General features: G+C 42.9%; 1 protein-coding gene across 9 annotated transcripts; it reads left to right on the top strand.

Moving 5' to 3' along the window:
- The first annotated feature begins 33,512 nt into the window (after nucleotides 1-33,512).
- On the top strand, nucleotides 33,513-143,963 carry LOC115192769 (receptor-type tyrosine-protein phosphatase eta). Of its 9 annotated transcripts, XM_029751601.1 has the most exons (45): nucleotides 33,513-34,014; nucleotides 83,253-83,268; nucleotides 83,482-83,661; nucleotides 83,933-84,193; nucleotides 88,025-88,285; nucleotides 91,408-91,668; nucleotides 91,898-92,158; nucleotides 95,027-95,287; nucleotides 95,515-95,775; nucleotides 98,644-98,904; nucleotides 99,132-99,392; nucleotides 102,261-102,521; nucleotides 102,749-103,009; nucleotides 105,878-106,138; nucleotides 106,366-106,626; nucleotides 109,493-109,753; nucleotides 109,982-110,242; nucleotides 113,114-113,374; nucleotides 113,603-113,863; nucleotides 119,018-119,278; nucleotides 125,299-125,553; nucleotides 125,732-125,992; nucleotides 126,185-126,469; nucleotides 126,645-126,908; nucleotides 127,113-127,370; nucleotides 128,510-128,767; nucleotides 129,055-129,309; nucleotides 129,514-129,777; nucleotides 129,927-130,196; nucleotides 130,339-130,593; nucleotides 130,825-131,097; nucleotides 133,318-133,581; nucleotides 135,636-135,772; nucleotides 135,886-136,039; nucleotides 136,454-136,541; nucleotides 136,628-136,672; nucleotides 136,829-136,837; nucleotides 136,954-137,041; nucleotides 137,189-137,279; nucleotides 138,383-138,456; nucleotides 138,760-138,894; nucleotides 142,414-142,530; nucleotides 142,775-142,935; nucleotides 143,053-143,188; nucleotides 143,373-143,963. In XM_029751601.1, exons 1-45 carry the CDS (start codon nucleotides 33,949-33,951, stop codon nucleotides 143,529-143,531), a joined length of 9,255 nt encoding a protein of 3,084 aa, XP_029607461.1. In that variant the 5' UTR covers nucleotides 33,513-33,948; the 3' UTR covers nucleotides 143,532-143,963. The 9 variants fall into 9 exon arrangements, with proteins under 9 accessions (XP_029607461.1, XP_029607464.1, XP_029607468.1 ...); XM_029751604.1 differs by lacking the exon at nucleotides 91,898-92,158; XM_029751608.1 differs by lacking the exon at nucleotides 95,515-95,775.
- Nucleotides 143,964-144,179: the final 216 nt, after the last annotated feature.

Genomic DNA, 144,179 nt, shown 5'->3' with positions numbered 1-144,179 from the left:
GTGATATATGGTGACATTAAAAGTGTATTGAAAGTTCACCGTGGTTTGAGTGCTCCTTTTAAAGTGTGTAGAGGTATTAGGCAGGGATGTTCTTTGTCGGGAATGTTATATGCCATTGCTATAGAGCCACTACTAAATAGCATAAGAAGTCGCATTGAAGGGGTGTACCTTTCAAGGGATATTCCTCCTATTCGTCTCTCAGCCTATGCTGATGATGTAGTTGTTTTAGTGAAAAATCAAGCGGAGGTGGATAGTTTGAGTCTAATGGTTGATCGTTTTAGGGGAATATCCTCTGCAAAGGTAAATTGGGAAAAGAGTTGTGCTTTACAGATTGGAGAATGGGCTGGAGGGATCATGGCTTTGCCAGGGGGGCTGGAATGGTGTAAGGGAGGTTTTAAGTATCTTGGAGTGTACCTAGGAGATGAGGGGACTATGGAAAAAAATTGGATTGGGGTGGTTGAAATGGTGGAAGGGAGGATAAGGAGATGGCGTTGGTTGCTATCTCGTATGTCATATAGAGGGTGCACTATTATAGTTAACAATGTGATTGCCTCTGCACTGTGGCATCGGTTGTCAGTATTAGAACCACCATCTGGCCTTCTGGCTAAGATACAGGCAATAATTGTGGATTTCTTTTGGGATAAATATCACTGGGTTCCACAAAGTGTTTTGTATTTGTCAAAAGAGGAGGGGGGACAAGGTCTTGTACATCTTGCTAGTAGGGCTGCTGCTTTCCGGTTGCAGTTTATTCAAAGGTTGCTTTATGGACCGGAAAATGTGCTTTGGAGAGGGGTGGCAGGTCTTGTATTACAGCAGGTTGGAGGATTATGTTTAAAGAAGGCTTTATTTTTGGTTGATAGTAGCCAGATTTCCAGGGAGGGAATACCTCCGTTTTACAGAGGCCTTCTTAGGGTGTGGAGCATAATGAAGGTGTCCAGACGAACTTCAGCGGAGTCAGTGCATTGGCTGTTGGAGGAACCTCTGGTATATGGGGCAAGACTGGATTGCACAACTGCAGATGTTCCACATTTTTCCAAGATTCTGGTGAAGGGCAAAATCATCACCTTAAAACAGTTAATGGCTGTGGCTGGGCCCGCCTTAATGGATGGTAGACGGGTGGCTGAACATTTGGGGGTGAGGTCGGAAAGGATTGTAGGACAAATGCTGGGAAGCTGCAGGAAGGCTCTGTCAGCAGAAGAGTGGGGTATGCTTCATAGCCACAAGAAGGTACAAGATGAAGACGTCTCATTTCCAAGACTAGGGATTACACCAAATATCCCAGAGTCAGAAAAAAAGGCGATATTACTGGATTTGAGAGGGTTGGAAGAGGTGGGTTTGGATGAGGTGAATGGGAAAGAATTATATAGGGGGTGTGTCAAGGTGTTGAATAAAGATAAATTGAAAAATAGAAAAGACACTCCATGGAGGGTAAAATTGGGCATTGATGACAAGGTAAAGCCAGCATGGAGAGCACTGTACAAGCCACTGTTACAAAAGGGTACTGGTGATATGCAATGGAGGGTTTTGCATGGCATCATTGCAGTTAATGCTTTTGTATCTGTTATTAACTCAGATGTTGGAGATGGATGTCCTTTTTGTAATATAAGAGAAACCATTTTTCACTGTTTTGTGGAGTGTGAGAGGATTAAACCTCTCTTGGAAATGCTGGAGTCTTTGTTTAAAGCTGTAGGGGAGATTTTCAATAACACTGTTTTTATTTTGGGGTTTCAATATAGAAAGCAACAGAAAAGAAAATGTCAACTGTTAAATTTTATTTTGGGACAAGCTAAGATGTACATTTTTTTGAGTAGGAAACATAAGATAGAAACGGGATATGGGCAGGATGTAAAATGTGTTTTTAAAGGATTAGTGAAAATAAGAATAAAAGTGGATTTTGAGTTCTTCTCAGCTGTAAAAGATCTCCCATTGTTTGAGGAGAAGTGGGCATACGAAGGAGCGCTTTGTTTTGTAGAGGAGGGGAAATTATTTTTTGTTGATGAAATAAGCTGAATGTATATGTTCTTTAGTATTTTTTTATTTTATTTTATTTTTTACATTTTTTGTTATTTTAGTGTTTTGTATTTTTTTATTTTATTTTAAGAATTACATTTGGTGTTTCATTTCTGAAAAGGCAGTGTGTCATTATTGATGTTAATACTTGAGTATAAAATAAAGGTTTTATAAAAACTCAAAACTCTCTCTCTCTCTCTCTCTCTCTCTCTCTCTCTCTCCTGTCCTGCAATATGGTAGTTCCCTCTGGCAGATCTCTGAAATGAACAGTAGAAACACAATCAATAACCCATCAACACAAATCCACATGCCCCCCCCCCCTCTCTCTCTGTCTCTGTGTATGTCCCCCCTCGTATAAACACCAAAACAGCTTAATAAAAATACAGTACCACACATGCTCTCTCTCTCAGCAGGCTAATGCTGTCTTGTGACGCACACACATGCATTTTTCCCTAGAGGTCATTGGCAGGCAGGGTAGACACACTGCAGATCAATGACACTGTGTGAGGCCTGATACCAAACAGCCTTGAGTTGACAGGATCCCTGGTCACCATGTCCAATTCTTACATCACTATTGCCATGATAGAGATGTTATCATGTCCACTGCATTCCTTTCCAATCACAATTTCATTTTTATTTTACTTTTATTGAACCTTTGTATATCTAGGCAAGTCAGTTACGAAAAAAATCTTATTTACAATGACAGCCTACCCCGGCCAAACCAGGATGACAATGGGCCAATTGTGCACCCCCCTATGGGACTTCCAATCACTGCCAGATGTGAGACAGCCTGGAATTGAATCAGGGTCTGAAGTGACACCTCTAGCACTGAGATGCAGTGCCTTAGACCGCTGCGCCTCTCGGGAGCCCCCAAACATAGCTGGACATAGTTTAGAAATGACAAACCTAGAATAATCAACCAGTGCACTGATTTCCAACCTAATCTGAATTTTTGGGAGTACAGTGGGGGTTACATTAATGCAAACTCAAATGTGTGCAACAGTCTACTGTAATGTATGAAGATTCACCTGGTCTCCTAAACATAGGGGAGTGTTCCTCTGGTGGAAAAGTAGGACATCTAGTGGTGTATATCTGTCACTGCAGAACCATCATGGGGCTTACTGGAATACATCACACTTTCAGTATTGATAGGTTTTACATATCCAGCTGATTATGCAGACCTTATTGGATCAGTGTTTACATATTCATCAACATAGTTCTTATCCTTCAGTAAAAATGTACACTACCGTTCAAAAGTTTGGGGTCACTTAGAAATGTCCTTGTTTTTGAAAGAAAAGCAATTTTTTTGTCCATTAAAATAACATCAAATTGATCATAAATACAGTGTAGACATTGTTAATGTTGTAAATGACTATTGTAGCTGGAAACAGCTGCTTTTTTATGGAATATCTACATAGGTGTACAGAGGACCCACTCCTCTTTCTATTCTGTTTAGAGCCAGTTTGCGCTATTCTGTGAAGGGAGTAGTACACATCGTTGTTCCAGATCTTTTGTTTCTTGGCAATTTCTCGCATGGAATAGCCTTCATTTCTCAGAACAAGAATAGACTGCCGAGTTTCAGAAGAAAGATCTTTGTTTCTGGACATTTTGAGCCTGTAATCAAACCCACAAATTCTGATGCTTCAGACTCAACTAGTCTAATGGCCAGTTTTATTGCTTCTTTAATCAGAACAACATAGTTGCAAAAGGGTTTTCTAATGATCAAATAGCCTTTTAAAATGATAAACTTGGATTAGCTAACACAACGTACCATTGGAACACAGGAGTGATGGTGGCTGATAATCGGCCTCTGTACTCCTACGTAGATATTCCATAAAAAATCTGCCATTTCCAGCTACAATAGTCATTTACAACATTAACAATGTCTACACTGTATTTCTGATCAATTTTATGTTATTTTAATTGACCAAAAATGTGCTTTTAATTCAAAAACAAGGACATTTGTAAGTGACCCCAAACTTTTGAACCGTAGTCTACATGTAAGTAGGAACAAACAAATAACCTGAACAGTACATTGTGTCTTCCTGCAGGCCTATAGACAACCCTATAGTCTATTGCAGGAGTGGGCAATCATTTCGGCTTGAGGGCTACATCGGGCCACACAGATGTTTTTCAGAACCGCTTTGTTTGTCAAAAGCAATTTGCGGGCCAGAAAAAGTTATTTGAAAACTTACAGGTCCATTATAATTTCTACATTCTTTTTATTTAGACATTCAAGAGTCGCCTGGAGTGTTTTTTAACACCCAAAATAATCATGTTACTAAAACCTTCCCCGGGATAGGATTGAATGGGCTCGTGGGCTGGATCCGGCTCGTGGGCCTTATGTTGCCCACCCCTGGTCTATTGTTATCAGTATGTCAGAATTTACTTTGACCTCTATCAAGTGTAAATGTTATTGTCAGCAGCCTTCCTGTCTATCGGTGTCACATGGCTTATAGGGATGCTAATCTATCAACCAGTGGATTTGCATTTTGCTGAAGTAAAGCATTCATCTCGCTACAATAGAGATCATATCACTTCCTCATTGGACTATCAGCATGTTGTTTAGAACTACGTACCGCCACTATAGTTCACGACTAGAGTCTATCTGTGATACACCACAGTATGTGGATACCTGCTCGTCAAACATCTAATACCAAAATCATAGGCATTAATATGGAGTTGTCCCCCCTGTTGCGGGGACTTACTTCCATTCAGCCACAAGATCATTAGTGAGGTTGGGCACTGATGTTGGGCGATTAGACCTGGATTGCAGTCAACGTTCCAATTCATCCCAAAGGTGTTTGATGGGGTTGAGGTCAGGGCTCTGTGCAGGCCAGTCAAGTTCTTCCACATCTGCAGTGAAAGGTGGCATAACTAGAGCTGTGTTTGTCAGACCATAAAACATCCTGAAAATCAGTCTTCTCACATAAACGTCTGTAAGTGTGGCATTCGCTGTTTCTTGCATTTCTGCACAAGTGATAATACATCATTCACAAGTGATAGGCTAATATTGTCATCAATCTGACTATTCTCCATTTAATGTTTGTCTTTACATAGACTAAATAATGTATGTGTGAAATTAGTTTTGATTTAGAATGGACCATTATCATGGACCTGTCTTGGAATATGGGCATGGGGAAAAAAGAGGTGTCATCTATGGACTTAAATAGCAAGTGGAGGACACTTTTCCCGTGTTTCATTTTCATGCCAGCCAGGTAGGCTATACTCCTGTTGTAAAGATAAGCAATGTGCTTAATATTAGGAAAGTTGAGAAATAAATATAGTAGGCCTAGCCCTTAGAAAGCTGATGGGATCCTCCTCTTTTTAATAGAGGCCGTCAAAACTCAGTTTTCTCAAGCAATTGCATAGCATATAGAAATGTTGTGTAACATTGGATTTGACTGCGATCACGATTTGTGACCACCAATGTGGAAGTAATATGGTCACCGTAACAGCCCTACCCCCTCCCCCTCCCCCAAACGTCTTAGACTCCGGAGTGTGTGTGTGTGTGTGTTTATCTGTGTGTGTGTGCTTGTATTTATGTATCATTGCATGTGTGTGTGTGTATGTATCATTGTGTGCGTGCGTGTTTGTGTGTGTATCTTAGTGCATGACTGTGTGTGTGTTTACATATCTGTGTGTTTATATGACTCTCTCTCTCTCTCTGTTCCGAGAGGAATGGAGATCATTTCATTCCCTATTGGCCCACGCCCTCAACCTGGTGCTTCTTACACAGTGACGTCCCCACCCCCACCCTGGGGCATATTACACAGTGACGTCTGATAACCCCTCATTAAAATCATATTATCTGTAAAGAGATTACATGCCCTATATATTCAGATGGTCTAAACTAAACCAGGTGAACTCTAACATGGTTCTGGCAGTAAAGACGTAAACACACAGGTTATAATGGCAATTATGACCATTTGACAAATTGTTACCTTAGAACTATGAGGTCAAAAATGTGTTATTCACATAGAGTTCCTCTAGGTGGTCCTTTGCATGTGAGATATGTCCGATTATTATTAAAAAAGAAAGTAAATGTACGATGGAAAGAAAAATATTCATTGTTCAATCTGCACAATCACGTTTTAACTTGGTGCTACAAGGTTCATTCTTCAATCCAATCACACAATGCTGGGTTGTCAATAATAATGAACTGTATGTAAGGTGATATACTTACTGAGTCATGAAAGAGGAAGATATCACAAAACTGAGATCTGGGACATGATAAAATACTCATTATCTAAAAATTATAGATTTTGCAGATTGAACCTTATAGTCTCAAGTCCTTGATTATTCATATCATAGGTTCTGGTCCTCTTTTTAAATTATTTAGATTGTTTCCACCACTTTTTAAGAAGAATGGTCAGAATGTAAGCTCTTGTAAAAACACATAAATACAGGTGCTTTAGAGCATGTTTAAGGCCCTTAGGAGAGGCATTGCTGTTTTGTGTTATTCTATATCAATACTAAAACCTCCATGGAAGGGGTATTTCACAAAAATTACAAACTTACCACATTTTATTGATAATTAGCAAGTAGTTCACTGACTTTGGGTGTCAGAGACCAGAAAAAATATCAGTTTACTCATCCAGAGCTTTTTTTGCAATATTGCTAGTTCTGCACAGGATGTAGTATAGCTGTCATTTTAGGGAACTATCACTTTAACAAATGTGTGACGAACATTCATTCATATATTTGATGATGTGACTAGAACGAAGGAAGGGTATTCTCTTTATTTAATCATTAAATGTCTGTGCTTTTCTATTGAAATGTAAATCATTTTAACATTCTGTGGCAGATAGAACCTTATGGCTGAACCCAGATTGAGAGAAAGAGCGAAGGAGAGAGAGAGAGAGAGAGAGAGAGAGAGAGAGAGAGAGAGAGAGAGAGAGAGAGAGAGAGAGAGAGAGAGAGAGAGAGAGAGAGAGAGAGAGGGAGAAAGAGAGGGAGAGCACACAGTATTCTAATGGGGGTTGAAAGCGAAAATGACAATTTCATACAGAAGTAATTATAACTGCTTCCTCCAAATCTAAACAAGGGCTTAAGTGAAACTCTATCCCTTTAATGGATGGTTGGGACTGAGATTTCAAATGTAAACAGACATTTAAAAGGACTCACCCTTTAACTGAGGGTTTGGACAGCGAGTACAGTACAGCAGAGTCCAACAGAGGGACTCTGTAATCCTGACTAAAGAGGAGTGTACGAGGGGGGGGGGTTAGTATCAAGACGAGGGTTCACTGGAGGGTCACTAGCTGTTACAGCATGTACTGGTGGTCTGATTAAATATGGATAATTTCATTCAGTATGTACAGTAGGTTCTGATGGAGATGACTGTCTGTAAATACGGTATGGAAGTGTACTGTATGTATGAGCGTATGTGTTACAGTGTATCTCCTCGCAGTGTGGATCCAGTCCAACTGGGACTTGACCTTATAATTAAGGCACAACCAGAAAAACAATCCCCCTGTCCCCTGCCTCCCCCCTCCATCCTCCCTCCCTTGCCTAAAGAATGTCTGTCTACACACAGTAATGTAAGATTTCATCCCCCTCCAAAAGACAACAGCTATCTCTTTTCACATTGAAAATAAAAAGGAGGGAACAGAATAGAGGGCATGTATGAGTGAGGGGCTTCTCCTCTCCTCCTCTCCTCCTCTCCTCCCCTCCTCTCCTCTCCTCCCCTCCCCTCCTCCTCTCCTCCTCTCCTCCCCTCCTCTCCTCTCCTCCTCCCCTCCTCCTCCCCTCCTCTCCTCTCCTCTTCTCTCTTCTCCTCTCCTCTCCTCTCCTGCCCTCCCCTCCTCTCCTCCCCTCCTCCCCTCCTCTCCTCCACTCCTCCCCTCCCCTCCTCTCCTCCCCTTCTCTCATCTCCTCCTCTCCACTCCTCTCCTCTCCTCTCCTCCCCTGCCCTCTCCTCCCCTGCCCTCTCCTCTGCTCTCCTCTCCTCTCCTCTCCTCTCCTATCCTTTTTGCCAGATGTGGCAAACTCCTGGTTAATGTAAAAGTAGATCTGGAAACCCGGCTACCCTGAACTCTGCATTAGCGTAAACAACACTTTCTGCAGACAACACAGTGAGTGGCCCTGTCCATGATTTTCTGGGATGATCATTCTGTGGAGTTTCCGGGAGTAAGACATCATTAAAAGATTCCCTGTAAGAAGAACTCACAAGCACATTTCATATTCCAGGAAGTGAATAAGATACATTCCCAGTTAATGTCCCAAAGTGGCTTAATCTGGTATTTTCTTCATGGGGATCCTTAGGGAATACAGCGCATTCAGAAAGTATTCAGACCCCTTGATTTTTTTCCACATTTTGTTACGTTACAGCCTTAACCTAAAATTAATTGAATACATTTTTTCCCTCATCAATCTACACACAATACCCCATAGTGACAAAGTGAAAACAGGTTTTTAGAATTTTTTGCAAATGTATTACAAATAAAAAACAGAAATACCTTATTTACATAAATATTCAGACCCTATGCCATGAGACTCAAAATGTAGCTTAGGTGCATCCTGTTTCCATTGATCATCCTTGAGATGTTTCTACAACTTAATTGGTGTCCACCTGTGGTAAATTATACTGATTGGACATTTTTTGGAAAGGCACACACCTGTCTATATAAGGTTCCACAGTTGACAGTGCAGGATTGTGTCGAGGCACAGATCTGGGGAAGGGTACCACAAAATGTCTGCTGCATTGAAGGTCCCCAAGAACACAGTGGTCCCAAACAATACAATGGACTTTTCATAGAGCTGGCCGCCCAGCCAAACTGAGCAATCGGGGGAGAAGGGCCTTGGTCAGGAAGGTGACCAAGAACCCGATGGTCACTCTGACAGAGCTCCTGAGTTAATCTCTGGAGATGGGAGAACCTTCCAGAAGGACAACCATCTCTGCAGAACTCCACCAATCAGGCCTTTGTGGTAGAGTTGCCAGAAGGAAGCCACTCCTCAATAAAATGCACATGACAGCCGCTTGGAGTTTGCCAAAAGGCACCTAACGGACTCTCAGACACTGAGAAACAAGATTCTCTGGTCTGATGAAACCAATATCAAATTCTTTGGCCTGAATGCCAAGCATCACGTCTGGAGGAAACCTGGCACCATCCCTACGGTGAAGCATGGTGGTGGCAGCATCATGCTGTGGGGATGTTTTTCAGCGGCAGGGACTGGGAGACTAGTCAGGATCGAGGGAAAGATCAATGGAGCAAAGTACAGAGCGATCGTTGATGAAAACTTCAGGACTTTAGACTGGGGCAAAGGTTCACCTTCCAACAGGACAACGACCTTAAGCACACAGCCAAGGCAACGCAGGAGTGGCTTCGGGACAAGTATCTGAATATCCATGAGTGGCCCAGCCAGAGCTCATACTTGAACCTGATCGAACATCTCTGAAGAGACCTGTTAATAGCTGTGCAGCAACGCTCCTCATCCAACCTGACAGAGCTTGAGAGGATCTGCAGAGAAGAATGGGAGAAACTCCCCAAACTCCCCTCTGTGTGCCAAGCATGTAGCATCATACCCAAGAAGACTCTAGGCAGTAATCGCTGCCAAAGGTGCTTCAACAAAGTACTGAGTAAAGGGTCTAAATACTTATGTAAATTTGACATTTCAGTTGTTTCTATTTATAAATGTGCAAAAAAATGTAAAACCTGTTTTTGTTTTGTCATTTTACATTTACATTTACATTTAAGTCATTTAGCAGACGCTCTTATCCAGAGCGACTTACAAGTTGGTGCATTCACCTATAATATCCAGTAGAACAACCACTTTACAATAGTGCATCTAAATCTTTTAAAGGGGGGGGGGGTTAGAAGGATTACTTTATCCTATCCCAGGTATTCCTTAAAGAGGTGGGGTTTCAGGTGTCTCCGGAAGGTGGTGATTGACTCCGCTGTCCTGGCATCGTGAGGGAGCTTGTTCCACCATTGGGGTGCCAGAGCAGCGAACAGTTTTGACTGGGCTGAGCGGGAACTGTGCTACCTCAGAGGTAGGGAGGCGAGCAGGCCAGAGGTGGATGAACGCAGTGCCCTTGTTTGGGTGTAGGGCCTGATCAGAGCCTGAAGGTACGGAGGTGCCGTTCCCCTCACAGCTCCGTAGGCAAGCACCATGGTCTTGTAGCGGATGCGAGCTTCAACTGGAAGCCAGTGGAGAGAGCGGAGGAGCGGGGTGACGTGAGAGAACTTGGGAAGGTTGAACACCAGACGGGCTGCGGCGTTCTGGATGAGTTGTAGGGGTTTGATGGCACAGGCAGGGAGCCCAGCCAACAGCGAGTTGCAGTAATCCAGACGGGAGATGACAAGTGCCTGGATTAGGACCTGCGCCGCTTCCTGTGTGAGGCAGGGTCGTACTCTGCGAATGTTGTAGAGCATGAACCTACAGGATCGGGTCACCGCCTTGATGTTAGTGGAGAACGACAGGGTGTTGTCCAGGATCACGCCAAGGTTCTTAGCACTCTGGGAGGAGGACACAAGGGAGTTGTCAACCGTGATGGCGAGATCATGGAACGGGCAGTCCTTCCCCGGGAGGAAGAGCAGCTCCGTCTTGCCGAGGTTCAGCTTGAGGTGGTGATCCGTCATCCACACTGATATGTCTGCCAGACATGCAGAGATGCGATTCACCACCTGGTTGTCAGAAAGGGGAAAGGAGAAGATTAATTGTGTGTCGTCTGCATAGCAATGATAGGAGAGACCGTGTGAGGATATGACAGAGCCAAGTGACTTGGTGTATAGCGAGAATAGGAGAGGGCCTAGAACAGAGCCCTGGGGGACACCAGTGGTGAGAGCACGTGGTGCGGAGACAGATTCTCGCCACGCCACCTGGTAGGAGCGACCTGTCAGGTAGGACGCAATCCAAGCGTGGGCCGCGCCGGAGATGCCCAGCTCGGAGAGGCTGGAGAGGAGGATCTGATGGTTCACAGTATCAAAGGCAGCAGATAGGTCTAGAAGGATGAGAGCAGAGGAGAGAGAGTTAGCTTTAGCAGTGCGGAGAGCCTCCGTGACACAGAGAAGAGCAGTCTCAGTTGAATGCCCAGTCTTGAAACCTGACTGATTAGGATCAAGAAGGTCGTTCTGAGAGAGATAGCAGGAGAGCTGGCCAAGGACGGCACGTTCAAGAGTTTTGGAGAGAAAAGAAAGAAGGGATACTGGTCTGTAGTTGTTGACATCGGAGGGATCGAGTGTAGGTTTTTTCAGAAGGGGTGCAACTCTCGCTCTCTTGAAGACGGAAGGGACGTAGCCAGCGGTCAAGGATGAGTTGATGAGCGAGGTGAGGTAGGGGAGAAGGTCTCCGGAAATGGTCTGGAGAAGAGAGGAGGGGATAGGGTCAAGTGGGCAGGTTGTTGGGCGGCCAGCCGTCACAAGAAGCGAGATTTCATCTGGAGAGAGAGGGGAGAAAGAGGTCAAAGCACAGGGTAGGGCAGTGTGAGCAGGACCAGCGGTGTCGCTTGACTTAGCAAACGAGGATCGGATGTCGTCAACCTTCTTTTCAAAATGGTTGACGAAGTCATCCGCAGTGAGGGAGGAGGGGGGGGAGGGGGAGGAGGATTCAGGAGGGAGGAGAAGGTAGCAAAAAGCTTCCTAGGGTTAGAGGCAGATGCTTGGAATTTAGAGTGGTAGAAAGTGGCTTTAGCAGCAGAGACAGAAGAGGAAAATGTAGAGAGGAGGGAGTGAAAGGATGCCAGGTCCGCAGGGAGGCGAGTTTTCCTCCATTTCCGCTCGGCTGCCCGGAGCCCTGTTCTGTGAGCTCGCAGTGAGTCGTCGAGCCACGGAGCAGGAGGGGAGGACCGAGCCGGCCTGGAGGATAGGGGACAGAGAAAATCAAAGGATGCAGAGAGGGAGGAGAGGAGGGTTGAGGAGGCAGAATCAGGAGATTGGTTGGAGAAGGTTTGAGCAGAGGGAAGAGATGATAGGATGGAAGAGGAGAGAGTAGCGGGAGAGAGAGAGCGAAGGTTGGGACGGCGCAATACCATCCGAGTAGGGGCAGAGTGAGAAGTTTTTGATGAGAGCGAGAGGGAAAAGGATACAAGGTAGTGGTCGGAGACTTGGAGGGGAGTTGCAATGAGATTAGTGGAAGAACAGCATCTAGTAAAGATGAGGTCAAGCGTATTGCCTGCCTTGTGAGTAGGGGGGGAAGGTGAGAGGGTGAGGTCAAAAGAGGAGAGGAGTGGAAAGAAGGAGGCAGAGAGGAATGAGTCGAAGGTAGACGTGGGGAGGTTAAAGTCACCCAGAACTGTGAGAGGTGAGCCATCCTCAGGAAAGGAGCTTATCAAGGCGTCAAGCTCATTGATGAACTCTCCAAGGGAACCTGGAGGGCGATAAATGATGAGGATGTTAAGCTTGAAAGGGCTGGTAACTGTGACAGCATGGAATTCAAATGAGGAGATAGACAGATGTGTCAGGGGAGAAAGAGAGAATGTCCACTTGGGAGAGATGAGGATTCCATTGCCACCACCCCGCTGGCTCGATGCTCTAGGGGTATGCGAGAACACGTGGGCAGACGAGGAGAGAGCAGTAGGAGTAGCAGTGTTATCTGTGGTGATCCATGTTTCCGTCAGCGCCAGGAAGTCTAGGGACTGGAGGGTAGCATAGGCTGAGATGAACTCAGCCTTGTTGGCAGCAGACCGGCAGTTCCAGAGGCTGCCGGAGACCTGGAACTCCACGTGGGTCGTGCGCGCTGGGACCACCAGGTTAGAGTGGCAGCGGCCACGCGGTGTGGAGCGTTTGTATGGCCTGTGCAGAGGGGAGAGAACAGGGATAGACAGACACATAGTTGACAAGCTACAGAAGAGGCTACGCTAATGCAAAGGAGATTGGAATGACAAGTGGACTACACGTCTCGAATGTTCAGAAAGTTAAGCTTACGTTGCAAAAAATCTTATTGACTAAAATGACGAAAATGATACAGTACTGCTGGCTGGTGGAGTAGGCTAGCTAGCAGTGGCTGCGTTGTTGACTTTGTTTGAACGTGTAGCTGGCTAGGTGTAGCTGGCTAGGTGACCTCGATAGTTTCAGTACTACACCTTGTCATGATACAAAAGCAACTTTGTAGCTAGCTAACATAACACTAATCAAGACGTTCCTTTGTAATGTATTTAGTTTCTACAGTGTTACTCGTCGGTAATAGTTGGCTGGGTTTGGAAAAATGGCGTCGCGGGGGACGGCAATAGCTGGCTAGCTAACCTCGGTAATTACTAAACTACACAATTATCAAGCTATGACAAAGACAACTATGTAGCTAGCTAGCCAACACTGCACTAGTCAAATCGTTCCGTTGTAAAGTATTAGTATCTACCGCGCTGCTAGTCGGTAACCTTTGGCTAGCTGTTGGCTAGCTAGCTAGCAGTGGGTTAATGATGACTAGGTGTGTTGACTACGTCTGGCGTCGCGGCTGGCTAGTTACTAATAATTACTCTAAACTACACAATTATCTTAGATGCAAAGACAGCAAAGACAACTATGTAGCTGGCTCACTAACACTACACTAGTCAAGTCATTCCGTTGTAATGTAATAGATTCTACAGTGCTGCTAGTCGGTGGAAGTTGGCTGGTTGGCTAGCTAGCAGTGTTGACTAGCTAGCTAGCAGTGATGACTACGTTAGGAGGACGAAGATAGCTAACTTCGATAATTACTCTAAGCTACACGATTATCTTTGATACAAAGACGGCTATGTAGCTAGCTAAGAAAAAATTGCTCAGATCAAACAAATCAAACCGTTGTAATGTAGTGAAGTGTAATGTTACCTGTGGAGTGAAGCGTAGTGCGACTGCTCGCTCCAAACCGGAAATACGTGGGGTATTGTGTGTAGATGGGGTATTGTGTGTAGATTGATGGAAAAAAAAACATTGAATCAATTTAAGAATAAGGCTGTAACGTTGCAAAATGTGGAAAAAGTCAAGGGGTCTGAATACTTTCGGAATACACTGTATCTAACATGAAACACTGACACAAGCATCGTATACATTTGTTTTCATACGGAGACTGCCGTACAGTCACTAGACTATAGGACAGAGGAAAGGCCCATTTGGATCAGAGTGTTTAGAAAACATTTGTGAGGACAGTACCCCCCTCTAGGGGCGCCACCCGGCTTCCCACCTGGGCGAGCCTGACAGGCCAGCTGAGGCGTGGGAGCCCGATGAGCCAGCTGAGGTACAACGTGGGATGGGAGCCTGCCGAGCCATCTGAGGCATGGAAGCCTGACGAGCCAGCTGAGGCACCTCCGGTTCCTTCGGCAGCGGCACCCGATGTCACCAACAAAAGCCAAAAAACTCCCTGACGCTTCAAATTGATGTGTCAGCATTCTGTGAGGAGAGACGCTGGGAGATGAGAAGCAAGTACAGGGAGTGAACATTTAATGAATAACGGACATGAAACAAAACACGGAGAGCGTCTGGACAAGGGAAACATAACAACAATAATGCTGACACAGGGATGAAACTGAGGAACAGACAGATATAGGGGAGGCAATCAATAAGTGATGGAGTCCAGGTGAGTCCAATGAAGCGCTGATGCGCATAACGATGGTGACAGGTGTGCATAATGATGGGCCGCCTGGTGCCCTCAAGCTCCAGAAAGGGGGAGCACGAGCAGGCGTGACAACATCCTCATATAGCTATTTTACATTTATTTTAATAAAACTCCAGTGGAATCTTGGCGGGGAATAATGTTATAAATATCCTGTCTGCCCATCTGGTGTAAAGGTATGATACAGACAGGCTCAACCTCTCTGGTCTACATTGAGTGTCCAAAACATTAGGAACACCTTCCTAATATTGAGTTGCACCCCCTTTTGCCATCAGAACAGCCTCAATTCTTCAGGGCATGGACTCTACAAGGTGTCGAAAGAGTTCCACAGGGATGCTGGCCCATGTTGACTCCAATGCTTCCCACAGTTGGGTCAAGTAGGCCGGATGTCCTTTGGGTAGTGGACCATTCTTGATTCACACGGGAAACTGTTTGGTGTGAAAATCCCAGTAGCTTTGCAATACCATTCCCCTGTTCAAGGTTACTTAAATATTTTGTCTTGCACATTCACCCTCTGAATGTCACACATACACAATCCATGTCTAAATTGTCTGAAGGCTTAAAAATCCTTCTTTAACCTGTCTCCTCCCCTTCATCTACACTGATTGAAGTGGATTTAACAAGTGACATCAATAAGGGATCATAGCTTTCACCTGGATTCACCTGGTCAGTCTATGTCATGGAAAACATGCAACAACTCCCCCATAAGCAACATGCAACAGGCAGAAATGCTTATGGGGGAGGTGTTGCTGTATATATTCAGAGCCATATCCCTGTAATGCTTAGAGAAGAGCTTATGTCAAGTGTTATTGAAGTGTTGTGGTTGCAGGTTCACTTGACACATCTAAAGCCTTTTCTTTTGGGGTGTAGCTGTAGGCCACCAAGTGCTAGCAGTCAGGATCTAAATAATATGTGTCAAATGCTTGATAGTGTATGGGATGCGAACAGAGAGATCTACTTTCTTTGGGATCTGAATATTGACTGGTTTTCATCAAGCTGTCCGCTCAAGAGGAAGCTTCTTACTGTGACCAGTGCCTGTAATCTGGTTCAGGTTATTAATCAACCTACCAGGGTGTTTATAAACACTACAGGAACAACATCATCCACATGTATCGATCACATTTTTATTAATACTGTAGAACTTTGTTCAAAAGCTGTATCTGTACCCATTGGATGCAGTGATCACAATATAGTGGCTATATCCACGAAAGCCAAAGTTCCAACAACTGGGCCTAAAATAGTATATAAGAGATCATACAAAAGATTTAGCTGTGACTCTTATGTGGATGAAGTTAAAAATATTAGTTGGTCTGATGTGATAAATGAGGAGCATCCAGACGCTGCACTTGATGAATTTATGAAATTGCTTCTTCCAATTATTGATAAACATTAACCTGTTAAGAAACTGACTGTTAGAACTATTAAGGCTCCATGGATTGATGAGGAATTTAAAAACTGTCTGGTTGAAAGAGATGGGGCAAAAGGAGTGACTAATAAGTCTGGCTGTACATCTGACTGGCTTACTTACTGCAAAATGAGAAATTATGTAACTAAACTCAACAAAAAGAAGAAGAAACTTTATTATGAAGCCAAGATCGATGATATAAAGAGTGATGGGAAAAAAAACTTTGGAGTACTTTAAATGAAATTATAGGCAGAAAGACTAATTCAACTCCACCTTTCATCAAATCAGATGGCTTATTCATCACAAAACCTTTGATGTTGCCAATTATTTTAATGATTATTTCATTGGCAAAGTGGGCATGGGAAATGCCAACAACGAACAGTGAGCAATTGTATTCATGCATAAAAAAACTAATAATGAAAGAAAAGCAGTGCAATTTTGAATGTTGTAAAGTTAGTGTGGGAGAGGTGGATTTTTTTTCCGCTGCATTATTATGAGCCACTATACCAACCACGAGGCAAGTGCGAGAGGCACCCCCAAAAATATTTTTGGGGGGACACACGGGGAATTTGGCAGAGTCAGGGTGGAGACCTGAGCCAACTCCCCGTGCTTACCATGGGAAGCGAGTGAAGAAGCAAGCACCGTGTTATGCGGTTCACAGCACGGTGCGATCTGTGCCCGCGCCCCGCATTTACCGTGCTAGGTTGAGCATTCAGCCAGGAAGGGTGGTGCCAGCTCAGCACTCCTGGTCTCCAGTTCGCCTTCTCGGTCCAGGATATCCCGCGCCGGCGCTGCGCACTGTGTCGCCAGTGCGTATTCACAGACCAGTTCGTCCTGTGCCAGCTCCCTGCGTTTGCTGGGCGAAAGTAAGCATCCAGCCAGGACGGGTTGTGCCAGCTATACGCTCGAGACCTCCAGGGCACCTCCACGGCCCAGTATATCCTGTGCCTGCCCCACGTACCCGACCTCCAGTGAGTCTATCCAGCCTGGAACGTCCTGTGCCTGCTCCTCGCACTTGTCCTGAGGTGCGTGTCACCATTCTGGCGCCACCTGTGCCACTCCCATGCATCAGGCCTCCAGTGCGCCTGCCCAGTCCAGGGTGTCCTGTTCCTGCTCCCCGCACACGCCCTGAGGTGCGTGTTACTAGTCTGGTGTCACCTGTGCCAGCCCCACGCATCAGGCCTCCAGTGCGCATTCCCAGTCCAGAGCTTCCGGCGACAGTTCCCAGTCCTGAGCTTCTGGCGACAGTTCGCAGTCCAGAGCTTCCGGCAACAGTTCCCAGTCCAGAGCATCCGGCGACAGTTCCCAGTCCAGAGCTTCCGGCAACAGTTCCCAGTCCAGAGCTTCCGGTGACGGCCTACAGTCCGGAACCTCCTGAGACGGCCTGCAGTCCGGAACCTCCTGAGACGGCCTGCAGCCCGGAGTCTTCAGTGGCGGCCTGCAGCCCAGAACCTCCAGCGGCGGCCTGCAGCCCAGAACCTCCAGTGGCGGCCTGCAGCCCAGAACCTCCAGCGGCGGCCTGCAGCCCAGAACCTCCAGCGGCAGTCTGCAGTACAGAGCCTCCGGCGATGATCCACGGTCTGGTGGCACAGAAGCAGAGGGATCAGCGGGCGGAGCAGGGGTTACGCCCCGAACCAGAGCTGCCTCCTCTAACAGAGGATTTCGCTGGATGGTAAGGTTCTGGGTACTGCACCAGTGCCGCCGTTGACACTTGTTACCCTCCCTACCCTCTCTTTTGTTTTTTGTTTTTTAGTTGCATTCAGAGTCTGCACCTTTGGGGGGGTGCTGTCTCGTCCTGACCATGGTAAGCTGTTATTTTCTATGGTAGACTGGTCAGGGCGTGGCAGGGGGTGTTTTTCTATGTTTGTATTTCTATGTTCAGGTTCTAGTTTTCTATTTCTATGTTGGGTTTGTTTGGGATGATCTCCAATTAGAGGCAGCTGGTCCTCGTTGTGGCTCACCTCTCACAGTTCTGGGTGACTTTAACCTCCCCACGTCTACCTTCGACTCATTCCTCTCTGCCTCCTTCTTTCCACTCCTCTCCTCTTTTGACCTCACCCTCTCACCTTCCCCCCCTACTCACAAGGCAGGCAATATGCTTGACCTCATCTTTACTAGATGCTGTTCTTCCACTAATCTCATTGCAACTCCTCTCCAAGTCTCCGACCACTACCTTGTATCCTTTTCCCTCTCGCTCTCATCAAAAACTTCTCACTCTGCCCCTACTCGGATGGTATTGCGCCGTCCCAACCTTCGCTCTCTCTCTCCTGCTACTCTCTCCTCTTCCATCCTATCATCTCTTCCCTCTGCTCAAACCTTCTCCAACCTATCTCCTGATTTTGCCTCCTCAACCCTCCTCTCCTCCCTCTCTGCATCCTTTGATTTTCTCTGTCCCCTATCCTCCAGGCTGGCTCGGTCCTCCCCTCCTGCTCCGTGGCTCGACGACTCACTGCGAGCTCACAGAACAGGGCTCCGGGCAGCCGAGCGGAAATGGAGGAAAACTCGCCTCCCTGCGGACCTCGCATCCTTTCACTCCCTCCTCTCTACATTTTCCTCTTCTGTCTCTGCTGCTAAAGCCACTTTCTACCACTCTAAATTCCAAGCATCTGCCTCTAACCCTAGGAAGCTTTTTGCTACCTTCTCCTCCCTCCTGAATCCTCCTCCCCCTCCCCCCCCCCCCCCCCCCCTCCTCCCTCACTGCGGATGACTTCGTCAACCATTTTGAAAAGAAGGTTGACGACATCCGATCCTCGTTTGCTAAGTCAAGCGACACCGCTGGTCCTGCTCACACTGCCCTACCCTGTGCTTTGACCTCTTTCTCCCCTCTCTCTCCAGATGAAATCTCGCGTCTTGTGACGGCCGGCCGCCCAACAACCTGCCCACTTGACCCTATCCCCTCCTCTCTTCTCCAGACCATTTCCGGAGACCTTCTCCCCTACCTCACCTCGCTCATCAACTCATCCTTGACCGCTGGCTACGTCCCTTCCGTCTTCAAGAGAGCGAGAGTTGCACCCCTTCTGAAAAAACCTACACTCGATCCCTCCGATGTCAACAACTACAGACCAGTATCCCTTCTTTCTTTTCTCTCCAAAACTCTTGAACGTGCCGTCCTTGGCCAGCTCTCCTGCTATCTCTCTCAGAACGACCTTCTTGATCCTAATCAGTCAGGTTTCAAGACTGGGCATTCAACTGAGACTGCTCTTCTCTGTGTCACGGAGGCTCTCCGCACTGCTAAAGCTAACTCTCTCTCCTCTGCTCTCATCCTTCTAGACCTATCTGCTGCCTTTGATACTGTGAACCATCAGATCCTCCTCTCCACCCTCTCCGAGCTGGGCATCTCCGGCGCGGCCCACGCTTGGATTGCGTCCAACCTGACAGGTCGCTCCTACCAGGTGGCGTGGCGAGAATCTGTCTCCGCACCACGTGCTCTCACCACTGGTGTCCCCCAGGGCTCTGTTCTAGGCCCTCTCCTATTCTCGCTATACACCAAGTCACTTGGCTCTGTCATATCCTCACACGGTCTCTCCTATCATTGCTATGCAGACGACACACAATTAATCTTCTCCTTTCCCCCTTCTGACAACCAGGTGGCGAATCGCATCTCTGCATGTCTGGCAGACATATCAGTGTGGATGACGGATCACCACCTCAAGCTGAACCTCGGCAAGACGGAGCTGCTCTTCCTCCCGGGGAAGGACTGCCCGTTCCATGATCTCGCCATCACGGTTGACAACTCCCTTGTGTCCTCCTCCCAGAGTGCTAAGAACCTTGGCGTGATCCTGGACAACACCCTGTCGTTCTCCACTAACATCAAGGCGGTGACCCGATCCTGTAGGTTCATGCTCTACAACATTCGCAGAGTACGACCCTGCCTCACACAGGAAGCGGCGCAGGTCCTAATCCAGGCACTTGTCATCTCCCGTCTGGATTACTGCAACTCGCTGTTGGCTGGGCTCCCTGCCTGTGCCATCAAACCCCTACAACTCATCCAGAACGCCGCAGCTCGTCTGGTGTTCAACCTTCCCAAGTTCTCTCACGTCACCCCGCTCCTCCGCTCTCTCCACTGGCTTCCAGTTGAAGCTCGCATCCGCTACAAGACCATGGTGCTTGCCTACGGAGCTGTGAGGGGAACGGCACCTCCGTACCTTCAGGCTCTGATCAGGCCCTACACCCAAACAAGGGCACTGCGTTCATCCACCTCTGGCCTGCTCGCCTCCCTACCTCTGAGGAAGCACAGTTCCCGCTCAGCCCAGTCAAAACTGTTCGCCGCTCTGGCACCCCAATGGTGGAACAAGCTCCCTCACGATGCCAGGACAGCGGAGTCAATCACCACCTTCCGGAGACACCTGAAACCCCACCTCTTTAAGGAATACCTGGGATAGGATAAAGTAATCCTTCTAACCCCCCCCCCTTTAAAAGATTTAGATGCACTATTGTAAAGCGGTTGTTCTACTGGATATTATAGGTGAATGCACCAATTTGTAAGTCGCTCTGGATAAGAGCGTCTGCTAAATGACTTAAATGTAAATGTAATGATCAACACGCTGCACCTTGGTCTACTCCTTACGACGATCGTCACATTGATGGCCAAAAAGCTCAATTTATGTCTCATCTGACCAGAGTACCTTCTTCCATATGTTTGGGGAGTCTCCCACATAACTTTTGGTGAACTCCAAACGTGTTTGCTTATTTTTTTCTTGAAGTAATGTTTTTTTTTCTGGACACTCTTCTATAAAGCCAAGCTCTGTGGAGTGTACAGCTTAAAGTGGTCCTATGGACAGATACTCCAATCTCCGCTGTGGAGATTTGCAGCTTCTTCAGGTTTATCTTTGGTCTCTTTGTTGCCTCTCTGATTAATGCCCCCCTTGCCTGGTCAGTGAATTTTGGTGGGCAGCCCTCTCTTGGCAGGTTTGTTGTGGTGCCATATTCTTGCGTAGTGGTGTTGCAGACTCTGGGGCCTTTCAGAACAGGTGTGTGTATATATACTGAGATCATGTGACACATCATGTGACACTTAGACTGCACACAAGTGGACTTTATTTGACTAATTATGTGACTTCTGAAGGTAATTGGTTGCACCAGATCTTATTTAGGGCTTCATAGCAAAGGGGGTGAATACATATGGACGCACCACTTTTCCGTTTTTTTTGTTGTTATTTTTGTAACAAGTTATGTTTTTCATTTCACTTCACCAATTTGGACTATTTTGTGTATGTCCATTAGATGAAATCCAAATAAAAATAAATGTAAATTACAGGTTGTAATGCAACAAAATAGGAAAAACGCCAAAGGGGATGAATACTTTTGCAAGGCACTGTATCTATCTAATAGAACACAGAGGGTTTTCGAATGTCAAACATGCAATGTGTGGTGTACCCCAGGGCAGCTCTCTAGGCCCTCTGCTCTTCTATTTTTACCAATGACCTGCAACTGGCATTAAACAAAGCATGTGTGTCCATGTATGCTGATGATTCAACCATATATGCATCAGCAACCACAGCTAATGAAGCCACTGAAACCCTTAACAAAGAGTTGCAGTCTGTTTTGGAATGGGTGGCCAGTAATAAACTGGTCCTGAACATCTCTAAAACTAAGAGCATTGTATTTGGTACAACGAGCAGTATGGCTGGTGGCTTGTAATGCTGGAGGGTCATGTCAGGATGAGCCTGCAGGAAGGGTATCCCATGAGGGAGGAAAATGTCATGCATACTATGCATGCCGGTCTCTCTTGGCTAAGAGTTGATGAGAGACTGACTGCATCACTTCCTCTTTTTATAAGAAACATTAATTTGTTGAAAATCCCAGATTGTTCGCATAGTCAACTTACACACAGCTCTGACACACACACTTATCCCACCAGACATGCCACCAGGGGTCTTTTCCCAGTCCCCAAATCCAGAACAAAGTCAAGAAAGTGTGCAGTTTTGTATAGAGACCTTATTGCATGGAACTTCCTTCCATCTCATATTGCTCAAATAAACAGCAAATGTGGATTAAAAAAACAGATAAAGCAACACCTTGTGGCACAACGCCTCTCCCCTATTTGACCTAGATAGTTTGTGTGTATGCATTGATATGTAGGCTACGGTAGGCGTGCCTTTAAAAAATGTTTTATGTAAACTCAGCAAAAAAAGAAGCGTCCCTTTTTCAGGACACTGTCTTTCAAAGATAATTTGTAAAAATCCAAATAACTTCACAGATCTTCATTTTAAAGGGTTTAAGCACTGTTTGCCATGATTGTTCAATGAACCATAAACAATTAATGAACATGCACTTGTGGAACGGTCATTAAGACACGAACAGCTTAGGCAATTAAGGTCACAGTTATGAAAACTTAGGACACTAAAGAGACCTTTCTACTGACTCTGAAAATCACCAAAAGAAAGATGCCCAGGGTCCCTACTCATCTGCATGAACGTGCCTTAGGCATGCTGCAAGGAGGCATGAGGACTGCAGATGTGGCCAGGACAATAAATTGCAATGTCCGTACTGTGAGACGCCTAAGACAGCGCTACAGGGAGACAGGACGGACAGCTGATCATCCTCGCAGTGGCAGACCACGTGTAACAACACTTGCACAGGATCGGTACATCCGAACATCACACCTGCGGGACAGGTACAGAATGGCAACAACAACTGCCCGAGTTACACCAGGAACACACAATCCCTCCATCAGTGCTCAGACTGTTCGCAATAGGCTGAGAGAGGCTGGACTGAGGGCTTGTAGGCCTGTTGTAAGGCAGGTCCTCACCAGACATCACAGGCAACAACGTCACCTATGAGCACAAACCCACCGTCGCTGGACCAGACAGGACTCGCGGTTTTGTCTCACCAGGGGTGATGGTCGGATGACAGAAGACATTCTCCTCCCTCATGTGGTACCCATCCTGAAGGCTCATCCTGACATGACCCTCCAGCATGACAATGCCACCAGCCATACTGCTTGTTCTGTGTGTGATTGCCTGCAAGACAGGAATGTCAGTGTTCTGCCATGGCCAGCGAAGAGCCCGGATCTCAGTCCCATTGAGCACGTCTGGGACCTGTTGGATCGGAGGGTGAGTGCTAGGGCCATTCCCCCCAGAAATGTCCGGGGACTTGCAGGTGCCTTGGTGGAAGACTCGGGTAACATCTCACAGCAAGAACTGGCAAATCTGGTGCAGTCCATGAGGAGGAGATGCACTGCAGTACTTAATGCAGCTGGTGGCCACACCAGATACTGACTGTTACTTTTGATTTTGACCCCCCCTTTGTTCAGGGACACATCATTCCATTTCTGTTAGTCACATGTCTTTGGAACTTGTTCAGTTTATGTCTCAGTTGTTGAATCTTGTTATGTTCATACAAATATTTACACATGTTATGTTTGCTGAAAATAAGTTGACAGTGAGAGGACATTTCTTTTTTTCTGAGTTTAGTTCTGTCCTTGAGCTGCTCTTGTCTGTTGATGTTCTGTATTATTTCATTCTGTATTATATGTAATGTTTTGTGTGGACCCCTGCAAGAGTAGCTGCTGCTTTTGCAACAGCTAATGGGGATCCTAATAAAATACAAAAAAAATACCAAAAGCGGGTGTTTTGTAATGTACATTATATATAAACTTGGCAGGGAATAACATTATGAAAATCCTTTCTGCCCATCCGGTGTGATACAGACAGCCTCAACCTCTCTGGTGTGTATACATCAGTGGAGGCTGCTGAGGGGAGGATGGCTCATAATAATGGCTGGAATGTAGTATAATTGCTGGAATGGAGTGTAATGTCTGGAATGGAGTGTAATGGCTGGAATGGAGTGTCATTGCTGGAATGGAGTTAATGCAATGGTATCAAATACATGATGTGTTTGATGCCATTCCATTTACTCCATACCAGCCATTATTATGAGCTGTCCTCCCCTCAGCAGCCTCCACTGGTATACATGCTCCACCTCTTAATCTCCCTGTGTGAGACAGAATCAACCTCTCATAGGGGACCATCTTATATGGGTAATGAATGTTCGGAAGGGCAGCTGATTAGCAGACTCAGGTTTGTTAGCGCAGGAGCAAAATCTCACCTACCCAGCAGATTTACAGGAGGGTTGTCCACACCTGCACCGCAAAAGGCAGTACACTCTTTAGAGTTTTTAAATAGTCTAGAAATGCAGTAAATAAAAAAGTTTAAACTAATTTACTACATTTATACACAATATAAAATCTCTAAAATGCTATTTGGAGAACAGCAACAAGAAGCTAAATTGAATCCAGTCATTATCACTGCTGTAGTTTCATTCACCTCAAACACGTCATACAGCAATTAGGCTAGCTGCTACGCCCTAGCTCAGCACCGGCATTAGAAACTCTAGTGTAGTTTCATTCACCTCAAACACGTCATACAGCAATTAGGCTAGCTGCTACGCCCTAGCTCAGCACCGGCATTAGAAACTCTAGTGTAGTTTCATGTCAAGTCAAACAGCAGTTACCTAGCGTCCTAGACATCTACAGCCATCTTCAACCTCTGCACTGTTTTGAGGGAAAAGTCACGCTGTTCACCTGCCATTCTGAGGCATCCGCATGGTGCTAAAACATGCTCCCTACCCTACTACTGGTAAACACAGAGCTTGTCCGCCCGCTCTGAGAGGTCTGCATGATCCTAAAGCCAGCCTCTAATACTGCTAAACTGCATTTGCCTATGAATTGGAATTGAGTGATTTTAATAACATTTTTTTAATTGTTGGTGTTGAGCTAGTGACTGCCGTACTCTGCCATACCAATAACATCCCTGGTTGAGCCCTCATGATCTAAAAGAAGGAGATAGTTCAGTAGATAGTATATAGATAAATAAATAATAATAAATATGTATTATTTATTTAATAATGAATAGATAAGAGAAGTTAGTATAATATAACAGAATATAACTCTACTTGTCTTAGTCTAGATGATACTGTAAGTGTAGTCTTGACCCCTTCAAGACACCCTGGGACACGTGTAGTCCTGACCCCTTCAAGACACCCTGGGACACGTGTAGTCCTGACCCCTTCAAGACACCCTGGGACACGTGTAGTCCTGACCCCTTCAAGACACCCTGGGACACGTGTAGTCCTGACCCCTTCAAGACACCCTGGGACACGTGTAGTCCTGACCCCTTCAAGACACCCTGGGACACGTGTAGTCCTGACCCCTTCAAGACACCCTGGGACACGTGTAGTCCTGACCCCTTCAAGACATCCTGGGACACGTGTAGTCCTGACCCCTTCAAGACACCCTGGGACACGTGTAGTCCTGACCCCTTCAAGACACCCTGGGACACGTGTAGTCCTGACCCCTTCAAGACACCCTGGGACACGTGTAGTCCTGACCCCTTCAAGACACCCTGGGACACGTGTAGTCTTGACCTCTTCGAGACACTCCGGGACACGTGTAGTCCTGACCCCTTCGAGACACTCCGGGACACGTGTAGTCCTGACCCCTTCAAGACACCCCGGGACACATGTGGTCCTGACCCCTTCAAGACACTCCGGGACACGTGTAGTCCTGACCCCTTCAAGACACCCCGGGACACGTGTAGTCCTGACCCCTTCGAGACACTCCGGGACACGTGTAGTCCTGACCCCTTCAAGACACCCCGGGACACATGTGGTCCTGACCCCTTCAAGACACCCCGGGACACGTGTAGTCCTGACCCCTTCAAGATACCCTGGGACACGTGTAGTCCTGACCCCTTCAAGATACCCCGGGACACGTGTAGTCCTGACCCCTTCTAGACACCCTGGGACACATGTAGTCCTGACCCCTTCAAGACACCCCGGGACACGTGTATTCCTGACCTCTTCGAGACACCCCGGGACACGTGTAGTCCTGACCCCTTCAAGACACCCCGGGACACGTGTAGTCCTGACCCCTTCAAGACACCCCGGGACACGTGTAGTCCTGACCCCTTCAAGACACCCTGGGACACGTGTAGTCCTGACCTCTTCAAGACACCCCGGGACACGTGTAGTCCTGACCCCTTCAAGACACCCCGGGACACGTGTAGTCCTGACCCCTTCAAGACACCCTGGGACACGTGTAGTCCTGACCCCTTCAAGACACCCCGGGACACGTGTAGTCCTGACCCCTTCAAGACACCCCGGGACACGTGTAGTCCTGACCCCTTCAAGACACCCCGGGACACGTGTAGTCCTGACCCCTTCAAGACACCCCGGGACACGTGTAGTCCTGACCCCTTCAAGACACCCCGGGACACGTGTAGTCCTGACCCCTTCAAGACACCCTGGGACACGTGTAGTCCTGACCCCTTCAAGACACCCCGGGACACTGGTGGCCCTGACCCCTTCAAGACACCCCGGGACACTGGTGGCCCTGACCCCTTCAAGACACCCCGGGACACGTGTAGTCCTGACCCCTTCAAGACACCCTGGGACACGTGTAGTCCTGACCCCTTCAAGACACCCTGGGACACGTGTAGTCCTGACCCCTTCAAGACACCCCGGGACACGTGTAGTCCTGACCCCTTCAAGACACCCCGGGACACGTGTAGTCCTGACCCCTTCAAGACACCCCGGGACACGTGTAGTCCTGACCCCTTCAAGACACCCTGGGACACGTGTAGTCCTGACCCCTTCAAGACACCCCGGGACACGTGTAGTCCTGACCCCTTCAAGACACCCCGGGACACGTGTAGTCCTGACCCCTTCAAGACACCCTGGGACACGTGTAGTCCTGACCCCTTCAAGACACCCTGGGACACGTGTAGTCCTGACCCCTTCAAGACACCCTGGGACACGTGTCATCCTGACCCCTTCTAAATACCCCGGGACACGTGTAGTCCTGACCCCTTCAAGATACCCCGGGACACGTGTGGTCCTGACCCCTTCGAGACACCCCGGGACACATGTGGTCCTGACCCCTTCGAGACACCCCGGGACACATGTGGTCCTGACCCCTTCAAGACACCCCGGGACACGTGTGGCCCTGACCTCTTCGAGACACCCCGGGACACATGTGGTCCTGATCCCTTCGAGACACCCCGGGACACATGTGGCCCTGACCCCTTCAAGACACCCCGGGACACATGTGGTCCTGACCCCTTCAAGACACCCCGGAACACGTGTGGTCCTGATCCCTTCGAGACACCCCGGGACACATGTGGTCCTGATCCCTTCGAGACACCCCGGGACACATGTGGCCCTGACCTCTTTGAGACACCCCGGGACACTTGTGGTCCTGATCCCTTCAAGACACCCCGGGACACGTGTGCCAGCAGCCACTATATGTACCAAATTCCATTGTCTTCAGTATTTTCTCTGGAACCAGAGTGCTTTTGTTTCCTTTCCTCCTTTCTTCTTCTATGAAGGAGGTCGAACATTCGACAGGTTGGCCTCTCAGGGTGATGTTTAAACTTGACCAGAATCACACTCATTGGGATTGTGTTATTCTGTGAAGCTGTTTCAAACCAAAGCCAGTGTGAATGAAATATAATATTCATTATCACATAGGTAGGCTGCATACTACAATCAGTATTTAATTATGAAGAGAATCAGCAGCTTCCTGAACCAACAGAACTCTGTGCCTTTATTATGTGTGAGATAAAGAAGGCCATCTAGGCGTCGTCATGGAAGCACGCATGGAGGCATGCATTTACATTTTTTGTTACATTGAAGATTTGCTTTCATGGACATTTCTCATAGTGTGTTTTGCTTTTATCTTTGTGCCTCAGTGAACTCAATGCTTGGATGGGAAATACATGAGAGAGGTAGAGAGAGAGAGAGGTAGAGAGAGAGAGGTAGAGAGAGAGAGGTAGAGAGAGAGAGGTAGAGAGAGAAAGAGGTAGAGAGAGTGACGTAGAGTGAGAGAGAGGTAGAGAGAGAGAGAGAGAGAGAGAGAGAGAGAGAGATGAAAAAGAGGAAGTGTGTGGCTGCATCGCCTGCTCAAGGGTTTTGAGGCAGAGGGTTTTCTGTAGGTGTGAGTAGCTACTGAAACAAAGAAGTGAAAGTTGTCCTCATTAAGAGAAAATACTACTTTATTGTCTGCCAATGTAATATATTATACTTTTATAACTAGGATGTAGTATAGACTATTTGTAAATTCTACTCAAATCCTAGTCCTGGCCAGAATTATAGCAAGCAGTCTACATGGGCACACACTGGTTTCCATGTTGATTTACTGTATGTGACATGAGATGAACACTGGCACAAAATGGCTTCCTTGCTTAACCCAGGTGACTGCTACACTCGTGGTAAAAAAGGTGCTATGTAGAACCTAAAAGGGCTCTTCGCCTATCCCCATAAGAGAACCGTTTGAAGAACCCTTTTTGGTTCCTGGTGGATCCCTTTTTGGGTTCTCCTATGGAGAGAGCCGAAGAACCCTTTGGGAACCATTTTTTCAAAGAGTGATGATGGAGCATACAGTAACTTCCAATGTACAGAATGTAAAAATACAAGGCCTCATATGAGAATGGGCTCCTTGGGCCTAGGCAGAGTCATAGGCCAGTACATTGTTATTGTGTTTCTGCTTCCACCATGACAATCAGATACGAGTGATTCAACTGCACAGCCACAGACTGTCTGATCTGCAAGGAACCAGTCAACAGGCAGACAGGTGGAGATACTTCGCATCAGAACAATAGCATACAGTAACTCCTGTTTACACTAAGTCATTCTTCCCAGAATGCAGTCCTGTATTATGGGAATAGGTATGTGGATGCATCATTTGCATGGTAGATCAGCCCTGGCGCCTGTCATACAGAGGTAATAAGTGCAACTGATTTGCATTGTGGCCTGTTTAGACGGAAGGAAGAAACTCACACAACGGAGTTGGCTGCTATATTTAGCCCTTACCACTAACAGACACTCAGTCTTCACATGCACTGGATTGGAGGATATGGGCAGTCTAGCTTTCCGTTAAATGTTCATTTGGGTGAAGCATCATCTGGCTCACAGACACAGACAGACCAACACTGACAAAATAAGTGTACAAGTGCACCCACTGTCACAGTCAAACACACAGAAACACACACTCCCAGCTCCAAATTCCTCAGTGGGATGTGAAAGGCTATTACAGTAACTTAGTGACCTCACCACTGTGTCCTAAAACAGAGTGACCACTCTCCTGTGGTCAACTGGCCATGTGCTTATGATGGTGGACAGAATCCCGTACAGAGAAGAGCTATGGAGAGGCAAGGAAGTGTATTGCTTGGCCATAGCATTGACAATATTTCACTTTGGGAAGACCCTCAGTGAATTTCATAAAAATAAAAATTGTGAAACATAAAAAATAAAAAAATATTTTTTTTTAGATAAAACTATACTAAATATAATCACGTCACCAAATAATTGATTAAAACACACTGTTTTGCAATGAAGGTCTACAGTAGCCTCAACAGTATTCTGTAGGGTAGCACTGTCACGCCCTGACCATAAAGAGCCCTTGGTTCTCTATGGTGTAGTAGGTCAGGGCGTGACTAGGAGGTGATCTAGTATGTCTATTTCTATGTTGGGGCTAATATGGTTCCCAATTAGAGGCAGCTGTTTATCGTTGCCTCTGATTGGGGATCATATTTAGGTAGCCATTTCCCCACCTGTGTTTTGTGGGATATTGTTTGTGTTTAGTTGCCTGTGTGCATGTCATGACTTCACATTTCATTGTTTCTTTATTGTTTTGTTTGTTTCACGGAGATTAAAATTATGTGGAACTATACTCACGCTGCGCCTTGGTCCGCTCATTACGACGATCGTGACAAGCACCATGGTGTAGCTGGAGGACAGCTAGCTTTCGCCCTCCTCTGGGTACATTGACTTCAATACAAAACATAGGAGGCTCATGGTTCTCACCCCATTCCATAGACTTACACAGTAATTATGACAACTTCTGGAGGATGTTCTCCAACCTATCAGAGCTCCTGCAGCATGAACTGACATGTTGTCCACCCAATCAAAGGATCAGAGAATGAATTTAGTACTGAAAGCATAAGCTACAACTAGCCTGCACTGCAGTGCATAAAATGTGGTGAGTAGTTGACTCAAAGAGGGAAAGACAATAGTTTAACCATTTTAAACAAATTAATTCAGTCTAAAATTAAGAAGCAAGAGAGAGAGATTTCATCCTTTTTTCAATTTCAGTTTTACTTGCTTAGCTAGCAAATGTAGCTAGCTAGTTTAGCCTACTAAAACACCCTGCTCAAACAGAGGAATGCTATGTTAGCTAGCTGTCTATGACTATCCAACACAACACTGTAACTCTTCCAAGTCAAGGTAAGCTTTTGGTTTTACTAATTTATTGTCACCGGGGCCAGCTGGTGTAACTGCTTACTGACTATACACTGTAACATTACTACATGATTATAGCGGGTTTACTAACGCTTCAGTTATTTTAGCTATGTTGACTATGACATGACTTTAGCTAATATGGTGATAACGATGTAGGATGTGTGTAGCGGTTATGATATGGTTTGGCTTGGAAAGGTTTTTTTGCCTGGTCACATATAGCTGATGTGTTGTGCATTGAAGTCCACAAGCGAAGGGAAAAGATGAGAGGAGGAAAGCGCATAGATGCGAGAAGGAATACAACGTGGCTTCCTAGAAAGTAAACGTGTGATCAGAGGTGAATTCACTCCGCCAATCTTGTTGAAAAGCGTTTCTTAACGGAAGCAAACGATGCAAAAATATAAATATACCTGAATTTGTCCAATAGCAACTCTTGTTTGCAACTGTTGGACTGATGATTACACCCTTGATCAGCTAGATGCAGGCAAGAGTGTGCAAGGTGGTATTGAATGTGTCACTGTCTGTGTGTGCACCTATGTTTAAACTTTCATTCATAGGCTAGGTTGTAGCAACCTCATGAGGGGTATAGGAACAATATGTGTATCATGTAGTAGCCTAAACCTATCGCTGTTACTTTGAACTGGGTGAATGGAATATGAATGACTGTCATCCAATATGCTGTAATAGAAATAAGGACATGCTAATGAAAAAAAATTAAATCGTCCTCCCTCATCTTAAAAGGCACCGTCCGCCACTGCTCTCAACTGTAGTCCAGAAAACACAGCTATGTAGGCTTATTAGTCTGTTGACTTGGCTATCTGCACAACAGAAATAGAATGAATGTGTATGCTTAGCCCATAAATTCACAACTGTCAAGCAATAATTTGACTGTCTGAAGCAACGACTGTATGTATTAATGGCCCAGGCATCAATCACATGACACCATTCCTTCCTGTGTGAAGACTCAATAGAGCATTGAAGTCAAATGAAGTCGGTTAAGATGGCATTTCATGGAGACATAACATGTGCAGTTTGAGCTACTCCAGGAAGTGATGTTGCAGACTAGTTCAGTGCTGGCCCCTCTGAAGTTGTAACTCAAGTTGAAGACCGACCAGGATACTGCACATACTGTGTGCGATTTTAAAATAATCGGTTCAAGGACATGCATCTGGTGTATTAGAAGCAATTACTGGTATCATAATTGTCTTCTAAAACTGTCACGTCCTGACCAGTAAAAGGGGTTATTTGTCATTGTAGTTTGGTCAGGGCGTGGCAGGGGGTGTTTGTTTTGTGTGTTTTGGTGTTTTTGGTTTAGGTTCTATGTTTTCTATTTCTATTTTTAAATCTATTTTTCTATTTCTATGTTGGGTTTTTGGTAGGACCTCCAATTAGAGGCAGCTGGTTGTCATTGTCTCTAATTGGAGGCCATATTTAGTTGAGGTTTGTTTCACTTGTGTTTTGTGGGTGGTTATTTCCTGTAAAGTCTGTTATGGGACTGTTTCGTCGTTTGTTTCTTTTGTTTAAGTGTTATTTCTAATAAATTAAGAAGATGAGCACTTTACCCGCTGCGCCTTGGTCCAATCCTTACGACGCTTATGACAAAAACATTTTTATTTACACAAAGATTGACCATGAAGATTACAATTTTTCCATTTACTATAATGGGGAACCTGTTTTCTGCAAACAATGGGCCTGCAGTACGGCCTTGAACTTCAGTGGCTTCAATGACAAGGGGAAGTCATTCTCCCCTGGTGTGAAGAAAGGGAGGGAGGGAGGGAGCGAGCGAGCGAGAGGGAAACATGTGAAAAGAGAAAAAGAGCGACACAGAGAGAGACGCAAAGATTCAGAAAGAGAACGAGAGAGAGACAGAGAGAGAGAGAGAGCGAGACAGAGAAAGACGCAGAGAGAGACAGAGACAGAGGGCAGTACTGATCTGGGGGGAATGATGGAACTTACTCAGATGTCCTGGTGGACAGCGGTCACTGTGATGCATCCATCCATTCAGTCAGGAAGAAGATGAGCTCATCATGAGGAGATGAGGAGGCTTGGTCCTGCAAACAGACACACACAAATGCACTCACACACAAATTCCAAATAGCATGGCAAAATCAACTCAATGTCACTTCAAACTGAGTTTCTTTTAACCACGTTCAATCAAGCTGTTCTGAGAAGCAGATGTCTGTCTGTCAGAGGATGACCGGGACACAGAATGAGGGGAGACCAGTGACAGAGTTGGCAGTTCAGTTGTCAAACACAAGTGGTGCATAAAATAGTCCCTCAACATGTAATCATCAACGGAATTCAGATACATTAAGCAAGGGAGATTACTGAATACCTCCATGGACATAGATGAGGGTGTTAGGGATTTGTTGGTAGGGTGTCTAACGTAAGCATGACCGTTGTATGTTCTGGATAGGGTTTACACAATAGAAATCACATTGGTATTATTTATACTGAACAAAAATATGAATGCAACATGCAACAGTTTCAAAGATTTTACTAAATTACAGGTCATGTGAGGAGATCAGTCAATTGAAATAAATTCATCAGGCCATAATCTATGGATTTCACAAGACTGGGAATACATATATGCATCTGTTGGTCACAGATACCTTAAAAAAGATGGGACTCACAGTGGGCCTCAGGATCACGTCACAGTATTTTTGTGCATTCAAATTGCTATCAGCAAACTGCTCACCCACAGGACGCCATACACCTGGTCTAAGGTTGTGAGGCCGGTTGGATGTACTGCCAAATTCTCTAAAACGACGTTGGAGGTGGCTTATAGTAGAAAAATGAACATTCCGTTCTCTGGCAACAGCTCTGGTAGACATTCCTGCAGTCAGCATGCCAATTGCCCGCTCTCGCAAAACTTGGGACATCTGTGGCATAGTGTTGTGTGACAAAACTGTACATTTTAAAATATGGCCTTTTATTGTCCCCAGCACAAGGTGCACCTGTGTAATGATCATGCTGTTTAATCAGCTTCTTGACATTCCACACCTCTCAGGTGGGTGGAATATCTGGGCAAAGGAGAAATGCTCACTAACAGGGATGTAAACAAAATTGTGCACAACATTTTAGAGAAATAAGCTTTTTGTGCATATTGAAAATGTGTGGGATATTTTATTTCAGCTCATGAAACATTGAACCAACACTTTAAATATTGCGTTTCTATGTTTGTTCAGTGTATGTGGACATAGGACTTTTTATGTCCACTCAGATTGTTTTTTACAGAAGGTATTGATTTTTGTTTCGATAAACATTTGCCTTAGCTGTGCTTGGTATTGTTGCGTGACCCTATGGATGCATTCATTAACCCTCTCTCATGGAGTCATGGTAAGAATGTGGGATGGCTACATTTCTGAATGACAGACTCCCACCCCAAAGTCCTCGCAGAGGAAAAGGATGCGGTAACTTTAGCAACAGCATCGATGAAATGACGGCAGAGAACATTGACAGAGACCGAAAGAGAGGGAGGCGCGTAGCCAAGCTGACTGGAAGCTACAGGCATGCACAGAACTTTAACTTCTGAAAGTGTCGCCACTGGCTACCGCTCCACCCCGTTACTTGCGACACAGAAAAGTGACTTCTTCCTATACAACACTGCTCATTTGGCGATCGGAACTGTTAACAGGACCACACCAGCGACAAGGCTCAGCACATAGAATCAAAAGTAAAGGTGATTTTTTTTCAAGAAAAGGAAAGTTTAGAAAATGCAAGTGCGCAACGGCAAGAAACGCGTGTGAAGTTTTTCATAACTGTCCGGCATCATGAGCAGACTATCGTGCTTCGGTGTTCTTCTCAGGACGTCTATTGTCCTATATCTGTTTCTCAAAGTAAGTGATTGATTTATATTTGACCAAAGAACATCTTGAAAATGTGTGTTTAGGTCTTTCTAAAAGCCACAATACTGTGTCATATATGAAGATGCCGAACACTGCACCAGTCGCACCAGGTAGGCTAACTGTTATTTTGTCGGCTCTATGTTAGCAGGTGGATGCACAATTTCACGGACGTAGGCTATTTACTAGTCTGTATAGAAAGTATGTAGCCATGAATTTATAAACTAATTGAATAGTAATAATAATGGATTTATTTCCGATTTTCTGTCAAATCCATTGTTGGTCGTTCAATTGGAACGGTTGCATAATTAATTCAGTTTATGGCAGTGTTTCTATTGTGCGATGAATAAGGTCTTGTTAGTATTGGAGGCAATTCATGTCACTAAGTAGTTATTACACGGACCTTTAGTTTAAACAATATCAAGCTATTTATTGGTATGCAGTACCAGGATTTTCTGCATTTAGTTTTCTAATGTGACAGATTGTCATTGTTCATGTTTCTTTTTTTTTTCTTTTTTTTTTTTTACAAATGATTTCATACAGGAAATGCAAAAATGCCTACTCTGGTATTTGTTCTTGAGGCCTATTATTATTTGTTCTATTCTTAGGGTTCTCTTTAAGCTATTTGACAATATTTTCGGATTTCTCATGGAGTCACCACCTGTTGCCTAGGGTATTTTAATGGCCAACTCAGAATGGTATCTGACTAGATTGGTCCACGGCTCTCCAACTGGTCTTTATGGAGAGTGAGAGTGAGACTTGTATGTGAATATGTGTGAGTCCAACACTAAGGGTTCAGGAATGGAATGAGGACTGTGGATGTGTGTTAGTGAATGTGTTAGTGTTGTGTGTGTGTGTGTGTGTGTGTGTGTGTGTGTGTGTGTGTGTGTGTGTGTGTGTGTGTGTGTGTGTGTGTGTGTGTGTGTGTGTGTTAGTGTGTGTGTGTCAGTAGAGGCTCTTCAGAGGAGGAAGAGGAGGACCTTCCTACTCAGTGAATTTCTTTTAAAAAAAATGGTGAAACATTATTAAAGTGATCCTTTTTAGATAAAACTATACTAAATATATTCATGCCAACATATATATGATTAAAACACACTGTTTTGCAATGAAGGTCTACAGTAGCCTCAACAGTACCCTCTAGGGTAGTACCAATGTATAGCCGGAGGACTATTTTCCGTACTCCTCTGGGTACATTGACATCAATACAAAACCTAGGAGGCTCATGGTTCTCACTCCCTTCCCTAGATTTACACAGTAATTCTAACAACTTCCGGAGTCTGTCCTCCAACCTATCAGAGCGCTTGCAGTAGGCTTGGTATACTGGCAAATTTGGAAAAAGCCACAGGATGGTTTTTCAATACCGTCAATACTGCTGAAACTATTTATTTAACGTTTTGTTTTCTACATTTGAATATTTGTAGATACTTTTTAAGTAAATACCTGCAGTCAACTTGTGCAATACGTTAGGGGATAAAGAACATTGCATTCTTCATTTTGAGCTGTCACATTACCATATAGCCTATGGTAGTCCCCAGTCATGTGTCACGTGGTGTTTGTTCGCAAGCACACAACCATGAGAGACCAGAGCCTTGTGAGTCACTCACTGTCACGCGCGAGGTGATCTAAGTATAGTGTGGAATTCACAGCTAAATGTTTGCCAGCTAGGTATCGTATAACTATTACGTTAACTGTCTAAAATTTACTAAATGCCCTGCAGTTGTGCATTTGGTTTGCTAATTTAGTTGCTAGTTCGCTATCTAGCTAAGTGGTTAGTGACTTCCAAAATCAAGCATGAGCTTTGTAATAGCAGAGAATCCCCTCCTGGTTAAATTTCATTTTGTGCATGCAGCAAACTGTGAGTTGCATTTTTCAGTTACTTTTATACTTTTATAGTTTAGGTCAGAAACTGTACAAAATGTTTGCAATGTGCTCGTTAGCATTTAGTTAGCATTCTCTATGAGAATACCTTAATACTTGTTAGCATTTTGTTAGCATTCTGGTAAGTGATGTTTTTTGGGCTTTAAATAGTAGTACTTTTAAAATAAATACATGCAGTCAACTTGCACACTAGGTAATAGATAAAGCAGATCGTGTTCATCATTTCGCCCATTAGATAATTTTTCATTATGAAGCTTACCAGTACTAGTTTCCCAAAACAGCGGTTTGAGCACATGTGTTTGTTTACAAAGAAGCACAAAGAGCAAAATGGGAGCTTGGTGAGGTGAGTCATCTCTGCAGTGCAACTTAAGTAAGGTGATCAAGTTACACTTGTATTAAATTCACTAATGTTTCCCAGCTATATATCTTATAAGTTTTAAGTTAAATACTTAGATCATGTGACAGATCATGTGACACTTAGATTGCACACAGGTGGACTTTATTTAATTAATTATGTGACTTCTGAAGGTAATTGGTTGCACCAGATCTTATTTAGGGCTTCATAGCAAATGGGGTGAATACATATGCACGCACCCCTGACGTTTTACTTTTTTTTTATTGTTTGAAACAAGTTATTTTTTTCATTTCACTTCACTAATTTGGACTATTTTGTATAAATCCATTACATGAAATCCAAATAAAAATCTATTTATATTACAGATTGAAATGCAACAAAATAGAAAAAAGTAAGGGGGTTAATACTTTTACAAGGCACTGTATGGACATCTGGATACCACCCAACCCTATCTTGCAGTATGAACTAACATCTTGTCCAATCAAAGGATCAGAGAATGGATCTATTATGGAAAGAATAAGCTACAACTAGATAGCATTGTCGTTCATAAAGTGTGCTCAGTAGTTGACTCAAAGAGAGAGAAAGACAATAGTTGAACAGTTTTGAACAAATACATTTCTTCAAAAATTAAGGAGAAGCAGCAAAGAAAAGAGAGAGATAAAGAGAGCTATATTTCATTGCATATCATTTTCTTCTTAGTTTACCTTTCACTTACTTATTTAAGGCAGCTAATTTAGCCTATTAAGCAACCTGACTCAAACAGAGAGGAATGCATTTATGTTAGCTGGTTAAGGCACCCAACACTGCAACTCTTCCAAGTCAAGGTAAGCTTTCGGAAGTATTCATTTATTTCCACCGGGGCCCGCCGGTGTAACCGCTAAGCCTCCAATGAACCATCAAACAGGAAAAGCGTCAACACGGGACTAAGATCGAATCATACTACACTGGCTCTGACGCTCGTCGGATGTGGCAGGGCTTGCAAACCATTACAGACTACAAAGGGAAGCACAGGCAAGATCTGCCCAGTGACATGAGCCTACCGGATGAGCAAAATTACTTCTATGCTCGCTTTGAGGCAAATAACACTGAAACATGCATGAGAGCACCAGCTGTTCCGGAACACTGTGTGATCACGCTCTCCGCAGCCGATGTGAGTAAGACCTTTAAAACAGGTCAACATTCTCAAGGCCGCAGGGCCAGACGGATTACCAGGACGTGTACTGCGAGCATATACTGACCAAATGGCAAGTGTCTTCACTGACATTTTCAACCTCTCCCTGTCCAAGTCTGTAATACCAACATGTTTTAAGCAGACCACCATAGTGCTTGTGCCCAAGAACACTAAGGTAACCTGCCTAAATGACTACCGACCCGTAGCACTCACGTCTGTAGTCATGAAGTGCTTTGAAAGGCTGGTCATGGCTCACATCAACACCATCATCCCAGAAACCCTAGACCCACTGCAATTTGCATACCGCCCCAACAGATCCACAGATGATGCAGTCTCTACTGCACTCCACACTGCCCTTTCTCACCTGGAAAAAAGGAACACCTATATGAGAATGCTATTCATTGACTACAGCTCAGCGTTCGACACCATAGTGCCCTCAAAGCTCATCAATAAGCTAAGGACCCTGGGACTAAATACCTCCCTCTGCAACTGGATGCTGGACTTCCTGATGGGCCGCCCCCAGGTGGTGAGGGTAGGTAACAACACATCCGCCACGCTGATCCTCAACACAGGGGCCCCTCAGGGGTGCGTGCTCAGCCCCCTCATGTACTCCCTGTTCACTCATGACTGCACGGCCTGGCACGACTCCAACGCCATCATTTAATTTTCCGATGACACAGCAGTGGTAGGCCTGATCACAGACAACGACAAGACAGCCTATAGGGAGAAGGTCAGAGACCTGGCCGTGTGGTGCCAGAATAACAACCTCTCCCTCAACGTGATCAAGACAAAGGAGATGATTGTGGACTACAGGAAAAGGAGGACCGAGCACGCCCCCATTCTCATCAATGGGGCTGCAGTGGAGCAGGTTGAGAGCTTCAAGTTCCTTGGTGTCCACATTACCAACAAACTAACATGGGCCAAGCACACCAAGACAGTCGTGAAGAGGGCACGACAAAAATTATTCCCCCTCATGAGACTGAAAAAATTTGGCATGGGTCCTCAGATCCTCAAAAGGTTCTACAGCTGCACCATCCAGAGCATCCTGTCTGGTTGCATCACCCGTGTGGCTCAGTTGGTAGAGCATGGTGTTTGCAACGCCAGGGTTGTGGGTTTGATTCCCACGGGGGACCAGTGTGGGGAAAAAAAATGTATGAAATTAAATGTATGCATTCACTACTGTAAGTCGCTCTGGATAAGAGCGCCTGCTAAATGACTAAAATGTAAAAATGTAAAATGTACTGCCTAATATGGCAATTGCTCTGCCTCCGACCACAAGGCACTACAGAGGGTAGTGCGTATGGCCCAGTACATCACTGGGGCTAAGCTGCCTGTCATCCAGGACCTCTATACCAGGCTGTGTCAGAGTAAGGCCCTTTAAATTGTCAAAGACTTCAGCCACCCTAGTCATAGACTGTTATCTCTGCTACCGCATGGCAAGTGGTACTGGAGTCTAGGCCCAAGAAGCTTCTACCTGTTCTCCATCTAATCAGATGGCTACCCAGACTATTTGCATTGCCCCCCGTCTTTACATTGCTGCTACTCTCTGTTGTTATCATCTATGCATAGTCACTTCAATAACTCTATCTACATGTACATACTACCACAACTAACCGGTGCCCCCGCACATTGACTCTGTACCGGTACCCCCCTGTATATAGTCTCCACATTGACTCTGTACCGGTACCCCCCTGTATATAGTCTCCACATTGACTCTGTACCGGTACCCCCCTGTATATAGTCTCCACATTGACTCTGTACCGGTACCCCCCTGTATATAGTCTCCACATTGACTCTGTACCGGTACCCCCCTGTATATAGTCTTGCTATTGTTGTTTTACTGCTGCTCTTTAATTACTTGTTACTTTTATCTCTTATTCTTGTCCGTATTTTTTGAAACTGCGTTGTTGGTTGGGGGCTCGTCAGTAAGCATTTCACTGTAAGGTCTACACCTGTTGTATTCGACGCATGTGACTAATACAATTTGATTTGATTTAAACTGCTTGCACTGTACTGCGTGATTGTACACATGGATTGGATTGTGGGTTTACTAACCCGTTAGATCTAGTTTGTTTACTATAACATTAATATGGTGACAATGATGTAGGCTGTGTAGCGGTTAGCAGTTATGGTGTGGAGGTTTGGCTTAATTGTAGAGGTTTTTGCTTCTGGTCACAGACAGCTCCTGCGCTCCAGCTAACAGCTTGCCTATACAGTGCAGATAGGCTGTGCTGGTAGGCTAGTCTACATGATGAGATTATTATGGTTAAGAGCGAAAATATTTATTGGAAAGGAGCATCAAGCTCATCACCTTGCACATTCACCACCCAGTGAAGTTCATCATCATTGATTTAATCTGTAGTCTAATAAACTGCATGCTTTCCCAAGTCATAGTGGTAGGACCACACAACATATGATCACATGACTCCCAAGTTTACTTCAATATGATGGTTATTATATCAATATTTGCACATAAAGGTGTTTCCACCTCCATTTCACGCATCATTTATTTTACAGACACAAAAAGTCCCCACCATGTCGAGCAAACAAATGATCTGTCTACATTTATAAAATTGTAACAAAACTTCCAGTTTCCATCACAGCTGTTGTGATGTTTTTTTATACTGTATAACCTTACTCGCATAAAAGGTGTGGATGGAAATGTGGTTACTGTCTGTAACTTTGATTACTTTCATTTGTCTCTCAACCTGTACACCTTCGTTATAAAAGTATTTTTGTAGGCTAGGTTGTTTCAACTGTTGGACTGATGATTACACCTTAGATCAGCTAGATGCAGGCAAGAGTGTGCAAGGTGGTATTGAATGTGTCACTGTCTGTGTGTGCACCTACATTGTAAACTTTAATTCAGAGGCTAGGTTGTAGCAACCTCATGAGGGGTACAGGGCAAATTCGAGTATCATGTTGTAGCCTAAACCTATCATTGTTTTAGTGAGCTGGGTGAATGGAATACATTCAATGACAGTTATCCTATATGCTGTACTAGAAATAAGGCCATGCACATAAAATAAATGGTCCTCCCTAATCGTGAGTGGCACTGACTGCCACTGGTGTGTGTGTGTGTGTGTGTGTGTGTGTGTGTGTGTGTGTGTGTGTGTGTGTGTGTGTGTGTGTGTGTGTGTGTGTGTGTGTGTGTGTGTGTGTGTGTGTGTGTGTGTGTGTGTGTTTGACTGAGTCAGAGTGCTGTGCTGGTATCCCGACAAGTTCTCATTTATAATGTATAGACTACAGGAGTAACACTTCAGGTAGAGATGACAGAGAGTCATGGTTAACACTTTACATTGGCATATCATGTTAAACTATAGTACCTTTAGGATTCCATAAACTGCATTTATCGACTATCTTATTACGGGATAATTACATAGGTTTTTTTACTGGTAGCTACTGTGGTATAACACGGAACCCAAACCGGCTGCGCGCGTGCGCCATCGTGCGTTATCGTGCTTACATTTATTTTGTCCCCCCACACCAAACGCGATCATGACACGCAGGTTAAAATATCAAAACTAACTCTGAACCAATGACATTCATTTGGGGACAGGTTGAAAAGCATTAAACATATATGGCAGTTAGCTTGCACTTGCTTGCTAATTTGTCCTATTTAGCTAGCTTGCTGTTGCTAGCTAATTTGTCCAGGGATATAAACATTGAGTTGTTATTTTACCTGAAATGCACAAGGTCCTATACTCCAACAATTAATCCACACATAAAACAGTCAACCGAATCGTTTCTAGTCATCTCTCCTCCTTCCAGGCTTTTTCATCTTTGAATTTATATGGTGATTGGCATCTACACTTTCATAGTATTACCACGACAACCGGCAAAACAGTTCGTCTTTCAATCACCCACGTAGGTTTAACCAATGAGGAGATGGGAGAGGCAGGACTTGCAGCGTGATCTGTGTCAGAAATAGAAAGGAGTTCTATTTTAGCCCTTGGCATCGCAGACACTCGTTGGCGCGCGCGAGTAATGTGGGTGCAATAATTGAATACATTTATTTAGCGACGCTCGTGCACGCGACATGTCCGGTTTGGTCAGCATGTAAGACTGATATCGCAGTGATTTGATGTTATACCTTGTAAGTGATAGTGCGGTAGTTAGGACACAGCATTTGAAAAGCTACATATAAAAAGTTGCTTGGGTGACAAACTGTGGTTTGGTGTTTCCTCCCAGCCTAAAAGGTTAAAGGTGATGAGGAAGGGATGTGGTAAGGTGATGCCTTAATGATACCTTGCCAACTTCTGTGAAGAGTACACACAGTGGTCTGTAATGGGAACAGGCCATGGTACATTTGGGGCGGCAGTGGTTACAGCTTTGGTCTAGTAACTGAAAGGTTGCAAGTTCAAATCCCTGAGCTGACAAGGTACAAATCTGTCGTTCTGCCCCTGAACAGGCAGTTAACCCACTGTTCCTAGGTCATCATTGAAAATAAGAATTTGTTCTTAACTGACTTGGCTAGTTAAATAAATAAAATTGCAAAACAGACTTTTAACCCTGCTACTGTAACACAGGAAGAGGAGGGGAACTGCAAAATATTTAACGGGTGGATATCACAAGGGAAGTTGACACAATCTGTCTGCCTTATGCTAATTATTTGAAGGGGTAGTAGAAAAAGGAGAAATGGAAGTGCTGAGAGGAGTGAAAGAGCTCTGGCAGGAATGTACGGTTTCTTTCCAAAGTGGATCATGCGAATAGTGATTGGCCGTATGATAATGGATTTATAGAGATTAAGGAAGCTTTATTTTAAACAACAACATTTTGGATATAGGGTTGTTTGTTGAACAGAATTCTTCACTGATATTGTCAGATACTACTGCACTGTTGGAGCTAGGAACACAAGCATTTAGTTAGATACTACTGCACTGTTGGAGCTAGGAACACAAGCATTTAGTTAGATACTACTGCACTGTTGGAGCTGGGAACACAAGCATTTAGTTAGATACTACTGTTGGAGCTAGGAACACAAGCATTTAGTTAGATACTACTGTTGGAGCTAGGAACACAAGCATTTAGTTAGATACTACTGCACTGTTGGAGCTAGGAACACAAGCATTTAGTTAGATTCTACTGCACTGTTGGAGCTAGGAACACAAGCATTTAGTTAGATACTACTGCACTGTTGGAGCTAGGAACACAAGCATTTAGTTAGATACTACTGCACTGTTGGAGCTAGGAACACAAGCATTTAGTTAGATATTACTGCACTGTTGGAGCTAGGAACACAAGCATTTAGTTAGATACTACTGCACTGTTGGAGCTAGGAACACAAGCATTTAGTTAGATACTACTGCACTGTTGGAGCTAGGAACACAAGCATTTAGTTAGATACTACTGCACTGTTGGAGCTAGGAACACAAGCATTTAGTTAGATACTGCTGCACTGTTGGAGCTAGGAACACAAGCATTTAGTTAGATACTGCTGCACTGTTGGAGCTAGGAACACAAGCATTTAGTTAGATACTACTGCACTGTTGGAGCGAGGAACACAAGCATTTAGTTAGATACTACTGCACTGTTGGAGCTAGGAACACAAGCATTTAGTTAGATACTACTGCACTGTTGGAGCTAGGAACACAAGCATTTAGTTAGATACTACTGCACTGTTGGAGCTAGGAACACAAGCATTTAGTTAGATATTACTGCACTGTTGGAGCTAGGAACACAAGCATTTAGTTAGATACTACTGCACTGTTGGAGCTAGGAACACAAGCATTTAGTTAGATACTACTGCACTGTTGGAGCTAGGAACACAAGCATTTCGCTACACCTGCTGATAGCTCTCTGGTCCTGCTAACCATGGTTGTGTGTGTGTCTGTGGGAGTGTGTGTGTGTGTGTGTGTGTGTGTGTGTGTGTGTGTGTGTGTGTGTGTGTGTGTGTGTGTGTGTGTGTGTGTGATAGAACAGCGTCTGACAGTGCCACCAAAGGGCTGAATTATCAAATCAAATCAAGTTTTTTTAGTCACATGCGCCAAATACAACAGGTGTAGACCTTACAGTGAAATGCTTACTTACAAGCCCTTAACCAACAGTGCAGTTTCGAAAAATACGGATAAGAATAAGAGATAAAAGTTAAATGTGGATAAGAATAAGGGGTAAAAGTTAAATGTGGATAAGAATAAGAGATAAAAGTTAAATATGGATAAGAATAAGAGATAAAAGTTAAATATGGATAAGAATAAGAGATAAAAGTTAAATATGGATAAGAATAAGAGATAAAAGTTAAATATGGATAAGAATAAGAGATAAAAGTTAAATGTGGATAAGAATAAGAGATAAAAGTTAAATATGGATAAGAATAAGAGATAAAAGTTAAATATGGATAAGAATAAGAGATAAAAGTTAAATATGGATAAGAATAAGAGATAAAAGTTAAATGTGGATAAGAATAAGAGATAAAAGTTAAATATGGATAAGAATAAGAGATAAAAGTAACAAGTAATTAAAGAGCAGCAGTAAATAACAATATATACAGGGGGGTGAGAGTCAATGTGCGGGGCACCGTTTAGTTGAGGTAGTATGTACATGTAGGTAGAGTTAATTAGAGGCGAAAGAAACGCACACCTATTTAGACGAGGTGCTGGCTAGCGGAGTAGAACACTTAAAAGAGAGCCGCTTTAATTAAAGTGACTATGCATAGATGACAGCATAGCGTGGCAGTGGTGTGGAGAGGAGAGGGGGGGAGGGGTTGGGCAATGCAAATTGTCTGGGTAGCAATTTGACTAGATGTTCAGGAGTAATTTTCCTTGGGAGTAGAAGCTGTTTGGACCTAGACTTGGAGCTCCGGTACTGCTTGCCGTGTGGTAGCAGAGAGAACAGTCTATGACTAGGGTGGCTGGAGTCTTTGACAATTTTTAGGGCCTTCCTCTGACATAAAGTATAGAGGTCCTGGATGGCAGGAAGCTTGGCCCCAGTGATGTACTGGGCCGTTCGCACTACCCTCTGCAGTGCCTTGCAGTCGGAGGCCGAGCAGTTGCCATACCAGACAGTGATGAAACCAGTCAGGATGCTCTCAATGGTTCAGCTGTAAAACCTTTTGAGGATCTGAGGACACATGCCAAATCTTTTCAGTCTCCTGAGGGGGAATAGGTTTTGTCGTGCCCACTTCACGACTGTCATGGTGTGCTTGGACCATGTTAGTGTTTTGGAGATGTGGACACCAAGGAACTTGAAGCTCTCAACCTGCTCCACTACAGCCCTGTTGATGAGAATGGGGGCGTGCTCAAACCTCCTTTTCCTGTAGTCCACAATCATCTCCTTTGTCTTGATCATGTTGAGGGAGAGGTTGTTATTCTGGCACCACACGGCCAGGTCTCTGACCTCCTCCCTGTAAGCTGTCTCGTTGTTGTCGGTGATCAGGCCTACCACTGTTGTGTCATTGGCAAATTTAATGATGGTGGAGTCGTGCTTGGCCGTGCAGTCATGAGTGAACAGAGAGTACAGGAGGGGGTTGAGCAGGCACCCCTGAGGGGCCCCTGTGTTGAGTATCAGCGTGGCGGATGTGTTGTTACCTACCCTCACCACCTGGGGGCGGCCCATCAGGAAGTCCAGGATCCAGTTGTAGAGGGAGGTATTTAGTCCCAGGGTCCTTAGCTTATTGATGAGCTTTGAGGGCACTATGATGTCGAACACTGAGCTGTAGTCAATGAATAGCATTCTCACATAGGTGTTCCTTTTGTCCAGGTGGGAAAGGGCAGTTTGGAGTGCAGTAGAGACTGCATCATATGTGGATCTGTTGGGGCGGTATGGAAATTGCAGTGGGTCTCTGGTTTCTGAGATGATGGTGTTGATGTGAGCCATGACCAGCCTTTCAAAGCATTTCATGGCTACAGACGTGAGTGCTACGGGTCGGTAGTCATTTAGGCAGGTTACTTTAGTGTTCTTGGGCACAAGCACTATGGTGGTCTGCTTAAAACATGTTGGTATTACAGACTCGGACAGGGAGAGGTTGAAAATGTCAGTGAAAACACTTGCCAGTTGGTCAGCAAATGCTCGCAAGGTCACGTCCTGGTAATCCGTCTGGTCCTGCGGCCTTGAGAATGTTGACCTGTTTAAAGGTCTTACTCACATCGGCTGCGGAGAGCGTGATCACACAGTCTTCCGGAACAGCTGGTGCTCTCTCCAGTGTTATTTGCCTCAAAGCGAGCATAGAAGTAGTTTACCTTGTCCGGTAGGCTCGTGTCACTGGGCAGGTCTTGGCTGTGCTTCCCTTTGTAGTCTGTAATGGTTTGCAGGCCCTGCCACATCCGACGAGCGTCAGAGCCAGTGTAATACGACTCGATCTTAGTCCTGTATTGTCACTTTGCCTGTTTGATGGTTTGTCGGAGGGCATAACGGAATTTCTTATAAGCTTCCGTGTTAGAGTCCTGCCCCTTGAAAGCGGCAGCTCTAGCCCTTATTAGCAGAGATGATGATGATGGTGATGATGATGATGATGGTGATGATGATGATGATGGTGATGATATTGGTGATTATGGTAATGATTATGGTAAGGAGTGGGATGATGAGGGGGATGAGGATGGGATGATGATGGTAATGATGATGATGATGATGATGGTAATGAGGGGGATGATGATGGTGATGATAATGATGGTAATGATGGGGATGATGATGGTAATGATGATGTTAAGCATGGGGATGATGATGGTGATGATGGTGGTGATGATGATGGTGTGGTGATGGTAATGATGATGATGATGGTGATGATAATGGTGATGGTGATGATGTGATGATGATGATGGTGATGATGATGGTGATGATGATGGTGATGATATTGGTGATTATGGTAATGATTGGGATGATGAAGATGGGGATGGTGATGATGATGGTGATTATGGTAATGAGTGGGATGATGATGGGGATGATGATGGTAATGATGATGGGGATGATAGTGGGGATGATGATGGTGATGATGATGATGGTAATGATGGTGGGAACAGATAAGGTGTCTCAGAGGAGGGCAGCTCAAAGGACCCTGGGGTCGAGAGGTCAAGAGGGAGGAGACATTTTACATAATCTCTTTCTTGTTATTCTTCTTGCTCGCTCGCTTTCATTTGTATGCTCTCTCTTTCCCTCACTTTCTCTCTCTTTTGCTCCCTTTGTATATTCTGTTTTCCTCCATACTGACTACATTGATCACTCTCTTCCTCACTTTCTCATCCTTCCCTTCCCCCCCTCTTTCCTACCGTTTCCATCTCTGTGCCCTCCTCTCTCCTACCGTTTCCATCTCTGTGCCCTCCTCTCTCCTACCGTTTCCATCTCTGTGCCCTCCTCTCTCCTACCGTTTCCATCTCTGTGCCCTCCTCTCTCCTACCGTTTCCATCTCTGTGCCCTCCTCTCTCATACCGTTTCCATCTCTGTGCCCTCTTCTCTCCTACCGTTTCCATCTCTGTGCCCTCCTCTCTCCTACCGTTTCCATCTCTGTGCCCTCCTCTCTCCTACCGTTTCCATCTCTGTGCCCTCCTCTCTCATACCGTTTCCATCTCTGTGCCCTCCTCTCTCCTACCGTTTCCATCTCTGTGCCCTCCTCTCTCCTACCGTTTCCATCTCTGTGCCCTCCTCTCTCATACCGTTTCCATCTCTGTGCCCTCCTCTCTCCTACCGTTTCCATCTCTGTGCCCTCCTCTCTCCTACCGTTTCCATCTCTGTGCCCTCCTCTCTCCTACCGTTTCCATCTCTGTGCCCTCCTCTCTCCTACCGTTTCCATCTCTGTGCCCTCCTCTCTCCTACCGTTTCCATCTCTGTGCCCTCCTCTCTCCTACCGTTTCCATCTCTGTGCCCTCCTCTCTCCTACCGTTTCCATCTCTGTGCCCTCCTCTCTCCTACCGTTTCCATCTCTGTGCCCTCCTCTCTCCTACCGTTTCCATCTCTGTGCCCTCCTCTCTCATACCGTTTCCATCTCTGTGCCCTCCTCTCTCATACCGTTTCCATCTCTGTGCCCTCTTCTCTCCTACTCTGTGTTGTCCTGTCTGTTCCTATCCCCGAGCATCCTGCAGGGAGGGGGACCAGGAATCTGTTTGCTGACAGGAAGTTTGCGGAGGACTGCAATTCTCCTTAAAGCAGCCACACAGGTAGTGACAGGTACAGGTCGGGATAGTTGCACTCGCTCCCTTCTGGGAGCCCAATGGAAGGATGTAAAAAGCTGAGAGAGTGATGAAACTGATAGGTTAACATTGGATCTGAAGAGCATCCAGTTTCCCCATTGGCCCCTAGGGTTCCATCTCTGTGCCTCCCTCTCTCCTACCATTTCCATCTCTGTGCCTCCCTCTCTCCTACCGTTTCCATCTCTGTGGCCTCCTCTCTCCTACCATTTCCATCTCTGTGCCTCCCTCTCTCCTACCGTTTCCATCTCTGTGGCCTCCTCTCTCCTACCGTTTCCATCTCTGTGGCCTCCTCTCTCCTACCGTTTCCATCTCTGTGGCCTCCTCTCTCCTACCTTTACCATCTCTGTGGCCTCCTCTCTCCTGCCGTTTCCATCTCTGTGGCCTCCTCTCTCCTACCGTTTCCATCTCTGTGCCTCCCTCTCTCCTACCGTTTCCATCTCTGTGCCCTCCTCTCTCCTACCGTTTCCATCTCTGTGCCCTCCTCTCTCCTACCGTTTCCATCTCTGTGCCCTCCTCTCTCCTACCGTTTCCATCTCTGTGCCCTCCTCTCTCCTACCGTTTCCATCTCTGTGCCCCTCTCTCTCCTACCGTTTCCATCTCTGTGCCCTCCTCTCTCCTACCGTTTCCATCTCTGTGGCCTCCTCTCTGCTACCGTTTCCATCTCTGTGGCCTCCTCTCTGCTACCGTTTCCATCTCTGTGCCCCCCTCTCTCCTACAGTTTCCATCTCTGTGCCCCCCTCTCTCCTACCATTTCCATCTCTGTGCCCCCCTCTCTCCTACAGTTTCCATCTCTGTGCCCCCCTCTCTCCTACAGTTTCCATCTCTGTGCCCCCCTCTCTCTTACCGTTTCCATCTCTGTGCCCCCCTCTCTCTTACCGTTTCCATCTTGGGTTTTAAGTTTGTGAGACTTGCTGGCATGATAGATGATAATAGATCAACGTGAGAGATTGTGTTTTCATATTGAAATGCTGAAAATGTATGTAGTAAAAGCAGAAGGGAAGTTGACATTCAAACAGGGAACTAAACTGGTTCACCTGTTCCAGTATCAATCATCAATCTTCAGAAGTCATTTCTTTGTGTTGATTGTAACTTCCAGCACCCAACCAAACAAGAAAACAGCCTAATGATAGGTGTTCACATTTGCATTTATTTCATAACAATGAACTTTGCATGTAATTTGTATACATGAAAGGATTTCAGATGGCAGTATCGTTATGGCCTTTCAGATCAAATAGTCTTGTGTGTGGGTGGTGAGACATTAGCTACAGTTAGGAAAGAGGCTGCGTGCTGAGTCACGGCTTAACCATCAGCAAGTAAAGCCGGGAAAAGTACATTGCTTTGCATGAGTTTGTCATGGAATGGATAGCCCCGTCTGTGTCTCTCTCTGTGTGTGTGTGTGTGTGTGTGTGTGTGTGTGTGTGTGTGTGTGTGTGTGTGAGAGAAATGTCTTCTTTGCCCATAAACTCTTTAATGGTGGGAAAATGGTAAATGGATAGCCTCGTCTGTGTCTGTGTGGGCGTCAGTCAGTCCACCATGACGTCTCTCTGGCCAGAGGTTGTTACGTATGTAGCAGTGTACAAGATTCTGCCTCATCTACTGTACATGTAAGGGTGGTTTCCTCTACACAGATGAAGCCCAATCCTGGACTAAAAGCAAGGTTGTGCGCACGCACACAGCTAAGGGTCAGATGGGGACAGACGCATGCACACAGCTAAGGGTCAGATGGGGACAGACGCATGCACACAGCTAAGGGTCAGATGGGGACAGATGCATGCACACGGCTAAGGGTCAGATGGGGACAGACGCATGCACACAGCTAAGGGTCAGATGGGGACAGACGCATGCACACAGCTAAGGGTCAGATGGGGACAGATGCATGCACACGGCTAAGGGTCAGATGGGGACAGACGCATGCACACAGCTAAGGGTCAGATGGGGACAGATGCATGCACACGGCTAAGGGTCAGATGGGGACAGACGCATGCACACAGCTAAGGGTCAGATGGGGACAGATGCATGCACACAGCTAAGGGTCAGATGGGGACAGACGCATGCACACGGCTAAGGGTCAGATGGGGACAGATGCATGCACACAGCTAAGGGTCAGATGGGGACAGATGCATGCACACAGCTAAGGGTCAGATGGGGACAGATGCATGCACACGGCTAAGGGTCAGATGGGGACAGACGCATGCACACAGCTAAGGGTCAGATGGGGACAGACGCATGCACACAGCTAATGGTCAGATGGGGACAGATGCATGCACACAGCTAAGGGTCAGATGGGGACAGACGCATGCACACGGCTAAGGGTCAGATGGGGACAGACGCATGCACACGGCTAAGGGTCAGATGGGGACAGACGCATGCACACGGCTAAGGGTCAGATGGGGACAGAAGACTTATGAGCAAATGTTTTACTGTACTTTGTTTTCAAATTGTGCCACAAGAACACTGTTCAATTCCTCTCTCCATTTACACTAACACAGACCTTTGAAGTCGTGTCTGGTGGCACGCAATTTATACAACTGACATGTTATCCTTTATCTGTGCTGCCTTGAGGAAATCAGAACGTATTAAGCCTGCTCTCAGACAGCGCAGAGATGCCTGTGCCCATCGCGGGTCAAAAGTGCTGCTGTCACACAATTGGCTGTATCAAGTGTGCTTTTGTGGAATAATGCCTTCCCCCTCCCCCATCCCCAACAGAACCCAGACAGGCCACTTCCAGGTTAATCGCCCCAAACATGTTGAACGGGCCTGACCAAAATACTCAGTGCTACAGCCACATGGAAATGAGAGACTAGCTACTCTGACTGACTGACTCAAAGCTCTTACTGTCAGCTCTATCACTCATGGCTTATGAGGGGTGTACATCGCCATATTTTACAGTAGGTATGGGGTTCTGCTCATACGTTCTCATTTCAACACCAAACCCACCACTGGTGTGCGTGGCCAAAGAGCTTCATTTTCATGTCATCTGACCAAAGCACCGGTTGCAATCCAAGTGCCAATGCCTTTTAGCAAACTCCAGACATTTACATTTCTTGGATGACATAAAAATAGAGCTCTTTAGCCACGCACACCAGTGGTGGGTTTTGTCGTCAAAATTAGAAGGCATGAGCAGAAAGAAAAAAACATACCTACTTTAAAATATGCTGATGGATCTTTGATGTTATGGGGCTATTTTACTTCCATTGGTCCTGGGGCCCTTGTTAAGGTCAATGGCATCATGAACTTTACCAAGTACCAGGACATTTTAGCCAAAAACCTAGTTGTCTCTGTCACGACTTCCGCCGAAGTCGGCCCCTCTCCTTGTTCAGGCGGCGTTCGGCGGTCGACGTCACTGGCTTACTAGTCACCACCGATCTATGTTTCCCTGTTACTTTGGTTTTGTCTTAATTATACACACCTGTTTTCAATTCCCTGATTATGTTCCTTATTTAACCCTCTGGCTTCCCTTTCTGTCTTGTCTGTGATTGTTCATGTTTGGTGGTTGTTGGAGGTGTTTCTCCCAACCCTGTTATTTTGCTGTGGGAGAAGTTTTATTGTGTTTTTTGAGTAAACACGTTTGTTTGCACTCATCCCTGTGTCCTGCGCCTGACTCCCATACTTCTCCAAACAAAATCATTACAGTCTCTGCCAGGAGGCTGAAACTTGACCGCAAGTGAATCTTCCAGCAAGACAATAACCCTGAGCACACATCAAAATCCACAAAGACATTTTTAATTGGCCTCAATATCAACATTTTGCAATGGCCATCTCAGTCTCAGAGGACAGTCCATAAGTGCAGATTAAGGGTATCAAGGATCTGGAAGGATTCTGTATGTAGGAACGGTCTAAGATGCCTCCCAATGTATTCTCAAATTCATAAAACATTTTAGAAAAAGGCTCAGTGCCGTTATCCTCGCAATGTGAGGCATTGAAAGGAATTGAAAACGGGTGTCAATTTTTTCCAGAAAAAAGTATTTCTTGTTAAACAAAATATTTCTCTGAGCAATTGTATAAGTATTAAATAACATAACTTCCCAAATAGTATTTGCATTTTTGCTCATCTTTATCAAGTGTGTCAATAATTTCACACCCCACTGTATATGGTACTCTGTTTCTGTGGTCATTCGCTCTCAGTACCTGTCTGGGACCATGTGTGGTGCTGTGGTGGTTTGCTCTCAGTACCTGTCTGGGACCACGTGTCGTGCTGTGGTGGTTTGCTCTCAGTACCTGTCTGGGACCACATGTCGTGCTGTGGTGGTTTGCTCTCAGGACCTGTCTGGGACCACGTGTGGTGCTGTGGTGGTTTGCTGTCAGGACCTGTCTGGGACCACGTGTGGTGCTGTGGTGGTTTGCTGTCAGTACCTGTCTGGGACCACGTGTCGTGCTGTGGTGGTTTGCTCTCAGTACCTGTCTGGGACCATGTGTGGTGCTGTGGTGGTTTGCTCTCAGTACCTGTCTGGGACCACATGTCGTGCTGTGGTGGTTTGCTCTCAGTACCTGTCTGGGACCACGTGTGGTGCTGTGGTGGTTTGCTCTCAGGACCTGTCTGGGACCACGTGTGGTGCTGTGGTGGTTTGCTGTCAGGACCTGTCTGGGACCACGTGTCGTGCTGTGGTGGTTTGCTGTCAGGACCTGTCTGGGACCACGTGTGGTGCTGTGGTGGTTTGCTCTCAGTACCTGTCTGGGACCACGTGTCGTGCTGTGGTGGTTTGCTCTCAGGACCTGTCTGGGACCACGTGTGGTGCTGTGGTGGTTTGCTGTCAGGACCTGTCTGGGACCACGTGTGGTGCTGTGGTGCACAGCTGCTGATCGTATCGATAGACACGGGTGTCACAAACACAAACACCCTGTTGTCCGCTGTTTGCTGGGCTGCCTGGCTGCTGTCTTTGTGTGATTGGGGCTGCAGCTGGGCCAGTAACCTGAGCAGGAAGCAGCAGTGCTAAATGGTTATACATTAAGGGCAGATAGGCATCTCAACACAGCACTCTACCACACAGTACACTACAGTACTATAGTACAGCACCTCCAGGCTGTGACGCTAAATACTAGCCAGCTGATTTCCATAGCTCCCGATCAGAGCCGCGATAACAGGTGTGGGACATTAGTGTAGTAGGAGGTGGGATGGGGAAAACACACAGCTACAGCACCTTCAGAAAGAATTCACACCCCTTTAATTTTTCCATGTTTTGTTGTGTTACAGCCTTCATTTTAAATAGATTAAATTGAGATTTTGTGTCACTGGCCTACACACAATACCCTATAATGTCACAGTGGAATTATGTTTTTAGAAATCCACTGAAGGTGGAAAACTTGTCTTTTATTTTTAATACTTCAATTAGATTACCAATAAGGGACTTTCCATTTTAATTGACTAATTTGGGCCAAAGTAGTGACTGGCTAAACCCTAACTGGAAAACAATCCCACTGACAGCGCCTCTGTCACGTCTACCAGCCATGTCCACTGAGTCCAGGAAACTCAACACAACAGAGAGGCACATTTGTTTATGCATAATCATCAAACAGACTGTGCATTGAGCTCTCTCTGGGGAACGTGGTGTGACACACAACTTTTCTGGCTCTTCTGTTAAAAAGTGTTCTCCTAAAACCCTTATCTTCTACAAAGACAGAACGATCGATTCAGAACGTTTCGATCCGTACTGTGGTGTTAGATGATGCTTTTCAAGTTGTAAATGTGGTCTCAAATATACCATTGTAAAATGGATTTGGGTTGTAAACGGTGCAAATGCTATTGCTGTTGTGGAGTGTTAGATGGGTATGCTATCACCTAGTCGTGGCCATCCACTTTTTTGTCGTCTCCATCGGCCTTCAACGTATGACTACCATAGAAAAACCATGGGTGCAATTCATTTTTGGCAGATACAAAATGTCTGCCTGAACACTGCAGACACACTGCCAGAAACAGTCTGGCATACAGAGATAGTAAGATTTATAAGCTCCAAGCCTGTATAATACATGTGCTGTGAACTAGGGTTGCACATTTTGGGGAATGTTCAGAGGTGGAAACATCCCTTTGGAATTAACAGGAATATATGGGAATTAACAGAAATATATGCAAATTAATATTAATAACATTCAAATGTAGATGTTTTTTGCATTGGATATATTTACCATGTCATATGGAGACAGAAACATACACCTTTTACCGTAGACATAATTGCAAATGATTAAATCCTTCCAATAAAATGTTAAAAAACAATTTTGTTATGAATTTAACTTTAATTAAATGAGTTGACTCTTCACATGGGCTGATTTCACTGAACAACAAAAGAAAGGGAATATTGAATGATCCCCAATGATTCATCGCATTTTCCAAAAACCTTTTCCACATACATCTGTAAAACGATAGTCTAGAAACTAAAGCTTTGGTTGTCTTCCTCTCAGGCTTCCATGTCTTCTCCATGGACCTCCTCAATGTCCACCTCTTGAACATCAGACTCTGAGACCTCATCTTCACTGTCACTTTCCAACCTTGTTGAGGATGGCTCAAATTTACCCGGATGGCCACCAATTCTTCAACCCTTGTATTGGTCAGCCTGTTGCGTGCTTTGGTGTGTGTGTTCCCAAACAAGGACCAGTTGGGCTCTGAGGCAGCTGATGTTGGTGGGATCTGGAGGATGATGGAGGCAACAGGGGAAAGAGCCTCAGATCCACAAAGTCCCTTCCACCAGGTGGCTGATGAGATATATTGGCACGACTGCCATATTGCATCTCTATCCCAAAGCCCTTGCTTGGAAGTGTACCTCACCAGACTGCCAAGAATCTTGCCCTCATCCAGGCCAAGGTGGCAAGACACGGTAGTGATGACACCATAGGTCTTGTTGATCTCTGCACCAGACAGGATGCTCTTGCCAGCATAGAGTTGAAGGTTGGAGTTGGGTTGGAGTCATTAAAACTCATTTTTCAACCACTCCACAAATTTATTGTTGGCAAGTCAGTTAGGACGTCTACTTTGTGCATGACACAAGTCATTTTTCCAACCATTGTTTACAGACAGATAATTTCACTTATAATTCCCTGTATCACAATTCCAGTGGGTCAGAAGTTTACATACACTAAGTTGACTGTGCCTTTAAACAGCTTGGAAAATTCCAGGAAAAGATGTCATGGCTTTAGAAGCTTCTGATAGGCTAATTGTCATCATTTGAGTCAATTGGAGGTGTACCTGTGGATGTATTTCAAGGCCTATCTTCAAACTCAGTGCCTCTTTTGCTTGACATCATGGGAAAATTAAAAGAAATCAGCCAAGACCTCAGAAACATTTTTGTAGACCTCCACGAGTCTGCTTCATCATTGGGAGCAATTTCCAAACACAATGTTCATCTATACAAACAATAGTGTGCAAGTATAAACACCATGGGACCACGCAGCCATCATACCGCTCAGAAAGGAGACACGTTCTGTCTTCTAGAGATGAACGTACTTTGGTGCGAAAAGTGCAAATCAATCCCAGAACATCAGCAAAGAACCTTGTGAAGATGCTGGAGGAAACAGGTACAAAAGTATCTATATCCACAGTAAAATGAGTCCTATATCAACATAACCTAAAAGGCCGCTCAGCAAGGAAGAAGCCACTGCTCAAAAACCCCCATAAAAAAGCCAGACTACGGTTTGCAACTGCACATGGGGACGAAGATCATACTTTTTGGAGAAATGTCCTCTGGTCTGTTGAAACAAAAATAGAACTGTTTGGCCATAATGACCATCATTATGTTTGGAGGAAAAAGGGGGAGGCTTGCAAGCCATCGTTATGACCATCGTTATGTTTGGTGTACTTCACAAAATAGATGGCATCATGAGGTAGGAAACGTATGTGGATATATTGAAGCAACATCTCAAAACATCAGTCAGGAAGTTAAAGCTTGGTTGCAAATGGGTCTTCCAAATGGACAATGACCCCAAGCATAATTCCAAAGTTGTGGCAAAATGGCTTAAGGACAACAACGTCAAGGTATTGGAGTGGCCATCACAAAGCACTGACCTCAATCCTATAGAACATTTGTAGGCAGAACTGAAAAAGCCTGGGCGAGGAAGGAGGCCTACAAACCTGACTCAGTTACACCAGCTCTTTCAGGAGGAATGGCCAAAATTCACCCAACTTATTGTGGGAAGCTTGTGGAAGGCTAACCGAAATGTTTGACCAAAGTTAAACAATTTAAAGGCAATGCTACCAAATATTAATTGACTGTATGTAAACTTCTGACCCACTGGGAATGTGATGAAAGAAATAAAAGCTAAAATAAATAATTCTCTCAACTATTGTTCTGAGATTTCACATTCTTAAAATAAAGTAGTGATCCTAACTGACGTAAGCCAGGGAATTTTTACTTGGATTAAATGTCAGGAATTGTGAAAAACTGAGTTGAAATGTTTTTGGCTAAGGTGTATGTAAACTTCCGACTTCAACTGTACTTGGGGTCCAACATGTACGCTGCGGCGTGTATGGGCTTCAGGCAGAGGTCGTCATGGTTTTTGATGTATTTCACAACTGCAGTTTCCTCTGATTGGAGCAACAGTGAAGTGGGCAGTGCAGTACGGATTTCTTCTCTTACATCTGCAAGCAGAGTCTGAACATCAGACAGGATGGCATTGTCTCCCTCAATCTGTGCAATTGCCACTGCTATAGGTTTCAGGAGTTTCATGCTGCTTACCACTCTCTCCCAAAATACGTCATCCAGGAGGATCCTCTTGATGGGGCTGGTCATATTGGCAGGCTGTGATATGGCCATTTCTTGGAGAGACTCCTTGCCCACTGGGAGTGTTGCTGGGCAGCTTCAATGTGGTGCGCTTATTCTTCTCACTTTGCTTGGTGAGGTAGATTGCTGCTATAACTTGATAACCCTTCACATACCTAACCATTTTCTTGGCTCTCTTGTAGAGTGAATCCATTGTTTTCAGTGCCATGATGTCCTTGAGGAGCAGATTCAATGCATGAGCAGCACAGGCAGTGAGAGTAGAACTCCTCCACTTTAGACCAAGCTGCCTTCATGTTCACAGCATTGTCTGTCATCAGTGCAAATACCTTCTGTGGTCCAAGGTCATTGATGGCTGTCTTCAGGTCATCTGCAATGTAGAGACCGGTGTGTCTGTTGTCCCTTGTGTCTGTGCTCTTGTAGAATACTGTTTGAAGGGTGGAGATGATGTAGTTAATTATTCCTTGCCAATGAACATTTGACCACCGATCAGAGATGATTGCAATACAGTCAGCTTTCTTTATGATTTGCTTGACCTTCACTTGAACTCTGTTGAACTCTGCATCCAGCAAATTAGTAGATAAAGCATGTCTGGTTGGAGGGGTGTATGCTGGGCGAAGAACATTCAGAAATCTCTTCCAATACACCTTGCCTGTGAGCATCAGAGGTGAACCAGTTGCATACACAGCTCGAGCAAGACATTCGTCAGCATTTCTCTGACTATGTTCCTCCATTGAGTAAAAAAACATCTGATTCCAGGAGGATCATGAGCTGTTGCTATCGATAAGGTGTCTGATTCATAATTTTCACCTCGAATAGAAGTAGAGGGACTTTTGTCAGAGGTTGCTTGTTGTGAGCGCTGATGGAACTTTATGCACTTGGCCAGATGATTCTCCGTCTTTGTTGCATTCTTCACATATGATTTGGCACAGTTTTTGCAAATGTACACAGCTTTTCCTTCTACATTAGCTACAGTGAAATGTCTCCACACATCAGATAGTGCCCGTAGCATTTTCCTGTAAAGATATGAAAAACATTAGTAAAAACTAAATAAATACAATTCCATGTACAAATAAATAGTTAAGCAGTTAGATTAAACAACTCCATTTTAAGATAAATGTTTTAAAATGAAGCATGTATGGAAACTAGAGGTCGACCGATTATGATTTTTCGATACCGATACTGATTATTGGAGGACCCCCCAAAAAATATACCGATTAATCGGACTATTTATTTATTTATTTGTAATAATGACAATTGCAACAATACTGAATGAACACTTATTTTAACTTAATATAATACATCAATAAAATCTATTTAGCCTCAAATAAATAATGAAACATGTTCAATTTGATTTAAATAATGCAAAAACAAAGTGTTGGAGAAGAAAGTAAAAGTGCAATATGTGCCATGTAAAAAAGCTAACGTTTAAGTTCCTTGCTCAGAACATGAGAACATATGAAAGCTGGTGGTTACTTTTAACATGAGTCTTCAATATTCCCAGGTAAGATGTTTTAGGTTGTAGTTATTATAGGAATTATAGGACTATTTCTTTCTATACGATTTGTATTTCATATACCTTTGATTATTGGATGGTCTTATAGGCACTTTAGTATTGCCAGTGTAACAGTATAGCTTCTGTCCCTCTCCTCGCTCCTACCTGGGCTCGAACCAGGAACACATCGACAACAGCCACCCTTGAAGCAGCGTTACCCATGCAGAGGAAGGGAAAAAACTACTCCAAGTCTCAGAGCGAGTGACGTTTGAAACGCTATTACCACGTACCCGCTAACTAGCTAGCCATTTCACATCTTTTACACCAGCCTAATCTCGGGAGTTGATAGGCTTGAAGTCATAAACAGCACAATGCATTGCGAAGGGCTGCTGGCAAAACGCACGAAAGTGCTATTTTGAATGAATGCTTACGAGCCTGCTGCTGCCTACCATCGCTCAGTCAGACTGCTCTATCAAATCATAGACTTAATTATAACATAATAACACACAGAAACACGAGCCTTAGGTCATTAATATGGTCGAATCCGGAAACTATCATCTCGAAAACAAAACGTTACATTGCACAACCTTCAGTGTTATGTCATAATTACGTAAAATTCTGACAAATTACCCAAAGTGTTGCATATACCCTGACTGCGTGCAATGAACGCAAAATGACACAATTTCACCTGGTTAATATTGCCTGCTAACCTGGATTTCATTTAGCTAAATATGCAGGTTTAAAAATATATACTTCTGTGTATTGATTTTAAGGAAGGCATTGATGTTTATGGTTAGGTGCAGTCATGCAACGATTGCGCTTTTTTCGCAAATGCGTTTTTGTTAAATCATCCCCCCGTTTGGCCAAGTCGGCTGTCTTTGTTAGGAAGAAATGGTCTTCACAGTTCGCAACGAGCCAGGCGGCCCAAACTGCTGCATATACCCTGACTCTGTTGCAAGAGAAGTGACACATTTTCCCTAGTTAAAAGAAATTCATGTTAGCAGGCAATATTAACTAAATATGCAGGTTTAAAAATATATACTTGTGTATTGATTTTAAGAAAGGCATTGATGTTTATGGTTGGAGCAACGTGTACCTAAGCGATTATATGCAACGCAGGACAGGCTAGATAAACTAGTGATGGAATAGTGCACTGCACATGTGATGGAGGAATGCACTGTGCATGCAGAGGGTTGCAATTCCATTGAATTGGGGATAGTTTAACCAAAATATGCCACAAGACCAAGAATTGCCTTATGTGTATCCCACAAAAAAATTTCACTGTTATAAGCTAACGTTTTTGATGAATTTAAGCAAAATTCCCAAAATTCCAGGGCTTAACTTCCCATGGAAAATTTCAGGAAACATTCCAGACATTTACCGGAAAGTTTCCGACCCTTTGCAACCCTACTGTGAACAGGCGGAGGCTATTTAAGCATAAGGCCCGAGGGGGTGTGGTATTTGGCCAATATACCACAGCTAAGGGCTGTTCATAGGCGTGACGCATCGGGGAGTGCCTGGACACAGCCCGTAGCCGTAGTATATTGGACATATACCACAAATCCCAAGGTGCCTTATTGCTATTATAAACTGGTTACCAACATAATTAGAGCAGTAAAAATAAATGGTTTGTCATACCCGTGGTATCCTGTCTGATATACCACAGCTGTCAGCCAATCAGAATTCAGGGCTCAAACCACCCAGTTTATAATGTGTATCATAGTTTTGCCATTCACCTGCATGGTTAGTTAATGTTTTAGCTACTTTTTTTTACTTCCTTGTCGTTTACTTAAATTAGCCATTGATTTGTTATTACCAGTTAGTGAACTGTACAGACTGTCTAGACAGAACTAACCTGACATGGCTGGATGGCTGGCAGGGACAGAGACCATGCATTGTGAGAAAATGTCCCCACTCATTTGATAAACACCACATAATTTCACCATGACATAGTTATTCATGAACTTAGTTGGTCTACCCTTATGGAAAAACCACATGATTTCACATGTGAAAAATCACATGATTTCACATGACATTTACACGTTTTGCACATTTGAAACCAAGTGTTTTTGGAACACTTCACATGTGATATTTCACATTAAGTTTCACATGTGGGCCTCTCAAATGGTGCAGCGGTCCAAGGCACTGCATCTCAGTGCTAGAGGTGTCACTACAGACTGTATCACAACCGGCCGTGATTGAGAGTCCCATAGGGCGCACAATTGGGGGTTGGCCGGGGTAGGTCATCATTGTAAATAAGAATTTGTTCTTAACTGGCTTGCCTAGTAAAATAAAATGAAACCATGTGTTTTTGGAACACTTCACATGATGATATTTCTCATGTGGATTTACATTTTCACACAAGATTTGATAGGTGATGCCCTGCAAACATGATACTCACACAGTACTATTAACTTTTATTTATACAGTAATAATGATTCAATATGTTCTTAATTGGGATTTGAACTCACAATCTCTTGCACAGTACATTTATTTATACAGTAATAATGATTCAATATGTTCTTAATTGGGATTTGAACTCACAATCGCTTGCTTCACAGTTTTCCAATCTTCCTGTTACACCACAATGTCTGTGTCAATAACTTATTTCAACTGTATTCGTCAAGAAAAACTATTATATTTATCATAGTGATTCAGGAGTAACATTAAAACAGAATAATATGCCATACCAACATTAGGCAGCAATACAGAAAACCCTAATATTGCTGAAATAAGTCAATTAAATCAGTGATGAGAGAATAGTAAAAATAACGGATAACTAAAATAGCAGCGCAGCTGAGTCTTTTGCTAAGTGTATAGGTAATGAATGTGTAATGGAATCCTACAGACTTGGTGGCTCAGAAGAAAGGTCTGTGTACCTTAAATCTAGAGGATGTAAGTTCAAATCCTAGGTTGGGTCATACTTTAGCTAAACAGTTATTCCAAATTTGAAAACGTGTATGAAGTGTTCCAAAAATACATTTTCACATGTCATGTGCAATCATGTGATTTTCCACAAGTGAAATCATGTGGTTCAACATGTGATTACAATAAAAAATTTTTTTTGCCATTTCTGTACATTTTGAGGTACATTTTTGTCATTTTACAGTCAATTTCTACAGTAATAGTGTTTTGCTATATATTTACTGTGAATCGCAATGCACTTGGGTACTTTTTGTCCCATCCTGCAAATTAACTTGGCACGCCTCGCTTGCAATTGCATTTAAACTGATAGGATACTTCTTTAGATGTGCTTATGACAGAAAATGTTTTTTAATAATCCTGTTATCTTACAGTAAGTTATCGGCTACTGAGTTGCAGTGAAAATAGTGGAAACAACTTTTAATATATTTTTACAGCTGAACTGTATTCTTTGCAGTAAATATACTAACAGCAACAAACTGCATTAAGAAGGTACACAGAAATTCCAATTATTTTCAATGCCAGAGAATTTTGAATTGGAATTTGGTTCACTTTCTGAAATGACTCGAACTTAAATTGAATTGACCTCAACATTGGTTAGCACACTTCGGATTTGAACTCAAAACCTCTTGGATACCAGCAACCTGCATTTTCTGCTTAAGGTCTGTTGCCATCTTTATTTTTACTATTTTCTACATTGTAGAATAATAGTGAAGACATCAAAACTATGAAATAACACACATGGAATCATGTAGTAACCAAACAAGTGTTAAACCAAACAAATATATATTTGAGATTTGAGATTCTTCAAAGTAGCCACACTTTGCCTTGATGGCAGCTTTGCACACTCTTGGCATTCTCTCAACCAGCTTCAGCAGCCTTGCGAGGGTTAACACATCGAACTGTTTTACTCATGTTGGCCATGGTGAAGGAGAGCCCACAGGTTTTGGTAGCGGGCCGTGTCAGTGGCACTGTATTGTCCTCAAAGCGAGCAAAGAAGTTGTTTAATTTGTCTGGGAGCAAGACGTCGGTGTCTGCAACGGGGCTGGTTTTCTTTTTGTAATCCTTGATTGACTGTAGACCCTTCCACATATGTCTCGTGTTTGAGCCGTTGAATTGCAACTCTACTTTGTCTCTATACTGACGCTTAGCTTGTTTGATTGCCTTGCGGAGGGAATAGCTACACTGTTTGTATTCGGTCATGTTTCCGGTCGCCTTACCATGATTAAAAGCAGTGGTTTGCGATTTCAGTTTTGTGCGAATGCTGCCATCAATCCACGGTTTCTGGTTAGGGAAGGTTATAATAGTCACCGTGGGTACAACATCATCAATGCACTTGCTAATATACTCACTCACTGAGTCAGTGTCTACATCAATGTTGTTGTCTGAGGCTATCCGGAACATATCCCAGTCCACGTGATTGAAGCAGTCTTGAAGCGTGAATCCGATTGGTTGGACCAGCGTTGAACAGACCTGAGCACAGGCGTTTCCTGTTTTAGTTTCTGCCTGTAGGCTTGGAGCAACAAAATGGAGTTGTGGTCATATTTGCTGAAAGGAGGGCGGGTACGGGCTTCGTATGTGTTGCAGAAGTTAGAGTAGCAATGATCCAAAATGCTGCCAGCTCGAGTCGCACATCCGATATGCTGATCAAATTTAGGGAGCCTTGTTTTCAGATTAGCTTTGTTAAAATCCCCAGCTACAAAAAATGCAGCCTCAGGATATATGGTTTCCAGTTTACATAGAGTCCAGTGATGTTCTTTCAGGGCCGTCGATGTATCTGCTTGGGTGGATATACACAGCTGTGGTTATAATCGAAGAGAATTCTCTTGGTTGATAATGCGGTCGGTATTTGATTGTAAGAAATTCTAGGTCAGGTGAACAAAAGGACTTGAGTTCCTGTATGTTGTTATGGTTACACCACGAGTCGTTAATCATAAGGCATACACCCCCACCCTTCTTCTTACTAGAGAGATGTTTGTTTCTGTCGGCCCGACGCGTGAAGAAACCGGGTAGCTGTACCGACTCTGATAACATATTCCGATTAAGCCATGTTTCCGTGAAACAGAGAATGTTACAATCTCTGATGTCTCTCTGGAAGGCAACCCTTGCTCGAATTTCGTCTACCATGTTGTCATGAGACTGGACATTGATGAGTAGTATACTCGGGAGCTGTGAGCGATGTGTCCGTCTACGGAGCCTGACCAGAAGACCGCTCCGTCTGCCCCTTCTGTGGCGCCGTTGTTTTGGGTTGCCGGCTGGGATCCGATCCATTGTCCTGGGTGGTAGTCCGAACAGAGGTTCCGCTTCTGGAAAGTCGTATTCCTGGTCGTAATGTTGGTGAGTTGACGTTGCTCTTATATCCAATAGTTCTTCCCTGCTGTATGTAATAAGACTTAAGATTTCCTGGGGTAACAGTGTAAGAAATAATACATAAGAAAACAAAATACTGCATAGTTTCCTAAGAACGCAACGCGACCATCTCTATCAGCACCATCTTGCTATCATCCGCTGCTGATAATGAACGGCCCCATGTCGCAAGGATCAGTACACAATTCCTGGAAGCTGAAATTGTCCCATCACTTTATTGGTTAATTGCACACAAGGTCCAACTGGAATTTGACCTCCTTTTTGAACCCCTCAGAGAGTCACACACAAACAGGTTTTGGAGCACTGCCACACTGGGCAGTGTTGTTGTGTGGGGTTAAGTCCCTTGCTCAAGGGCATCTAGGATTTGATAGCCGCAAACCCTCTGGTACCCAGCTCACTCGGTGCCAGGTTTTTCACACAGGACCCAGGATTTGAACCTGCAACCATTTGGTTACTCACCTCTCTAATTGCTAGCCTACCTGCCACACCTCCAAGAGTAGAGTTCTCATAATACAGTGCCAAATACACAACATAAAACCATATGATACAACATATGCATACAATAAGTGCAAGTACAATAAGAAGTGCAAATATTCAAGTTGTTGTGCAAAATACAAGGTCAAAAGTCAATAACAGATCGAGCAGCAAAGTCAACACACTTAAGCCTTCACTGCAGCTATGGCCTTGGGGATGGATGAGTCTTGAGCTCTAGCAGTCTTCAGCCTGGGTAGGCCTATTCTGTGCCATTTCTACCATAGATGTATAGTTACTAGAACTCTTTTAATTTTCTAAAGCGTATATGGGTGGTGCTGGTTTCATGACCAGCAAGAATAAATGTGAGGTCCAGCATTTTCAAATGATAAGTTCACATATGGTGCTGTGCAGTGGTGGAAAAAGTACCCAATTAACATACCTGAGGGAAAGTATAGATACCTTAATAGAAAATGACTCAAGTAAAAGTGAAAGTCACCCAGTAAAATACTACTTCAGTAAAAGTCTAAAAGTATTTGGTTTTAAATATACTTAAGTATGGAAAGTAAAAGTATAAATCGCTTCAAATTCTTTATGTTAAGCAAACCAGATGGCACCATTTTCTTGTTTTTAAAATGTATGGATAGCCAGGGGCACACTCCAACACTCAGACATAATTTACAAACAAAGCAAGTGTGTAGTGAGTCTGCCAGATCAGAGGCAATAGGGATGACCAGGGATGTTCTCTTGATAAGTGTGTGATTTGGATTTTTTTTTTGTCCTGTTAAGCATTCAAAATGTAACGAGTACTTTTGGGTGTCAGGGAAAATTGAGTAAAAAGTACATTATTTTCTTTAGGAATGTAGTGAAGTAAAAGTTGTAAAAAATATAAATAGTAAAGTACAGATACCCCCAAAAATACTTAAGTAGTACTTTAAAGTAGTTTTACTTAAGTACTTTGCACCAGTGGTCCTGTGTGATTTATGTATTCTGTTTCTATGATTTCTACCCACGGTGTAGAATGTAGAACTTCAGCTTCAGAACCCTCATACTGGCTTCCCATGCTCTACCCACTCCTGCACTACAGAATATCAGCCTAGTTAAACTGAAATTTAGCAATAAAATATATTATTTATATATACACTAGATGACAGATAGGGGTTGCTGTGTTGAAGCCACCTTGCCTCCATCTTGGCACTCCTCCACCGTTGTAAAGCATATTTTGGTAGCTATGGAAATGCCTTTATTAATGTCTACATTCGTTTTTGCCACATTCATTCTATTACAGACACCTTACTGTATATTTGTAAATTATATTATGTGAGCTAAACTTAAATATATTTGTTTTAATATATAAAAACATTTTCCCTCAAGTATAATTGTTTGAGATTACTAATGTTACTGTCCCCACTACAACAACAAAACATAATAAATACATGTAATTTTGACCTTGAAACATGTAGTTGAAACACTGTAGAATTCCATTCATTCCTATGGAGGACTGCTCCTACTGGGGAGTGCCAATATGGCCGACCGGTGGCTTCAAAGCCTCTCAATGGTCAATAGATGGCATCAGCAATTCAGGGTTTATTGCATAAAATACTACAAAATATGAGGTCCAGTTTTAGTTTTTCCTGTCTCAATGAAGTATTAAAATGTTCAAAACCCCCCAAAAATGCTCATATCAGAGGAGCTCAATCAGGTCTAGGTTGCACGTGAGCACGCACAGACACACTACCAAAAAGGACATCTAAGGCCACATTGATTTAACTTTGAAGACCCACCCTCCCTCCACCGATCTAGGCCAAGCCCCCCCCCCCCCCCCCCCCCCCCCCCAGTTGTCTAGATGTACTTTGATTAGAGCCAGATCATTTTTAAGCGCAAAGAATAACACTTTACTTGGCTGGATATGCTGCTCTTGGAACAACAAGTCATGCATTGCCACCACCTAACCTAGGACAGACCCTGCTGCCAGTTTAGGGCAGCACCACCACCTATCCCAGGATAGAACGTGCGGTAGTAATCACAAACAAAAGCCTCTGGGATTTCTCTCTGTGTTCTTTCTTTCTTGTTATCTAGCCACGAGGAATTGGGTTGAGTGGGTTTGGTCGTTGAATAAACGTCTTGAAAGGGATTTCTTCATTGTTTCTCAACTGGGACTGTTATTATGAAGGAAGGAACTGAAATTCTATCAGAAGCTAGGCAGAGAGAGAGAGCAAATGGGTAGGAGTGATGGAGGCGGGCAGAGCAGTCCCACTCAGGGTTGATGTAATGTTTACTTAATGCTCAGCACAGCTATTTCCTCTCTCTGAGTCGGCCTGGCCGAGCCAAGGGGCAGAGATACACCATACAGGAGGTCACAGGCACAGTCTGAGACAAATGTTTTACAATTTCACAGCATCTTAAAGAATTGTGTTTGAAAGTGCTCCTGTAACATGAGACAATCAAGTGGACGATAGTGCTTCTCAGTTCTCGTTATCTGCAAAATGCTGTGGTCAAGCAACAATTATATTCCTAATTCCCTGGTACTGATAAAGAACTTATATAATGTTTAACGAATTCACCTACTTTTGGTACAATTTACTGTAGCTTCCCACTGGATCTGTTATGGCATTTAAACACTGCAGAAAACTTATCTAAACCATGTACTGAAAAACTAAGGGGGTCAAGACTTTAGCTTTTGGCCTATGGGCAGTCAGGTCTTGGAAAATGTTTGTCAGGAAAGAAATCAACGGTCAGTATGACCCAGGGGGACTGTGGACCTGCGACAGAAAGAGTACTGTAGGGCTGGGGGGTAAGGATGATGATATACCTCCCAGGATATTGTAAACAGGAGAATGTCCTTACTCTCGCCTACTGTTGTGCTCTAGTACAGTAGCTAGTGTCTCCCAAATAGCTCATGCCAGTTGATCTCGGATCTCATATCCCCAGAGGTCAATAAAACATAAATATATCAACACATAAGGTTGCCATAGTAGCGACAATCATGTTCTTGTTGTCAGTTTTTCTCACAGAGTCCAGGAACCATTCGTCTGTGAGTGTTGATCCACCACTAGTAACTTACTATACTTGGCGACCATATTCTCTTCCTCTGAAGAGGGACTGTATCTGCTGATGCTGAAGTGCTGCATTACTTTTTCACAAGTTGACTTGACAAGTAGTAAAAGTGTGTCACCCATTACAAATTTCTCGTTCTAAAGTCTCTTAATTCAGACTTGTGTTCTGCAAACACCCATCAGTGGTTGTTAAAGGCTTGGGAAACACCCACAGAACAGAATACATCTTTAAAGATAGATTTAGATTATTCTATGGTTATTAAGCCTGGTCTAGTGAATTGATATTAAACACATTATTTCAGCGCTATTATACTGTCTTAAAGCCCCCACTCAATAAAATGTTGTATCATTTATTTCCATGAGCCCAATTTTGCCATTGAAATGCTCAGTCTGATCATGTGGGTCATTGGTCAGAATAATCAGATCCAATTGTGATGTCAAGCTGTGGGCCAAAATGTCCATCCCACCTGAACAGGCTGAAATTCCAGACATTTTCTTTCTTCAAAAAGCTCTTACATTGTAAGGCCATTATATTATCATTTTCACAATATCAATCATAAAATATCATAAATATCATTAAAAAAACTGGAAAATCATATTTCTGACTGTACTGCCACTTTAATTGCATTTAATTTAACTAGGCAAGTCAGTTAAGAACAATTCTTATTTACAATGATGGCATACACCAGCCAAACCTGGATGACGCTGGGCCAATTGTGCGCTGCCCTATGGGACTCCCAATCACGGCCGGTTGTGATACAGCCTGGATTCAAACCAGGGTGTCTGTAATGACGCCTCAAGCACTGAGATGCAGTGCCTTAGACCGCTGCGCCACTCGGGAGCCCCCAAAAGCCCCCCTTTAACGTCAAATATCATCTGATTGTTGGCTTTGACAGGGCTATAATATGTTGTCACGCAACAATTCACAGAGAGCAGAACTACAGTGAATTAGTTCCTCCTTCTATGTATGAATATACACAAGTATCTGGTGAACGGGACATTTTTATAACATTCATAGTATAACATCAACAACTCTATGAAGATGTTTGGACCTTTTGGGCATAATGTCTTAGGTTTTTTACTGACAATAGCACAGTTGTATGTTCAAGTCCCATTTCGACTACTGTTCCCTCCAAATTCCCTTATAAGTAATGGAAATGTTTTTAGGAATCAAACACGTGATGTCAGGGTAACAGATTGTTAATGTCAGTTTATGAAAAACATCTATAGCTGTATTTCAAGTTACAAGATGCCAGTAAGTCTCGGTCTCTTCACTTTATCACAATGTGAGCACTGCCAGACCTTCATTACATCAGAGAACCTAATCTCACCAACCCACACCCTGTGTGGTGCCCCTGGCCTTCAGGAAGAATATGAGAACAGAGGGGGGTGGGAGAAGAGAGCGGAAGGTTGGGAGGGAGGGAGGGAGGGAGTGGGGAGGAAGGGTAGGGTTGGTGATGTGAATAGCGATTGAAAGGCTAAGGAGGGGAGAAGGGTCTCCAGAGAGTAGCGGGGGGGTGATGACTGAGGACATCTTCCTGCCCCACTGAATGTCCCAATGACTGTGCTATCTTTAGGTCCGGATCTGAAATGTCTGGATCTTGGTCTGGGTCTGGGTTTTGGTCTGGATCTGGGTCCGGATTTTTGTCCGGGTTTTGCTCTCGGTCCAGGTTTTGATCTGGGTCCGGGTTTTGCTCTCGGTCCAGGTTTTTCTCTGGGTCCAGGTTTTGATCTGGATCTGGGTCCGGGTTTTGCTCTGGGTCCAGGTTTTGATCTGGATCTGGGTCCGGGTTTTTATATTACAACATTTTAATCAACTTCCTCATCATTGTTGTTACCTAAGTTGTGAAGTGTACCCTTATTATGGCTGATGTAATGAAGGGTAGGACTCTTCTAACCAGACAGTAACCAGTATGTTAAGTAGAGTAAATTAATCTCCTCATCTACTGGACTGCATAGCTGTGGATGTGTGGGAGAGAACAGGGTTTGTATAGTGGGCCGGTGATGTGGGTTTAATGTTTAGCCGTCTGGTAAACAGAGTGGACCGCAGGATATCAGCCAAGGCCTGCGGTTTGTGTTGGTGGAATGTTTAGTTTTGACTAATCATTAAGATTGTGTTGGTCTGGACCAGGAAACTGGCAAGTTACCATGATACATCAGAGCACAGAGAAAATAGTAGGAAAAGGGCTATGTGTGTGTGTGTGTGTGTGTGTGTGTGTGTGTGTGTGTGTGTGTGTGTGTGTGTGTGTGTGTGTGTGTGTGTGTGTGTGTGTGTGTGTGTGTGTGTGTGTGTGTGTGTGTGTGTGTCTATTGAGTGTATGCATTGTATGAGAGTGGGTTCTATAACAGCTAATCATACAATAAAGGGAACTATTTTTCTGTTCCATTTCCCTGTGTGGTGTAAGAATGGGGAAAACCTTGCTGTGCACTACCTGATAGCATCTAAAGGTACACACTACACTGGTCTCTGGACATGCAGTGCATTCGGAAAGTATTCAGACCACTTCACTTTTTTCACATTTTGTTACGTTACAGCCTTATTCTAAAATTGATTAAATACAATTTTCCTCAATCTACACACAATACCCCATGATGACAAAGTAAAAACAGGTTTGCAAATTTATATTATATTTATATTATATTATATTTATACTCAAAATTGAGCTCAGGTTCATCTTGTTTCCATTGTTGTTCCTTGGCAAGTAAAGGTGCAGTTCAGGTATGAATCTCTGACATTATTTCTCAGTCATTTCCAGTACCAGGTGTATCAAACTCAATTCTTTGAATGATTCTGTGTCTGCATGTATGTATTACAATTATACACCTGGTACATCCATGATTCCACATTGTAACTTTGCAATAGACTAGAAACATGATTTAAGTAAAGGCTGATTTGTAATGAACATCCAGAAAATAAACAGTACACTACACTTCCTATGCATATCTAACTCCCTTCATCTGCATGAATCTGAGGACACATGATAACACACCCAACTACCTCATCCCCATATTATTACTTAACCTCTTCCTCTTTTGCACCCCAGTATCTCTACTTGCACATCATCATCTGCACATCTATCACTCCAGTGTTAATGCAAAATGTTAATTATTTCGCCTCTATGGCCTATTTATTGCCTACCTCCCTACTCTTCTTCTCTTGCACACACTGTACATAGATTTGTCTATTTTTCTTTTATATTGTGCTATTGACTGTACGTTTGTAACTCTGTGTTTGTCACACTGCTTTGCTTTATCTTGGGCAGGTTGTAAATGAGAACTTGTTCTCAACTGGCCTACCTGGTGAAATAAAGGTCTAGTATTTCAATGAGATACTTCATTTCAACCAGTGGAGAACGTGAAACGCTTTATTTAAAGTTCATTATTCAGGTGTTATAAATACATAATACATGCATTATAAATATTATATTTGTAATATATTATAAATACAAGTTCAATCTGTACTTCAATGCACATGGTGTGCATTATAAAGGAAGAGGTGGAGAGAGGGGTGTAGAAGACAGAAAAGAGGTAAAACAGAGGAGCAGGGAAGACAGCATATGATTCATGAATTACAGTGTTACCCTAATATTCTCTCAGTTCATCACAATTACATAGTGTCTCTAGGGATTGTCTCATAACCAGCCTTGGGCTCCCAGTCGCCCCGACGGTTATCTTAAGAGTGGGTGAGCTGGCGGTGACGGGACTGGCTTCCTCTCTCACATCAAAACATACCTGCAGACGAGATACAGATGGATAGAGAGAGAGCATGATTAAGCCTTGTTTTTTTATTCTAACACAGTCAGTCATCATAATCATCAGGAGGTGAAATGCAAAACTGACCTTGGATCATTAACTCTGGGACTACTACATCTCTATCTGTATTTTAATGTAAAGTATCTCTTTACTATTAGTTTGTGTTGACCAGACCAAGAGATCTCTCACCTCTTATCATGCTGTGCCCTCTATGTAGCCAATTCAGATGCGGGAGGGGTTCACCAACACAGCTGATATAACCTAGTGGATTTAGGGAAAAGGGGGAGAGGGATGAAGTGAAGGAGCGAGACTGTTATTGAGAAAATAAGGTAGTTAGAGACTGTTCAACAGGATTCTGTGTGTGGGTAGTCTCCCCTGGTGTCCACACTAAGTGGCTACAGAGTACTGTATGCTAAAAAACAGACACATGTGGACAAACAATATAAGATAATGTCATTATTGGACTTTTACATTACCAGATCACAAATGAATACATAAAAACCACTTGAAGCTTGATGATGACTTGATCATTTGAATGTTGTGTAGTGTTAAGGCAACATCTGGTGAGGTGTCAGGTTCGCCTCTGAACTTAAAGGGTGATTATTCCAACTCTCTGTGAAATGCTGCAGATCTGCGCGCAGACGAGGTATGCTAGATCGAATCCCTGAGCTGACAAGGTAAAAATCTGTCAATCTGCCCCTGAACAAGACAGTTAACCCACTGTTTCTAGGCCGTCATTGTAAATAAGAATTTGTTCTTAACTGACTTGCCTAGTTAAATAAGGGTAAAAAAACACATATCCCACACAGAAGAGGTGGATAGAATTTGACAGGTCAAGTTAGCCTTCTTCCTCCAAACTGTCCAGCAATTTGTAGGACTGACATGTCACAGCACTCCAAACATCTCTCCATTATTGTTCTACTCTAACAGAGAGAAAGATAAGGTTTTGTGGGGGGGGGGGGGGGGAACGTAATCTCTGTGGTAATGTGGTCTTCCTCCATGAATAGTTGGGTCTGAGGTTATAGAAATGCAAGTTGTGAGTGGTTACTGACTGACTGTATGTGACGCAGACACCTATCTGAGTGTACCTGAAACATTTAAAAATAGAGGGCTATGTGTCTCACCACTTATTGCAAGGCTACCCACCAGGTAAATCATGACTTGGCAGCAACAAGGGTTTGATCGTCCAGTGAAAATGGCTGAGTGTTTATGTGGTGTAAATATGAAAATTAACAGCTGACATCTTAAGGGTTTTTTAATTAATGCATGTGAGACAGGTTCCATGTACAACAAGACAGGCAGAGAGGAAGAGAGAAAAAGAACACAGAACAGTTTAATTACCTCTGGTTATGGACACTTTTGCCAGAAATAAGCTTCCACGGCCTGGTCCTCGGACAGTGAACATACAGTTGAAGTCGGAAGTTTACATACACTTTGGTTGGAGTCATTAAAACTCATTTTTCAACCACTCCACAAATTTCTTGTTAACAAACTATAGTTTTGGCAAGTCGGTTAGGACATCTACTTTGTGCCTTACACAAGTCATTTTTCCAACAATTGTTTACAGACAGATTATTTCACTTATAATTCACTGTATCACAATTCCAGTGGGTCAGAAGTTTACATACACTAAGTTGACTGTACCTTTAAACAGCTTGGAAAATTCCAGAAAATGATGTCATAGCTTTAGAAGCGTCTGATAGACTAATTGACATCGTTTTAGTTAATTGGAGGTGTAGCTGTAGATGTATTTCAAGCCCTACCTTCAAACTCAGTGCATCTTTGCTTGACATCATGGGAAAAACAAAAGAAATCAGCCAAGACCTCCACAAGTCTGGTTCATCCTTGGGAGCAATTTCCAAACACATGAAGGTACCACGTTCATCTGTACAAACAATAGTACATAAGTATAAACACCATGGGACCACGCAGCCGTCATACCACTCAGGAAGGAGACACATTCTGTCTCCTAGAGATGAATGTACTTTGGTGCAAAAAGTGCAAATCAATCCCAGGACAACAGCAAAGGACCTTGTGAAGATGCGGGATGTCCTCTGGTCTGATGAAACAAAAATAGAACTGTTTGGCCATAATGACCATCATTATGTTTGGAGGAAAAAGGGGGAGGCTTGCAAGCCAAAGAACATCATCCCAACCGTGAATCATGGGGGTGGCAGCATCATGTTGTGGGGGTGCTTTGCTGCAGGATGGACTGGTGCACTTCACAAAATAAATGGCATCATGAGGTAGGAAAATTATGTGGATATATTGAAGCAACATCTCAAGACATCAGTCAGGAAGTTAAAGCTTGGTCACAAATGGGCCTTCCAAATGGACAATGACCCCAAGCATACTTCCAAAGTTGTGGCAAAATGGCTTAAGGACAACAACGTCAAGGTATTGGAGTGGCCATCACAAATCCCTGACCTCAATCCCACACAAAATTTGTGGGCAGAACTGAAAAAGCGTGTGCGACCAAGGAGGCCTACAAACCTGACTCAGTTACACCGCTCTGTCAGGAGGAATGGGCCAAAATTCACACAACTTATTGTGGGAAGCTTGTGGAAGGCTTCCCGAAACGTTTGACCCAGGTTAAACAATTGAAAGGCAATGCTACCAAATACTAATTGAGTGTATGTAAACTTCTGACCCACTGGGAATGTGATGAAAGAAATGTCAGGAATTGTGAAAAACTGAGTTTAAATGTATTTGGCTAAGGGGTATGTAAACTTCCAACTTCAACTGTACATCTGGCAATATCTACATTTTCGACCCCTTGATCAGCTCGCACTCTGAAAGTAAAGAAAATAGCTATTTTTTGTAAATATGAAAACAATAACTGAGATAAGACTGTCCAATCTAAAGCAGCAGATGTCATTTTCAGGATAGGTCAATACAGCACAGAAAGCTTAACACCAGACTGGTATTTTGGTTTTTCATTAGGTGACCGGAAAAATTCAATATGCATACAAAATAATATACTTACGTTCCTTGAAAATCCATCTATACCGCCAAAGATGACATTGTTGTATCTTGAAAAAAAGCATTGAAATTGAAAGTGAAATGTTTTACCTGCTTCATGATTTATGTATTACCTGTTGATGAAGAACAACTCCAATCTCATACATCATTGAAAATGTGTCTACAAATATGTAAGAATAAAAAAGTTAAAATAATGATATTATTTTTGATCGAAAATAAAGTTTCGCTCTTGACAAAAAGACACAAATATACCTCCATAGCATATAACGATTTGCCTGTGAATAACCAGACCTTCATACAAACTTGCTATGCAGAATTCTTGACGCACAACCGAAGGTGCTGCCATATGCTGCCAGCACACCCACAAGCGAGCAACTCAGGCGGAGAATGACGCGTGGAAGAGGGCGAGGAGCAAGTATTTGTTGCAAGTTGGGGAGGGGGGCTAATAACTGAACAACAGACTATTCAACCTTTACTAAAGAATAGTCTAATAGCCGAGCTAGGTGTGAACCCCCCCTATCACAGACCAGATTGATTATGCTTTTGGGTCCCAATGCACTACTGTGTCTCTAACTGACAATGAATGGGCAATATAAACCAAATAATAAACTGATAAATGTGCACGACTTCAGATGAAACAAGCAGGGAGCAGGTTTCGAACACTCATCCTCATCATTCTTGCCCGAAGTCCAGTGCGCTATCAACTGTGTACCAAAAGCATGGTCAAGCCGCAGCGTCAATAGAGCACATCCTCGTGGTAGCTTGCTACTCAATGTAATAAAGTAATGACTTTTCAAATAAGATACCTTACACATTATGTTGGCTGACAATTTCTTAGCTACGCTGTCCTTACGAACCACATAGCTAACATACCGGTACATACTGCTGTAATGATATGCTATCTACCTAACGTTAGTAGTTATACATCAAACTTGACAGTATATTAACTATAGGCTATCTAACTACCCAACATTTATTGACTTGATTTTTCCCGTCATTCTTAGCTTAGTTAAATGGTATAGTCATTGTGCGTTCTCAATGGACATTCAGGTGCTTTCGTAAATTCGCTCTGGCTATCTTCTCCAATTTCAGAGCACTCTCGAGTGTACCAGAGTGCAGAATAATGAATTTACGAGCGCTCAACACCTGTTGAATATGGCCGGTGTCAGTAAACGTCGGCAAAAAAGCGTAATTACATTTTTTCCAGCAGCACAGTTACAGTGACCAACGCTCTGGTTAACACAAAAGTGCCTAACCAGCTCTGCTAGGGCGAGTAAAATGGTCATAGTGGTCTCATTTGTGTCTGGAAGTTGCTAGCAAGCTAGCCAACATTAGCTTGGGTGCTTGACTGCCGTTGTAAGGCCAGAACGCTCAAATCAACCCTACTCCTCGGCCTGAACGTCCAGTGTGTTCTCCAAGAGCGAAACAGTCTGAATTTACAAACAGACAATCTGACAACGCTCTGAATTTATGAGCTCAGGCACTCCAGATTGAATTTAAGAACACACCCAAAGTCTAAAAATGTCTAACTAGTAATTTGTTATGCTAACTAGCTAGCAAGAGTTTGCATAGCAACAGCATCAACTTCCAGTAGAAAAGTAGAGAAGGCAAAGAGCAAGTACGCTCAACTGAAAGTTTGGTTACACTACAATTAGGGTGTGGAAATGTTATGCCCCTTAGATATTAATTTAGAATCCTCCAATCCTCTTATGCTGTAGCCTACTCCCGACCGTCACGTTGTACAGTGCCATATTTTCTATTCCATCCTAATGGAAACCCTGAGGGTTTCATTTTTCATTTTTCTCAGAATAGAAACACCATAATATTAATCAAATGAATTAAGCCTAATTTCTTAAAATCAACCCCATAAACTATGTTATTACAAAAAAGCTTTTAAAATCTCTGGTAATGCCAATATGGAAGACTATCAAATGCTTCTCAAAGTTGACCTCTGGTGGTCAAATTAGCCCTAACTCACATTAACAGAGAAAATGGCTGACAAATAATTAACGTGCAACGGAATGCTGCAGCAGCCCACAAGTGGTGCTGCAGTATGATGCAACTTTTAAAGGAGGAACTACTGTATGTCACTAGACTGTCTTATACACTGAGTATACAAACATTATGAACACCTGCTCTCAATATTAGGAAGGTGTTCTACGGGTGGTTAATATGGTATCAGGCTTGGAGACTACAGATGACCTACACTCTCCAAAAGAAGGTGCTAGTTAGTACCAAAAAGTGGTTCTTCATTTGGTCCACATAGGGGAACCCTTTTTCGGGCTGCTGTGGACAACCTATTTTCTATCAGTTTTTTGAATAACCTTTTATATAACCATTTGTATGGTTACCCGAACCAGAGGGCTCTTCATTACACTGTAAATATAAAAAAGTGACTGTATTTTCAGGTATTATTTCTGTAAGGGACAGTGTAGCTATTCCCTCCGCAAGGCAATCAAACAAGCTAAGCGTCAGTATAGAGACAAAGTGGAGTCGCATTCAACGGCTCAGACACGAGAGGTATGTGGCAGGGTCTACAGTCAATCACGGACTACAAAAGAAAAACCAGCCCCGTCGCGGATCACAATGCCTTGCTCCCAGACAGACTAAACAAGTTTTTTGCTCACTTTGAGGACAATACAGTGCCACTAACACGGCCCGCTACCAAAACCTGCGTGCTCTCCTTCACTGTAGCCAACGTGAGTAAAACATTTAAACGTGTTAACCCTTGCAAGGCTGCAGGCCCAGACAGCATCCCCGGCCGCGTCCTCAGAGCATGCGCAGACCAGCTGGCTGGTGTGTTTACAGACATATTCAATCAATCCTTATCCCATTGTTCCTGTTCCCAATAAAGCTAAGGTAACTGAGCTAAATGACTACCGCCCTGTAGCACTCACTTCCGTTATCATGAAGTGCTTTTAGAGACTAGTCAAGGACCATATCACCTCCACCCTACCTGACACTCTAGACCCACTCCAATTTGCTTACCGACCCAATAGGTCCACAGACGACGCAATCGCCATCACACTGCACACTGCCCTAACCCATCTGGACAAGAGGAATACCTAAGTAAGAATGCTGTTCATCGATTACAGCTCAGCATTCAACACCATAGTACCCTCCAAACTTGTCATTAAGCTCGAGACCCTGGGTCTCGACCTCGCCCTGTGCAACTGGGTCCTGGACTTCCTGACGGGCCGCCCCCAGGTGGTGATGCACAATGCATAATCGAGAGCATCCTGTCGGGCTGTATCACCGCCTGGTACGGCAGCTGCTCCGCCCTTAACCGGAAGGCTCTCCAGAGGGTAGTGAGGTCTGCACAACGCATCACCGGGTGCAAACTACCTGCCCTCCAGGACACCTACACCACCCGATGTCACAGGAAGGCCAAAAAGATCATCAAGGACAACGACCACCCGAGCCACTGCCTGTTCACCCCGATAACATCCAGAAGGCGAGGTCAGTACAGGTGCATCAAAGCTGGAACCGAGAGACTGAAAAACAGCTTCTATCTCAAGGCCATCAGACTGTTAAACAGCCATCACTAACATTGAGTGGCTGCTGCCAACATACTGACTCAACTCAAGCCACTTTAATAATGGGAAATTGATGTAATCAATTTATCACTTGCCACTTTAAATTATTTATATTAGATAATGTTTACATAACCTACATTATTCATCTCATATGTATATACTGTACGCCATACCATCTACTGCATCTTGCCATCTTGATGTAATTTGATGTATCACTAGCCACTTTAAACAATGCCACTTTATATAATGTTTTCATAACCTACATTACTCATCTCATATGTATATACTGTACTCTATACCATCTACTGCATCTTGCCTATGCCGTTCGGCCATCACTCATTTATATATTTTTATGTACATATTCGTATTCATTCCTTTACACTTGTGTGTATAAGGTAGTTGTTGTGGAATTGGTAGATTACTTGTTAGATATTACTGCATGGTCAGAACTAGAAGCACAAGCATTTCGCTACACTTGCATTAACACCTGCTAACCATGTGTATGTGACAAATAAATTTGATTTGATTTTGATTACTTGGGAGTTAACCTTACTGGGATATGAAATCACAACCACTTGGTTGCCAGCAACCTGACTTCCCTGCTATGCCACTGGGTCTCTGGGTAGAGATTGAGATTGTTAAAAGATTAGAATCAATAGATATTCTGTCATTTGTCCCTATACCCTTTTGGGTGCCACGTAGAAGCATAAGATCTTTTAGGACCATCTCACAAGGAACCCTGGTTTTGTTTTTGTTATGTCCCTGTAGGGCAGGGTTCATGAACTAGATTCAGCCGTGGGCTGTTTTTTTATTCAGTGAATGGTCAGGGGGCCGAAACATAATTCCAAATCATTTGTAGACTGCAAATTGACCACAAGCCCAAACAGATATAATATCTGACCAAAACATAATAATTTCATAGCTTGATTACTTGTGTATACTTCACATATCTCTCTCTATTATGTGTGGGAATACTTGGGAACAGACCAAATTAAAATCAATGGGAACTGATTTGCTGGTGTTTTTAAAGTCTGTAAAACATACATTAAAAAAATTGGCTCAGAAACTTTGGGGGCAAATGAAATCACCCGCGTGCCAAATTCAGCACACGGGCCGCCGGTTGGGGAACCCAGCTGTTTTGGAACCCAATTGGGTTATACGTAAAACCCTCTCATGAAGAACCATCTGTTTGAAGGATTCTGTAATTTGTCCTTATGGGGGAACCCTTTTAGATGCCACCTACAACCCTTTGATTTGTCCCTGTAGGGCAGTGGTTCCCAAACTTTTAATAGTCCTGTACCCCTTCAAACATTCAGCCTCCAGCTGCGTGCCCCTTCTAGCACCAGGGTTAGCACACACTCAAATGTTGTTTTTTGCCATCATTGTAAGCCTGCCACACACACTCTACACAATACATTTATTAAACATAAGAATGAGTGTGATTTTTTGTCACAACCCAGCTCGTGGGAAGTGACAAAGAGCTCTTATAGGACCAGGGCACAAATAATAATATAATAATAATGAATAATTTTGCTCTTTATTTAGCCATATTACATATAAAACCTTATTTGTTCATAAAAAATTGTGAATAACTCACCACAGGTTAATGAGAAGGGTGTGCTTGAAAGGATGCACATAACTCTGCAATGTTGGATTGTATTGGAGAGAGCCTCAGTCTTAAATCATTTTCCACACACAGTCTGTGCATGTATTTAGTTTTTATGCTAGTGAGGGCCGAGAATCCACTCTCACATAGGTACGTGGTTGCAAAGGGCGTCAGTGTCTTGATGACGCGATTTGATAAGCAAGAAACTCTGAGCCCTATCCAGAAATCTGGTAGTGGCATCTGATTAAATAACATTTTAACAGAACCGGTTGTTGCAATTTCGAATAACGAATCCGTTTGTTTCTGTTGTCCATTTTGGGAAAGTACCTGTGTAATTTCGCACCCAGCTCACTCAGGTGCTTCGCTATATCACATTTGACAATGTTCGTAAGCTTGAGTTCATTTGCACACAAAAAATCATACAATGATGGAAAGACCTGTGTGTTGTCCTTGTTAATGCAGACAGAAAAGAGCTCCAACTCCTTAGTCATAGCCTCAATTTTGTCCCGCACATTGAATATGGTTGCGGAGAGTCCCTGTAATCCTAGATTCAGATCATTCAGGTGAGAAAAACATCACCCAGATAGGACAACATTTGTAGTTCTGACTATGCCATTTAAGAGGCGATGATATTACAACCAAGTTGTAATATCACCCCAGCAGGCAAATCGAATGGTCTGCACCTTATTGTGATATTTATTGATAACGACCTATAGGATACTTCAGATGTGCTTATGGCACACACAGTTGGGTACTCACCTGGTACTGGTCAGTACCTTTAAGGGTACATGTGCACAAAATGTAGTATAATGGTACATTTTTCTACCCAGCATATATAAGGTACAATCATTAATGTACTTTGAAATGTAGTGTGGGCAATATGCTGGCATCACGACATTAGCATATTTGGGGGCATGGTTTGAAATAAGTTGTATTTGTTCCAACCATTAGTGGAAGTGTTGTACCCGTTTCAGTGGTTTTATCATTATGTCGATGAAGGTTGAGCACCTAATTTGTCTTAATCAGGGGTAGCACTGTTAAGAGGTTACTGTGCAGTTTCCAGTAAGTTAGTTGCCATGAATTTCATGTTTCAATAATTTACTGTCAGCTTGCTGCAGGTAGTTATTGTCAAATGAACAGTAAATTACTGTGGTTGATCTATGTCAAGCTTGCTGGTGGATGGTGGGGCAGGAAGGTCAGTTGGCTGTCAACCAAGAGGCTGAGGCCAGGTGAGGCAGAGTCCTAAGTGTGCTCACCACAAAGAATGCTTAGTAGTTGTCAATCTAATGTAATGACTTTCCTGTGTTTTATGTACAGTATATTTCCACACTATGAGGTTGGAATAATACTGTGAAATTGTGAAAGTTATGGTAATGTCCTTTTTGTGTAAGATTACCTGAAATTGCAGCCTGTTTTGGTGGGATGGAGTTTTGGCCTGCCTGGTGACGCCACAAAAAATATGAACGCAACATAGAAGAAAATCAGTCAATTTAAATACATTCATTTGGCCCTAATCTATGGATTTCACATGACTGAGCAGGGGTGCAGCAATGGTCATAGGTCCACTCACTTGGGAGCCAGGCCCAGCCAATCAGAATATGTTTTTTTTACCAGAAAACGGCTTTATTACAGACAGAAATACTCATCAGCACCGCCCTTCCCCCACCTCAGATGATCCCGCAAGTGAAAAAGCTGGATGTGGAGGTCCTGGGCGGGTGTGGTTACAGGTGGTCTGCGGTTTTGAGGCCAGTTGGATGTACTGCCAAATTTGCTTAAAGGATGTTGGCAGCTACTTATGGACGAAATAATAACATTCAATTCTCTGGTTACAGCTCTGTTGGACATTCCTGTAGTCAGCATGCCAATCGCATGCTCCCTTAAAACTTGAGACATCTGAGGCATTGTGCTGTGTGGCAAAACTGCATATTTTAGAATGGCCTTTTATTGTCCCCAGCACAAGTTGCACCTGTGTAATGATCATGCTGTTTAATCAGCTTCTTGATATGCCACACCTGTCAGGTGGATGGATTAATTTGGCAAAGGAGAACAGGGATATAAACACATTTGTGCACAGAATTGGAGAGAAATAAACGTTTTGTGCTTTTTATTTCAGCTCATGTAACATGGGACCAACACTTTACATGTTGCGTTTATATTTTTGTTCGGTATAGACTAATAAGAAAGAGTTCCAAACCTCTCTGCCATTAACAGCTAGTTTTCCCCTCACCACTTCCAGACAGTCCTAGCTAGTGGTGACAAGTACTAAAGTAAAAATATTTTAAAGTACTACTTAAGTACATTTTTTGGGGTATCTGTACTTTAATTTACTATTTACATTTTTATTTTTTATTTTTATTTTACTTCACTACATTCCTAAAGAAAATTATTTTTACTCCATACATTTTCTCTGACACCCAAAAGTGCTCGATACATTTTCAATGCTTAGCAGGACAAGAAAATAGTCAAATTCTTATCAAGAGAACAGTCCTAGTCATCCCTATTACCTCTGATCTCGCAGACTAATGGAACACAAACGCTTCATTTGTAAATTATGTCTGAGTGTTGGAAGTGTGCCCCTGTGTTGTGTCATCTGGTTTTCTTAATATAAGGATTTTTTTAAATGATTTATACTTTTACTTTTGATGCTTAAGTCTATTCTAGCATTTACATTTACTTTTGATACTTAAGCACAGTACCAGTCAAAAGTTTGGACACCTACTCATTCCAGGGTTTTTCTTATTTTATTTTTTATACTATTTTCTACATTGTAGAATAATAGTGAAGACATCAAAACTATGAAATAACATATGGAATCATGTAGTAACCAAAAAAGGGTTAAACAAATCAAAATATATTTTATATTTTATATTTGAGATTCTTCAAAGTAGCCACACTTTGCCTTGCTGACAGCTTTGCACACTCTTGGCATTCTCTCAACCAGCTTCACCTGGAATTATTTTCCAACAGCCGAACAGGCTCCCATTAACATCGATGGGGCTGTAGTGGAGTGGGTTGAGAATGTCCACATCACCAACGAACTATCATGGTCCAAACACACCAAGACTGTTGTGAAGAGAGCACAACAAAACCTTTTCCCCCTCAGGAGACTGAAAAGATTTGGCATGGTTCCCCAGATCCTCAAAAAGTTCTACAGCTGCACCATCGAGAGCATCCTGACCGGTTGCATCACTGCCTGGTATGGCAACTGCTCTGCATCTGACCGTAAGGCACTACAGAGGATAATGCATACAGCCCTGTACATCACTGGGGCCAAGCTTCCTACCATCCAGGACCTATATACTAGGCGGTGTCAAAGGATCACCCAATTCATAGATTGTTCTCTCTGCTACCGCACAGCAAGCGGTACCAGAGCGCCAAGTTAAGGACCAAAAGGCTCCTTAACAGCTTCTACCCCCAAGCCATAAGTCGGCTGAACAATTAATCAAATGGCCACCCGGACTATTTACATTGACCCCCTCCCACATTACCCCAACCTACATGTACAAAATAACTTGACTCGCCTGTACCCCCGCACATTGACTCGGTACCGGTAACCCCTGTATATAGCCTCGTTATTGTTATTTTAATTGTTACTTTTTATTTTACTATTTTTACTTTAGTTTATTCTGTCAATCTTTTCTTAACTCTTTCTTGAACTGTAACATTTCATGTTAAGGTCTACTACACCTGTTGTATTCATAGCATGTGATAAATACAATTTGATTTATCTTGTAATCAGTAAAGTTCAGTTAAAGACAGTAAGTTATTGGCAGCTAATTGCAAATAAGTTACTAGCAGTTACTGGGTATTCAATCAAATTTCAATCAAATTTATTTATAAAGCCCTTTCAAAAAATCAGAAACAGCAGAGTGAGATAGATAGAGCGTTTACTTATTGCACATATCTGCACATACGTGATGTAGTACTCAATTTTTGGGGACCACTTTTGGCTCATGGACTCTACTTTCTGGAGTACTGGCTAAAAGTATACATCAGAATCCCTTTAAACTGGTACAACACTTCCACTGACGGTTGGCATAAATACACACAATTCAGTAACTTGTTGCTTATTGTACTTTCACTGCAACCAGTAGCCTGTAGTGTATCGTACAATTACAGGATCTTTTTAACAGTGTAGCATTTCATGGCATAAAGGAAACCATGGTGGAGAGGGAAAGAACAGGATGGTTTTTCACAACCATCACAAGTGTAAATAACCCTTCCTGATGTGCAAAAAAATTATATTGTTACACATATCACCCTCACCCTTGATAAACAACCCCTCAAGAGTGTGTGTCATGACCTGGCTGTCCCAAGGGGACATAGAAAGAGTTTATTCAGGTTGTGGAATATGTAGGAGCCAGAGATTGAGCCACAGGTCCCTGCATGCCTATAACACTGGAGAGAACAGGTTTTTCCCACCCATAGCCTTAGAGAACCGGTAGCTATACTGCCATGTTACGAAATAAACAAGTTATAAGATGCCTGTTGATGTTTTATCTGATTTTGGATTCCTGACAAAGGGTGCTTCTATGTGTGTGTTCTCTCAAACCTACTAAACATACTCAAATGAGGATGCATATTTAGTCTATGTTTGAAAAGTTGTGTAGACTATTAGAGCAAGAGAAGAGTCATGTGTATTACTGCACAGAATCCTAATGTGAAATGTACGAAGGCAGATACTAAGTGGCCCATGATGGTAAGATTGCTGGTATAGGCCAAGCCTTGTTGAGACAACTAGTGTTCTGACAACGCTTTTCTGAGACAATTCTGACCTCTACTGGTATGACTGCTAACTGTCCTCCTTTTCTTCCTTACAGTGCTCAGAAGCTCAACGTAAGTATAGTCTTTTCCACTTGTAGAATTTATGAAAGATGAATCTGAAGTAAATATATTATTTAGATAGTTGATTCATAATTCAAAGTACACTTCATGTTAAAGTTCCAGAAACATAGCCAAGGCACATGTTATTCAAACATGTACACTATATAATATCCAAATAAGTCCTGATTTTGTTTCCCTCAACCCTGAACTCTCCTACCATTTTAGGCACTCCCTGTACGGATTTTAAAGGTGTTGCAACACACACAGGGAGTACTGTTCAGGTAGATGCCAACTGCACCGTGTGCACTGGCAATGTCCCAGTTCCCTCCAACTTAACTACAGCCACTGTAACTGTCAATGTCCTGTGTAACAATGACCAAAACTTCAACTGCTGCTGCACAACAAGTGAGTATTTTACACTAAGGGCTGGTTTTGACCATGATTAAGTCTTGTCCTGGACTCAAAATAACTTTAAATGTTGATCCTGACAAGCTCTCCTTAAACAACTATGGTTTTTAAAACTGTGGTCTTCTTTCTACAAAATCTTTACGGTACCTCCGCAATGCCTTCCTAGCCTACGTTGTGTGTTCATGGCTCTTACTCACAACACCTACTTCTGTAGTAATTCCAGAAATATTTATTCTCTCTCCCCCACCCACCTCTCTTGCATGCACAGAGCCTGAAGTCATCATGAACCTTACAGCCTCTGAAATCACAACATCATCTGTGTTTCTGAGCTGGATTGAACCATTGGGAAACAGATCCTTCTACAGAGTAGAATGGACTGATTGCAATATCAGAGGCAGTCAGAATACCACAGGAACTTCTGTTAATGTTACTGCTCTCACTGCTGGAGTGCAGTACCTCTTCATAGTCACTGCAGTGGCTGGAGATAACACAACTGTAGGACAGAGCAAGACAGTTTCTAAGTATACAAGTAAGTAACTCAGATTGTTTAATGTCAGATTGTTTCAATGCCTCAGATACGATTTGTATTCATTTATACGTTAGTTGTTTGGATCCAAGAACATGTGATGATTTGAAAGATGCCATGTCTTTCTGCAATGAGAAATTTCAGATGATTTGTGCCCAATAGAAATGAATGGTAAATAATGTATTCACTTTTATTATAAATAGGAATAGAGTGTTCCTAAACACTTCTACATTAATGTGGATGCTACCATGATTACAGATAGTCCTGAATGAATTGTGAATAATTATGAGTGAGGAAGTTAGACGCACAACATATAATACCCCTTCCTCCAAAAATGCTTTCCTCCCCTGTTATTGTAATGGTGAGATGTTAGCATGTCTTGGGGGTATGATACTGTGTTTGTGCATCTGTAGCTTTCTCACTCATCATTATTCATGATTCATTCAGGATTTTCCATAATCATGGTAGCATCCACATTAATGTAGAAGTGTTAAGAAATACGCTATATATACAAAAGTATGTGGACAACCCTTCAAATTAATGGATTTGGCTATTTCAGCCACACCTGTTGCTGACAGGTACAGTTGAAGTCGGAAGTTTACATACACCTAGGTTGGAGTCATTAAAACTCATTTTTCAACCACTCCAAAAATGTCTTGTTAGAAAACTATAATTTTGGAAAGTCGGTTAGGAAATCTATTTTGTGCATGACACAAGTAATATTTCCAACAATTGTTTACAGACAGATTATTTCACTTATAATTCACTGTATCACAATTCCAGTGGGTCAGAAGTTTACATACACTAAGTTGACTGCGCCTTTAAACAGCTTGGAAAATTAAACAGCTTGGAAAACAAATGATGTCATGGCTTTAGAAGCTTCTAATAGGCAAATGTACATGTTTTGAGTCAATTGGAGGTGGACCTGTGGATGTATTTCAAGGCCTACCTTCAAACCTAGTGTCTTTTGGCTTGACATCATAGTAAAATTAAAAGAAATCAGCCAAGACCTCAGAAAAAAATTGTAGACCTCCACAAGTCTGGTTCATCTTTGGGAGTAATTTCCAAACACCTGAAGGTACCACGTTCATCTGTACAAACAATAGTACGCAAGTATAAACACTATGGGACCACGCAGCCGTCATACCACTCAGGAAGGAGACGCGTTCTGTCTCCTAGAGATTAATGTACTTTGGTGCGAAAAGTGCAAATCAATCCCAGAATAACAGCAAAGGACCTTGTGAAGATGCTGGAGGAAATGGGTACAAAAGTATCTATGTCCACAGTAAAACGAGTCCTATATCGACAGCAAGGAAGAAGCCACTGCTCCAAAACCGCCATATAAAAAGCCAGACTACGGTTTGCAACTGCACATGGGGACAAAGATCGTACTTTTTGGAGAAGTGTCCTCTGGTCTGATGAAACAAAAATAGAACTGTTTGGCCATAACGACCATAGTTATGTTTGGAGGAAATAGGGGGAGGCTTGCAAGCCGAAGAACACCATCCCAACCGTGAAGCACGGGAGTGGCAGCATCATGTTGTGGGGGTGCTTTGTTGCAGAAGGGACTGGTGCACTTCACAAAATAGATGGCATCATGAGGTAGGAAAATTATGTGGATATATTGAAGCAACATCTCAAGACATCAGTCAGGAAGTTAAGCTTGGTCGCAAATGGGTCTTCTAAATGGACAATGACCCCAAGCATACTTCCAAAGTTGTGGCAAAATGGCTTAAAGACAACATAGTCAAGGTATTGGAGTGGCCATCACAAAGCACTGACCTCAATCCCACAGAAAATGTGTGGGCAGAACTGAAAAAGCATGTGAGAGCAAGGAGGCCTACAAACCTGACTCCGTTACACCAGCTCTGTCAAGAGTAATGGGCCAAAATCCACCCAACTTACTGTGGGAAGCTTGTGGAAGGCTAACCAACATTTTTGACCCAAGTTAAACAATTTAAAGGCAATGCTACCAAATACTAATTGAGTGTATGTAAACTTCAGACCCACTGGGAATGTGATGATAGAAATAAAAGCTAAAATAATTCATTCTCTCTACTATTATTCTGACATTTCACATTCTTAAAATAAAGTGGTGATCTTAACTGACCTGAGACAGGGAATTTTTACTAGGATTAAATGTCAGGAACTGTGAAAAACTGAGTTTAAATGTATTTGGCTAAGGTGTATGTATACTTCCGACTTCAACTGTATATAATATCGAGCACACAGCCATAGACAAACATTGGCAGTAGAAAGGCCTTGCTGAAGAGCTCAGTGACTTCCAACGTGTCATCGTCATCGGATGCCACCTTTCCAACTAATCAGTTAGTCAAATTTCTTCCCTGATCGACCTGCCCCGGTCAATTGTAGGTGCTGTTATTGTAAAATGGAAACGCCTAAGAGCAACAACGGCTCAGCTGCCAAGTGGTAGGGCACACAAGATAACCTAAGATAGCCTAAGATAACCATGCGCAATGCCAAGCCGTTGGACTCTGGAGCAGTGGAAACATGTGCTCTGGAGTAATGAATCACGCTTCAGCATCTGGCAGTCCGACAGACAAATCTGGTTTTGGAGGATGCCAGGAGAACACTACCTGCCCCAATGCATAGTGCCAACTGTAAAGTTTGGTGGAGGAGGAATAATGGTCTGGGGCTGTTTTTCATTGTTCGGGCTAGGTCCCTTAGTTCCAGTGAAGAGAAATCTTAACACTACAGTATACAATGACATTATAGACGGTTCTGTGCTGCCAACTTCGTGGCGACAGTTTGGGGAAGGCCCTTTCCTTTTTCAGCATGACAATGCCCCTGAGCACAAAGCGAGGTCCATACAGAAATGGTTTGTCAAGATCGGTGTAGAAGAATTTGACTGGCCTGCACAGAGCCCTGACCTCAACCCCATCGAACACCTTTGGGATGAATTGGAACGCTGACTGCGAGCCAGGCCTAATCGCCCAACATCAGTGCTCGACCTCACTAATGTGCTTGTCGCTGACTGGAAGAAAGTACCCATAGCAATGTTCCAACATCCCAGAAGAGTGGAGGCTGATATAGCAGCAAAGGGGGGTCAACTCCATATTAATGCCCATGATGTTGGAATGAGATGTTCGACGAGCATGTTTCCACGTACTTTTCGTCATGTAGTGTATATTCTTTTCTTAGTTACAATAAAAGTGACTCCAAAATGACATAATACATTAATTACCATTAATTTCTATTAGGCACAAAATAATCTGAAACACAACCAAAACAAATAGTAAATGCATCCAACAAATTTGTAAAGTCACAACCTGGTTCCAGCCATTGCATGCTCTGAATATGGGACCAAATATTTTACATTTTACTACTTTAATACACATTTTGGTCCACTAAAATGAGGGTGGGGGGGACTATGTACAAAAAGTGCTGTAATTTCTAAACGGATCATCTGATATGGATGAAAATATCCTCAAATGAAATGTGACTGTCTGCAATTTAACCTCATTCAAAGTGCTGGAGTACAGAGCCAAAACAAAACAAAAATATGTCACTGTCCCAATACTTTTGAGGCTCACTGTATATTTTTTATTTTATCATATTTTTTGGAGTGCGGCAACAATTTGCTAAATGAATATAGGGGAAACACTGCATGTTTTGTTTCATATCTTTGTTCAGAAGTTCTTGTTTATTTGATGGTATTTCTATCCAAGACTAGTGTTGAGTGACACTTGTTTCGTCAAGATTTACACAAACTCTCTCACAATGTGTGCTGGATTGCACAAGTCAGCCTGCAATGTCAATGTTTGAAGACACTATTGTCTATTGTCCCTCAAACCCCCTTTCTTGCACACACAGAGCCCGCAATCATCAGAAACCTCATGTTCACTGAAATCACAATATCATCTGTGTCTCTGAACTGGACTGAACCATTGGGAAACAGATCCTTCTACAGAGTAGAATGGACTGATGGCAATATCAGTGGCAGTCAGAATACCACAGAAACTTCTGTTAATGTTACTGCTCTCACTGCTGGAGTACAGTACAACTTCACAGTCACTGCAGTGGCTGGAGATAACACAACTGTAGGACAGAGCAAGACAGTTTCTAAGTATACAAGTAAGTAACTCAGATACTTTAATGTCAGATTGTTTCAATGCCTCAGTTACGATTTGTATTCATTTATACGTTAGTTGTTTGGATCCAAGAACATGTGATGATTTGAAAGTTGCCTTGTCTGTGTAGAATGGATTGATGGCAGTAGAGATATGAATGAAACTACCAATGAGACAGCCTTTAACATAACTGAGCTGACTGCTGGAGTGCAGTACACATGCAGGATCCTTGCAATTAATGGGGATGAGATGACTGAAGGCAAAAATATCAGTGTTTCACGCTTTACAAATTAGATGAAGTTCACATTGTCTGGGCTTTATTTATTGACTGCTTCATGCAGCAGTCTGTATTTGATATTATTGAGTTGCGGAACTCTGGGTATTAATATACACTGCTCAAAAAAATAAAGGGAACACTTAAACAACACAATGTAACTCCAAGTCAATCACACTTCTGTGAAATCAAACTGTCCACTTAGGAAGCAACACTGATTGACAATACATTTCACATGCTGTTGTGCAAATGGAATAGACAACAGGTGGAAATTATAGGCAATTAGCAAGACACCCCCAATAAAGGAGTGGTTCTGCAGGTGGGGACCACAGACCACTTCTCAGTTCCTATGCTTCCTGGCTGATGGTTTGGTCACTTTTGAATGCTGGCGGTGCTTTCACTCTAGTGGTAGCATGAGACGGAGTCTACAACCCACACAAGTGGCTCAGGTAGTGCAGCTCATCCAGGATGGCACATCAATGCGAGCTGTGACAAGAAGGTTTGCTGTGTCTGTCAGCGTAGTGTCCAGAGCATGGAAGCGCTACCAGGAGACAGGCCAGTACATCAGGAGACGTGGAGGAGGCCGTAGGAGGGCAACAACCCAGCAGCAGGACCGCTACCTCCGCCTTTGTGCAAGGAGGAGCAGGAGGAGCACTGCCAGAGCCCTGCAAAATGACCTCCAGCAAGCCACAAATGTGCATGTGTCTGCTCAAACGGTCAGAAACAGACTCCATGAGGGTGGTATGAGGGCCCGACGTCCACAGGTGGGGGTTGTGCTTACAGCCCAACACCGTGCAGGATGTTTGGCATTTGCCAGAGAACACCAAGATTTGCAAATTCGCCACTGGAGCCCTGTGCTCTTCACAGATGAAAGCAGGTTCACACTGAGCACATGTGACAGACGTGACAGTCTGGAGACGCCGTGGAGAACGTTCTGCTGCCTGCAACATCCTCCAGCATGACCGGTTTGGCGGTGGGTCAGTCATGGTGTGGGGTGGCATTTCTTTGGGGGGCCGCACAGCCCTCCATGTGCTCGCCAGAGGTAGCCTGACTGCCATTAGGTACCGAGATGAGATCCTCAGACCCCTTGTGAGACCATATGCTGGTGCGGTTGGCCCTGGGTTCCTCCTAATGCAAGACAATGCTAGACCTCATGTGGCTGGAGTGTGTCAGCAGTTCCTGCAAGAGGAAAGCATTGATGCTATGGACTGGCCCAGACCTGAATCCAATTGAGCACATCTGGGACATCATGTCTCGCTCCATCCACCAACGCCACGCACCACAGACTGTCCAGGAGTTGGCGGATGCTTTAGTCCAGGTCTGGGAGGAGATCCCTCAGGAGACCATCCGGCACCTCATCAGGAGCATGCCCAGGCGTTGTAGGGAGGTCATACAGGCACGTGGAGGCCACACACACTACTGAGCCTCATTTTGACATGTTTTAAGGACATTACATCAAAGTTGGATCGGCCTGTAGTGTGGTTTTCCACTTTAATTTTGAGTGTGACTCCAAATCCAGACCTCCATGGGTTGATAAATTGGATTTCCATTGATTATTTTTATGTGATTTTCTTGTCAGCACATTCAACTATGTAAAGAAAAAAGTATTTAATAAGATTATCTCTTTCATTCAGATCTAGGATGTGTTGTTTAAGTGTTCCCTTTATTTTTTTGAGCAGTATATATGTATTATGTCTAGAGGCTGATCCATCCCTCTGGGCAGTGCATATTGTAGCATTTAAAGGCCCAGTGCAGTCAACATTTGGATTTTTGTGTGTTTTATATATATTTCCACACTATGAGGTTGGAATAATACTGTGAAATTGTGAAAATTATGATCATGCCTTTTTAGTGTAAGAGCTGTTTGAAAAGTCAGTCTGGAATGTCAGCCTGTTTTGGTTGGATGACGTTTTGGCCTGAATGGTGACATCTCCAGCTAAATTTATTAAAAATATCATCCAGTTTTCCCCTCCCCACTCAGACCACTCCCAGACATTCCAAGCTAAATTCTTCCTTGAGAATATGCTCTTTGCTGAGAAACTATTTTTGTTTCTTTTTGAACATTTTAATTGAAAACAAAGACAGTAAGGTACCGAATTGTTACCCAGAAAGGATTCGATATTGAGAAACAAATGGCTACACTGGACTTTTAATACAGATGTCTTTCAAGATATAATATTTTCTATTGTCCCGTAAAATCAAATTCATTGCTCACATAGAACCTGAGGTCATCAGGAACTCTCTGTCTCTGAAATCATGACATCTTCAGTGTCTCTGCACTGGATTGAACCATTGGGAAACAGATCCTTCTATAGAGTAGAGTGGACTGATGGCAGTAGAGATAGGAATCGAACTACCAATGAGACAGCCTTTAACGTAACCGAGCTAACTGCTGGAGTGCAGTACAGACTCATAGTTGCTGCAGTCGCTGCTGATAAGACTACTGAAGGATTACCCATAATTTTTAACCAGTATATCTGTCAGTCACTGTAGTTTTGGTTCACATAATTCTCTTGAGAAGGGAGTGTAGACTCCAACTGATCCAGAACATTTTAGGAAATGTGTTTATCTGCATTCAACTGCAAAATTGGGCTTGGATAGTATGATTAAGTGCTTGTCCTTTATTGAAAACTCCTTTTTTTGTCCCCAAAACATTTCATGTCATTGATAATGCTTACTTACTATCTTTAAATATGTTTTTAGAGGTACCACTTTTGTGTCCTACATACTTACCTTAAATGTATGTAGAATTAGCATGCTTCTGATCATTTATATAGAGTGTATGGTGAATACTATGAATAATAATGATTTTGGTGATCTTTTCCCAAAATATAACTTTCTTGCACGCACAGAGCCTGCAGTCATCAGGAACCTGACTGTCTCTGAAATCACAACATCATCTGTGTTTCTGAGCTGGATTGAACCATTGGGAAACAGGTCCTTCTATAGAGTAGAATGGACTAATGGCAGTAGAGATATGAATACAACTACCAATGAGACAGCCTTTAACGTAACTGAGCTGACTGCTGGAGTGAAATACACATTCAAGGTCACTGCAGTGGCTGGTGATAATATAACTAAAGGAAATTCTCAGGAGAAAGCCCTCTTTACAGGTAAGCCTTTTAATTGGAATGGCCTTAATATTTTCTCTGAAGTGGAACCATATAATGATTATGTTAATATCTGTATTTAACAATGAGAGGGCTATAAGAGGAAGGGTAAAGTCCTCTTTCTTTTTTTGAATCAAAAGTGATGAAATCCTGGGATAGAGTACTGTAGGTAGGTACTAAGTAGTCTAATGGTATGGTCTTCTCCCAAAATGTACATTTCTTGCATGCACAGAACCTGAAGTCATCAGGAACCTTACTGTCTCTGAAATCACAACATCATCTGTGTTTCTGAGCTGGATTGAACCATTGGGAAACAGCTCCTTCTATAGAGTAGATTGGACTGGTGGCAGTAGAGATATGAATACAACTTCCAATGAGACAGCCTTTAACGTAACTGAGCTGACTGCTGGAGTGAAGTACACATTCAGGGTCACTGCAGTGGCTGGAGATGAGATGACTGAAGGCAAAAATATCAGTGTTTCACTCTTTACAAGTAAGATGAAGTTTAAATTGTCTGGGCTCTATTTCTTAACTGCTTCATGCAACATTCTGTATCTGATATTTTTGAGTTGCGGAACTCTTGGTATTAATGGACATTTTTCATGTCTAGAGGCTGATACATCCCTCTGGGCAGTGTATATTGTGGCCGTTAAAGGCCCAGTGTAGTCACGTGATTTTCCTGTGTATTATATTTTTCTACACTATGATGTTGGAATAATACTCTGAAATTGTGAAGACTATGTTAATTTCCTTTTAATGTAGGAGCTGTTTGAAAAAAAACAGCTGAAATTTCAATCTGTTTTGGTGGGACGGAGTTTTGGCCTGCCCTGTGACATCACCTGGCGATACATTTCAATAAGAAAGAGTTTCAAACCTCTCTGCCAATAACAGCTAGTTTAAAGTTTTCCCCAACCCCACTCAGACCTCTCCCAGACAGTCCTAGCTAAATTCCTGCTTGACAAATTGCTCTATTTGTTTATTTTTGACCATTTTATTGAAAACAATCACAGTAAGGTACTTAATTGTTCCCCAGAAATGATTTGATTTTGAGATAAAAATGGCGGCATTGGACTTTTAATACTGATGTCTTTGAAGATATATTATTGCCTAGTGTCGGCTTTTGCGGTATACCGTGTATACTGTATACCGGGGTATTATGAAATAGCCACGAGATGGTTTTTCAATACCGTCAATACTGTTGAAACTACTTCTTTGAGGTTTTTCTATACAGTTTCATTTTTGTAGCTACCTTTTAAGTAAATACCTGCAGTCAACTTGTGCAATATGTTAGAAGATAACGCAGATTGCGTTCTTTATTTCACCTGTCACATTATTTTACATTATTAAGCTTACCGTAGTTCCCCAGAATAGTTGAGCCAGTCACGTTTTACTTTATAAATAGCACAACTGGTGAGAGCGGGAGCCGGTGAGTCAAGCTGTGTATTGACAGGGGTTGCGTTTTATATTGAAAGTCACCAGTTGTTTTTTGCTTCAACAGAGTGTTCAGGGACGTACAATTACAGTATAGTTGTCCTTCACTGAAAATACAATAGTGCATTATATTCGGCAGAAAACAGCTTCATTTTCATCAGATGACAACAGAAGTGCAATGCTATTTGGCTGGAAGCCACACAAGCAGGCTAAATCAGCTTACAAGATAAAGTACAGTCTTTTCTTGCAAAACCTTTGCTAGCCATCATATTTCTAATGTTTATCATAGAGGGGATGTAGCCAGCTACATTTCCTAATGTTTTTCTTGAAGTTAATCTTGCATTTTACCAAAGAAAAGTACGCTGGCTACACTGAGAAAAGTGCTGGAGTAAAGTAGCCGCACATCAGTCAGACAACTGTCTGCTGGTAGAATGCCCGTTCATGTGCAACTGAAGCACAACATTTGTCTGATGCTGAGCAGAAATCACAATAAGAATCATTTTCGATCTGCGTTTACAAAACGCAGCATGATATTTCTTGAGCATTTATATGTTTTTCCTGTGTGTAAAAGTAAAAATTCTGCATTAATGCGACCCCTAAGTTTCATTTGCTAGTTATCTAAGTATGTGGCTGAATTAATAAGGTGATGGGACGTCATATTGTGTTGTGTTTCATCCGTGTTTGAGAAGTTAAAGGCCTTTAGGATGAGTTATCTGCACAGCTGCCACAACTATCTTTCGATTTCCTTGAGTTTTTTCTCCTGTCTGTTCTCGGCCCGTTGCCTTCTCCCCCATCAGCCCATCGTCTTCCTTCTTCTTCGAACAGAGCAGGCAGTCCCGTTGCCCTAGCAACTCCGGACTCCGCACAGACACAGCATGTACACCTGCTGCTCCAGAGCCAGTACTGTTCATTTGCAAAATGTTTCTTGTTCACATTCGCTTGCAAATGTCCAAACTCACCAAAAATTACAATCGGTAGCTCCTATATATGTATAACGTATTGAGCTGGACTGCCTGTCTCTTAATAAAAAATGCTTTTGTTTGTGCTCGTTTGCATATTTAGCTAGCAACCTCCATGGAAATTTGCTATAATTTGTGCTAATTTTGTTAGCATTCTGGTAATAGACTCCCAAAGGGCTTCTTTTTTTTGGGCGCCCCCTTGGCGCCCCCTTCTGTACTAAGCCTGTAATACCGTTAATTCCTGCATGAGAGAAGGACGTTATGATGATATGAAAATGTGAATACCGCACAACCCTAGTCTAGTGTCCCCTAAAATCACCTTTCTTGCTCACGTACAACTTGAAGTCATCAGGAACCTCTCTGTCTCTGAAATCATGACATCATCTGTGTCTCTGCACTGGATTGAACCATTGGGAAACAGATCCTTCTATAGAGTAGAATGGACTGATGGCAGTAGAGATAGGAATCGAACTACCAATGAGACAGCCTTTAATGTAACCGAGCTAACTGCTGGAGTGCAGTACAGACTCATAGTTGCTGCAGTCGCTGCTGATAAGACTACTGAAGGATTACCCATCATTTTTAACCAGTATATCTGTCAGTCACTGTAGTTTTGGTTCATATAATTCTCTCTTGAGAAGGGAGTGTAGACTCCAACTGATCCAGAACATTTTAGGAAATGTGTTTATCTGCATTCAACTGCAAAATTGGCCTTGGATAGTATGATTAAGTGCTTGTCCTTTATTGAAAACTCCTTTTTTGTCCCCAAAACATTTCATGTCATTGATCATGCTTACTTACTATCTTTAAATATGTTTTTAGAGGTACCACTTTTGTGTCCTACATACTTACCTTAAATGTATGTAGAATTAGCATGCTTCTGATCATTTATATAGAGTGTATGGTGAATACTATGAATAATAATGATTCTGGTGATCTTTTCCCAAAATATAACTTTCTTGCACGCACAGAGCCTGCAGTCATCAGGAACCTGACTGTCTCTGAAATCACAACATCATCTGTGTTTCTGAGCTGGATTGAACCATTGGGAAACAGGTCCTTCTATAGAGTAGAATGGACTAATGGCAGTAGAGATATGAATACAACTACCAATGAGACAGCCTTTAATGTAACTGAGCTAACTGCTGGAGTGAAATACACATTCAAGGTCACTGCAGTGGCTGGTGATAATATAACTAAAGGAAATTCTCAGGAGAAAGCCCTCTTTACAAGTAAGCCTTTTCATTGGAATGGTCTTAATATTTTCTCTGAAGTGGAACCATATAATGATTATGTTAATATCTGTATTTAACAATGAGAGGGCTATAAGAGGAAGGATAAAGTCCTCTTTCTTTTTTTGAATCAAAGTGATGAAATCCTGGGATAGAGTACTGTAGGTAGGTATTAAGTAATCTGATGGTATGGTCTTCTCCCAAATGTACATTTCTTGCATGCACAGAACCTGAAGTCATCAGGAACCTTACTGTCTCTGAAATCACAACATCATCTGTGTTTCTGAGCTGGATTGAACCATTGGGAAACAGCTCCTTCTATAGAGTAGAATGGACTGGTGGCAGTAGAGATATGAATACAACTTCCAATGAGACAGCCTTTAACGTAACTGAGCTGACTGCTGGAGTGAAGTACACATTCAGGGTCACTGCAGTGGCTGGAGATGAGATGACTGAAGGCAAAAATATCAGTGTTTCACTCTTTACAAGTAAGATGAAGTTTAAATTGTCTGGGCTCTATTTCTTAACTGCTTCATGCAACATTCTGTATCTGATATTTTTGAGTTGCGGAACTCTTGGTATTAATGGACATTTTTCATGTCTAGAGGCTGATCCATCCCTCTGGGCAGTGTATATTGTGGCCGTTAAAGGCCCAGTGTAGTCACGTGATTTTCCTGTGTATTATATTTTTCTACACTATGATGTTGGAATAATACTCTGAAATTGTGAAGACTATGTTAATTTCCTTTTAATGTAGGAGCTGTTTGAAAAAAAACAGCTGAAATTTCAATCTGTTTTGGTGGGACGGAGTTTTGGCCTGCCCTGTGACATCACCTGGCGATACATTTCAATAAGAAAGAGTTTCAAACCTCTCTGCCAATAACAGCTAGTTTAAAGTTTTCCCCAACCCCACTCAGACCTCTCCCAGACAGTCCTAGCTAAATTCCTGCTTGACAAATTGCTCTATTTGTTTATTTTTGACCATTTTATTGAAAACAATCACAGTAAGGTACTTAATTGTTCCCCAGAAATGATTTGATTTTGAGATAAAAATGGCGGCATTGGACTTTTAATACTGATGTCTTTGAAGATATATTATTGCCTAGTGTCGGCTTTTGCGGTATACCGTGTATACTGTATACCGGGGTATTATGAAATAGCCACGAGATGGTTTTTCAATACCGTCAATACTGTTGAAACTACTTCTTTGAGGTTTTTCTATACAGTTTCATTTTTGTAGCTACCTTTTAAGTAAATACCTGCAGTCAACTTGTGCAATATGTTAGAAGATAACGCAGATTGCGTTCTTTATTTCACCTGTCACATTATTTTACATTATTAAGCTTACCGTAGTTCCCCAGAATAGTTGAGCCAGTCACGTTTTACTTTATAAATAGCACAACTGGTGAGAGCGGGAGCCGGTGAGTCAAGCTGTGTATTGACAGGGGTTGCGTTTTATATTGAAAGTCACCAGTTGTTTTTTGCTTCAACAGAGTGTTCAGGGACGTACAATTACAGTATAGTTGTCCTTCACTGAAAATACAATAGTGCATTATATTCGGCAGAAAACAGCTTCATTTTCATCAGATGACAACAGAAGTGCAATGCTATTTGGCTGGAAGCCACACAAGCAGGCTAAATCAGCTTACAAGATAAAGTACAGTCTTTTCTTGCAAAACCTTTGCTAGCCATCATATTTCTAATGTTTATCATAGAGGGGATGTAGCCAGCTACATTTCCTAATGTTTTTCTTGAAGTTAATCTTGCATTTTACCAAAGAAAAGTACGCTGGCTACACTGAGAAAAGTGCTGGAGTAAAGTAGCCGCACATCAGTCAGACAACTGTCTGCTGGTAGAATGCCCGTTCATGTGCAACTGAAGCACAACATTTGTCTGATGCTGAGCAGAAATCACAATAAGAATCATTTTCGATCTGCGTTTACAAAACGCAGCATGATATTTCTTGAGCATTTATATGTTTTTCCTGTGTGTAAAAGTAAAAATTCTGCATTAATGCGACCCCTAAGTTTCATTTGCTAGTTATCTAAGTATGTGGCTGAATTAATAAGGTGATGGGACGTCATATTGTGTTGTGTTTCATCCGTGTTTGAGAAGTTAAAGGCCTTTAGGATGAGTTATCTGCACAGCTGCCACAACTATCTTTCGATTTCCTTGAGTTTTTTCTCCTGTCTGTTCTCGGCCCGTTGCCTTCTCCCCCATCAGCCCATCGTCTTCCTTCTTCTTCGAACAGAGCAGGCAGTCCCGTTGCCCTAGCAACTCCGGACTCCGCACAGACACAGCATGTACACCTGCTGCTCCAGAGCCAGTACTGTTCATTTGCAAAATGTTTCTTGTTCACATTCGCTTGCAAATGTCCAAACTCACCAAAAATTACAATCGGTAGCTCCTATATATGTATAACGTATTGAGCTGGACTGCCTGTCTCTTAATAAAAAATGCTTTTGTTTGTGCTCGTTTGCATATTTAGCTAGCAACCTCCATGGAAATTTGCTATAATTTGTGCTAATTTTGTTAGCATTCTGGTAATAGACTCCCAAAGGGCTTCTTTTTTTTGGGCGCCCCCTTGGCGCCCCCTTCTGTACTAAGCCTGTAATACCGTTAATTCCTGCATGAGAGAAGGACGTTATGATGATATGAAAATGTGAATACCGCACAACCCTAGTCTAGTGTCCCCTAAAATCACCTTTCTTGCTCACGTACAACTTGAAGTCATCAGGAACCTCTCTGTCTCTGAAATCATGACATCATCTGTGTCTCTGCACTGGATTGAACCATTGGGAAACAGATCCTTCTATAGAGTAGAATGGACTGATGGCAGTAGAGATAGGAATCGAACTACCAATGAGACAGCCTTTAATGTAACCGAGCTAACTGCTGGAGTGCAGTACAGACTCATAGTTGCTGCAGTCGCTGCTGATAAGACTACTGAAGGATTACCCATCATTTTTAACCAGTATATCTGTCAGTCACTGTAGTTTTGGTTCATATAATTCTCTCTTGAGAAGGGAGTGTAGACTCCAACTGATCCAGAACATTTTAGGAAATGTGTTTATCTGCATTCAACTGCAAAATTGGCCTTGGATAGTATGATTAAGTGCTTGTCCTTTATTGAAAACTCCTTTTTTGTCCCCAAAACATTTCATGTCATTGATCATGCTTACTTACTATCTTTAAATATGTTTTTAGAGGTACCACTTTTGTGTCCTACATACTTACCTTAAATGTATGTAGAATTAGCATGCTTCTGATCATTTATATAGAGTGTATGGTGAATACTATGAATAATAATGATTCTGGTGATCTTTTCCCAAAATATAACTTTCTTGCACGCACAGAGCCTGCAGTCATCAGGAACCTGACTGTCTCTGAAATCACAACATCATCTGTGTTTCTGAGCTGGATTGAACCATTGGGAAACAGGTCCTTCTATAGAGTAGAATGGACTAATGGCAGTAGAGATATGAATACAACTACCAATGAGACAGCCTTTAATGTAACTGAGCTAACTGCTGGAGTGAAATACACATTCAAGGTCACTGCAGTGGCTGGTGATAATATAACTAAAGGAAATTCTCAGGAGAAAGCCCTCTTTACAAGTAAGCCTTTTCATTGGAATGGTCTTAATATTTTCTCTGAAGTGGAACCATATAATGATTATGTTAATATCTGTATTTAACAATGAGAGGGCTATAAGAGGAAGGATAAAGTCCTCTTTCTTTTTTTGAATCAAAGTGATGAAATCCTGGGATAGAGTACTGTAGGTAGGTATTAAGTAATCTAATGGTATGGTCTTCTCCCAAATGTACATTTCTTGCATGCACAGAACCTGAAGTCATCAGGAACCTTACTGTCTCTGAAATCACAACATCATCTGTGTTTCTGAGCTGGATTGAACCATTGGGAAACAGCTCCTTCTATAGAGTAGAATGGACTGGTGGCAGTAGAGATATGAATACAACTTCCAATGAGACAGCCTTTAACGTAACTGAGCTGACTGCTGGAGTGAAGTACACATTCAGGGTCACTGCAGTGGCTGGAGATGAGATGACTGAAGGCAAAAATATCAGTGTTTCACTCTTTACAAGTAAGATGAAGTTTAAATTGTCTGGGCTCTATTTCTTAACTGCTTCATGCAACATTCTGTATCTGATATTTTTGAGTTGCGGAACTCTTGGTATTAATGGACATTTTTCATGTCTAGAGGCTGATCCATCCCTCTGGGCAGTGTATATTGTGGCCGTTAAAGGCCCAGTGTAGTCACGTGATTTTCCTGTGTATTATATTTTTCTACACTATGATGTTGGAATAATACTCTGAAATTGTGAAGACTATGTTAATTTCCTTTTAATGTAGGAGCTGTTTGAAAAAAAACAGCTGAAATTTCAATCTGTTTTGGTGGGACGGAGTTTTGGCCTGCCCTGTGACATCACCTGGCGATACATTTCAATAAGAAAGAGTTTCAAACCTCTCTGCCAATAACAGCTAGTTTAAAGTTTTCCCCAACCCCACTCAGACCTCTCCCAGACAGTCCTAGCTAAATTCCTGCTTGACAAATTGCTCTATTTGTTTATTTTTGACCATTTTATTGAAAACAATCACAGTAAGGTACTTAATTGTTCCCCAGAAATGATTTGATTTTGAGATAAAAATGGCGGCATTGGACTTTTAATACTGATGTCTTTGAAGATATATTATTGCCTAGTGTCGGCTTTTGCGGTATACCGTGTATACTGTATACCGGGGTATTATGAAATAGCCACGAGATGGTTTTTCAATACCGTCAATACTGTTGAAACTACTTCTTTGAGGTTTTTCTATACAGTTTCATTTTTGTAGCTACCTTTTAAGTAAATACCTGCAGTCAACTTGTGCAATATGTTAGAAGATAACGCAGATTGCGTTCTTTATTTCACCTGTCACATTATTTTACATTATTAAGCTTACCGTAGTTCCCCAGAATAGTTGAGCCAGTCACGTTTTACTTTATAAATAGCACAACTGGTGAGAGCGGGAGCCGGTGAGTCAAGCTGTGTATTGACAGGGGTTGCGTTTTATATTGAAAGTCACCAGTTGTTTTTTGCTTCAACAGAGTGTTCAGGGACGTACAATTACAGTATAGTTGTCCTTCACTGAAAATACAATAGTGCATTATATTCGGCAGAAAACAGCTTCATTTTCATCAGATGACAACAGAAGTGCAATGCTATTTGGCTGGAAGCCACACAAGCAGGCTAAATCAGCTTACAAGATAAAGTACAGTCTTTTCTTGCAAAACCTTTGCTAGCCATCATATTTCTAATGTTTATCATAGAGGGGATGTAGCCAGCTACATTTCCTAATGTTTTTCTTGAAGTTAATCTTGCATTTTACCAAAGAAAAGTACGCTGGCTACACTGAGAAAAGTGCTGGAGTAAAGTAGCCGCACATCAGTCAGACAACTGTCTGCTGGTAGAATGCCCGTTCATGTGCAACTGAAGCACAACATTTGTCTGATGCTGAGCAGAAATCACAATAAGAATCATTTTCGATCTGCGTTTACAAAACGCAGCATGATATTTCTTGAGCATTTATATGTTTTTCCTGTGTGTAAAAGTAAAAATTCTGCATTAATGCGACCCCTAAGTTTCATTTGCTAGTTATCTAAGTATGTGGCTGAATTAATAAGGTGATGGGACGTCATATTGTGTTGTGTTTCATCCGTGTTTGAGAAGTTAAAGGCCTTTAGGATGAGTTATCTGCACAGCTGCCACAACTATCTTTCGATTTCCTTGAGTTTTTTCTCCTGTCTGTTCTCGGCCCGTTGCCTTCTCCCCCATCAGCCCATCGTCTTCCTTCTTCTTCGAACAGAGCAGGCAGTCCCGTTGCCCTAGCAACTCCGGACTCCGCACAGACACAGCATGTACACCTGCTGCTCCAGAGCCAGTACTGTTCATTTGCAAAATGTTTCTTGTTCACATTCGCTTGCAAATGTCCAAACTCACCAAAAATTACAATCGGTAGCTCCTATATATGTATAACGTATTGAGCTGGACTGCCTGTCTCTTAATAAAAAATGCTTTTGTTTGTGCTCGTTTGCATATTTAGCTAGCAACCTCCATGGAAATTTGCTATAATTTGTGCTAATTTTGTTAGCATTCTGGTAATAGACTCCCAAAGGGCTTCTTTTTTTTGGGCGCCCCCTTGGCGCCCCCTTCTGTACTAAGCCTGTAATACCGTTAATTCCTGCATGAGAGAAGGACGTTATGATGATATGAAAATGTGAATACCGCACAACCCTAGTCTAGTGTCCCCTAAAATCACCTTTCTTGCTCACGTACAACTTGAAGTCATCAGGAACCTCTCTGTCTCTGAAATCATGACATCATCTGTGTCTCTGCACTGGATTGAACCATTGGGAAACAGATCCTTCTATAGAGTAGAATGGACTGATGGCAGTAGAGATAGGAATCGAACTACCAATGAGACAGCCTTTAATGTAACCGAGCTAACTGCTGGAGTGCAGTACAGACTCATAGTTGCTGCAGTCGCTGCTGATAAGACTACTGAAGGATTACCCATCATTTTTAACCAGTATATCTGTCAGTCACTGTAGTTTTGGTTCATATAATTCTCTCTTGAGAAGGGAGTGTAGACTCCAACTGATCCAGAACATTTTAGGAAATGTGTTTATCTGCATTCAACTGCAAAATTGGCCTTGGATAGTATGATTAAGTGCTTGTCCTTTATTGAAAACTCCTTTTTTGTCCCCAAAACATTTCATGTCATTGATCATGCTTACTTACTATCTTTAAATATGTTTTTAGAGGTACCACTTTTGTGTCCTACATACTTACCTTAAATGTATGTAGAATTAGCATGCTTCTGATCATTTATATAGAGTGTATGGTGAATACTATGAATAATAATGATTCTGGTGATCTTTTCCCAAAATATAACTTTCTTGCACGCACAGAGCCTGCAGTCATCAGGAACCTGACTGTCTCTGAAATCACAACATCATCTGTGTTTCTGAGCTGGATTGAACCATTGGGAAACAGGTCCTTCTATAGAGTAGAATGGACTAATGGCAGTAGAGATATGAATACAACTACCAATGAGACAGCCTTTAATGTAACTGAGCTAACTGCTGGAGTGAAATACACATTCAAGGTCACTGCAGTGGCTGGTGATAATATAACTAAAGGAAATTCTCAGGAGAAAGCCCTCTTTACAAGTAAGCCTTTTCATTGGAATGGTCTTAATATTTTCTCTGAAGTGGAACCATATAATGATTATGTTAATATCTGTATTTAACAATGAGAGGGCTATAAGAGGAAGGATAAAGTCCTCTTTCTTTTTTTGAATCAAAGTGATGAAATCCTGGGATAGAGTACTGTAGGTAGGTATTAAGTAATCTAATGGTATGGTCTTCTCCCAAATGTACATTTCTTGCATGCACAGAACCTGAAGTCATCAGGAACCTTACTGTCTCTGAAATCACAACATCATCTGTGTTTCTGAGCTGGATTGAACCATTGGGAAACAGCTCCTTCTATAGAGTAGAATGGACTGGTGGCAGTAGAGATATGAATACAACTTCCAATGAGACAGCCTTTAACGTAACTGAGCTGACTGCTGGAGTGAAGTACACATTCAGGGTCACTGCAGTGGCTGGAGATGAGATGACTGAAGGCAAAAATATCAGTGTTTCACTCTTTACAAGTAAGATGAAGTTTAAATTGTCTGGGCTCTATTTCTTAACTGCTTCATGCAACATTCTGTATCTGATATTTTTGAGTTGCGGAACTCTTGGTATTAATGGACATTTTTCATGTCTAGAGGCTGATCCATCCCTCTGGGCAGTGTATATTGTGGCCGTTAAAGGCCCAGTGTAGTCACGTGATTTTCCTGTGTATTATATTTTTCTACACTATGATGTTGGAATAATACTCTGAAATTGTGAAGACTATGTTAATTTCCTTTTAATGTAGGAGCTGTTTGAAAAAAAACAGCTGAAATTTCAATCTGTTTTGGTGGGACGGAGTTTTGGCCTGCCCTGTGACATCACCTGGCGATACATTTCAATAAGAAAGAGTTTCAAACCTCTCTGCCAATAACAGCTAGTTTAAAGTTTTCCCCAACCCCACTCAGACCTCTCCCAGACAGTCCTAGCTAAATTCCTGCTTGACAAATTGCTCTATTTGTTTATTTTTGACCATTTTATTGAAAACAATCACAGTAAGGTACTTAATTGTTCCCCAGAAATGATTTGATTTTGAGATAAAAATGGCGGCATTGGACTTTTAATACTGATGTCTTTGAAGATATATTATTGCCTAGTGTCGGCTTTTGCGGTATACCGTGTATACTGTATACCGGGGTATTATGAAATAGCCACGAGATGGTTTTTCAATACCGTCAATACTGTTGAAACTACTTCTTTGAGGTTTTTCTATACAGTTTCATTTTTGTAGCTACCTTTTAAGTAAATACCTGCAGTCAACTTGTGCAATATGTTAGAAGATAACGCAGATTGCGTTCTTTATTTCACCTGTCACATTATTTTACATTATTAAGCTTACCGTAGTTCCCCAGAATAGTTGAGCCAGTCACGTTTTACTTTATAAATAGCACAACTGGTGAGAGCGGGAGCCGGTGAGTCAAGCTGTGTATTGACAGGGGTTGCGTTTTATATTGAAAGTCACCAGTTGTTTTTTGCTTCAACAGAGTGTTCAGGGACGTACAATTACAGTATAGTTGTCCTTCACTGAAAATACAATAGTGCATTATATTCGGCAGAAAACAGCTTCATTTTCATCAGATGACAACAGAAGTGCAATGCTATTTGGCTGGAAGCCACACAAGCAGGCTAAATCAGCTTACAAGATAAAGTACAGTCTTTTCTTGCAAAACCTTTGCTAGCCATCATATTTCTAATGTTTATCATAGAGGGGATGTAGCCAGCTACATTTCCTAATGTTTTTCTTGAAGTTAATCTTGCATTTTACCAAAGAAAAGTACGCTGGCTACACTGAGAAAAGTGCTGGAGTAAAGTAGCCGCACATCAGTCAGACAACTGTCTGCTGGTAGAATGCCCGTTCATGTGCAACTGAAGCACAACATTTGTCTGATGCTGAGCAGAAATCACAATAAGAATCATTTTCGATCTGCGTTTACAAAACGCAGCATGATATTTCTTGAGCATTTATATGTTTTTCCTGTGTGTAAAAGTAAAAATTCTGCATTAATGCGACCCCTAAGTTTCATTTGCTAGTTATCTAAGTATGTGGCTGAATTAATAAGGTGATGGGACGTCATATTGTGTTGTGTTTCATCCGTGTTTGAGAAGTTAAAGGCCTTTAGGATGAGTTATCTGCACAGCTGCCACAACTATCTTTCGATTTCCTTGAGTTTTTTCTCCTGTCTGTTCTCGGCCCGTTGCCTTCTCCCCCATCAGCCCATCGTCTTCCTTCTTCTTCGAACAGAGCAGGCAGTCCCGTTGCCCTAGCAACTCCGGACTCCGCACAGACACAGCATGTACACCTGCTGCTCCAGAGCCAGTACTGTTCATTTGCAAAATGTTTCTTGTTCACATTCGCTTGCAAATGTCCAAACTCACCAAAAATTACAATCGGTAGCTCCTATATATGTATAACGTATTGAGCTGGACTGCCTGTCTCTTAATAAAAAATGCTTTTGTTTGTGCTCGTTTGCATATTTAGCTAGCAACCTCCATGGAAATTTGCTATAATTTGTGCTAATTTTGTTAGCATTCTGGTAATAGACTCCCAAAGGGCTTCTTTTTTTTGGGCGCCCCCTTGGCGCCCCCTTCTGTACTAAGCCTGTAATACCGTTAATTCCTGCATGAGAGAAGGACGTTATGATGATATGAAAATGTGAATACCGCACAACCCTAGTCTAGTGTCCCCTAAAATCACCTTTCTTGCTCACGTACAACTTGAAGTCATCAGGAACCTCTCTGTCTCTGAAATCATGACATCATCTGTGTCTCTGCACTGGATTGAACCATTGGGAAACAGATCCTTCTATAGAGTAGAATGGACTGATGGCAGTAGAGATAGGAATCGAACTACCAATGAGACAGCCTTTAATGTAACCGAGCTAACTGCTGGAGTGCAGTACAGACTCATAGTTGCTGCAGTCGCTGCTGATAAGACTACTGAAGGATTACCCATCATTTTTAACCAGTATATCTGTCAGTCACTGTAGTTTTGGTTCATATAATTCTCTCTTGAGAAGGGAGTGTAGACTCCAACTGATCCAGAACATTTTAGGAAATGTGTTTATCTGCATTCAACTGCAAAATTGGCCTTGGATAGTATGATTAAGTGCTTGTCCTTTATTGAAAACTCCTTTTTTGTCCCCAAAACATTTCATGTCATTGATCATGCTTACTTACTATCTTTAAATATGTTTTTAGAGGTACCACTTTTGTGTCCTACATACTTACCTTAAATGTATGTAGAATTAGCATGCTTCTGATCATTTATATAGAGTGTATGGTGAATACTATGAATAATAATGATTCTGGTGATCTTTTCCCAAAATATAACTTTCTTGCACGCACAGAGCCTGCAGTCATCAGGAACCTGACTGTCTCTGAAATCACAACATCATCTGTGTTTCTGAGCTGGATTGAACCATTGGGAAACAGGTCCTTCTATAGAGTAGAATGGACTGGTGGCAGTAGAGATATGAATACAACTACCAATGAGACAGCCTTTAATGTAACTGAGCTAACTGCTGGAGTGAAATACACATTCAAGGTCACTGCAGTGGCTGGTGATAATATAACTAAAGGAAATTCTCAGGAGAAAGCCCTCTTTACAAGTAAGCCTTTTCATTGGAATGGTCTTAATATTTTCTCTGAAGTGGAACCATATAATGATTATGTTAATATCTGTATTTAACAATGAGAGGGCTATAAGAGGAAGGATAAAGTCCTCTTTCTTTTTTTGAATCAAAGTGATGAAATCCTGGGATAGAGTACTGTAGGTAGGTATTAAGTAATCTAATGGTATGGTCTTCTCCCAAATGTACATTTCTTGCATGCACAGAACCTGAAGTCATCAGGAACCTTACTGTCTCTGAAATCACAACATCATCTGTGTTTCTGAGCTGGATTGAACCATTGGGAAACAGCTCCTTCTATAGAGTAGAATGGACTGGTGGCAGTAGAGATATGAATACAACTTCCAATGAGACAGCCTTTAACGTAACTGAGCTGACTGCTGGAGTGAAGTACACATTCAGGGTCACTGCAGTGGCTGGAGATGAGATGACTGAAGGCAAAAATATCAGTTTTTCACTCTTTACAAGGGAGATGAAGTTTAAATTGTCTGGGCTCTATTTCTTAACTGCTTCATGCAACATTCTGTATCTGATATTTTTGAGTTGCGGAACTCTTGGTATTAATGGACATTTTTCATGTCTAGAGGCTGATCCATCCCTCTGGGCAGTGTATATTGTGGCCGTTAAAGGCCCAGTGTAGTCACGTGATTTTCCTGTGTATTATATTTTTCTACACTATGATGTTGGAATAATACTCTGAAATTGTGAAGACTATGTTCATTTCCTTTTAATGTAGGAGCTGTTTGAAAAAAACGGCTGAAATTTCAATCTGTTTTGGTGGGACGGAGTTTTGGCCTGCCCTGTGACATCACCTGGCGATACATTTCAATAAGAGCTTCAAACCTCTCTGCCAATAACAGCTAGTTTAAAGTTTTCCCCAACCCCACTCAGACCTCTCCCAGACAGTCCTAGCTAAATTCCTGCTTGACAAATTGCTCTATTTGTTTATTTTTGACCGTTTTATTGAAAACAATCACAGTAAGGTACTTAATTGTTCCCCAGAAATGATTTGATTTTGAGATAAAAATGGCGGCATTGGACTTATAATACTGATGTCTTTGAAGATATATTATTGCCTAGTGTCGGCTTTTGCGGTATACCGTGTATACTGTATACCGGGGTATTATGAAATAGCCACGAGATGGTTTTTCAATACCGTCAATACTGTTGAAACTATTTCTTTGAGGTTTTTCTATACAGTTTCATTTTTTTAGCTACCTTTTAAGTAAATACCTGCAGTCAACTTGTGCAATATGTTAGAAGATAACGCAGATTGCGTTCTTTATTTCACCTGTCACATTATTTTACATTATTAAGCTTACCGTAGTTCCCCAGAATAGTTGAGCCAGTCACGTTTTACTTTATAAATAGCACAACTGGTGAGAGCGGGAGCCGGTGAGTCAAGCTGTGTATTGACAGGGGTTGCGTTTTATATTGAAAGTCACCAGTTGTTTTTTTGCTTCAACAGAGTGATCAGGGAGGTACAACTACACTATAGTTGTCCTTCACTGAAAATACAATAGTGCATTATATTCGGCAGAAAACAGCTTCATTTTCATCAGATGACAACAGAAGTGCAATGCTATTTGGCTGGAAGCCACACAAGCAGGCTAAATCAGCTTACAAAGATAAAGTACAGTCTTTTCTTGCAAAACCTTTGCTAGCCATCATATTTCTAATGTTTGTCATAGAGGGGATGTAGCCAGCTACATTTCCTAATGTTTTTCTTGAAGTTAATCTTGCATTTTACCAAAGAAAAGTACGCTGGCTACACTAAGAAAAGTGCTGGAGTAAAGTAGCCGCACATCAGTCAGACAACTGTCTGCTGGTAGAATGCCCGTTCATGTGCAACTGAAGCACAACATTTGTCTGATGCTGAGCAGAAATCACAATAAGAATAATTTTCGATCTGCGTTTACAAAACGCAGCATGATATTTCTTGAGCATTTATATGTTTTTCCTGTGTGTAAAAGTAACAATTCTGCATTAATGCGACCCCTAAGTTTAATTTGCTAGTTATCTAAGTATGTGGCTGAATTAATAAGGTAATGGGACGTCATATTGTGTTGTGTTTCATCCGTGTTTGAGAAGTTAAAGGCCTTTAGGATGAGTTATCTGCACAGCTGCCACAACTATCTTTCGATTTCCTTGAGTTTTTTCTCTTGTCTGTTCTCGGCCCGTTGCCTTCTCCCCCCTCAGCCCATCGTCTTCCTTCTTCTTCGAACAGAGCAGGCAGTCCCGTTGCCCTAGCAACTCCGGACTCAACACAGACACAGCATGTACACCTGCTGCTCCAGAGCCAGTACTGTTCATTTGGAAAATGTCTCTTGTTCACATTCGCTTGCAAATGTCCAAACTCACCAAAAATTACAATCGGTAGCTCCTATATATGTATAACGTATTGAGCTGGACTGCCTGTCTCTTAATAAAAAATGCTTTCGTTTGTGCTCGTTTGCATATTTAGCTAGCAACCTCCATGGAAATTTGCTATAATTTGTGCTAATTTTGTTAGCATTCTGGTAATAGACTCCCAAAGGGCTTCTTTTTTTTAGGCGCCCTCTTGGCGCCCCCTTCTGTACTAAGCCTGTAATACCGTTAATTCCTGCATGAGAGAAGGACGTTATGATGATATGAAAATGTGAATACCGCCCAACCCTAGTCTAGTGTCCCCTAAAATCACCTTTCTTGCTCACGTACAACTTGAAGTCATCATGAACCTCTCTGTCTCTGAAATCATGACATCATCTGTGTCTCTGCACTGGATTGAACCATTGGGAAACAGATCCTTCTATAGAGTAGAATGGACTGATGGCAGTAGAGATAGGAATCGAACTACCAATGAGACAGCCTTTAATGTAACCGAGCTAACTGCTGGAGTGCAGTACAGACTCATAGTTGCTGCAGTCGCTGCTGATAAGACTACTGAAGGATTACCCATCATTTTTAACCAGTATATCTGTCAGTCACTGTAGTTTTGGTTCACATAATTCTCTCTTGAGAAGGGAGTGTAGACTCCAACTGATCCAGAACATTTTAGGAAATGTGTTTATCTGCATTCAACTGCAAAATTGGGCTTGGATAGTATGATTAAGTGCTTGTCCTTTATTGAAAACTCTTTTTTTTGTCCCCAAAACATTTCATGTCATTGATAATGCTTACTTACTATCTTTAAATATGTTTTTAGAGGTACCACTTTTGTGTCCTACATACTTACCTTAAATGTATGTAGAATTAGCATGCTTCTGATCATTTATATAGAGTGTATGGTGAATACTATGAATAATAATGATTCTGGTGATCTTTTCCCAAAATATAACTTTCTTGCACGCACAGAGCCTGCAGTCATCAGGAACCTGACTGTCTCTGAAATCACAACATCATCTGTGTTTCTGAGCTGGATTGAACCATTGGGAAACAGGTCCTTCTATAGAGTAGAATGGACTGGTGGCAGTAGAGATATGAATACAACTACCAATGAGACAGCCTTTAACGTAACTGAGCTAACTGCTGGAGTGAAATACACATTCAAGGTCACTGCAGTGGCTGGTGATAATATAACTAAAGGAAATTCTCAGGAGAAAGCACTCTTTACAGGTAAGCCTTTTCATTGGAATGGTCTTAATATTTTCTCTGAAGTGGAACCATATAATGATTATGTTAATATCTGTATTTAACAATGAGAGGGCTATAAGAGGAAGGGTAAAGTCCTCTTTCTTTTTTTGAATCAAAGTGATGAAATCCTGGGATAGAGTACTGTAGGTAGGTACTAAGTAATCTAATGGTATGGTCTTCTCCCAAAATGTACATTTCTTGCATGCACAGAACCTGAAGTCATCAGGAACCTTACTGTCTTTGAAATCACAACATCATCTGTGTTTCTGAGCTGGATTGAACCATTGGGAAACAGCTCCTTCTATAGAGTAGAATGGACTGGTGGCAGTAGAGATATGAATACAACTTCCAATGAGACAGCCTTTAACGTAACTGAGCTGACTGCTGGAGTGAAGTACACATTCAGGGTCACTGCAGTGGCTGGAGATGAGATGACTGAAGGCAAAAATATCAGTGTTTCACTCTTTACAAGTAAGATGAAGTTTAAATTGTCTGGGCTCTATTTCTTAACTGCTTCATGCAACATTCTGTATTTGATATTTTTGAGTTGCGGAACTCTTGGTATTAATGGACATTTTTCATGTCTAGAGGCTGATCCATCCCTCTGGGCAGTGTATATTGTGGCCGTTAAAGGCCCAGTGTAGTCACGTGATTTTCCTGTGTATTATATTTTTCTACACTATGATGTTGGAATAATACTCTGAAATTGTGAAGACTATGTTAATTTCCTTTTAATGTAGGAGCTGTTTGAAAACAACCAGCTGAAATTTCAATCTGTTTTGGTGGGACGGAGTTTTGGCCTGCCCTGTGACATCACCTGGCGATACATTTCAATAAGAAAGAGTTTCAAACCTCTCTGCCAATAACAGCTAGTTTAAAGTTTTCCCCAACCCCACTCAGACCTCTCCCAGACAGTCGTAGCTAAATTCCTGCTTGACAAATTGCTCTATTTGTTTATTTTTGACCATTTTATTGAAAACAATCACAGTAAGGTACTTAATTGTTCCCCAGAAATGATTTGATTTTGAGATAAAAATGGCGGCATTGGACTTTTAATACAGATGTCTTTGAAGATATATTATTGCCTAGTGTCAGCTTTTGCGGTATACCGTGTATACTGTATACCGGGGTATTATGAAATAGTCACGAGATGGTTTTTCAATACCGTCAATACTGTTGAAACTATTTCTTTGAGGTTTTTCTATACAGTTTCATTTTTGTAGCTACCTTTTAAGTAAATACCTGCAGTCAACTTGTGCAATATGTTAGAAGATAACGCAGATTGCGTTCTTTATTTCACCTGTCACATTATTTTACATTATTAAGCTTACCGTAGTTCCCCAGAATAGTTGAGCCAGTCACGTTTTACTTTATAAATAGCACAACTGGTGAGAGCGGGAGCCGGTGAGTCAAGCTGTGTATTGACAGGGGTTGCGTTTTATATTGAAAGTCACCAGTTGTTTTTTTGCTTCAACAGAGTGATCAGGGAGGTACAACTACACTATAGTTGTCCTTCACTGAAAATACAATAGTGCATTATATTCGGCAGAAAACAGCTTCATTTTCATCAGATGACAACAGAAGTGCAATGCTATTTGGCTGGAAGCCACACAAGCAGGCTAAATCAGCTTACAAAGATAAAGTACAGTCTTTTCTTGCAAAACCTTTGCTAGCCATCATATTTCTAATGTTTGTCATAGAGGGGATGTAGCCAGCTACATTTCCTAATGTTTTTCTTGAAGTTAATCTTGCATTTTACCAAAGAAAAGTACGCTGGCTACACTGAGAAAAGTGCTGGAGTAAAGTAGCCGCACATCAGTCAGACAACTGTCTGCTGGTAGAATGCCCGTTCATGTGCAACTGAAGCACAACATTTGTCTGATGCTGAGCAGAAATCAGAATAAGAATAATTTTCGATCTGCGTTTACAAAACGCAGCATGATATTTCTTGAGCATTTATATGTTTTTCCTGTGTGTAAAAGTAACAATTCTGCATTAATGCGACCCCTAAGTTTAATTTGCTAGTTATCTAAGTATGTGGCTGAATTAATAAGGTGATGGGACGTCATATTGTGTTGTGTTTCATCCGTGTTTGAGAAGTTAAAGGCCTTTAGGATGAGTTATCTGCACAGCTGCCACAACTATCTTTCGATTTCCTTGAGTTTTTTCTCTTGTCTGTTCTCGGCCCGTTGCCTTCTCCCCCATCAGCCCATCGTCTTCCTTCTTCTTCGAACAGAGCAGGCAGTCCCGTTGCCCTAGCAACTCCGGACTCAACACAGACACAGCATGTACACCTGCTGCTCCAGAGCCAGTACTGTTCATTTGGAAAATGTCTCTTGTTCACATTCGCTTGCAAATGTCCAAACTCACCAAAAATTACAATCGGTAGCTCCTATATATGTATAACGTATTGAGCTGGACTGCCTGTCTCTTAATAAAAAATGCTTTCGTTTGTGCTCGTTTGCATATTTAGCTAGCAACCTCCATGGAAATTTGCTATAATTTGTGCTAATTTTGTTAGCATTCTGGTAATAGACTCCCAAAGGGCTTCTTTTTTTTAGGCGCCCCCTTGGCGCCCCCTTCTGTACTAAGCCTGTAATACCGTTAATTCCTGCATGAGAGAAGGACGTTATGATGATATGAAAATGTGAATACCGCCCAACCCTAGTCTAGTGTCCCCTAAAATCACCTTTCTTGCTCACGTACAACTTGAAGTCATCATGAACCTCTCTGTCTCTGAAATCATGACATCATCTGTGTCTCTGCACTGGATTGAACCATTGGGAAACAGATCCTTCTATAGAGTAGAATGGACTGATGGCAGTAGAGATAGGAATCGAACTACCAATGAGACAGCCGTTAATGTAACCGAGCTAACTGCTGGAGTGCAGTACAGACTCATAGTTGCTGCAGTCGCTGCTGATAAGACTACTGAAGGATTACCCATCATTTTTAACCAGTATATCTGTCAGTCACTGTAGTTTTGGTTCACATAATTCTCTCTTGAGAAGGGAGTGTAGACTCCAACTGATCCAGAACATTTTAGGAAATGTGTTTATCTGCATTCAACTGCAAAATTGGGCTTGGATAGTATGATTAAGTGCTTGTCCTTTATTGAAAACTCCTTTTTTTGTCCCCAAAACATTTCATGTCATTGATAATGCTTACTTACTATCTTTAAATATGTTTTTAGAGGTACCACTTTTGTGTCCTACATACTTACCTTAAATGTACGTAGAATTAGCATGCTTCTGATCATTTATATAGAGTGTATGGTGAATACTATGAATAATAATGATTCTGGTGATCTTTTCCCAAAATATAACTTTCTTGCACGCACAGAGCCTGCAGTCATCAGGAACATGACTGTCTCTGAAATCACAACATCATCTGTGTTTCTGAGCTGGATTGAACCATTGGGAAACAGGTCCTTCTATAGAGTAGAATGGACTGGTGGCAGTAGAGATATGAATACAACTACCAATGAGACAGCCTTTAACGTAACTGAGCTAACTGCTGGAGTGAAATACACATTCAAGGTCACTGCAGTGGCTGGTGATAATATAACTAAAGGAAATTCTCAGGAGAAAGCCCTCTTTACAAGTAAGCCTTTTCATTGGAATGGTCTTAATATTTTCTCTGAAGTGGAACCATATAATGATTATGTTAATATCCGTATTTAACAATGAGAGGGCTATAAGAGGAAGGGTAAAGTCCTCTTTCTTTTTTTGAATCAAAGTGATGAAATCCTGGGATAGAGTACTGTAGGTAGGTACTAAGTAATCTAATGGTATGGTCTTCTCCCAAAATGTACATTTCTTGCATGCACAGAACCTGAAGTCATCAGGAACCTTACTGTCTCTGAAATCACAACATCATCTGTGTTTCTGAGCTGGATTGAACCATTGGGAAACAGCTCCTTCTATAGAGTAGATTGGACTGGTGGCAGTAGAGATATGAATACAACTTCCAATGAGACAGCCTTTAACGTAACTGAGCTGACTGCTGGAGTGAAGTACACATTCAGGGTCACTGCAGTGGCTGGAGATGAGATGACTGAAGGCAAAAATATCAGTGTTTCACTCTTTACAAGTAAGATGAAGTTTAAATTGTCTGGGCTCTATTTCTTAACTGCTTCATGCAACATTCTGTATCTGATATTTTTGAGTTGCGGAACTCTTGGTATTAATGGACGTTTTTCATGTCTAGAGGCTGATTGTCACAGGTTATGTCGTGGTGTTGAAGAGAGGACCAAAATGCAGCAGAGTTGTGGATACTCATTTTCTTTTATGGAGACACACGCAAAGCATCCACAGTGAAAAAAACAAAACAATAAATGATACTCACGACAGGAACAGTCTTACAGGCATACAAAAACGCAGTGCAAGAACAACTACCCACAACCCCAAAGAAACACACACACCTATATAGGACTCCCAATCAAAGGCAACTCAACACACTTGCCTTCAATTGGGAGTCTAATCACCAACACAAACCCCTTAACATACAAAAAACCTACCACGTCCTGACCCAAAACTGATACCATATCTCCCTCTGCTGGTCAGGACGTAACAGTACCCCTCCCTTCAAGGTGCAGACCCCGGAATGCACCTAACAACAGAAAATACAAAAAAAATGTAACCCCAACAAAACCAATAAACAATAACCTCTAAACAATAAGGGAGGGAAGGGAGGGTGGCTGCCGTCAAAGACGGCACTGTGCTACACCCTCCCTCCCCAACCCACCTATCCTGGAGGTGGCTCAGGTGCAGGACGTGGACCTTGCTCCACCTTCGGCGCCGATAGCTGCGCCGGGCAGACAGGCCACTCGGGCTGACCCTGGCAGACGGACCACTCGAGGTGGGCCGGAGGACAGGCGGGCCGCTCGGGCTGGGCCGGAGGACAGGCGGGGCGCTCGGGCGGCTCCGGGCAGTCTGGCCGCTCTGGCGGCTCCTGACTGGCGGGCGGCTCTGGCGGCTCCTGACTGGCGGGCGGCTCTGGCGGCTCCTGACTGGCGGGCGGCTCTGGCGGCTCCTGACTGGCGGGCGGCTCTGGCGGCTCCTGACTGGCGGGCCGCTCTGGCGACTCCTGACTGGCGGGCCGCTCTGGCGACTCCTGACTGGCGGGCCGCTCTGGCGACTCCTGACTGGCGGGCCGCTCTGGCGACTCCTGACTGGCGGGCCGCTCTGGCGACTCCTGACTGGCGGGCCGCTCTGGCGACTCCTGACTGGCGGGCCGCTCTGGCGACTCCTGACTGGCGGGCAGCTCTGGCGACTCCTGACTGGCGGGCAGCTCTGGCGACTCCTGACTGGCGGGCAGCTCTGGCGACTCTTGACTGGCGGGCAGCTCTGGCGACTCCTGACTGGCGGGCAGCTCTGGCGACTCTTGACTGGCGGGCAGCTCTGGCGACTCTTGACTGGCGGGCAGCTCTGGCGACTCTTGACTGGCGGGCAGCTCTGGCGACTCTTGACTGGCGGGCAGCTCTGGCGACTCTTGACTGGCGGGCAGCTCTGGCGACTCTTGACTGGCGGGCAGCTCTGGAGACTCTTGACTGGCGGGCAGCTCTGGTGACTGTTGACTGGCGAGGCTGGGCTGACGCACTAGACTCCTGATGCGTGGGGCTGGTACTGGACGTGCCAGCCTGGAGACACGCACCTTCATGCTAGTGCGTTTAGCGGGAAACACCGGACCGTAGAGGCGCACTGGCGGTCTTGAGTGCAGGGTTGTCATCACCCCTTCCGGCTCGATGCCTACTTCGCCCTGGCACATGCGGGGCGCTGGTACTGTGCCTACCAGCCTGAAAATCCCAGGCCTCACCACAGCCCCAACCCCAAAGCACGGGACCTGTCCAGTCTGCCTTACAAGGGTACGGGGAGCTGGCCTGGGGCTCCAATCTCGCCCCGCCAAATAGCCCTTGTGCCCCCCCCCTAAAAAATTATTGGGGCTGCCTCTGAGGTTCTACCTGCCTCCCAGGCAGGTTGTCACAGTGGACCCGCAACTGCTCCCATGTCCAGTCAATCCTTTCCGTCAATACTTCCAGCGACCAGGAATCCATCACCTCCCGAGCGCGCTGCTTCCAACATTCCTCCTGTGGCTTCCTCCTCTTCCGCTGCTTGGTCCTTTGGTGGTGGGTAGTTCTGTCACAGGTTATGTCGTGGTGTTGAAGAGAGGACCAAAATGCAGCAGAGTTGTGGATACTCATTTTCTTTTAATGAGACACACGCAAAGCATCCACAGTGAAAAAAACAAAACAATAAATGATACTCACAACAGGAACAGTCTTACAGGCATACAAAAACGCAGTGCAAGAACAAATACCCACAACCCCAAAGAAAAACACACACACCTATATAGGACTCCCAATCAAAGGCAACTCAACACACCTGCCTTCAATTGGGAGTCTAATCACCAACACAAACCCCTTAACATACAAAAGACCTGCCACATCCTGACCCAAAACTGATACCATACCTCCCTCTGCTGGTCAGGACATGACACTGATCCATCCCTCTGGGCAGTGTATATTGTGGCCATTAAAGGCCCAGTGTAGTCACGTGATTTTCCTGTGTATTATATTTTTCTACACTATGATGTTGGAATAATACTCTGAAATTGTGAAGACTATGTTAATTTCCTTTTAATGTAGGAGCTGTTTGAAAAAAACGGCTGAAATTTCTATCTGTTTTGGTGGGACGGAGTTTTGGCCTGCCCTGTGACATCACCTGGCGATACATTTCAATAAGAAAGAGTTTCAAACCTCTCTGCCAATAACAGCTAGTTAAAGGTTTTCCCCAACCCCACTCAGACCTCTCCCAGACAGTCCTAGCTACATTCCTGCTTGACAAATTGCTCTATTTGTTTATTTTTTACCATTTTATTGAAAACAATCACAGTAAGGTACTTAATTGTTCCCCAGAAATGATTTGATTTTGAGATAAAAATGGCGGCATTGGACTTTTAATACTGATGTCTTTGAAGATATATTATTGCCTAGTGTCGGCTTTTGCGGTATACCGTGTATACTGTATACCGGGGTATTATGAAATAGCCACGAGATGGTTTTTCAATACCGTCAATACTGTTGAAACTATTTCTTTGAGGTTTTTCTATACAGTTTCATTTTTGTAGCTACCTTTTAAGTAAATACCTGCAGTCAACTTGTGCAATATGTTAGAAGATAACGCAGATTGCGTTCTTTATTTCACCTGTCACATTATTTTACATTATTAAGCTTACCGTAGTTCCCCAGAATAGTTGAGCCAGTCACGTTTTACTTTATAAATAGCACAACTGGTGAGAGCGGGAGCCGGTGAGTCAAGCTGTGTATTGACAGGGGTTGCGTTTTATATTGAAAGTCACCAGTTGTTTTTTGCTTCAACAGAGTGTTCAGGGACGTACAATTACAGTATAGTTGTCCTTCACTGAAAATACAATAGTGCATTATATTCGGCAGAAAACAGCTTCATTTTCATCAGATGACAACAGAAGTGCAATGCTATTTGGCTGGAAGCCACACAAGCAGGCTAAATCAGCTTACAAAGATAAAGTACAGTCTTTTCTTGTAAAACCTTTGCTAGCCATCATATTTCTAATGTTTATCATAGAGGGGATGTAGCCAGCTACATTTCCTAATGTTTTTCTTGAAGTTAATCTTGCATTTTACCAAAGAAAAGTACGCTGGCTACACTGAGAAAAGTGCTGGAGTAAAGTAGCCGCACATCAGTCAGACAACTGTCTGCTGGTAGAATGCCCGTTCATGTGCAACTGAAGCACAACATTTGTCTGATGCTGAGCAGAAATCACAATAAGAATAATTTTCGATCTGCGTTTACAAAACGCAGCATGATATTTCTTGAGCATTTATATGTTTTTCCTGTGTGTAAAAGTAACAATTCTGCATTAATGCGACCCCTAAGTTTAATTTGCTAGTTATCTAAGTATGTGGCTGAATTAATAAGGTGATGGGACGTCATATTGTGTTGTGTTTCATCCGTGTTGGAGAAGTTAAAGGCCTTTAGAATGAGTTATCTGCACAGCTGCCACAACTATCTTTCGATTTCCTTGAGTTTTTTCTCTTGTCTGTTCTCGGCCCGTTGCCTTCTCCCCCATCAGCCCATCGTCTTCCTTCTTCTTCGAACAGAGCAGGCAGTCCCGTTGCCCTAGCAACTCCAGACGCCACACAGACACAGCATGTACACCTGCTGCTCCAGAGCCAGTACTGTTCATTTGCACAATGTCTCTTGTTCACATTCGCTTGCAAATGTCCAAACTCACCAAAAATTACAATCGGTAGCTCCTATATATGTATAACGTATTGAGCTGGACTGCCTGTCTCTTAATAAAAAATGCTTTCGTTTGTGCTCGTTTGCATATTTAGCTAGCAACCTCCATGGAAATATGCTATAATTTGTGCTAATTTTGTTAGCATTCTGGTAATAGACTCCCAAAGGGCTTCTTTTTTTTGGGCGCCCTCTTGGCGCCCCCTTCTGTACTAAGTCTGTAATACCGTTAATTCCTGCATGAGAGAAGGACATTATGATGATATGAAAATGTGAATACCGCCCAACCCTAGTCTAGTGTCCCCTAAAATCACCTTTCTTGCTCACGTACAACTTGAAGTCATCAGGAACCTCTCTGTCTCTGAAATCATGACATCATCTGTGTCTCTGCACTGGATTGAACCATTGGGAAACAGATCCTTCTATAGAGTAGAGTGGACTGATGGCAGTAGAGATAGGAATCGAACTACCTATGAGACAGCCTTTAATGTAACCGAGCTAACTGCTGGAGTGCAGTACAGACTCATAGTTGCTGCAGTCGCTGCTGATAAGACTACTGAAGGATTACCCATCATTTTTTACCAGTATATCTGTCAGTCACTGTAGTTTTGGTTCACATATTTCTCTCTTGAGAAGGGAGTGTAGACTCCAACTGATCCAGAACATTTTAGGAAATGTGTTTATCTGCATTCAACTGCAAAATTGGGCTTGGATAGTATGATTAAGTGCTTGTCCTTTATTGAAAACTCATTTTTTTGTCCCCAACACATTTCATGTCATTGATAATGCTTACTTACTATCTTTAAATATGTTTTTAGAGGTACCACTTTTGCGTCCTACATACTTACCTTAAATGTATGTAGAATTAGCATGCTTCTGATCATTAATATAGAGTGTATGGTGAATACTATGAATAATAATGATTCTGGTGATCTTTTCCCAAAATATAACTTTCTTGCACGCACAGAGCCTGCAGTCATCAGGAACCTGACTGTCTCTGAAATCACAACATCATCTGTGTTTCTGAGCTGGATTGAACCATTGGGAAACAGATCCTTCTACAGAGTAGAATGGACTGATGGCAATATCAGTGGCAGTCAGAATACCACAGAAACTTCTGTTAATGTTACTGCTCTCACTGCTGGAGTACAGTACAACTTCACAGTCACTGCAGTGGCTGGAGATAACACAACTGTAGGACAGAGCAAGACAGTTTCTAAGTATACAAGTAAGTAACTCAGATACTTTAATGTCAGATTGTTTCAATGCCTCAGATACGATTTGTATTCATTTATACGTTAGTTGTTTGGATCCAAGAACATGTGATGATTTTAAAGTTGTCCCCCCCCCCCCCCAATGCTAACCTCTCACCATTACAATAACAGGGGAGGTTAGCATTTCTGGGGGGGTATAATATTTGTGTGTCTAAATTCCTCACTCATAATTATTCATAATTTATTCAGGATTAGGCGTAATCATTGTAGCATCTACATTAATGTAGAATTGTTTTGAAACATTCTGTTCTTATTTACAATAAAAAGGAATAAAATTACACACCGTTCATTTCTATTAGGCACAAAATATACTGTAACACATGCAAAACACATGCAAAACACATGCAAAACACATGCAAAACAAAAAGCAAACACATCCAACAAACTTTAAGTTACGAGCTGAATGTAGTCATGGCTATGAATATGGGACCACATACTTCACCTTTTACTACTTTAATAAACAAATAAGTGAATTTGTCCCAATACTTTTGGTCACCTAAAATGGGGGGACACATTTTTTAAGGTATCTGTGACCAACAGATGCATGTCTGTATTCCCAGGCATGTGAAATCCATAGATTAGGGCTTAATCAATGTATTTCAATTGACTGATTTCCTTATTAGAACTGTAGCTCAGTAAAATATTTTCAATTGTTGCATATTGCATTAATTTTTTTCTTCAATGTGTCATACCCCCCCAAAAATGCTGACTTGCCCTGTTATTGTAATAGTGAGAGGGTACTATGTCTTGGGGGGTATGACATTTGTGCGTCTGTAACTCTCTCACTCATCATTATTCACAATTTATTCAGGATTATCCATAATAATGCCAGCATCCACATTAATATAGAATTAGTTAGAAACATATCCTATTCTTATTGTGAGGCTATGCAGTGTTTGTTTAAAATTTGAGTAAAACAATATTATATTTTGGGTTCTGATGGGGTATGATAGTTCAACTAATTTCATGAGGCATTCATAAGTTATATTCTTCAAGATTCAATGGTTATATACACTAAATCACAAGAAGTATGTGGACAGAGTATTAATATAGAGTTGGTCCTCCCTTTGATGCTATAACAGCCTCAACTCTTCTGGGAAGGCTTTCCACTACATGTTGGAATCTTGTGGCTGGGTCTTGCTTTAATTTGGCTAGAAGAGCATGAGTGAGGTCGGGCACTGTTGAGTGATTAGGCCTGGCTCGCAGTCGACGTGCCAATTCATCCCAAAGGTGTTCACTGGGGTTGAGGTCAGGGCTCTATGCAGGCCAGTCAAGTTCTTCCACACCAATCTCAACAATTTCTATATGGATGTTGCTTTGTGCACGGAGGCATTGTCATACAGAAACAGCAAAGGCAAAGGGTATGGACTACAGGTAAATTACAGAAGTGTGAGTTCTTCAAGGACAAGATTGTCTTCTGTGGACGTGAAATCGACCGCAATGTATTGCACAAAACACAGGACAAAATCGATGCAGTGGTACAGGCACCACAACCGCAAAATATCACAGAAGTGAGATCTTTCACGGGACTGATCAATGATTACAGAAGATTCCTCCCAAACCTTTCAGCAGTACTCCAGCCTCTCAATCAGCTCCTGGAAAAGAATATGACCTGGCAGTGGACAGAACAGTGTGAAAATGCGACCCCGAACTGCGTGAAGTTGGCTTGTGATGCGTCCCCTTATGGCTTAGGGGCCGTCCTTTCACACACACTGAAAGATGGGTCAGAGAGGCCAGCGGCCTTTGCGTCACGAACGTGGAATGATGCAGAGAAGAACTACTCACAAATCGACAAAGAAGCACTGGCGCTAGGGGCATCAAGAAATTCCACGCATACTTTTATGGCAAGCGTTTCACACTGGTTACGGATCACCAGCCGTTGCTTTCCATTTTCAGTCCAAAGAAAGGTCATTCCGGCAATGACAGCGGCCAGGTTACAGCGATACGCCTTGTTCCTTGCCAGTCATAGATATGACATTGAGTTTAAGACGTCATCCCTCCACACAAATGCAGATGGATTATCCAGACTGCCCTGTACAAGAGAAAGACACAGGAGTGTGGATGCAGTGGAGATTTTGCATACCTCTCAGCTCGAGGCACTACCTGTCACAAGCACAATTATCAAACGGGAGACAAGGAAAGATCTGACATTGTCAAAAGTATACACCTACACCATGTCAGGATGGCCAGCTACGGGCAGAAAGGAGCTGACACCGTATTTCCAGCGGATAATAGAAATTACAACTGATGGGCTCAGATTTGTAAACTTTAAATATTGTTAATCATCAGTTGTACTAGAGACATGAGGAGTGCCATAGTCTGGTTTATACACCAGAAGTTAATGGTTATCTGTAGGAGGAATGTATATGGTGGAGGCAATTAAGCTTGGAATGTGCTGAGTGAAAGAAAGACGATCACATGTTGGCAGGCACTGATAAGGGTGGAGATGTGGTTTAGTGAGGAAGGGTGTCGAGGTCTGGTCAGGTCACATTAAGGGAGAAGGAACAGTTTGTTGACATCATCACTTTACATCTTTATTACTAGACAGGAAGATATGTTTAGAGAGGAGGAGAATCCACCTAAATTGTGGTATATATACTACCACTGGTGGAACCATGTCTTTGTCTTATGTAGCTGTATAACCCAATGGGTGAATAAACATGATTTTAGCTGTCCGTGAAATGTTATACGGTTAGTTTGCCAGGGCGGCAGGTAGCCTAATGGTTAGAGCATTGGGCCAGTAACTGAAAAGTTTCTAGGTCGAATCCCCGAGCTGGCAAGGTAAAAATCTGTCGTTCTGCCCCTGAACAAGGCAGTTAACTCACTGTTCCTAGGCCGTCATTGTAAATAATAATTTGTTCTTAACTGACTTGCCTTGTTAAATAAGAAAATAAATGTAGAACCTAACACAATGTACCAAGAATGTTTGATGTGGGGAATGAGAGTCAATGCCAACATCAGGTTTTGCATCAACTACATAAAGGGCATGTTGGAATTGTCAAAATGAAGCTGCTCATGAGGAGCCACTTCTGGTGGCCTGTTCTGGATCAACAAAAATTAAGCTGTTCGCGAGGAGCCACTTCTGGTGGTCTGGTCTGGATCAACAAACAATGAAGCTGTTCGCGAGGAGCCACTTCTGGTGGTCTGGTCTGGATCAACAAACAATGAAGCTGTTCGTGAGGAGCCACTTCTGGTGGTCTGGTCTGGATCAACAGATAGAAAACAATGAACGGCAAGCGGCACCGGTGTGCCAAGTCTAGGTCCAAGAGGCTTCTTAACAGCTTCTACCCCCAAGCCATAAGAATCCTGAACATCTAATCTAATAGCTACCCAGACTATTTGCGTTGCCCCCCTCCCCAACCCTTCTTTTACGCCGCTGCTACTCTCTGTTATTATCTATGCATAATCACTTTAATAACTCTACCTACATGTACATATTACCTCAATTACCTCAACTAACTGGGGCCCCTGCACATTGACTCTGTACCAGTACCCCCTGTATATAGTCTCGCTATTGTTATTTTACTGCTGCTCTTTAATTACTTCTTCCATTTATTTCTTATTCTTATTCATATTTTTTAAACTGCATTGTTGGTTAGGGGCTTGTAAGTAAGCATGTGACTAATACAAATTTGATTTGATTTGATTTGATACCGGATGTTTGGAAACCCTTCATATGCCTGCTCCTGCCCGAGTCCACCTATGGGAATGGCCCACAGAGCCATGGCAGAATATTCATGTGGACTATGCCGGCCCCTTTGAAAAGCATACGTTTCTGGTTATAGTTGATGCCCATTCCAAATGGCCAGAGGTGTTTTGCACTGACTCCTCCACCTCAGATCAGACTATAGAGTGTCTCAGAACAACGTTTGCATGCTTCGGATTGCCTCTGCAGCTGGTATGCGACAACACGCAAGCTTTCGTAAGTGACGAGTTTACAAGATTCATGTCAGTAAATGGAATCAACCTCTGCTCCATACCACCTTGCCACCAATGGGCTGGCAGAACGCTTTGTGAAAACCCTAGAGCAAGGACTCGACAAATGAAAGCCCAGCAGCACTGATGTTTGGGATGCCTCGCCGCACACAGCTGGACATCATGAAGCCAAACAGGCGTAATGAAGTGCTTAACAAAGAAGCCAAGATGTTCTCCGGTAACCGGGAGCGCCATCTCCAAACAGGGCAGGAAGTGATGGTGCGAGACTACAGAAGGGGAGGGAAATGGACAAGAGGTACAGTACACGCACAAACGGAACCCAGAACTTACCAGGTTCAAGTGACCCCAGTCATAATGTGGTGGCGTCACATTAACCAAATGCATTCCACGGAAAACAGCACAACAATCGAGAGAGAACAGGCACAGAGAGCTCCTGGGAGTGACACACAGGGGACTGTAGAGGATAGTGGGGCAGTACAGAGACCCCAGGCTGAAAGAAGGGAATGTGTTTACGAAGGTGCTGCTATAGCAGAAACTATTATGGAGTAAGCACACACTGAGGATGTGCAGGAGTCTCCAGACAATCCAAGGCGCTACCCAGAACGAAGGCACTGTCCAGACAGACTGGACTTATAAGCAAACAAACACTGTTCAAGTTCAAATCAAAGATGCAAAATAACTACAACAATTTCTGGGAAATGTTTCACTTGTGGTTTGGTAAAAGTAATTCTCATTGTATTAGAGAAGGAATGTTACGTTATGTTAATTACTGTCCCCTTTAAGAACAGAGCACCCTTGGTCATGCGCAGTGTTGCTCTATGTTATTCTTGTACTAACTAGCTTTAGTAAATGTGAAGCTCCAGTTCACTTCCTTGTATCGGGAGTCTTTCTTATTATATCAATTAGTAATATGAGCTAAGACACTATAGCCAAATCCACTAATTTGATGGGGTGTCCACATACTTTTGTATATCTAGTGTATGTAAATAATGCAAAAGTAAAAACAAATGATGTAGCAAGCAATCAATCAATGGGATGGCAAGTAACCTAGTGTTTAGAGCGTTTGGCCGGTAACCGAAAGGTTGCTAGATTGAATACCCGTGCTCACAAGGCAGTTAACCCACTGTTCCTAGGTCGTCATCTTCACTGACTTGCCTAGTTAAATAAAGGTAAAATAAGAAAATTAATGAAAAGAAAAATATTAGTCAGCAGCATACCACCCTGCATCCCACTGCTGGCTTGTTTCTGAAGCTAAGCAGGGTTGGTCCTGGTCAGCAGCATACCACCCTGCATCCCACTGCTGGCTTGTTTCTGAAGCTAAGCAGGGTTGGTCCTGGTCAGCAGCAGACCACCCTGCGCCCCACTGCCGGCTTGCTTCTGAAGCTAAGCAGGGTTGGTCCTGGTCAGCAGCAGACCACCCTGCGCCCCACTGCCGGCTTGCTTCTGAAGCTAAGCAGGGTTGGTCCTGGTCAGCAGCATACCACCCTGCATCCCACTGCTGGCTTGTTTCTGAAGCTAAGCAGGGTTGGTCCTGGTCAGCAGCATACCACCCTGCATCCCACTGCTGGCTTGTTTCTGAAGCTAAGCAGGGTTGGTCCTGCTTAGTTCCTTGATGGGAGACCAGATGCTGCTGGAAGTGGTGTTGGAGGGCCAGTAGGAGGCACTCTTTCCTCAGGTCTAAAAATGTTTCCCTGTGTAGGGTGCTGTCTTTTGGATGGGACTTTAAACGGGTGTCCTGACTCTCTATGGTCACTAAAAATCCCATGGCACTTACAGTAAGACTAGGGGTGTTAACCCCGGTGTCCTGGCTAAATTCCCAATCTGGCCCTCATACTATCATGGCCACCTAATCATCCCCAGTTTACAATTGGCTCCATCATCCTCTCCCCTGTAACTATTCCCCAGGTCGTTGCTGTAAATGAGAATGTGTTCTCAGTCAACTTACCTGATTAAATAAAAATAAAATCACATTGTTTTTAAATGTTTATATTAAAGTGTAATTAAAAAAAAATCCCTATTCCTGCATTTTGCTTTACAGAGCCTGCAGTTGTCCGCAACCTCTCTGTCTCTGAAATCACAACATCATCTGTGTCTCTGAACTGGACTCAACCAGAGGGAAACATATCCTTCTACAGAGTAAATTGGACTGGTAGCAATATTAGTCGGAATACCACAGAAACCTTCATTACCATTATTAGGCTGACTGCTGGAATGCAGTACAACTTCACGGTCACTGCAGTGGCTGGAGATAGCACAACTGAAGGAGAAGGCAGTCAAACAACCACTTTAACAAGTATGTTATTTTGCAAGTATTATTTTATGATTCAAAGGATATGGATTCATGGATAAGGTGAAAATGTCAATGTCAAAAATGGCTAAACAATCTAACCATAATTGGTTGTGGTTTTCTCTTTTCTGTCTATATTTCCATCAGTCATTGCAATGAACCTTTTCGATTGTGCTTTTGACAGAGCCTGAACAACCTGTGGACATTGTGGCTACGGGACGAGGAACCAGTCAGCTGAATGTGACCTGGACCTTGCGTAACGGGAGAGTGGACTCCTACATCGTGAACATATCTAATGCTGCTTTGAACAATACATCCAGCAATACCACACAGAGCAGGAAGGCCAGCTTCACTAGGTTACAGCCTGGGAGGGTTTATGAGGTCACAGTGACTTCTGTTGCTGGAACCTTTACGAACCAGTCTGCTCGGGTCCAGTTAGCCACCAGTAAGTCATGGTCAATGGTGCCTATACTATGCATTTACTGTAGTTGTAGTTTCTGAGAGTTTGTATGAGAGTGTGAGAATGTTTTCTCTGGTTTTGTCCCGAAGAAAAAGCTAATGTACCTAATGTGTGTTCGTGTGAACGAGAATTTGTGTTTGCAACTCTCCTAACATCACTCTTATTTCTCCTCCATAGAGCCCAACCCACCTGGACCCCTCAACATCACAGAGAGGACAACCAGCTCCCTCGTTGTCCAATGGACAACCCCGGATCTAATGACTGGAGCACAAGGCATCTCCTATAACATCAGCTACCTGCTTAATGGGACTGGTTTAGGAGAGAGAAACCAGTCTTCCTCTACTGCTGGTCTCAGCAGTAACCTGACCTCTCTGTCCTCTGGGACTTGCTACACCATCACAGTGAAAACCATGGGACCCCAGAATCTAGAAAGCACCAGTGTTTATACATCGGAATGTACCTGTGAGTACACTTGTGACAACCGTACAGTAGACTGTGCTCTGGGTGATGTTTTGACTGTGAAAATGTTCCAGAAATATTCTGAAACCTTTCTAATAATCCTACATGCTTTAACACATTTCATATCCTAGTGAGATCACTGATTTAAGGTAGATTTTTTTCTCTTCCTTCCTCCTAGTGCCCAAACCAGTGGTGAACCTCACAGCCACCCCGTTGTCCAACTCCTCAGTGAAGCTACAGTGGACTGACCCCGTGGAGGTTAAGAACTACTACACCTATAGAGTCCAGTACATAAAGGCTACAGTCCCTGAACAGCTAACAGTCAGTACCAACTTCACACAAGTCAATGACCTAGCACCTGGGACTGGCTACAACTTCATTGTTACCTCGGTAGCAGCAACGGGAAGCGAAGGAACTCCGGAACGCACGCTCTGTTACACTAGTAAGCCAGTGTTCTAAACTTCCAAAGGTATTCATAGAGGAATCCAAGAGCAATGCAAGTGCATTGTAGTTAGCCAGCAAACTGCAGTTACAAACTGCAGTTTCATTAACTCTGGGGGTAGTCAGGAGGTGTATAACAGTGTCTGCGAAATGATTCTGTGTTATAGATGATATTGATACGATATCTGCCCTCTTTGCCCTTCAGAGCCCAACATGGTCAGTAGCCTCACGGTTGAGGGTCTGAACACAACCGCTATCAGACTTTCCTGGCCCAAGCCAAATGACTACAAACCAACCTACTCTTATCTGGTGACCATCTCCAAGAGTGGTTCTGTGGTAGAGATCACCACGGTCGAGAAGTACACCTTCACCAATCTCATGCCTGGGAACTGTTATAACTGCTCTGTGGTCACGGTCGTCCAGGATGTTAAGTCTGATTCAATGGAGAAGATAATCTGCACAAGTACAGTTCTAAAGATCCCCCTTCCACCCTTCAACCCTTCATCCCTTCAACCCTTCAACCCTTCCTCACTTCAAGCCTTCCTCACTTCAACCCTTCATCCCTTCAACCATTCCTCACTTCAACCCTTCAGCCCTTCAACCCTTCATCCCTTTAACCCTTCATCACTTCAACCCTTCATCCCTTCAACCCTTCATCACTTCATCCCTTCAACCCTTCAACTCTTCATCCCTTCATCCCTTCAACCCTTCAAACCTTCATCCCTTCAACCCTTCATCCCTTCCTCACTTCAACCCTTCATCCCTTCAACCATTCCTCACTTCAACCCTTCAGCCCTTCAACCCTTCATCCCTTTAACCCTTCATCACTTCAACCCTTCATCCCTTCAACCCTTCATCACTTCATCCCTTCAACCCTTCAACTCTTCATCCCTTCATCCCTTCAACCCTTCAAACCTTCATCCCTTCAACCCTTCATCCCTTCCTCCCTTCAACCCTTCAAACCTTCATCCCTTCAACCCTTCATCCCTTCCTCCATTCAACCCTTCATCCCTTCAACTCTTCATCCCTTCATCCCTTCATCCCTTCATCCCTTCATCCCTTCAACCCTTCAACCCTTCCTCACTTCAACCCTTCATCCATTCAACCCTTCATCCCTTCATCCCTTCAACCCTTCATCCCTTCAACCCTTCCTCCCTTTGACCCTTCAACCCTTCATCCCTTCAACTCTTCATCCCTTCATCCCTTCATCCCTTCATCCCTTCAACCCTTCAACCCTTCCTCACTTCAACCCTTCCTCACTTCAATCCTTCATCCCTTCATCCCTTCATCCCTTCAACCCTTCAACCCTTCCTCCCTTCATCCCTTCAACTCTTCATTCCATCAACCCTTCCTCCCTTCAACCCTTCATCCCTTCCTCCATTCAACACTTCATCCCTTGGCTTTCTCCCCTTCTCACTTTTACCTTTTTTACATAGCAAAGTGGATTTCATCCGAGATGGGTGACAGTGCGGATTTCATATATAAGCCAAGTTAAAGACACTTACACAATTAACACATTTAACATCACACTTTTAGGATCTCTGTATCTCTAGTCTAAAATGTGAAATGTTAACGTTTTTTCCCCTTCTATCCACCCTTCAGAACCTGCGGTGGTGGAAAACCTCGTCGCCATAGGAACAACAACCAACATGAGTGTGAGCTGGTATAAACCTATGGGACAGGTGGACAACTACACCGTTACTATCTACAAAAACAATGTGATGGAAAACAACCGTACCATAACCAACAACTATCTACAAGTTGTGTTCCAGAACCTGAAGCCAGGGAACGTCTATGTTGTCAAAGTGGCCACCAATAGTGGACCGCTCACTGAGGCACTAAATGTTACAAATGCAACTTGTAAGTCAGTCAATGTTTATAAAAGTCCAACATTCCAACTGTACTCCATTTGTTTAGCATGGACCAATTTGTGTAAATTCATATTTGGTGGTGGAGATTCCACGTCTGGGTTTTCAAGTCTTCATTAACCCACATGAGTTCATTCTATATTTTTCTGAATAGCATATACAGCACAATGCCAGAGATAGATCATAATCTAGATGGAATGTTGTCTGATGTCATCCCATGCCTGAGTCACTCCATCGGCAATCTCTTCCATAAGTGACTTCTCCCTGGTTTGTTACCAGATCCCAACCCTCCTGGAGGCATCATAGTGGTGGGCCAGACCACTGGTTCCATCAACATCAGCTGGGCCCAGCCCCTGAACATGGACCTAGGTCAGTACAGCTTCTCTGTGTTCCATCTGGACCAGCAGAACCTGACGGAACACAACTGGACCCTCCTGGAGAACCTCCAGTCTGGAACACTCTACAACATCTCTGTGGTAACTGTTGGGCCGTTTGACTACAGGAGCACAGTGGTGACGACGGCCAACTCTACCAGTGAGTGACTACTGAACACATACATTTACACAGTATCTGCACAGCACGTGTGCTAGCAAGGAGGTCCTGGGTTTGAGCCTCGGTGTGAGCCGAATCAGGAGGAAGCAGTACTCGCAAAGCATGACGTCCGTTACACACACACTCATGTGTACACACACAGATTGAACATGTTCGTTAATTATCTTTGTTGTTCCTTTGTCCCAGGACCCCAGTCTGTGATCAGGCTGATTGAGGCAGGAATCACAACCACCAATGTGACTCTAGTCTGGTTTCAGCCAGAGAGCAAACCAGGCTACTCCTTCAGGGTGGAGGTCACCAACTGGTCTGTCACCGCCAACACCAGGATGAGCAACTACAACTACACCACCATCACCGGGCTACAGTCTGGGAGCAACTACACCTTTACAGTGACAACACTCACAGGGGACGGCACCATGGCAACCCCGGTGATGGTGTCTTATTTTACAAGTACGTTCCCATGGCAATAAAACTAACCTCAGTTTAACTTTAAGAGTTATTTTATCTTTCTAAATTGGTATTAATAAGAGTACAGCATATGTTGATCAGCATTCACTTCTTTGTATACTGAAGACTAACCTAAGATCCTCTGTTTCCAGGACCATTCACCATTAGTGGTTTGGTAGCCTCTACAGTGAACACAACCACTGTGAATCTGACCTGGACCAAACCCCCTCAGTACCAGAGTGGTTACACATACCGTATCCAGACTGAGGGGTGCGTGTCCGCTCCCACAAACCACACCACGGCGACAGGAGAGGGGGACCTCATCTCAGAACTCACACCAGGAACCAGATGCACCTTCAGTGTTTCCGTCAAGGCACTGAACAGCATAGAGGGAGAATCCGTCTCAACCTCTCAGTACACAAGTCAGATCTCCTTCCTTTTTATCTTTTTAGTTATTTGGTGTTTTTCTAAAAACTCTCAAAAGGATTTCTTATTGCTTCATATCTACCCCCTCTCTTCTGTCTAACATCCCCCCCTCTCTGTTCCTCTCTCCCTCTCTACCAGAGCCTGAGTCTGTCAATACGTTCATCTACAACAATGGTAGCAACAGCACCATAGTGGTGCGCTGGGAAGCGCCCAGAGGAAACGTAGAGCATTATATAGTCTATTTGAACAAGGTCCTTTTCTCAGATTTGCTGAACTCCAGCATTTGGTCAACATCCTTCCTTAACCTGTCAGCTGGCAGAAACTACACAGCCGTGGTGACCACTATCAGTGGGCCCTTCAACGCTTCATCAGAACCTGCAACTACAGCAACTTGTGAGTTTGAGGGAGGAGATGGAGGGAAAAGTCCCAGAGTTCTACTAATTATGCCTCTTTTATCTGTTAGAGTTCATTCATTTGTTTCCACTGTTTAGTCTAAGACAAATATTTTTTCTCTTTCTCACTTAACCAGAGATAACATTCAAGATTATTTGTACAAGGAAATTCAATTCACAGATGTTATTGGCAACATATATAAACTGACATTCCTGTCCAAATCTCTCTCAGATCCCAACCAGCCTGGGCCCATCGTGATCTTGGAGAAGACCACTAGTTCTATCTCTGTGGAGTGGGGTGAAGCTCCTCTGATGACCAACACCACCTTCAGTTACCTAGTGACCTACCTGTCAACGCAACTAAACAACAAGACGGTCACTCTGACAAACACCAGTCACACACTGTCCAATCTGTCCTCTGGAACACCCTACAATATCTCTGTGGCTACAGTGGGAGTGCTAGGGCTCCAGAGTGAGAAGGTCTGGAGCAGTTTGGTCACGACCAGTGAGTGTCAACACACACATACTACATACATGACATACGAGCACACACACACACACACACACACACACACACACACACACACACACACACACACACACACACACACACACACACACACACACACACACACACACACACACACACACACACACACTACACACTACACACACACACACACACTACACACACACAGTGGCAATAAAAAGTATGTGAACCCTTTGGAATTATCTGGATTTCTGCATAAATTGGTCATCAAATTTGATATGATCTTCATCTAAGTCACAAAAATAGACAGACATAGTGTGCTTAAACTAATAACACACACATTTTTCTTGTCTATATTGAATATATCATTTAAACATTCACAGTGTAGGTTGGAAAAAGGTATGTGAACCCCTAGGCTAATGACTTCTGCAAAAGCTAATTGGAGTCAGGAGTCATCTAACCTGGAGTACAATCAATGAGATGAGATTGGAGATGTTGGTTAGAGCTGCCTTGCCCTATAAAAAACACTCACAAAATTTGAGTTTGCTATTCACAAGAAGAATTGCCTGATGTGAACCATGCCTCGAACAAAATAGATCTCAGAAGACGTAAGATTAAGAAGCTGGAAAGGGTTACAAAGGTATCTCTAAAAGCCTTGATGTTCATCAGTCCACGGTAAGACAAATTCTTTATCAATGAAGAAAGTTCAGCACTGTTGCTACTCTCCCTAGGAGTGGCCGTCCTGCAAAGATGACTGCAAGAGCACAGCGCAGAATACTCAATGAGGTTAAGAAGAATCCTACAGATATCTCTGGAACATACTAACATCTCTGTTGACGAGTCTACGAAATGTAAAAAACACTAAACAAGAATGGTGTTCATGGGAGGACACTACGGAAGAAGCCACTGTTGTCAAAAAAAAACATTGCTGCACGTTTGAAGTTTGCAAAAGTGCACCTGGATGTTCCACAGCACTACTGGCAAAATATTTTGTGGACAGATGAAACTACAGTTGAGTTGCTTGGAAGGAACACACAACACTGTGCGGCGAAAAAAAGGCACAGGACACCAACATCAAAACCTCATCCCAACTGTAAAGTATGGTGGAGGGAGCATCATGATTTGGGGCTGCTTTGCTGCCTCAGGGCCTGGACAGCTTGTTATCATCATTGGAAACATGAATTCCCAAACCATGATGTGGACAGTTGGGTGATGCAATAGGACAACAACCCAAACAACAGAAGTAAATGAACAACAGAATGGCTTCAACAGAAGAAAATACACCTTCTGTAGTGGCCCAGTCAGAGTCCTGACCTCAACCCGATTGAGATGCTGTGGCATGACCTCGAGTGCAGTTCACACCAGACATCCCAAGAATATTGCTGAACAGAAAATGTTTTGTAAAGAGGAATGGTCCAAAATTCCTCCTGACCGTTGTGCAGGTCTGATCCGCAACTACAGAAAACGTTTGGTTGAGGTTATTGCTGCCAAAGGAGGGTCAACCAGTTATTAAATCCAAGGGTTCACATACTTTTCCCACCATGCACTGTGAATGTTTACATGGTGTGTTCAATAAAGACATGAAAACATATAATTTTTTGTGTGTTATTAGTTTAAGCAGACTGTGTTTGTCTATTGCTGTGACCTAGATAAAGATCAGATCAAATGTTATGACCAATTTATGCAGAAATCCAGGTATTTTCAAGAGTTAACATACTTTTTCTTGCCACTGTATATGACATGTGAGCACACACACACTACATGCATGACATGTGAGCACACACACACTACATGCATGACATGCGAGCACACACACACACTACATACATGACATGCGAGCACACACACACAACACACACACACACACACACACACACACACACTACATACATGACATACAAGCACACACACACACACTACATGCATGACATGCGAGCACACACACACACTACATACATGACATGCGAGCACACACAACACACACACACACACACACACACACATACTACATACATGACATACAAGCACACACACACACACTACATGCATGACATGCGAGCACACACACACACTACATACATGACATGCGAGCACACACACAACACACAGACTAATTTCTGAGCACATACACTCAAGCACACCCACTTACAATCCCAGCCCTGAGACGTTTGTATTCTGTGTTCATAGCTATTGTTACACTAACCTCTCTATACTTCATTACATTTCATTTCCCAGGACCAGAGAGTGTGCAGTCCCTCAGTGTAGTGACAGCAGAGGAGAACATAACATTGACCTGGAACAAGCCTGTGGATCACAAACCAAGCTACCACTACTCTGTGATCTGGACCAACTCTGGGTTAATCATCAGTAACACAACCACACTTATGGAAAAGCTAATGATCGATCAATTGGTTCCTGGTAGTCTGTATAATTTCACAGTGACAACAGAGACAGCTGACGGAACAAAGGGAGCTCCAGTCTCATACTCCAGCTGCACTAGTAAGATCATAACATACTTTACATGCTTTCACATGTAGGCTACCATACTGTACCACCAGTGTGTGATGCATTAATAATGCATATAGGGATTTATAAAGGACATACTATCATTACTATCACCTACAGACACTGATCCAGATTTACTATCACCTACAGACACCCATCCAGATTTACTATCACCTACAGACACTGATCCAGATTTACTATCACCTACAGACACCGATCCAGATTTACTATCACCTGCAGACACCGATCCAGATTTACTATCACCTACAGACACTGATCCAGATTAACTATCACCTACAGACACTGATCCAGATTTACTATCACCTACAGACACTGATCCAGATGTACTATCACCTACAGACACTGATCCAGATTTATAAAGGACATAATATCATTACTATCACCTACAGACACTGATCCAGATTTATAAAGGACATACTATCATTACTATCACCTACAGACACTGATCCAGATTTATAAAGGACATACTATCATTACTATCACCTACAGACACTGATCCAGATTTATAAAGGACATACTATCATTACTATCACCTACAGACACTGATCCAGATTTATAAAGGACATACTATCATTACTATCACCTACAGACACTGATCCAGATTTATAAAGGACATACTATCATTACTATCACCTACAGACACTGATCCAGATTTATAAAGGACATACTATCATTACTATCACCTACAGACACTGATCCAGATTTATAAAGGACATACTATCATTACTATCACCTACAGACACTGATCCAGATTTATAAAGGACATACTATCATTACTATCACCTACAGACACTGATCCAGATTTATAAAGGACATACTATCATTACTATCACCTACAGACACTGATCCAGATTTATAAAGGACATACTATCATTACTATCACCTACAGACACTGATCCAGATTTATAAAGGACATACTATCATTACTATCACCTACAGACACTGATCCAGATTTATAAAGGACATACTATCATTACTATCACCTACAGACACTGATCCAGATTTATAAAGGACATACTATCATTACTATCACCTACAGACACTGATCCAGATTTATAAAGGACATAATATCATTACTATCACCTACAGACACTGATCCAGATTTATAAAGGACATACTATCATTACTATCACCTACAGACACTGATCCAGATTTATAAAGGACATACTATCATTACTATCACCTACAGACACTGATCCAGATTTATAAAGGACATACTATCATTACTATCACCTACAGACACTGATCCAGATTTACTATCACCTACAGACACTGATCCAGATTTATAAAGGACATAATATCATTACTATCACCTACAGACACTGATCCAGATTTATAAAGGACATACTATCATTACTATCACCTACAGACACTGATCCAGATTTATAAAGGACATACTATCATTACTATCACCTACAGACACTGATCCAGATTTATAAAGGACATACTATCATTACTATCACCTACAGACACTGATCCAGATTTATAAAGGACATACTATCATTACTATCACCTACAGACACTGATCCAGATTTATAAAGGACATACTATCATTACTATCACCTACAGACACTGATCCAGATTTATAAAGGACATACTATCATTACTATCACCTACAGACACTGATCCAGATTTATAAAGGACATACTATCATTACTATCACCTACAGACACTGATCCAGATTTATAAAGGACATACTATCATTACTATCACCTACAGACACTGATCCAGATTTATAAAGGACATACTATCATTACTATCACCTACAGACACTGATCCAGATTTATAAAGGACATACTATCATTACTATCACCTACAGACACTGATCCAGATTTATAAAGGACATACTATCATTACTATCACCTACAGACACTGATCCAGATATGGATCTTATTTTAGCTGTATTTTATTTTTGAACTGTGTTTTGATGTCTTGTAGTTGTAATGAAATTCAGACATGGTCTACACATTTCCTAGTAATAAAAATCTAAACTGAAAACCCTCTGTGTCTCCTTCACTGTGCCATAGATGCCAGCCCTGTGTCCAACCTGAAGTGTGACTCTCCTAACGACGCCAACGTGATCCTGTCCTGGACCAAACCCAAAGGTCTGTACCAGGGCTTCCAGATCACTGCTTATGAAACCAACCAACTCCCCCAGGACCAGGTGAGTACAGTAGATATTGATTGAATACATTTATGATTGGCTGATTGATTGATTAATTGAATTAATTCATTATTGATTTCATTAATAATTTCATGATTTATTGATTGGTTTAGGTACACTATAACACTAGTGGTGACTGTACGCCAGCCTGTGGCCACACAGTCTCTGACCTTAAGCACAATACAGACTACATCCTGACTGTAACCACTCTGGGCTGTGGGAGTTCCAGCACCATCCAAACCCTCACCTGCAAGACTGCCATTAATGGTATGTGATAAAACAATTGCAATTGCAATGTAGGCTCAAATTTGATGCAATAGGATAGAATATAACAACATAATTACCCTCACAATTTGAAAATGTATGTTTTCACACAAGACGTTGACAGATATTAAAACCATTATGTCTCGATAACTCTGTTCAACCAAAGTCCTGTGGAACTCCCTCAGGACCCAGGTAGCTACAGCTCTTTTACTGTACAAACCACCTGTATGTAATACATTTATACAATTATTCATAGTAATGTATTCATATAGGCACTTATAAGGCACTTTGACCTATTATGAATGCTTATAGCAAATCTTATAATACGCTATAGGGTCATAAAAGGCATTATGAAGGTTTTCGGAGTATATCACAAGGCGTCCTCTTACCTTTTTTTCTCTTCCTTCTTCTCTGTAGCTGTCATCGGTGTGGCTGTCGGGGTAACGATTGGAGTTTTTGCCATCCTCTTCATCATCACCGTTGGCTTAATCATCTACTGGAGGAGGTGAGCGATCATCATCATCATCATCACTCGATAAATTACATGTTTTTGGAAGGTCATATGATTTTTGTGTGCTTTTGTTGTTACAGACAAACCAAGAAAGACACTTCAGACATCCAGATTCACTCCATGAGGTGATTTCTTCTGATCTTTCACTTGTTTCTGTCTCAGTTTGAAAGTTAATGAAACTGTAATTCTGTAATATAAGAGAATATTTGTCATAAAATTACTTAAGTTTTTCTTTAACTGCTAACATAACTCTCTTTTTATTTCTCTCTCTTTATTTCCAGAGCTAAAGTGTGAGTATTAACTCTTATGGTAACAGTAGACTTGACCCATTGAATGATGCAGCACTGTTGCTTGGTGTCACGCATGTGTTTGTGTTAATGCTTGTCTCCTGTGTCTCTATGAGCAGAAGCGTGCCCGTGAGGGTGGAGGACTACGAGGCTTATTACAAGAGGCAGAAAGCAGACTCCAACTGTGGTTTCGCCGAGGAGTTTGAGGTAAAACATAAAGCTATTTATTCAATCATACACATGATATGGATTTTTTCATCAGGCAGCAGTTGATTTTCTGTATTCGGTAAATATGCCTGTGTTTGCTTGTTTGCTACTGGTGCCTGGTGGCCTAATATCTCCCTCTCCTTCTAGGACCTGAAGCCAGTGGGAAAAGCCCAAGCTAAAATCAGTGCTGAGGCCACGGAGAACAAGCCGAAGAACCGCTACAACAACGTGCTTCCCTGTGAGTCTACCATAACCCCTGACCCTTGACCCCTGTCTCCATGACAATGGCCCCTGTCCTCCTGCCACAGCTAGCCACAGCTACCATTGCTAATCATAACCAATCCTCCATCCTCATTGTCGAACAGACTAACTAAATCCTTTGTTTATTCAATAGCTCAGAGTTTGACTATAGGCTACATGTGCACCACAAAGTCAGAAAAGGGACCAAATGATTAGCGTGAGGCACATGGGCTACTAACAGCTTACTACACAATATACACTTTGTAACATTATTACTTTCTTAGCTAGAGTATACATATCTCCCTGGTATATTACATAATTTATGCAGCAGCATACAATATATTTTTGGACTTATGTTGTTGTGCTGTGCTCACTTCCTCATTGTTGAATTTGCCATTTCCAACTTGTTGTGTAATGTGTTTGTCCAATGGCCAATGAGCACCAATACGTTTTATCTATAATTTTTCTTCATTATTTCTCTTCATATGACAACGATTGAAAATGATTTGCCAGTAGATTGTCGACTTGATTCATGATCATGACCGTTAGCTAAGATTTTGAAAGTATGTTGACATGATCAGTCCAATCAAAGCTACTGTACATATAATTTGATTTGAGGTCATTTTATCTGTGGCCAATAACCTTGAGCCTTCTTGGATGGGCACTTATAATGTAACTCTATGTCAGAAGCCAAAGTGCTAGAATTTTCGAGGTCTCCCCTTACACTTCGGGGTGACGTAGTGTCCCCATGAGTGACAGAACACGGAGCCAATCACAGCGCAATGCTCCGTATTTTCTGCTGGCTTGCCCCACCACCACCACCACAGAAAGCACTGAGCTAGGCTGGAACACCAGCATTTTGGAGCTGCAATACTCAAGAAAACAAAAAAGAGACCATGTTTGTATGCAGTTTTATTAACTCAATGATATATATATTTTTACATTGTGACACGTATTAATGCCAAAATAACATGCAAACCAGCCAAGCTGTGGGGCTCAAAACAGGTGGGGCTCTGGATGACAGGCTGCCACTGGGGCAGAGTGACAGGAATTCTCTTTCATTTCTATCGATCCTCATTCCTCCTCTTTCCCACATCCCAGATGATTCCTCTAGAGTGAAACTGTCCATCCATGGGAGTCCATTCGACGACTACATCAATTCTAACTACATCCCGGTAAATACTGACCTGTCATCATCATCATCTTCATCCTAATCCTCTTTCTCCGACACTCTGCGCTTCAGCTCTGCTCTGGGGTTATTTCACAAATATGATCGATATAGCTAGATAACTTCAATTAAGACTCAGATATAGGTCTTCATTGTCAGGTTATAGCTAGAGTTAGTAGTATTGAGTCAGTTACATCACATCCATCTCACATTAACCAGGAGATACAGACAAGTATGAAAAGGTTTAGGAAAGTTAGATGGTGATTGTAGTAGATGCTTACGTACTGGGTTAATATGTGTCCTTTGCCAGGGTTACAACTCCAGGAAGGAGTTTATTGCGGCCCAAGGTCCTTTGCCCATCACCGTCAATGAGTTCTGGAGGATGATCTGGGAGAAGAACGTCCAGACTCTGGTCATGCTGACACGCTGTAATGAACAGGGACGAGTGAGTGCATACACACATATATACACGTGTGCGCACACACACACACACACTCAGACACACATATATACGTGTGCACGCACACACACATGAGACACCACACTTAACAGATTCAAGACCAGCTCGGTCTCGACTCTTCAGTCGGCCAGCCCAAGCAGGTTGTTGTTCAAAAGATGGTGACCAAAATGATCATATTTACAGAAACAGAAACCCCCAAATAATCATATTTACAGAAACAGGAAACCCCAAATTATCATATTTACAGAAACAGAAAACCCCAAATTATCATATTTACAGAAACAGGAAACCCCAAATTATCATATTTACAGAAACAGGAAACCCCAAATTATCATATTTACAGAAACAGAAAACCCCAAATAATCATATTGATAGAAACAGAAAATCCCATATTTATCAGGACTCAGGATATGACCCAGATGCAGACACGGGAGGCGGATAATACAGTTCTCAGATCATTTATTAGAAACACGGGGCAGGAAAGGGGCAAGTCAAGGGCAGGCAGAGGTTCGTGATCAGGTCAGAGTCAGACAGGTACAGGACAGCAGACAGGCTCAGGGTCCGGGCAGGCAGAGGTTCGTGATCAGGTCAGAGTCAGACAGGTACAGGACAGCAGACAGGCTCGGGGTCCGGGCAGGCAGAGGTTCGTGATCAGGTTAGAGTCAGACAGGTACAGGACAGCAGACAGGCTCGGGGTCCGGGCAGGCAGAGGTTCGTGATCAGGTCAGAGTCAGACAGGAGGTACAGGTACAGGACAGCAGACAGGCTCAGGGTCCGGGCAGGCAGAGGTTCGTGATCAGGTCAGAGTCAGGCAGGTACAGGACGGCAGACAGGCTCGGGGTCAGGGCAGGCAGAATGGTCAGAACCGGGAAAAACTAGGAAACAGAACTAGAGAAACAGGAAGGAGGGAAAGACCGCCGGTAAGAAAAGACGAACTGGCAACAGAGGTATAATGAGAAGATGGGGGGGATACCTAGTCAGTTGTCCAACTGAATGTATCTTCTGCATTTAACCCAACCCCTATGAATCAGAGAGGTACAGGGGGCTGCCTTAATCGACATTCATGTCTTTGGCACCCAGGGAACAATGGGTTAACTGCCTTGCTCAGAGGTAGAACAACAGATGTTTACCTTGTCAGCTCAGGGATTCGATCCTGCAACCTTCCGGTTAATAGCTCAATGCTCTAACCTGCTCTAGCCCTAGGCGGCAACTGGCAACACCTGGAGGGGGGTGGAGACAAGCACCAAGACAGGTGAAAGAGATCAGGGTGTGATTTTTTTTAATATTGACAGAAAAAAAAGAAAATAATCATATTTACAGAAATATAAAACGCCAAATGATCATACAGTTGAAGTCGGAAGTTTACATACACTTAGGTTGGAGTCATTAAAACTCGTTTTTCCCCACTCCACAAATTTCTTGTTAACAAACTATAGTTTTGGTAAGTCGGTTAGGACATCCACTTTGTGCATGACACAAGTCATTTTTCCAACGATTGTTTACAGACAGATTTTTTCCCTTATAATGCACTGTATCACAATTCTAGTGGGTCAGAAGTTTACATACACTAAGTTGACTGTGCCTTTAAACAGCTTGGAAAATTCCAGAAAATGATGTAATGGCTTTAGAAGCTTCTGATAGGCTAATTGACATAATTTGAATCAATTGGAGGTGTACTTGTGGATGTATTTCAAGGCCTACCTTCAAACTCAGTGCCTCTTTGTTTGACATCGTCGGAAAATCAAAAGAAATCAGCCAAGACCTCAGAAAAATAATTGTAGACCTCCACAAATCTGGTTCATCCTTGGGAGCAATTTCCAAATGCCTGAAGGTACCACATTATTCTGTACAAACAATAGTACGCAAGTAGGAAGGAAGGAGACGCGTTCTGTTTCCTAGAGATTAACGTACTGTGGTGCGAAAAGTGCAAATCCATCCCAGATCAACAGCAAAAGACCTTGTGAACATGCTAGAGGAAACAGGTACAAAGTATCTCTATCCATAGTAAAACGAGTCCTATATCGACACAACGTGAAAGGCCGCTCAGCAAGGAAGAAGCCACTGCTCCAAAACCGCCATAAAAAAGCCAGACTACGGATTGCAACTGCAAATGGGGACAAAGATCGTACTTTTTGGAGAAATGTCCTCTGGTCTGATTAAACAAAAATAGAAATGTTTGTCCTTAAATGACCATCGTTCTTGAAAACGGGGGAGGCTTGCAAGCCGAAGAACACCCTCCCAACCGTGACGCACGGGGTTGGCAGCATCATGTTGTGGGGGTGCTTTGCTGCAGGAAGGACTGGTGCACTTCACAAAATAAATGGCATCATGAGGAAAGAAAATGATTTGGCTATATTGAAGCAACATCTCAAGACATCAGTCGCTAAGTTAAAAGCTATGTCGCAAATGGATCTTCCAAATGGACAATGACCCCAAGCATACTTCCAAAGTTGTGGCAAAATGGCTTAAGGACAACAAAGTCAAGGTATTGGAGGGGCCATCACAAAGCCCTGACCTCAATCCTATAGAAAATTTGTGGGCAGAACTGAAAAAGCGTGTATGAGCAAGGAGGCCTACAAACCTGACTCAGTTACAGCAGCTAGGTCAGGAGGAATGGGCCAAAATTTACCCAACTTATTGTGGGAAGCTTGTGGAAGGCTCCCCGAAACGTTTGACCCAGTTTAAACAATTTAAAGGCAATGCTACCAAATACTAATTGAGTGTATGTAAACTTCTGACCCACTGGGAATGTGATGAAAGAAATAAAAGCTGAAATAAATCATTCTCTCTACTATTATTCTGACATTTCAGTGGTGATCCTAACTGACCTAAGGCAGGGAATTTTTACTAGGATTAAATGTCAGGAATTGTGAAAAACTGAGTTTAAATGTATTTGCCTAAGGAGTATGTAAACTTCCGACTTCAACTGTATATACAGAAACAGACAACCAAAATGATCATATTTACAGAAATAGAAAACCAAAATGATCATATTTACAGAAACAGAAAACCCAAAAGGCATACCAGCAGGTAGCCTAGTGGTTAGAGTGTTGGGCCAGTAACCGAAAGGTTGCTAGATTGAATCCCCGAGCTGACATGGTAAAAATCTGTTGTTCTGCCCCTGAACAAGACAGTTAATCCACTGTTTCTAGGCCGTCATTGTAAATAAGAATTTGTTCTTAACTGATTTACCTAGTTAAAAAAATTGAAAAACAATGACATGCCCCCAGGATGAGGGGCTAACCTGTCTCCTTCGCCAAACCTTCACAATGTTCTCACACTAAACCAGCCTTTCTCAAACCTCTCCTCTGGGACTCTAGTTTGTATACATTCCATGTATTTGAACTACTCTAGTTCAACTGATTCCACTTATCGACTTATGCACGAGCCCTTGAATCAGGTGTAGTATTGTGAATTGTCTGGAGTTCCCAGGGGAGAGGTTTGAGAAGGACTGCACTAAGCTACCCCAATTCATAACACTCACACAACCACCTCTCTCCTCAGGTGAAATGTGAGAAATACTGGCCATCTGAGACCAAGCACTTTCAGAATATCACCGTGACAACAACCTCTGAAATCCCCCTAGAAGACTGGACCATCAGGGATTTTGACGTAAAAAATGTAAGTTCCTGTGATAATGAGTGAAACCAATATTACTGATGTATTCCTCTTCAGCTACTTAGTGGGTAAAACATGGCTCTGGGAAAAACGATCCCTTCCCTATAAACAAAAGACGTAAAAATATGTTGATTGTTTTTTGATCTGACTGCGACTCTGTGAATCGGATCCTGGAAGGGGGCATTACATGTTACACATATATTAATGGTAATCAGGGACGGTCTCTGTGTTTATGATTGGCTGACAGGTGAGGACAGCAGAGACACGCTCGGTGCGTCACTTCCACTTCACAGCCTGGCCGGACCACGGCGTCCCCGAGACCACGGAGCTGCTCATCAACTTCAGACACCTGGTCCGAGAACACATGGACCAGTACTCACGCCACTCCCCCACTGTCGTCCACTGCAGGTAAACACACAGTTTCTCACAATTAACTTCAAGAAGTGTTATTGGCTTGAACAGTAAATTAACATTACTTCTTTCTCATCTCTCTCCCTCTTTCTCTTTCTGTCTCTCTCCCCTCAGTGCGGGTGTGGGTCGTACCGGTACCTTCATAGCCATCGACCGGCTGATCTTCCAGATAGAGAGGGACAGTATGGTGGACGTGTACGGCACCATCCACGACCTGCGCATGCACCGGCCCCTCATGGTTCAGACCGAGGTCACTGTTCTACTTTTCAGCATGTTTGGTGGTTAATTAAAGGCTTACTGTAAAATCCATCCCTGTGGTTAAAAGTGGAAGTTATGCTAATGGAGGCTTATGTGGTCTCTAGGTGAAATGTTTTGACATCTGAATGGTCAGTTTGCTTCATCATATTGAACTATATTGTGTTACTGTCTTACAGGACCAGTATTTGTTCCTAAACCAGTGTGCCATAGACATAATCCGATCCAGAACTGGAACCAACGTGGACTTAATCTACCAGAACACGGCTGCACTCAGCATCTACGAGAACGTAGAACCCAGGAAAGATACAGCTAAGAATGGCTACCACAACACATAGGCCTCACGTCCACTGCTCTGTCTCTCCCATCCTCCCGTCTGTCAGACAGGCCTGTAGAGAAGGGTTTAGAAAAGGGATTGTTCACTCGCACTGATCATGTTGCCTTACACTGTAGTCTTTTTTCAAATCAAACTGGTTTTCTAGTATTTATTTGGTCACGTTTTATGATAGTTGGAAAAATAACATGGAAGATAACGGTTTTTTGAGAGGAACGGATGCACAAATTCCATCCAAAGACCAATAATGGAATGTACATCAAATTATATTTTAGAGATGTAATTCTTATATTTCCATATTTGTATATTGCTGCTACTTCCGAATATCTGCTTACCGTAAATTCCGGACTATAAGCCGCAACTTTTTTCCCAGCTTTGAACCTCGCGGCTTAAACAATGACGCGGCTAATATATGGATTTTTCCCGCTTTAAATGTTTTAAAAAAAAACACACATTCTGTGACGTGCTCAGTTTTTTTGGCGGCATGAAGCTTTCATTAGACCAATGAAATTGCCGAACGGGTTAAGGTCAAACAACTTTTTTGTTTACTGTTTAGATTAAATCGAGCGCTCTCAAACTTCCCATCATTCTGATTACGGTAGTCATTTTGTCACCCTCATCATGGCAAAGACACGGGGAAATGCATATGATG

Source organism: Salmo trutta, chromosome 4 (genome assembly GCF_901001165.1).
Source record: "Salmo trutta chromosome 4, fSalTru1.1, whole genome shotgun sequence".
NCBI lineage: Eukaryota > Metazoa > Chordata > Actinopteri > Salmoniformes > Salmonidae > Salmo > Salmo trutta.
This window is presented reverse-complemented; position numbering and strand designations above follow the sequence as displayed.

What these genes read in the sequence shown, in the direction of transcription:
- LOC115192769 (XM_029751601.1), top strand. Translation starts at nt 33,949, where the DNA reads ATGAGCAGACTATCGTGCTTCGGTGTTCTTCTCAGGACGTCTATTGTC. An exon ending in CAGTGTTTCACTCTTTACAA is followed by an intron (nt 113,864 to 119,017) that starts GTAAGATGAAGT and finishes TTGCACGCACAG; the next exon opens with AGCCTGCAGTCATCAGGAAC. An exon ending in GACGACGGCCAACTCTACCA is followed by an intron (nt 129,310 to 129,513) that starts GTGAGTGACTAC and finishes CCTTTGTCCCAG; the next exon opens with GACCCCAGTCTGTGATCAGG.